Below are 115,247 nucleotides of genomic sequence, written 5' to 3' on the forward strand. Positions count from 1 at the left end.
TTGGTTTGAACTTCAATCATTTTATTATCCCCTGGGGGTAAATTTGCCTGCTGGAATTCATTTCCAGTATTACCCATTATTTCTTCTCAGGGATTTAAATAAATGTATTTCATCAATTTTTATATCTCAGAAATACATAAATTATATTGAGATTCAGGAAAGCCATATGCACATTCCCCTCTTGAGGACAGCATATATTACAGAATCCTGCTGCTTGTCAATTTCAATCACATTGATTATTCAGATATTCTGCATTTTCTTATTTCCTGCAATGTATTGGCCTTTTTGCTACAGATCAAGTATCCTGTGTTTGTGTTTGGCCAGTGAAGTATTACTCCTTAAGAAGAAAGCATAAACTTCTACTTTATTCGCCAAAGTTTGCCTCTAATTTCCCCCCACCACAATATCTCAATGTAACCCCCTGTTCCACTGACGGTTCCTATGAGGGGTAAAAAGAAAACGCTGCACTCTTCGGCTTATCCTATTTATGGTGTGAAAACTGCCACATATGTTTTCCAATAGGGATCTGGAATATTGTGTCCAATTCTGGTCACTGGAGTTCCAGAAGGAATGTGTTCAGAGAAGAACCGCGGGGATGACTGAGGGGTTGGAATGGTTGAGAGCCTTGGGCATGTGTATCAGGGAGAAGAGGACAAGGGAAGATATGATCATTGTGTTTAACTGATTCTTTCTGATCATACTTTTCCGCTTACTTTTGGTAGCTGTCTTCTTAAATATTCTTCTTAAATACTGTGCTGAGCATATCCTTCTCATCTTTTAAATATTATACTGATTTTTTTTTTGGGGGGGGGCTATGTAAATAATTACTTTTGAGGGTAATGGCTCCATTTGCACTCTTCTTGCGGAGAGCACAGGCTTGGGTGCTTCCAAGTTGAATGGACTCGGCCCAGTCCCACTGATGCCTACAGCCATGCAACAGGTGCAGCAACACACAGGGCCATTTCCCACGGCGATCTTTGTTGCAAATTGTTTGCGGAATGAAAAATCGCCATTTAAAATAGTGGAATTCGTCGTTTTGCACACCTGGCTTTGTAGTGGAATCAGTTGCGTTTTTTAGCGTTTCCCACAGGCTTCCGGTCTCGGCAGAAATCGCTAGAAAGGAAGCGCTATTGCCAAGCTTGTCCCGCCCCTGGCCGTCAAGCAGCCAATGGGCAGCCGTTAGCATGCTCCCAAACAGCCCCTTTCCCTTTAAGAAAGCTTTTTAAAAAAAAAAAACAGACCCATAGCAACGAATCTACGTAGATTCCTTGCACTGGAGAGACCCATCCAGCTGCCTAATGTGATCTATCGTTTGATTGTATGATCGTTGGCACGCTGGCTCGAGTGATAAAAAAAAATTCCCCCCCCCCCTTCTCACGGGCTCGATTTTCGGCTGAATTTATGTGTAAAAAATAAAGGGACTTTATTTCAGCAAACGGGCTTTTATGTGGTTTGTGCTTAGTGACTAAAGGTGAAGGACTGAAGCCAGGGAAGCCTCTAAACAGAAAGAGGCTCGCCGGTGCGTTTATCCCCGCTCGCTCCGAGAAAAAAAAATGGCGATCGCTTCGCCGGAAGTTTGGAGGAGAGATCCAGGGGGAGGGACTTTGAAGAACCAGCTACAATGGTAACGCACAGGTCTTTAGCGCTACTGTTGCAGATTGGTTGCAGGAGTGTATCGCTATCCGGAGGGTGAATCCAGTTTTCTGGATTCCCCTGAAAGCGCCACAACGAAGCGCTTATTGCTGATCGGTTTCAGGATTGTTGCAGATTGTTGACGACGTCGTGCGTTATGGCAAATTAGTAGCGTTTTCAATCGGCAACCATTGTGCTATTTTTAAGCCGTGGGAAATGCCCCACAGTGACTGCTCACAGTAATAACTGGCAAACTCTTAACATCTTTGGAAATTATGCTAGTGATTTATTATTTATTTATTTATTTAATACTATTTGCAGACTCAGGGCAGTGATTCAGGCTGCTTCGACACAGGTATTAAAAGTCCTGCTAAAAGACTAAACTGTGGAGAAACGCTGGAGTTGAGCGCTGCCATTTTGAACGTAAGGATAAGTGCTCCTCTGTGGATAGGGGAACCCCTGCCTGTGGCCAGCATGCTGTTTCCCTGTTATGTCAGAGCAAATTAGGCCCTTCTTTTCTTTGGCTAATAGATAAAGTACCAAATCTGCTTGAAAAGAGTTTGGCATTGTGTGGAAACTCCATCCCAAGGTGTTTTGTTGTCCAAGGAAGCTTTCTGCCTGAATGATCATGCAAACCAAGGCATCAGGGATAGCTCCAGGCAAATTACTATTTTTCACCACCACTTCCCCACATGTGAGTAATTCTTCAGAGGCTATAATAGGTTGTTTCCAGGTTTTCTCTGATCTATCACTTTCCATCAGTGATCATCAGAGAAACCACAGATGCACAGCTGAGTTGACTGTAGCATGCCTTGACATTGAAAGCATTGGGGGCAGGGGGGGGGCAACCCTGCTACTCAAAGGTTCTCTCTGCTTCTTGAAACTGTTAGGCAACTTTTGGAGGCTAATTTTCCTTGAACATTTCTGGTTTACCACTAATATTGGTTTGACAGTGCTTGATCTATTCTTAATCTTTTGGATGTACTTACATTTTGTTTAAATGTAATACCTTTAGGCAACTGTGAACACTCGCCTCCAATTGCCTTATGATAGGTGAAGACTCAGCTTTCACTGTATCCCCTCTACCAAATGTACTTCTGAAAATATCTTTGGATTTTGAATCCTGTCAATGTCTTTCACAGTAGCTGTGGCCCAGAAAGAAGAAGAGTGGATCTTGTGCATAGATTTTGATGAGGAATGCACATCTTGAATTGAAAATGACAGACAGAATGAAAAAAAGGGGGGCACACTGCAGTGAAATGTGCCCTGGGCATGTGGCTGGAAGGAAGTGAGGGGTGAAATGTTTGGAGAATGTGGAGAAGGGGAATCAGTAGGTAAGAGGATCACAGCAAGAAGGAGTTGGAGAAGAGGTGATGGGTAGAGGCTGATGGAGGATGGTTGGGGATTTAGAGTCAAAATTGGCCTTGTATTTGAAATGTCCCACTTTTAGAAAAAGAAGGATTTATGGACTTGTACCCTAAGTGACATTGCTTTATCGAGTTGACTCAACTTGACATTTATTTTCCATTTAATCAATTTATATATGTTTGTCCGTTTTCCTATGAATGAAACTTGTTAAACCATTAAACAATTTCTGTGTAATCTATGAGATTCATGTAAGAAAGGTTCAAATATCTTACCAGGGGTGAAGTGATCACAGCAAGACTAGTACAATAGACTCCCAGGTGTATTCAACAGCCAATAACAGCTCTCATTGGAGCCAAAAATAGCACAAAACTTCATAGAGTGGCTTGCTCTACCACGGAGGGGGGATATCAGAGAGAAGTTAAATCTGGCCAATGTTGATTTATATAACTCCTTTACTTGTTAAGTGTACCAACCAGTGCAGCTGCAAGTCCATGAGTTTTGTGGAACAGATTGGTTTTACATCACTTTCTCTTTCTACCGTCATGTAGACTGTGATCCTAAACAATCTTACTTCCATTCATCAAATAGTAAGCCATCTGTTTAAAAATGTCTATTCAACAATTTACCACTTCAGATAAATTTTCACATAGCTTTCAAACAAATGCCTAGCCCATATGAAATATAAGATGGTGCAGTCCACAAGTACACCAACTCTTTACACACATCAGAACTCTAACACAATGCCCCCATTGGGATTAGTAAGCATTCAATACATATGTGTGGGGACCTCTCCCCCTCCACTGGCCTTAATGAGATTTCCTTCTTATTTTGGATTCAGTTGTTTTAATAGCCACCTTCCTGTTGCAGCCTAAATGCTAACTTAGAGAGTCTCATAAAGGCATCTGAGTTCAGCTTTGACACTGGATAGTTGCAGCCAGGAAGAGGAAATGTACACTGGAATTAAAAACTGATTACATGCCATCTCTCCTAGCTCAGTGGCATACCAATCTCAATACAAGAGACTTTTCAATGCAAACATCACTAGTGCCCCCCCCCTCTCTCTCACACACACACACACATGTCTGCCATGCTATAAGGGATGCCTAATACAATCCTATCCCTTGCTTAAAGGGATATTTCATCAAGACAGCGTGAATGATTTCCAGCTACAGACAGTTGGGCTACCCTTAAGTATTACTAATCCACTGACAGAGGCAGCCAAACATGTGATCCACCCAGGATGAGCCATCAAGAGGATATTTCATGCCCTGATCTTTGTCAGTATGCTCAAACCATCCAACAATTACCGCGCCTTGGAATATCAGATATTTCCCCACTAATATTGCTGGCAGATTTTGACAGAGTCTATCATTAAACTACCCATTAAACTCAAACCTCACTTCTTGAACAAATCATGTTCCTAGGAAAGTGGGTTTTCATGTCTAGCTATAAGATCCTTCCCCAAAAAGAGATCATCCCAACTCTGTGGAAATCATACCAGGCCCTGCCACTGCTTGGATGCCCCTGCAATTGCCTTGCAGGCTTCTCTTCTCTCCCTGATAGTCTATCCTTTGGACCTCTCCAGGGCCTCTTTTGCACGATGGAAAAGCTAATGAAATCTCACTAAAAACATTGTTGTTTTTCTGCTCTTTGCACAGAGGCCTCTCAAGATTGCATGTCCAGTAAAATATCCTGATTTCCTCTCTTTTATATATGTGCCCTCTAGTTGGTGTGTGTATGTGTGATTACTTTGGGAATTAGTTCTCAAGGTACATTGCCTGGGTTCTTTACATTTTCATTCCTTTCTATTTTATTTTGTATGCAATAAAGTTTTTTGTTTATAGTTACAAGTACTCATAAATTTCCTACCGGTATATTCTTTCTTGAACCCTTCCACTTCTCCAGGTCCAGCTTGGGTAACAATATGGATGTTTCTATCACTGAGCCAAACTAACATTGTCATTCTCTTGTTTGCCCAGGAATTCTTGAAGTCACAAATGAGACCGTCGGATATATTCTTTAGATATTTGTTTCGAGTCTTATAGCCCTTTTGTTTTACACACCATTTTAAAAGCTCTTTTTGTTATCTGTGGTGACCGTTTTTGTTATTTAAGATCCTACTTTTCTGTGTGATAAATGTCCAGAACAGCTGCTGTGTACTTTTGTTTAAGCATTTGATGAAATAGCTTCTTGTATATTTTGACAGACCATGAAGCCTCTTAGGTACTTTCATTGACCATGGGCACCATGCAGTTAAAAATGATGGTTGAAAATGCTATCAATTTGCAGCTCACTTATGGCAAGAGATGCCATTGCCTGCCTCAGCATAGTGACCCTGGAAGTCCTTGGTGGTCTTCAATCCAAGTACTAACCAAGGCCAAACCCTACTTAGCTTCCACAACCTGATGAGATCTGGCTAGTCTGAGCCACCCTGGTCAGGCATAGCCAAAATTAAACAAATAGAAATCCCATTTACTTCTGTCAGAAAGATCTGAAGCTCTCATAACAGTGGTATTTAATTTTATTTAGATTATCCTTTCTGTATTTTATATGGTTCATGCTCCAGACAACTATACTGCTGATAAGTATCTGGCACAAATTTCCTACACAGCTGACCATCCTATCCATCGAAGTTAGTTACCTGCATTTTTCTATCTCTCTTTTGCAGAAAACATCTCCAAATACTTTTTGGTTTCCTCCCTCTCCCTCTCCCTCTCCCCCCCTCTCTCTCACACACACATCTGCAAAAGCTGTGGTGAACAACATGAAGCTGCTTCAGGATGCCCAAGGAAACCTGTCTTTCTCCATGATTGCAGTTGCCCTACCAAGAGCAATGTTGGCACTTCTTTTTCCATTCTATTGGGGTGACAGAAAAGATGACAAATCTGACAGTGACCTTGTGATAAAATATTCCAAAAACTTGTCTGAAACTTAGTCGAGGAGTGGGGGAAAGTGGAGTTACAGAAGCTAATAGCTTCCCAGAACTCTTTTGCTTGCTACTTTCTATAACCATCTGATACAGTGATAGAATGAAATGGTTTCTAAAACAGTAGCTAATTTTTATGACAGGATTGTCTCCTTTTGTTAAAGATGCACCTACTTTATGCCCCTCTACATTTTGAGAGAGAAAAAACACTTTCAGCCAAGTATTTTAGACAAAGTGACCAAAGCTTTATTATGATATTGTTGTTATGTGCGAAGTCGTGTCCGACCCATCGCGACCCCATGGACAATGATCCTCCAGGCCTTCCTGTCCTCTACCATTCCCCGGAGTCCATTTAAGTTTGCACCTACTGCTTCAGTGACTCCATCCAGCCACCTCATTCTCTGTCGTCCCCTTCTTCTTTTGCCCTCGATCTCTCCCAGCATTAGGCTCTTCTCCAGGGAGTCCTTCCTTCTCATGAGGTGGCCAAAATATTTGAGTTTCATCTTCAGGATCTGGCCTTCTAAAGAGCAGTCAGGGCTGATCTCCTCGAGGACTGACTGGTTTGTTCGCCTTGCAGTCCAAGGGACTCGCAAGAGTCTTCTCCAACACCAGAGTTCAAAAGCCTCAATTCTTTGACGCTCGGCCTTCCTTATGGTCCAACTTTCGCAGCCATACATTGCAACTGGGAAGACCATAGCCTTGACTAAACGCACTTTTGTTGGCAGGGTGATGTCTCTGCTTTTTAGGATGCTGTCTAGATTTGCCATAGCTTTCCTCCCCAGGAGCAAGAGTCTTTTAATTTCTTTGCTGCAGTCCCCATCTGCAGTGATCTTGGAGCCCAGGAAAATAAAATCTGTCACTATCTCCATTTCTTCCCCTTCTATTTGCCAGGAATTGAGAGGGCCGGATGCCATGATCTTTGTTTTCTTGATGTTGAGTTTCAAGCCAACTTTTGCACTCTCCTCCTTCACCCGCATCAACAGGCTCTTTAGTTCCTCTTCACATTCTGCCATTAGAGTGGTATCATCTGCATATCTGAGGTTGTTGATATTTCTCCCTGAAATCTTGATCCCAATTTGTGACTCCTCTAATCCCGCATTTCTCATGATGTGCTCTGCATACAAGTTAAATAGGCAAGGCGACAGTATACAGCCTTGCCGAACTCCTTTCTCAATTTTGAACCAGTCAGTGATTCCATGTTCAGTTCTCACTGTTGCTTCTTGACTTGCATATAAATTTCTCAAGAGACAAATAAGATGCTCTGGTATTCCCATCTCTTTAAGAACTTGCCACAATTTGTTGTGCTCCACACAATCAAAGGCTTTAGCATAGTCAATGAAGCAGAATTAGACGTTCTTCTGGTACTCCCTAGCTTTCTCCATGATCCAGCGTATGTTGGCAATTTGATCTCTAGTTCCTCTGCCTCTTCGAAATCCTGCCTGTACTTCTGGAAGTTCTCGGTCCACATATTGCTGGAGCCTAGCTTGTAGGATTGCTAGCATGAGAAATTAGTGCAATGGTGCGGTAGTTTGAACATTCTTTGGCATTGCCCTTCTTTGGGATTGGAATGTAAACTGACCTTTTCCAATCCTGTGGCCATTGTTGAGTTTTCCAAATTTGCTGGCATATTGAGTGTAGCACTTTTACTGCATCGTCCTTTAAGATTTTGAATAGTTCAACTGGAATGCTGTCACTACCACTAGCTTTATTGTTGCTCAGACTTCCTAAGGCCCATTTGACTTCACATTCCAGGATGTCTGGCTCCAGGTCAGTAACTACCCCATTGTGGTCATCAGGGATGTTAAGCTCGCTCTTGTATAGTTCTTCTGTATAATTTTGCCACCTTTGTTTGATCTCTTCTGCTTCTGTGAGGTCCCTAACATTTTGGTCCCTTATCATACCCATCTTTGCATGAAACGTTCTCTTCATATCTCCAATTTTCTTGAAAAGATCTCTGGTCCTCCCCATTCTATTGTTTTCTTCTATTTGCTTGCACTGCTCATTTAAGAAGGCATTCTTATCTCTTCTAGCTTTTCTCTGGAATTCTGCATTCAATTGGGTGTATCTTTCTCTTTCTCCCTTGCCTTTCACTTCCCTTCTCTCCTTAGCTATTTGTAAAGCTTCCTCAGACAGCCATTCTGATTTCTTGCATTTCTTTTTCTTTGGGATGGTTTTAGTTGCTACCTCTTGTACAATGTTGCGAACCTCCGTCCATAGTTCTTCAGGCACTCTGTCTATCAGATCTAATTCCTTAAATCTATTTGTCACCTCCACTGTGTATTTGTCGGGGATATGATTTAGTTCATACCTGAGTGGCCTAGTGCTTTTCCCTACTTTCTTCAATTTAAGCCTAAATTTTGCAACAAGAAGCTCATGATCTGAACCACAATCAGCTCCTGGTCTTGTTTTTATTGACTGGATAGAACTTTTCCATCTTTGGCTGCAGAGCACATAGTCAATCTGATTTCTGTGTTGACCGTCTGGTGATGTCCATGTGTAGAGTCGTCTCTTGGGTTGTTGGAAAAGAGTGTTTGCTATGACCATTGTATTCTCTTGACAAAATTCTACCAGCCTGTGCCCTGCTTCATTTTGTACTCCAAGGCCAAACTTGCCTGTTATCCCGGTTATCTTTTGGCTTCCTACTTTAGCATTCCAATCCCCCATGATGATAAGCACATCATTTTTGGGCGTTGCTTCTAGAAGGTGTTGTAGGGCTTCATAGAACTGATCAACTTCATCCTCTTCAGCAGCAGTGGTTGGGGCGTAGACCTGGATCACTGTGATGTTGAATGGTTTGCCTTGGATTCGAACTGAGATCATTCTGTCATTTTGGGGATTGTATCCCAAGACTGCTTTTCCTACTCTCTTATTGATTATGAAGGCTACTCCATTTCTTCTGCGAGATTCTTGTCCACAGTAGTATACCTGATGGTCATCTGAATTAAATTCACCCATTCCTGTCCATTTTAGTTCACTGATTCCTAAAATGTCGATGTTCAGTCTTCTCATTTCTTGTTTAACCACGTCCAGCTTGCCTTGATTCATGGATCTGACGTTCCAGGTTCCTATGGAATAAAAATCTTTACAGCATCGGACTGTCTTTTCGCCACCAGTTACTTCCACAACTGAGCGTCCTTTCGGCTTTGGCCCAGCCGCTTCCTTCATTCTGGCGCTACTCGTACTAGCCGTCTGCTCATCCCCAGTAGCATATTGGACACCTTCCGACCTGAGGGGCTCATCTTCCAGCGTCATATCGTTATGCCTATTGGAACTGTCCATAGAGTTTTCATGGCAAAGATACTGGAGTGGTTTGCCATTTCCTTCTCCAGTGGATCACCTTTTGTCAGAGCTCTCAGCTATGACCTGTCCGTCTTGGGTGGCCCTGCACGGCATAGCTCATAGCTTCACTGAACTACGCAAGCCCCCTTGCCACAACAAGGCAGCGATCCTTGAAGGGGGTTATTATGATATAGAAGATATGAATCTAAGATGATTCAGTAAAATAGGAATATGTTCTGTCAGTAGAAGGATGTATATAAAAATTAATAGTGAAGAATTGGACAAGACCTTGGTATGAAATAAAAGGACCACAATGCTTTTCCCAGAAATACTTTATGAATCCACACATGGCTGATATTGTGCTCAATAGCAATTGCTCTCAACTCATCTGAAATGCAGTATCCAACAATATATGCATGCTATCAATCATCAATACATCAAATTCTCATCAGGACCAAATATATGGATTGTTAAATTTGGAGCCAAGAACAGCCAACATAATTCTTTCTATAAACCTGGGGGGAAAAACCTACCACATTTGCTAGTGGGGGGGAAATGAAATATATAAAACAGTGGCCTCTGTGACTTTAAGAAAAAAATGCCCTCTGCAGTGGTTTTGTGGGGGTTGCTAGACAACCACAATCACATTGCCAGACTTCAAGCCTTGGTTTCTGACAGCAAAATGCAGGGGGAGAAGGTTTTTTTCTGGGGATATTCTGGCCTTTGAGAGAAGATTCTTTGGGGCCAGATCTGGCAGCAACCATCAGTCAACTTGATGCTATGTGACTTATATGACTCACCAGGCCTGGCTGCTCACTACTGTTTTTAATTTTTTTTAATTCAAGTGCAGCCACCCTACAAAAGCTAGTGTGGCATCACAGTTAGGATCACACTAGGTTCTGGGAGTCACAGATTTGAATCACCATTCTCCCTTGCAGGATAACAATGACTCAGTCACACATCCTCACTATAAAATACTTTCTGGGGTTTTTTAGGTGATAATAAAATTATATATAGGAGAATGATTTAATCAGCTTTGGTTTTTATCGTGGACAAATGCAGGGTATAAATGAAGTAAATAAATAATAAATATCTCTGAAGATGGGAGGCCAGATAAAAGATAAGTTGTGGGGGGTGGATGAGAAGAAAGGATATAGGGCACTTCTGGGAGAAGGGAAAGAAGAAAGTGCGGGGATGGCATTAAGGGGAAAGTGAGGTGACTCAGTAAGACCCATTATGCACGGGGGGAATAACTCACATTCGGGGTGGAATGGCGGCAACTAAAATCACCGATAACGCACGGTGCTGGCTGCAACCGGCCGCAGCTTCGGTACATGCCGCCGAAAAAGGCGCGTTAGCAAAACGCGGAAGAAAGCGCAGCTTCCGGGTGACAGGGACGCAACCAGAAGCGGCGCCAGGATCACCGCATGCATAATCGGTTACTCTGGGTTTTGCCGCCGTCGCACCCTGCCCCGTGCATAACCGGTGTGCTTCGCGTCTTCCCCTTCCGTGTTTTCCATGTGACCCGAAATCACCTTTTCGGCGGCCGTGCATAATGGGCCTTTGTCATTACAATTTCTCCACCATGCAACTGGACCAGGCTAAATCAGCATTGCACAACCAGGTGTCCTGAGTCAGCCAGCTGTCTCTTCCTTTAAGGATGAGGAGATGGAAGAATCAGAATCTATACATGTGGAATGCCCATCTGAGAAGCTGAGTTTAGAATCATGGGATGAGGGCTGCTTATTTTGGCAGGAGACAAAGGAACAAAAATCAGGTTATCACTCCTAATTGATGTTTCCTGAGCTGGCAGAGCATTGAAGATGAAGGGAGTGATTGACAACTCAGGAGGGACAAAGTGCCCATTTATTGGCACAGCAACAGTTGTTTTAGCTCCTAACACTAAGTTGTTGCAGGAGCAAGTATCTAATGAGCTGTAACACCTGGGGCTTCAGACATGCCTCATCTAATTAAGCTGATAAAAGGAAGAAGAGGAACAGATCCAAGTATGGAAGCTTTGTTGGTTGCATCACCATGTAGTCTGAGGTTTTTCTGGGGGTGAACAGTTCTGCCTTGCTTATTGACCTTGTGTTTGCTTTCCAGAGAGAAACCTGTACTCTGATTTTCTGCCTTGAACCCTGAACCACAGTCCTCCCTGCTTTCTTGATCTTGGACAGAACACTTAGCTACCAAACCTCTGTTGACTAGTTTGCTAATTGTTTCATACCTTAAATCTTTGTGATTGCCTCTTTGTATCCCATAACTCCTGGGCAGAGTAAAAAGCATCAGGCTTTTGATTAATTACCATTGCCTTTGTATGTTCCAGGGACTGTGGCTCATGCAGCATGTGTAGGATAATGCTCTTTCAATGTGCTTTTGCAACTGGATTTTCCTGTGCAGAGCTGGAAAATCTGCTTCTTAAGGGCATTAACCACTGTGTACAAAATGGGCCCGTGTCAGTAAACCCCAGGTGTAGCCTTAGATGCAACACTAAGCCAAAGTTTTCTTGAGGATCAATTGCTAGGGGGAAGGAAGAATGGGAAGCCGAAGACAGAGTGGTAGATAAAGGAGAGAAGAAAACAGGAAAAGGGAAGAAGCTATGGGGGCTTTCAGTGAAAGGATAAAGCCAATACTGTGTGTGGAGGAATGAGATGCCCTTTGCAAGTCTTTGCATGTTTTCTATTTATATTATGCATTTTTTGCATAAGAAAATTCCTTTTATATAAATACATTTCCAAATTGTTTTACAAAATGTACTGCCTATGTAATCAAATGTCCATGTAAAAAACAGTACATGGGAAGTACGTTGCGAACTATTAGCTATGAACACAGGAGTAACATCAGGCTAAAGAAAATGACGGCACCTATGGTTAAACACTTTGTGGCATTTTTGACAAACAGAGACACCGTTGAAATTTAGGGTAACTGAACAAGCTTCTGCTTCAGATGACATGAGCAGGCACAGTGAAAAGATATGATGCTCTCAACTATTTAGTTCTATTCATGAAGCTAAGTCTCCTGTGCAAGGCCAAAGGCAGACATCATGTCACTGATATACAGGCCATTCTGCCAGCCGTTCACAGAGATTTTCCCCCCACAGGCCTATGCCCTTGGGATCTCATTTTTCTTGCACCTCAATTCATTCTATACAAGAAGCTTGGTCTAATCTCCACTGTTGCTTTCTATTTCTATTCCCCTTCTCACTAGTTGGTTCTTCCTTATGGCTTGTCCCTTTCCTTTCTGCCTTGCTCCTTTCTCCTCTGCTTGCTCTATTCCAACCATCCTTCCTCCAGATCAGTCTGCAAGTCTCAGATGCTTCTGTGGTATCCACACCTCTGTGTCAACCAGAGACTCCACTCATAAAGTGCCCTCTGCAGCTGGCTGGAGTCATGGAGGCTATCTCTGCCTCTTGGTAGTCTGTACCAATTTTTCTGTCACTTCAAAAGAGCCAATGAGCTCTGATTCCTGTGGCTACCTTCCAGGTGGCAGCGGGCTGACTGCCAGGTGTGTGGCAGCCCCAGGTGACACAAAGATACATGGTACATTATTACCTGCAATGCCCTACATCATCTTGGACCAAGGTATTTGAAGGACTTCTTTCTCTTTGTTGGCCTCTGGCACCATCCAGTAATACAGGAGTACTTTGGTAACTGGAGAGTGGTAAGATATATGGGCTTCAGATGATAGAGGGTCCGTTTGTGAATGGCCTCCACTGAATTTGTGGAACAAAACAAAGAGGCTGCAAAAGCAATGTATTGAGAAAGGATAAATCCCAGCTCCCCCTTCCTCACCAAATTGGGATAATAGAATTAGTAGGCAGGTAACCACCATTCAAAGCTACCCCATATCTGGTATTTGGTCCTGTGGTAAATAGCAAAATGCTACTTTTAGAGAAATCATTGTGGTAAAAAAACTAAAACAAAACATGACCCTGGAAAGTGGCCTGACATTGGAGAATGCCATGCACTGACAGGGTCCCTGCAATATAGAGATCTTCTTTCCATCCCTCTTGTTATGATGAAAGGCATTTCACTATCGTGAATAATAGCGGCCTTTATGTGTTAGTGAATGAGGCTATATTGAAAGTATATGAACGTTTTTATGCAGTTTTTATTAAACAATTTTACCAAACAAAATGTGAGTAATGGAGATCTATGTGCTGTGTTTTGCTTTGCCAATTCTCTAGTGTTTGTTCTTTAATTTAATTTTCTTTGGATTAAAAAAAAATGCCTATTCCCAATTCAGCATCGGGCAATTCAGTCTGTATTTCAACCGTCTTAGCCAGAACAATGGCAGAATTCCCAAGGAAACCTACAATTCAGCACTGATAACCCCAATGTGTCACAAGCACTGTAGCAGAATGGTAATACACTGTACTTCCCCACCCCCATTCACATTGGTAAGAGTAGCTAATGAATTTGGCAGAGCTCTCAATTATGACATCTGTTGTGCCACAGAATGATCCAGCACAACCATCTGTCTTTCTACATGTACGATGAATAGATGAGCAAAGAAACAATTTTATTTTAGCAGCAGAGGATACACACAACCACGATACTCAGACTGAAGCTGTGCACTTCAAGTTGTCAAGGTTAATTACCAGAGAAATACACAGAACTGCATAGTGGACTGCATTAGGCTAGGAACTTGTACACCAAAGCGCAGTTGGAGGATGATTAGCAACAAACAAGTTATCCCAGATCATAAAGCTTTCATTATATTGGATATATAAATCTTTTTATCTCTTCCAGCTAATCAGTGCTGCCCACCTGAGGCACTTATTTCTGCCAAGAGTGTCTTGTGTGAAAAGCAAAACAGAACTGCCTAACCACTGCATGTGGATATAAACACAGCACTAGGCTGTGTGGCTGACCCACTTTAAGGATTTCTAATTTAAAGCTTCTTTCCTATGACTGTCATTTTGTTGCAAAATTAGGTTAGAATTTGAGCCACACGTTGTGTTTTATATGGGATGAAAGATCCATTCTTCGAGTACTCCTACCTGCTTGAATTTTAATTCTTTACTGTCGAGTTGCAGTTTCCTGACTTAAATATTTTGTAGCCTTTATTTATTCTGGGCTGGATGGTATGCACCTGAGAGTGCTCAGAGAACTTTCTGAAGAGCTTGTAGAACCCTTGTCCATCATCTCCAGGCCCTCTTGCAGGACTGGAGAGGTGCCAGAAGATTGGAGGAGAACAAATGTTATCCCAATCTTCAAAAAAGGGAGAAGAGATGGCCCAGGAAACTACAGGCCAGTGAATCTGACCTCAATTACAGGGAAGATAATGGAGCAGATTTTACAGGGGGCAAACATCTGAGGGAAAAGTTGTAGATCTGGAGAGGTCAGCACAGATTTGTCTCCAACAGGTCCTGCCAGTCCAGCCTGGTTTCCTTATTTGATCCAACAATGAGCTTACTAGATCATGGAAAGTCAGTTGATGTTGTTTACCTGGATTTCAGTAAAGCTTTTGACAAGGTTCCCCATGATGTTCAGATGGGTAAACTGAAAGATTGCAGTCTGGATTTTTTGATGGTTAGGTAGATAGGAAACTGTTCGAAAACTGCACCCAAAGAGCGGTTGTCAATGGTATATCATCAGAGTGGACGGAAGTGACCAGTGGGGTGCCACAAGGGTCTGGTACTTTTCAACATTTTTATCAGTGATTTGAATGAGGGGTAGAGGGACTCCTCATTAAATTAGCTGATGACATCAAATTGGGATGGGTAGCAAACACCCAGAAGATAGAGATAGAGTTCAGTGAGATCTGAACATGCTGGAAAAGAGGACAAATGAGAATAAGATGCAATTAAATAAGGATAAGTGAAGAATTCCAGGCCACAAAAATGAGAAGCATGAATACTGGATGGGAGATTTGAAAGGTTGTCACTTAGAAGAGGGCAGGGAAAGGTTCCTGTTGGCAGAAGAGGATATGACCCACAGTAGTGGGTTTAAATTATATGTAGAATGGTACCAGCTAGATATCAGGAAGAAAAAATGCACAGTCAGCATAGTTCAGCAGTGGAACTGGCTGCCTTAAGAGGTGGTGAGCTCTCGTCACTGGCAGTTTTTAAGCAGAAGATGGATAGAAACTTTTACAAGGATGCTTTAGATTCATCCTGCATTGAGCAGTGGGTAGGACTAAAGCAGTGGATAGGACACAAGAGCCTCTTGTGGCGCAGAGTGGTAAGGCAGCCGCCTGAAAGCTTTGCCCATGAGGTTGGGAGTTCAATCCCAGCAGCCGGCTCAAGGTTGACTCAGCCTTCCATCCTTCCGAGGTCGGTAAAATGAGTACCCAGATTGCTGGGGGGTAAACGGTAATGACTGGGGAAGGCACTGGCAAACCACCCCGTATTGAGTCTGCCATGAAAACGCTAGAGGGCATCACCCCAAGGGTCAGGCATGATTCGGGCTTGCACAGGGGATACCTTTACCTTTAGGACTAAATGGCCTGTACGGCCCCTTCCAGCTCTATGATTCTATTTCCTCAATGAGAAAAAATATGTAATGTGTACTCTTGTGAGGTAAAATGAATGAAAAGGCTTGATTAAAAATGACCTACTTTAGCATGGTAAATATATCTAAAACTGTATGACTAGACTCCTGCAGCTGTCTTCCAGTCTAATCACAATTCACCACAATCCAGGGTGCTATATTACAAATGTAACTTCCTTATTGTACCTGTTTAATTGCCACAGTTATTATACATACATTGTATACAGATTGCTAATAGGCACATATTGTCCACAGTATTGAAAGTATTTGTCAGTGGTAGCCAGTGAGTTGGTAGATCTCAGAAACATGAATGTATTGTACAAATTTAGGACAGCTAAATATTGGAAAATATTTCCTGATTTATAGGAAATGATTATTTCTCTGTCTAATTTTTGGTGGGGGATGCCCCCAGACTCTGGATAGAGGTCATTTGTTAATTAGTATTTCTTTTAATTCCTACACCTATTTAATTCATAACTCTTTTTTTTTTCTTTTTTTCCTTTGCCATATTTGGAGGCTCTGAAAAAGCCCAATTTGGCAAAGAAAAAGTTGTAGAAAGTCAGAGAAAGGTACAGTGCCCTCTTATGCAGAGTTATACCTTTTACAAGTCAGTGGGCCCAGAGCAATGTAACTCTCTTCAGAATGGCACAGTAAATCTCCAGTGGTTTGCACTGGAATATATGGATATGTTGCCATATCATGCTGCTGCATTTAAAGATGTTGTTTGTTAACATATGTTGTTGTTGTTATGTGCAAAGTCGTGTCCGACCCATTGCGACCCCATGGACAATGATCCTCCAGGCCTTCCTGTCCTCTACCATTCCCCGGAGTCCATTTAAGTTTGCACCTACTGCTTCAGTGACTCCATCCAGCCACCTCATTCTCTGTCGTCCCCTTCTTCTTTTGCCCTCGATCGCTCCCAGCATTAGGCTCTTCTCCAGGGAGTCCTTCCTTCTCATGAGGTGGCCAAAGTATTTGAGTTTCATCTTCAGGATCTGGCCTTTTAAAGAGCAGTCAGGGTTGATCTCCTCTAGGACTGACCGGTTTGTTCGCCTTGCAGTCCAAGGGACTCGCAAGAGTCTTCTCCAGCACCAGAGTTCAAAAGCCTCAATTCTTTGACGCTCGGCCTTCCTTATGGTCCAACTTTCACAGCCATACATTGCAACTGGGAATACCATAGCCTTGACTAAACGCACTTTTGTTGGCAGGGTGATGTCTCTGCTTTTTAGGATGCTGTCTAGATTTGCCATAGCTTTCCTCCCCAGGAGCAAGCTGCAGTCCCCATCTTTGCTGCAGTCCCCATCTGCAGTGATCTTGGAGCCCAGGAAAATAAAATCTGTCACTATCTCCATTTCTTCCCCATCTATTTGCCAGGAATTGAGAGGGCCGGATGCCATGATCTTTGTTTTCTTGATGTTGAGTTTCAAGCCAACTTTTGCACTCTCCTCCTTCACCCGCATCAACAGGCTCTTTAGTTCCTCTTCACTTTCTGCCATTAGAGTGGTATCATCTGTGTATCTGAGGTTGTTGATATTTCTCCCTGCAATCTTGATCCCAATTTGTGACTCCTCTAATCCCGCATTTCTCATGATATGCTCTGCATACAAGTTAAATAGGCAAGGCGACAGTATACAGCCTTGCCGAACTCCTTTCTCAATTTTGAACCAGTCAGTGATCCCATGTTCAGTTCTCACTTTTGCTTCTTGACCTGCATATAAATTTCTCAAGAGACAAATAAGATGCTCTGGTATTCCCATCTCTTTAAGAACTTGCCACAATTTGTTGTGCTCCACACAATCAAAGGCATAGTCAATGAAGCAGAAGTAGACGTTCTTCTGGTACTCCCTAGCTTTCTCCATGATCCAGCGTATGTTGGCAATTTGATCTCTAGTTCCTCTGCCTCTTCGAAATCCTGCCTGTACTTCTGGAAGTTCTCGGTCCACATATTGCTGGAGCCTAGCTTGTAGGATTTTGAGCATAACTTTGCTAGCATGAGAAATTAGTGCAATGGTGCGGTAGTTTGAACATTCTTTGGCATTGCCCTTCTTTGGGATTGGAATGTAAACTGACCTTTTCCAATCCTGTGGCCATTGTTGAGTTTTCCAAATGTGTTGGCATATTGAGTGTAGCACTTTTACTGCATCATCCTTTAAGATTTTGAATAGTTCAACTGGAATGCTGTCACCACCACTAGCTTTATTATTGCTCAGACTTCCTAAGGCCCATTTGACTTCAGGATGTCTGAAGTCCATTCAGGATGTCTGGCTCCAGGTCAGTAACTACCCCACTGTGGTCATCAGGGATGTTAAGCTCGCTCTTGTATAGTTGTTCTGTATAATTTTGCCACCTTTGTTTAATCTCTTCTGCTTCTGTGAGGTCCCTACCATTTTGGTCCCTTATCATACCCAACTTTGCATGAAACATTCTCTTCATATCTCCAATTTTCTTGAAAAGATCTCTGGTCCTCCCCTTTCTATTGTTTTCTTCTATTTGTTTGCACTGTTCATTTAAGAAGGCATTCTTATCTCTTCTAGCTTTTCTCTGGAATTCTGCATTCAGTTGGGTGTATCTTTCTCTTTCTCCCTTGCCTTTCACTTCCCTTCTCTCCTTAGCTATTTGTAAAGCTTCCTCAGACAGCCATTTTGATTTCTTGCATTTCTTTTTCTTTGGGATGGTTTTAGTTGCTACCTCTTGTACAATGTTGCGAACCTCCATCCATAGTTCTTCAGGCACTCTGTCTATCAGATCTAATTCCTTAAATCTATTTGTCACCTCTACTGTGTATTCGTTGGGGATATGATTTAGTTCATACCTGAGTGGCCTAGTGCTTTTCCCTACTTTCTTCAATTTAAGCCTAAATTTTGCAACAAGAAGCTCATGATCTGAACCACAATCAGCTCCTGGTCTTGTTTTTATTGACTGGATAGAACTTTTCCATCTTTGGCTGCAGAGCACATAGTCAATCTGATTTCTGTGTTGACCGTCTGGTGATGTCCATGTGTAGAGTCGTCTCTTGGGTTGTTGGAAAAGAGTGTTTGCTATGACCATTGTATTCTCTTGACAAAATTCTACCAGCCTGTGCCCTGCTTCATTTTGTACTCCAAGGCCAAACTTGCCTGTTATCCCAGTTATCTTTTGGTTTCCTACTTTAGCATTCCAATCCCCCATGATGATAAGCACATCATTTTTTGGCGTTGCTTCTAGAAGGTGTTGTAGGGCTTCATAGAACTGATCAACTTCATCCTCTTCAGCAGCAGTGGTTGGGGCATAGACCTGGATCACTGTGATGTTGAATGGTTTGCCTTGGATTCGAACTGAGATCATTCTGTCATTTTGGGGATTGTATCCCAAGACTGCTTTTCCTACTCTCTTATTGATTATGAAGGCTACTCCATTTCTTCTGCGAGATTCTTGTCCACAGTAGTATACCTGATGGTCATCTGAATTAAATTCACCCATTCCTGTCCATTTTAGTTCACTGATTCCTAAAATGTCGATGTTCAGTCTTGTCATTTCTTGTTTTACCACGTCCAACATATGTAATACTTGTCAAATGTCAGTAGGTGTCACTGTAACACATTTTGTACAACTCAGCCCACTGCACTTTAGCAACAACCGGTAGCACAAAGAAAGCATTCCGTCAAAGAAACACCAAGAATTTGACCACCTTTCCTATCCATCATTCTCTATGATAATTTCCACTGTAATGCAGAATCATTTACTATAGAACCACCACAGAGGGAAGCCTGAAATGAGAGATTATCAGGGGGGAAATGGCTCTGAAGGGTGATATGCATTTTTACTAAAATAGCTACTACTCCATGTATCATACAGCTGGCATGTATCTTAACAGCACTGCTGGTAAAGTCAAATACTTCTTGTTGACATAATTTTTTTTTTACAAGCTACATGCCAAAACCATAGTAGAAAAATAATTGATGCTCCACATCAATTATATATTTCTTGCCAGTTCCAATGCTGGTCTAAATCCAGCTTGACACTTCATATTTGGAAAACCAGTTATCTTCATTACTTTTAAAATTATGGCACTAAGTGACAACCCTGCAGCTGATTAGTAGCTATTCCAGGTTACAGTCTTCTCCCAAATTCTGGTTAAAATCTTGTCATTCAATATAGACGGCAATTTTTCAAATTCTGTGGCAAACTGCCAAGGCCCAGTCATTTTAATTCTGTGAAGGAGGAGAAAAGATTCCTTATGAGGGGAAGCATTATACCTCAAAGCTTTTAAGGGAGTATGAGGAATTACAGAGGATAAAAAAATTAGGAAATACCCCTCATGGCAAAAAAAATTGCATAACTGTTGCATTCCAGAGCTAGATGAGTAATTTCCTATCCATCTTGCCCTGATTCTCAGCAAACTAATACTATCGCGCAATTGCTCTGGCTGCTGAAGTTCACAGAGAGCAGTGAGCCAGAAAGTGTTAATCTGAACTTTGGCAAATCAATGAGTGATAATTTTTTTTAAAAAAATCTCTGTGATATATGGGAGTGTTGTTACCATGCCCGTCTCAGTTCTCATTTCACATGCACACCCATTCCAGAATACTACGATCAGTCAGTGGTGGTGATATTTCAGATTGGAGGAAAGAACTCATCCAATCCTAATAACCTTGGTGGAAGATAGATGGGATATGTGAGCCTTATGGTGTCCATTGCCTGACCCTAATTTCCTTTCCTGTATACTAAAAATGCTAGAGTAATTTCAAGCAGGTCAAATTCTTCCCTTTTCTGACTCCCCCACCCCCCTTTAATTTTCTCGCATTACAAACTATTTTTTCCTGAATATCTTCGGAATTCTGCTTGGTATTCTGAAAACCTTCCCTTTCCTATGGGTGAACCCATTTTGCTACAGTGTCACTGGGAACTTGACCAACTTCTTCATTCTCAGAAGAAGCAAGCTGAGGATCTACAAAAAGTAGCAGGGGATAATAAACTATTTTGAAACCCTCCTCCATAAATCTCCTGGTTTCTATAAATGGAGCCTTGAGGTGCTGAGCTGGTTAATTTACACAGCTTTCTCTGTTCCTTGTCACCTTTCGCTTGCTCACAACTACTCTCATCATACCACTCCGTTCCCTAACACCATTTTAACTTATTGGAGGGAGGTAATTCATAAAATGCTATTTGTTTTTGTGTATCAGGAGAGTGAGACAGCATAATGCAGCCTGATCACATCAGATCTTGGAAGCTAATATGGAGGATTGATACTCAGATGGGAGATCATGGAGGAAGGCTCCACAAAAGAGGTAATGGCAAACCACTTCTGCTTCCCAGTTGCCTTGAAAACCTTAAGGGTTTACCATAAGTTGGTTGAAACTTGACACACCATAAGAATCACCTTAGTAAATAAAAGCTTCTCTGTGGGTAACCTGGTTTCACTGTTTTTATGATGGACACACTTGACTATGGTAATAATGATAACATGGCTGGAAAGTATCATGCACCTAACAGAAACCCCATTATGTGAATGATGAAATCCATACCTGGCAATTAAGAACGCTAAATAGTAATATGACAAAGTGCAGTGTGGCAGACAGGTAAGGTTCTGCCTCTTCTGAAGAGTGAGCCAGGAGAGCTGGTGGAATGTTAGTGGGAGACGGCTGGAAAGCAGCAGTTAGGAGCTGGCAGTGAGGCAGTTAGGGAGGTCAAGAGTCCTGACGGAATGAACTGAGGCAGAGAGCCAAATGGAAAGAAAAGTTAGCTTGTAACAGAAGATCTCAAATGCTGGGCTAACGGCATTTGTTTGCACTGTTATAGATTTAGTAGATTGAATGACACTGTACTCTAATTGGCACTGAAGGGAAAGGGAATGGTGGGGAAAAACAAATGGAAAACTCTTATCAGGGCTTCAGTAGGCACTCACACACACAAAAATTGCTATGGAACAGGACACACCACAAGTAACTTGGAAACCTCTATGAGAAACCATAAGAGCTTGGAGAACTGAGAATCATATACAGTCAAGAAAATCAGCAATCATAGAATCATAGAGTTGGAAGGAACCTCCAGGTTCATCTAGTCTAACCCCCTGCACTATGCAGGAACTCACAATCTACCTTAAGTTCATAATAACCTTGAACTTGAGCAATGATTTGTGGGGAAATTGTGAAAAGAAATACTTAACTTTTCTATCAGCCATCTAGCCCAACACCCTGTAGAATGCAGGAAATTCACAACTACCTGCCCACCCACTGTGACCCCAATTCCATGCTCAGATGATGCCTCCCCGCAAAAATCCCACAGAATCTCTGGCCAGTCTGGCCTGGAAAAAATTGCCTTCTGATCCCAAAGTGGTGGTCGGCATTTCCCTGGGCGTGTAAGAAACGCCACCAGAGACAAGCACCGACACAATCCCTTCTGCCCACCCACTCACAAGCTGCATAAGTTCACAGAATCAGCACTGCAAGATGAGCAAAAAACCAAACAAAAACACTTCAGTTTAAAAATGCATGCACATCTTTAGATGTCATCCCTATATACCAGCCCTGCTTCTGTCCACAGCTCCTAAAAGGATACTCAGCATTGTTTGTTTTATCCTAGAGGGGATAGTTTCAGAAAAATCTCCTTTTGGTCCAGTTAAGTTAAATCAACCTGACAGTGTCAGAATTGACGTCAGCCACTTGTGGGGCGGGGGGGGGGGGGGGGAGGAGCAGAAGGGGAGTGTATCTGAGATTTTTCTCATTTACCATGAATCTTCCTTCTCAGTGGTCCAGGGGTGGGACAGTCCCCTCTCATAGGATGAAGTTGCTCCTATTGGCTGGCGGGGTCACCTGCCACTCCTGGCAGAGTCACTGGCTCACTCCTGGATTGCTAAGAAAGAAGATTCATGATACATGATTAAAAGTCTTCAATTCTCCAGTGGTCCAGGGTGGGGCAGTCTCCATTGCTGAGACATAAAAAAGCAGGGTGTCTCTGGGAGGGAAGAGGCTCCAGCCCTTAGACCAAAGCAGCCTGCTGCTAGACCCTTCTACCAAAGGCTGCTTATACAGAGGACAGTTTATCAATTTTGTAATGACAGCTGAAGGAATGTACTGATCCCCAGCAGAGTTACAGATAATCTCTAAGGATAGAAAGGACCTTTCGGCAGCTGAAGTAGCTGCTACTCTGAGGGAGTGTGTTGTCACTCCCAAAGGAGGCTCCAAACCTGTAGACTTGTAAGCAAGAATTATACAGCCTCTAATCCACCCTCCCCTGCAGGAATCGTAAAGACTGGTGACCCACCCAGCCAATAGGAGGAGCTTTGTCCCATGAGTGGAGACTGCACCACCCCAGACCACAGGAGGACTGCCTTGTTCTAAATCAGAATTCTAGAACTGTGAATAATAAGAGTGAGGCAGTGTTGAGGGACACTTCCTTATCTGCCACAAATATATCTGACATAGTTCTGCAAAGTTGCCCATAGGTCTGATATCTTTCTTAAGTTGTTCAAGACCGTACTGTGTGGAAAGGAGGACTACGCAAAAGCAGTGCTTAAACTGGCCCTGGCAAACTAGCTCACATGTGGTTGCTTGTGGAAGAGGTGCAGAGGTGTGACTGAGACTTATAATGATGCAGCTTTCTTACCAGTGGAGCTGTTCTGGTGAACTAAGTCCTTGTGGAATGATGCAAGACAGGTGGAGAAAGAAGGAGAAAACCAAAATTTCAACAGGATTTGGAGCCTTTGCATCATAAACCATCTCAGGATATTCAGTGAATAATTCTAAACTTCTCCTTGGTGTCTTAAAAAAAAACAAAAGAAAAGACATATGAATTCTAATGCTAGAGAAACAACCTGACTTCATCAATGCAATAAAACTTGTCTCCAAATACCAAAGAAATAGCTTAGATTCTTAAAGACATTTATGACAAAGGAGTGACATGTTAGCAAGACACAGATATGCCCCTCCCACTTCTTTGGATGGCAGTCTGTCTTCACTTTGGGTTGTCAGTCACCCAGTGCAATGTTTGAATAGCTAACAAGAAGTGTTACAGTTATGGAAACTTGTTTTAAAATTTTGCAGTAAGCATGAAGCCTCATTCCTAGGCGTGGAAGCCAGGCACTAAGCAAAGGGAGAAGTGTCCCTTGTGGCAAAGTTTTTCCATAAATCCTTTCTCCCCAAGTCTGTAAAGGGTTTTGGATGCCTTTAAAGAAGAAGAATGCAGAAATATTTTTTGGGGGGTGGGTGAGATTCTGATTGGCTGCTCCACAAAGGCCAATGTCGATGTGATTATGGGACTATGTCACATGCTATAGGCTATGGTATACTATTTAATAATTAAATACATTCAAACTGGATTCCCGAATTTGAGAGGGTTCAGAGGAGTTTGAGGAGAATGATCCGGGGCCTGGGGACCAAGCCCTATGAGGAAAGGCTGAGAGACTTGGGAATGTTCAGCCTGGAGAAGAGGAGGTTGAGAGGGGACATCATTGCTCTCTTTAATTATTTGAAAGGTTGTCACTTATAGAATCATAGAATCATAGAGTTGGAAGGGGCCATACAGGCCATCTAGTCCAACCCCCTGCTCAACACAGGATCAGCCCTAACCATCCTAAAGCACTTGGAAGATGGCAGGGAAAGGTTCCTGTTGGCAGTAGAGGACAGGACATGCGGTAATGGGTTTAAAGTACATGGAGGACAATATTGGCTACATATCGGGGAAAATCAGTCAAGAGTAATTCAGCAGTGCAATCAACTGCCTAAGGAGGCGGTGAGCTCCCCCTCACTCACAATCTTCACGCAGCAGCTGGACAGATATTTATCCTGGATGCTTGAGGCTGATCCTGCATTGAGCAGAGGTTGGACTAGATGGCCTGTATGGCTCCTTCCACCTCTATGATTTTAATTTAATTACAATTCAGCTGCATGTTCTCTATAACATTTGGAAGACATTTGGTTTGCAAGTAAAAGCTTGCCTTGGTAAATCCATGAGTTAACATCCGTGGAGTCACATATGGCAAAGAAAGATTTGCTTTGGGACTGGCTGTAAGAAATAAGGGTAGACCAGATTGCACAGAAAATCACTAATTAACATCTCTCTGTCAAATTTGCTAGCTTACATCACATAAAGCCCCTGGAATTTCAGGCAAACAAGGAACATTTTTGGTGAAAGATTAATCCAAAGTATTTAGGGAATGCTTAACTGGAAGTTTAGCCATCTTAAAGCGATCTCAAGAAATGCATAAACTCTAAAATGAACATAATTAAAATTCTTTATAATCCTCAGAAAAGAGTTTTGGACATCTTTACTGTTTTAAAGAAACTTTTAAGATAATAATGGCAATTGAGGAGGCAACAGAGTTATTTACATCCTTCTAGCCTAAGTGTGATGATTTTAATGGGCTGAAAAGGATGTAACTCTACTTAGGTGCATTGTGGTTTAATCCGTTGAGGGGATTTACTAAAGTAAGTGATGTAAAAAAGATGGTGGGAACACATATATACCCAGAGCAGTCTTAACAGCATTATAGGCCCCCGGGCAAAGCAGTGCACTGGGACCCTACTTACACAACCACTCACAGGAATAAACAAGTAAATTATTATTTATTATTTATAATATTATTATTTATTTATTCTTAATCCAAACTCTCTACTGCATGCTGATTCCCAACACTATTAAGCAAGGCCTAGCCTCATTTCTCTCTAGGTCTACATTCTACGATTTCCACAATTTATATAAAGTGCTTGTATATTTATATATCACACACTATCAATACATACATAGATTAGAACTGGCCCCAATGCTTGTGGGCACCAAGGCCCCAATGCTTGTGGGCCCAACATACTCATTGTTAAGACATCCCTGTATATACCCCCTGCTGACTAGGAGGAAGAAAAAACATCCCATCTGAAAGTCGGTGTGATGTAGCAGGGGAAGGACTAGACCAGGACTGGGAAATCTCATTTTAAAATCCCTACTCTCTTCTTAAACACATGCTGTCTCTAATCTGTGAATGAGCCAATCAAAGGGGACTTCAGAATACATGACACTTTTCCTTGTCCCCAGTTTTGGGTGACAGATATTGTTTGAGAGTTCCAAGCTTCCCAGCCATACTTGGGACCCATTTGGATCAGAAGCATGGCATGTGGGGAAAGAGGCTAAAGCCTTCTTCCTCATATCATTTTCCTGACCTGCAAGGACCTCAGGTATGAGTCACTATTCATACCTTTCAGACAATACATGTAACCTATCAGTACAGGTATGCTTCCCATTGGGGCAAATAGCCATTTCAGGCATAAGATTAGGTCCCCTCTCCCTGTGTGCCATTGTCCTGATTTGGATCAGGAATCTATGTGCCTAAGAAGTGTGGTTCTTCCAGACCATATTTGTCGACTCTACCCAAGGACAGACCTGGGGAAATTAGTGCTGATAGCTTTGGTTTGGGGAATACCTGGAGATTTTGTCGCTGCAGTCTGAGGGTGACGGGGAGGGACTTATATGTCATCGAGTCCATTATACAAAGCAGCCATTTTCTTCAGGTGAATTTTCTCTATTGCCTGGAAATCAGTCGTAATCCCAGGATATCTTCAGCTACCACCTCAAGATTGGCAATCTTAGAGGAAATGTATAATATATAAACTTTAAAGGCCTGCCCAAAACAGCTGATGGGAGGAGGCTGCTCCCAGTCATTCAGCTGTTGTTGTTTTTTTTTTGGGGGGGGGGTTCTGCACCCTGCTTAAATGGATTGGGGTTGCAGGGCCATGAGCCAAGAACTGGTTTGGTTTTTAAATGAACCTCCCAATTCTGTTTGGTTTGTGGTTTGGTTGATGGTTCAGCCACAAACCATATTTTCCCAGTTCACTCCCATTCCTACATCTGAGGGATAATGAAATAGGACTGTGTTCCATCTCACGGCTGCTAATGCTGTTTTAGAAGCAGTTGTGTGTCTTAGAAAATTGCTGTGAGGTCCCAATCATGGTTGGGTGCCTGGTGGCCATGGAAGATTTTATGCCCCCCCCCCCAAGGCTGTCACATTTAGTTTGGGCCTCATTTAGTCTGGAGATTAGCCGTAATGCCAGGAGAACTCCTGCTTGTATTTTAAGGTTGGTAACGTAGTTGATAACTCTATTTGAGAGGAGCCTTCTCATTGGTGTCAATTTTAATCTAGAATGCCTTTCCTCAATGATGTCTTAATAATTATAATATTGCTGTCCACTGCAAACTTTTTATTTTACTACTTCAAAAAGCATTCCAGGTTCCAATCTGATTTTGAGATTTGTCTGATTATACTGTTGTACTGATTTTTAATTGGTGCCTGAAATCTGTTCTAGCTTTGGTCTACGTTGCTTTGAGGTTTCTGATTGTGAGTCAAAAAGCTACTTGTGAGTGTTTGAAATAAGGAACAAATAAAGGGGAGGGTGGAAATCTGGCAAACACATTCCTTTGCAAATGGCTTACAGACTCCTATCCTGACCTTCTTTCTATTTCCAGCCACGATGAATTGAAGATCTAAAATACTATTTTCACCATCTGGGATCAAGCACGGAATTCAGATTAAACACCTGCTGTGAAACCCATGTAAACATTTTAAAATAACCAGAGTCAGTTCTCATTAACAGCAGATTAAGTATCTCTACCATCTCATTAAAAGCACCATGTGAGTTTTTAAACTGTAAGTACTCAGTTTATTGTATGGAGGTAAACTTGGTAATAATGAATCACAAGACCCAGTCACCATCCCTCTGTGCAAATGTTTTGATATTTGAAAAGGCATGGGGGGGGGGGACACATACCTCAGCCTGCCAAGTGGCAAGACCCATCAGGATTCGGCCCCAGAATGAGAAATTCCTTGAGGTTTTGTGGGTGGGGTCTAGGGAGGGAAGGATTTGGGGTGCTATAGTATCATAGAGCTATAGTATCATAGAGGCATGAGCTATAGTATAATAGAGGCAGTCCTCAAAAGCAGCCATTTTCTCATGCAGAACTGATCTCTGTCACCTGGAGATCACTTGTAATTCTGAAATAGTAACAGGCCTCACCTAGAGGTTAGCAATCCTGTTAGGCACTCATAGCATTTTTAAACTTGATTTAATATGATCCCACCTCCATGGGTCATACCCAGGGATACCATGTAGCAGATCTGCTCCCTGGTCAGAGTTCTTCTTTTGCCTGTCCATGCTCTCTTTGTATATACTGTACATGAAGAAAATGCTACTAAAATAATATGAGTCTTCAGGGTCTCTGCTCCAGAAGGAACCAGCCCAGATAAGCACCAATCATTGGAACTTCCTCCTGCATGGCGAGAGGAGACTAGCATAACATCATGTATGAGACACTGTTAAATCTAAGTAAAGTTCGGAATGTCCATCTTGCTGCCTCTACTCAGAAACAGATTTGTAATTTCACAGCTCTTTTCCTCCTACTAATGGCTCACCTGTCAGGCACTTACCTGTCAAGCTTTCATGGAGTGACAGTTGTACTCATACAGCTAATTACCTGACTAATTTCATGAGATGTGTAAAGAAGAAAAGCAGGCTACACATGAGGGTGATGGGGGAGTAGTATTATGGTGATTTTTTGTAACGTTTCTTTTTCCTCCCTGCAGAAATTGATGTTTCAGTGAAGGTAAATGAAAAAGTTTGCAGAAGTTCTGTGCATTTTACAGGCTTGTTTACATCTACTCCCTGCTATTGGAACCGACAATTAAAAACAAAACACTTGAAAGGTATTCAGTACTTTAATCAATCAGGGCTCATGCAGTGAACATGCTGGTGCCTGATAACACTCTGTAACCCATCTGAAATGGCTACATTATTTGGCAGTCAAAGCCTTCCAATCAACCTCACTAGAGTTGCCTCCATCCCGGTGGGGCCTGGAGCTCTCCCAGAACTACAACTCATTTTCAGATGAGAGAGGTCAGTTCCCCAGGAGAAAATGGCAGCTTGACAGAGTGGACTCTATTACATCACATCCCTAGTGAGCCCCCTCACTTTCTTAAACTTTGCCCCCCCTCGAAGGCTCTACTCCCAGATTTCCACAAAGGAGGGGGAAAGAATGTGTCCCCATTGACCAAGAAACCCAGGTGATGTTCCCTGACTTGTCATACTACATTGGTAGTAAGACATTATGAGTGGATGACACCTGTACCATTAATCACTAAACGTTATCACTATTGCTAAACATTATAAAGTTGAAGTTGCATGTAGACAACTCACTCCCCACCTGATTGGCCCTCCCTGGGGGTGTTCTACCAATAGGGAGAGAGCACTCTGCCAATGAGAGCCAATCACTTCAAATTACATTCTGACAATGAAGGCCAATCATGGGGCTTATCGGACTTCTTCCTCTGCCTGCTGCTTGCAGAGTGCTGGCCTTTTTGAAAGGCCCTGCTGATGGTAAGTTGCCCCATCCTCAACCTCCAGAAAAGGGAGGTAAGCCCTGTTTGCCTCAGTAATGGATACACCCTTGTTCTGCTTCCAAAAAGCTTTTTGCAGTTTTTACAAACCATTTTTGCAAAAGGGTATGAAGATTTTCCAAAGAGTAGAGCTAGCGACATCCTATGGAACTTTTCTGACACAGTTTCTCTCTTTTGCCAGACCTGTTCATGTTTTTGTAGCCCCAGGTAATCTGACTCTTGCAACCAGCCAGTCAGTTCAGAACACATGAGGCTTGGCTGTACAACCTATTTCTCTGGAACTGGAGGAGCATTCCATGGTTGTCTGACTCATACTATCTGATACTATGCCTGAAGGCAGTTCATGTTTGTCTCTTGCCCATCTACACTGCAGGCAGAGAAAAAGGCAGAAACCAGTATAGCAGCTCCACAAGAATATTGCCAGAGCACATTCCACTATGCCACATCATATCACTAATTGCATAGCCTCCTGAAACACAAAATAGCAAGCACAGAAATCCCCACTGTTATGCGTAGGACCTGTTTCTCTCCCAGGTTTCTTTACCTGGCTAATCTGCATCACTGTTAGTAAAGGGTTGTTCAGAGACAGCGAAATCCCAGATTCCACAGAGGTGTATCAGATTGTCACCTCTACTATGAAAGAGAGAACAGGACTACTATGAAAGAATAGGACAAGGTGCCCTTACTGCAAACTGAATTCACATGACCATTAGGAACCTGCCTTATACTGACTCAGACCATTGGTCTATCAAGATCAGTGTTGTCTACTCAGATGGGCAGAAGCTCTGTATGTTGTCTTTTAAATCACCTACCATCTGAACCTTTTAGCTGGAGATTGATCCCAGACCTTCTGCATGCAAAGCAGATGTTCTACCACTGAGATATGGCCCCTCCCACCACCCACTGCTCATCTGCTGTGCAAGAAGCAGACACTGACAGGTACACCACAAAAGCATTTGTTGGAACTCCACCTGTTTCATGTTTGAGTGCTTGGCATAGCAAAAGACATCCCTGAGTACCCTGATCTTTGCAACAGGAGTAATTCAGGAAGAGAGCCAGCTCACACAGGAAGAATGATTGACCTTCGCTCAGACTGTGGAAGGTCTTTTACTGTGCAGAGATTCTTTCATCTGGCCTTGGTCATTCCCATGATCCCTTTGGTTCATGCAGCCTTTGTGTTTTTAATCCTTCTTGTGGTCTTCGAACTATTCATCAGAGCCACTTGATTGAAATTAAGGGCACAAGTAGGGCTATCAACCTCCAGGTGGCACCTGGAGATCTCCCTCTGTTACAGTTTATTTGCAGATGATCCAGACCAGTTCCCTTGAGAAAATGACTGCTTTGGAAGGTGGACTCTATGGCATTATACCCTGTTGAACTTCATCCTAAACCTGTCTTCCCCAGGTTCCATCCTCCCAAATCTCCAGGTATTTCCCAGCCTAGAGCTAGCAACCCTAGACACAAGTCAGTTCAGGAGTCACTATGCATGCTCAGTTACCATTCCTGGCACAATGTGGATCCCTGGCATGTAAAGTAGGCATGTGCAGATGCTCTGCATGACTTCTAGCATAGCATAGATTCAGATTCAAACTTTATTACAGTCATTAAGACCAAGTTATATGAAGTTAATACATAAAAGACCAAAAGAATATGGTCATTTAATATAATACAATTAAAAACAGATCGTAAAATAGAACTTAAAATTATGCTACTTTAGAGCATTGGATTTTTATGGCAGCGGCACAAAACTTAGCCAGCTGAGTTGTCACCTGGGGGGGGGGGGACTCATCACTTAGCAGCCCCTTTGCTCAATCTACATCATGATGTTCTGGCAACTTTTTAAGGAGTGGTTCAATCAAGTTGCTACGAATGTCTACATAAGCAGGGCAGTGGAACAATATATGATCTCTTGTATTAATTTTGCCACTCCCATAAAAACATTGTCTCAGTGTAAGGGGAATGTTCTTTTAGCGACCCTCTACAAGAGCTGAAGGCAAGATGGAGCATCTTGCAAGGGGGGTAAATGCCCTTCTTTGTTTATTACCAACTGAGACAGATAAGTGGCAGGGGCCAGAACATATCTTGTTTTAACTGGGGTCAAAAAAGTTTGAGCTTACTCAGGTCCAGTTGACATCAATTGTCTCATATCCACTGCTAAACTAATGATGCAGCTTGATCATGAGCTAATTTGGGTAATAAGTGTAAAGAGAAGTCCAGACTTTGGATTCCTCTATGAACAGCCTTAGTCCAAGATGATTGGAAGTTGTCATTCAGGATTAAAGAAACTATACCCTGTGGGTTATGTATTAATTTCAGCCACATTCCTATTGCTGACAGGCAGATTTTGTCTTGGACCATTCACATTCCTGTTCCCAGATGCACCATGGAGTTGGTTACACAGCATGGAAGTTGGAGGAGTGCCTGAAGGAATTTAGACTGGACCCTTTTAAGCTTGATAGTATCTGATATCGGAGCACCCAAAACTGTACCATAAGTGAGTTGGGCTAGAGATTTAGCAGAGTATAGTTTCAGGGCCGCTGGTATAAAGAATCTGCCCTTTGTTCGATAGAATTTCAATATGTTATTTGCTGATCTTTGCCCTAGTTCTGATGTATATGAATAATGAATGTTCCTTGCTCCAGAGGCTTGAATATATACACCTAAATATTTAAATTTGGTTCCTTATTCAATTTTGTGCCCATTTAGCATCCATGTTCTAGATCTTGGATGTTTGCTAAGTGCCATGGCCTTGGTCTTCTGGTAGTTAACTTCAAGGTGTTTTTCACAAAGTTGGACAAGTTTTTAAAGCATTCGCCTAATCCCTATAGGGGTTTTTGAAATAAGAACTACATAATCGGCATAAAGCAGTATAGGGATTGGGCAACCAGCTATTATTGAGGGATGCAAGTCTGAATCTTGAAACACTTGGATCAAATCATTTATATAAAAGTTGAAAAGTTCAGGGGCTAAGACACAGCCTTGCTTGACCCCTCTGAAGGTATTAATTGGGTCAGTTAAATGTCCTTGTTCGCTACATCTTACTCTAAGAGCCGTGTTCTGGTATAAAGATCTAATGAGAATCAGAAGCCTTCGATCAATTGAAGAGGACTCTAGCTTTTCCCAGAGATGAGCTCTGGAAACAGAGTCAAATGCTACTTTGAAGTCTACAAAGACAGCATATAGTGAGGCGGGACTAGTAGAGGTATATTTCTCTATTAGATGCTGGATAGTTAAACAATGATCCAAGGTGGATGCCCCTTCCCTAAATCCAGCTTGCTCCCTCCCCATCAGCCTTTCCTGATCTAGCCAGATGTGTTTAGCATAGATTTTACTAGGAACACTAAGTAGACTAATTGGTCAATAATTTGTTGGGTTCTTCCGATTTCCTTTTTTTATAGAAGGGTACTATTATTGCTGTTTCCCAACTCTTGGGGATCTATCCTGTTGTGCTGATATAGGAAAACAAGGCTGCCAAAAGTGGAGCCCACCAATCTTCATTGTTTTTAATTAGTTCAGGAGGAATACCATCTAGTCCTGGGGCCTTTCTGCATCTCAGCTGCTGGATGAGTGACCTTACTTCACTGCAACAGACTGGAGGCCACTCTGCTATACCTGTTAATAAACATGTACTATAATGGCAATTTGGATCTTTATAAAGATTTTTATGCTACCCAAGTATGTGGAGAAATATGGTTGTCAATCGGAGATCTATCTCTGGAATCAAAGCCAAAGGTCAGTTTCCAGAAGAGAGAGCTATTTTTATCTTTTACAGATTGTATGAGGGTTTCCCACAATTCTTTACTGTATCTTTTTTCGATATAGAAGTTTTTAGTACTTTTGCTTAAATTCTAGAACTGTGTCAAATGTTTCCCTCCTACAATCTAGTCCTGCCTTAGAATACAGACTAAAGGCTCTAGACAAATCCCCTTTTGCTTTGACACATTCTTTGTCAAACCATGGCTTTCTTTGTTCTTGCCATCTGGGTAAGAATCTTTAAATAGGACAGGTTAATCCTAAGGTGAGATTGGATTCTGTCAGACATAGCACAAATGAAGCACTGAGCCCTTGCCAAGTCTTTATGGGGACATACTTAAACCAAGCCCAAAACTACACATACAAATGGAGGGACTAGTAATAAAAACTCTAAAGTCATAGCATTCCTTAGTTGTATAGAATCAGTTGAATATTCTGTGGCCTGTAAGCTTAGTTCTGCCTACCCCAGGGAGCTTTGAACCTCTGTTTCTTAAGCAGCCATTTTTCATGCAACTGGGACAGGGCTGCTCTTCTGAAATGGGATTTTCAAAACAGAACTGTGATATTGCATAGGAGCCTATTATTCGACATCAAAATGTTACTGATCATGCATAGGAAGATTGTTTGGTCTTTAGATTCTGGATTAGTTTTTTGTTTTTTTGGGAGCGGCAATATTTTCCATTTTGGTGATAAGAAATATGTCAATTAGAACTGCATGCTTTTGTAACAGGATGCAAACATCTAATTAATTAATTTCATTTATATCTTGCCTTTCTCCCCAGAGTAGCTTACATCAGTGGTCCCCAACGTTTTTATCACCGGGGACTGATCAACACTTGACAATCTAACTGAGGCCCGGGGGGGGGGGAGGGTAGTCTTTTGCCGAGGGACATTGCCACCATCGCCTGAGCCCCTGATCCGCTTGCTTTCCCACCGGCACCCCTGACTTCCCGCCGCCAGCAACAGCTACGCAGTGCCACGCTGCCGGAGAGTACCAAAGGTGAGCCAGCGGCAGAGTGGCAGGGCAGCCCTCAAGGCAGCAGACGGAGAGAACAAGGAGGAGCCGCGGCCCTGTACTGATTGATCTACGGACCGGTACTGGTCTCCGGACCGGGGGTTGGGGACAGCTGGCTTACATCATTCTCCTTTTTATCCTCGCAGCACTGTGGGACAGTTTAGGCTGAGAATGTGTGCCATTGACTTACATGCCCCCTGAAAGCCAGGTGACTTGTTTCCACTTATTCCATATGTGTTACTGAAAACTAACAACTCACAAACAGAACTTTTGTCTCCACAAAATCCTTTTGTAACTTTAGCTTCTTATGAAACTGTTTTCAATTCTTCTGCAAAGCTTCAAGGGCAGAGTATGTTTTGGTGCCATGGCTTAGTAAGGGCACTGATCAAATTACCACTTCAGCTCCTTCTTTAAACTTTAAAGCATTCATAAAATTATGAGCAGCTGGCTCCCAGCTTCTAATTACAAGGTTTGTAATTCTCTGTTTGCATAATGCATGGCACTTCCATTGGTATTAATACTTGTGTTTCAGAGGGCAGCCCGATGCTACAAGGCCAGACAAAATCATTACCCTTTATGACCTGGCACGGAATTATACCTTTGAAAATAATTTTTGAGAGAGAGGGGGGGAGAGAGAGAGTCAGAGTATTCTTACATTATTTGATATGGTAATCTGATGTCCAGAATAATAGTTGTGTCTGTAGCACTGCCTGGGAACATCTGAAAAAGAGAGTTTTGACCCTTGAAAGTTTATACCTCCAAAATTTTGTTGGTTTCTAAGGTTTGCATCTAGCTGGGAACCTCAAGATAAATCAAGTAGGAAAGTTTTGCCCAGCTCTTTCATAAGTAAAATACACCATGAAATATTAAAATGATGGCTGGTTTAATTGTGTGCTATATCTTTTTTGCATATTTATAGTGCCATTCCAAGTAGATTCACCCTTCTAAGCTGACTGACTTCAGTGAAGTTAGAATGGTAGAGACCTGTTTAGGATTGCACAACTAGTCCTTTGGGCATGATCTCACTTTCTTTTTCTCTTTTTCTCTGTAGACACTTGGTAGGCTTCTCTTTGAAAAGCAAACCTTCCATCTCCATCAAAAATGAATGCATTACAGTCAGCCCCAAAGCACTCAAATACCATTGGAGAATTGAATTGAATCCTGTCTTCGGCATTCCATAATTTTCCAGAAACATATGAGTGATTCCTCCCAACAAGGACTTCAAACAAGTTACAAAATATAATTATATAGCAAAATAAAGGAAGAAGATAGTTTTTTCTCACTTTGACGTAGAAGACAGAACTTGCAAATATGCATAATTGATCTAGCCTAAAGTAAACACTCACTGATTTTCACTGGGAATTGAAATTTATCTTAATTCTTGTATTTTAATCCAACAGGGCACTTAAAAGTGCTAAAGTGTGGCTCAGTTGGGCCCAAAAGTTGCTCAAATAGTCACCATTTTTTCATAGACAAAAAGAAATCTTGCTTTTCTTCCTCTGTTCTGCAACAACTTAACTAGCCAGTTTGATGTAGCAGTTAAGAGTAGCAGCCTCTAATCTGGAGAACCAGGTTTGATTCCCCACTCTTTCTCCATATGCAGTCAGTTGGATGAGCTACGTCCAGTCGCAGCTCTCTTAAAACTGTTCTCTCAGCCCCACCTGCCTCATGAGGGTGTCTGTTGTGGGGAGAGGAAGGGTAGGCAATTGTAAGCTACTTTGAAGCTCCTTCAGGTAATGAAAAGCGGGGTACAAAATCCTCAGCTCTTCTAAACAGGTAATCAACAAGCTTAAATCAAACTTGAGAATCTGCTGGCAGTTACCTACAGAGTGCAAATATGGCACACAGATATATCACTGTTTAGCTAAGAGCCTCTTGTGGTGCAGAGTGATAAGCGGCAGAAATTCTGTCTGAAGCTGTCTGCCCATGAGGCTGGGAGTTCAATCCCAGCAGTCGGCTCAAGGTTGACTCAGCCTTCCATCCTTCCGAGGTTGGTAAAATGAGTACCCAGCTTGCTGGGGGGTAAAACGGTAATGACTGGGGAAGGCACTGGCAAACCACCCTGTATTGAGTCTGCCATGAAAATGCTGAAGGGCATCACCCCAAGGGTCAGACATGATCCGGTGCTTGCACAGGGGATACCTTTACCTTTACTCAAACATAAGCTAAGGGCAGCAGTTCCCAACACCGTATGTGCTGATGTGCTTTCTGGTGTTTGCTTGCTTCTTGAATCTTGGGAATAAAAGCCAAAGAGTCATAGATGGAACAGGAAAAAGTAGGCTTCAGTGTGCTCCCCAATACCACCTAGAAGGATTTGACTGAGTAGGTTCACCAGGTCTCCTCCCATTTGTTGCCCACCAACACACGAAGAGTCAGCAGGAAGAAATGGGGAGGAGGGAATGCAGGAGTATTGCATTGGTACATTGATGTCACTTCAAGTGACAACTGGAAGCAATATCATGGGCATGCTAGGCTTTGAAAAATTTATTTGCTGAGGCTCCAGTCCCCACCCACAAAAGTTCATCAGGGTTGCTGGCTATAGCCTAGCAACCTTCCTGAGTAGCAAAATATTGACCCCTCACAGGCAAAATACATTGCATTGTGACATCACCTGTCCATGGACACAAACTTAGTAGTTCCCCTGGTTCTATACAAACAACCAAGCAACATTTTCTTCCATAAAGGAAAGAGTAGATCTTGTTTTTTTGCCTTGTTGTTGTTGTTAGGTGCGAAGTCATGTCCGACCCATTGTGACCCCATGATTTTGAATTGAATCCATAGTTTTTTGTCTACCTCCTCAATACAGCAATTGCTTCAGAAAAGAAGCCCCGGAACATTGCTTTTGGGTCTAAAGGAAGCACATATTGAGAAGAAGATCCTTCTGTTTTTGGAAGGTATCTACCTTGGAACAGTTCAGAATGTAGTGATACAACTGCCCACACTGCATCTACTTGGAGATTGGCTCCACTTCATGACAGCCATTGTGTGAAAAGCCTTGTTCCCTGTTTTCTTCAGTTCTAGAGGTTGTAAGGACCTCACCTCCTTCTCCATTTCAGACCTCCTTGTTTAGTGCCCCACCTTTATTTCAGACTTAATTGTTTTAATAGGCACCCTCTTTTAGAGGGGGGGGGTCTCAAACTTGGAGAGTCTCATAAAGGCACATGAGTTCATCCATGATACTGGAAAATCCTAGGGAGGAGAAAGAATGTATTGTAATAAAAGACTGATTTAAATAAAAATTTTCCCGGCTCAAGAACAAAAAAACCCTTCAGTGCTAAGTTCTAAGGTGTGCTTAGTACAATCCTATCCCTTGTTCTGATGTTTCCTCAATGAAATGTGAACAATCTCCAGCTATAGACAACTGAGCAACCCTTAAGTATTGTTAATCTAGCACAGCCATTGATAAATCCAATCCAATATAGCCATTGATAAAGGTAGCTTAACATCATTAAGAAGGCATTTAAACCTGTCATTCATGCCTGGTTGTGTATCAGACCATACAATGATCACCTCACCTAAATCTACCTGCCAGATTTTGAGAGCAATTACCTTCAAACCATCCAGTCAAATTCAAGATACATATTTTGGACCAATTATGTTCCAAGGAAAATTGGTTCCCATGTCTAGCTAAGGAACATTTCCCTATAAAACAGACGATCCCACCTCAATGGAAAGTGTGCTGAGTTCTCCCACTATCAACACCCCTGCAACTGCATTGCATGCTCCTTTCACCCCTCTTTGCTCTGCTACTCAGCTGCCTTTGCTCCTAGTCCTCTCCAGACCTCAAGCTCATGATTTCACATCATGTGTCTCTTCTTTAAAACTTTCCAGTTTCCTTCCTCCTACTTTTTTATAAGTGTTCCTTCTTGTTGGCTTGTGGGTGTGCTTACTTAGTCAATTAGTTCTCTGGTGCCAAGGGGAGGTTCTTTACATTTTTATTCTCTTCATTTTATTTTGTATACAATAAAGCTTTTGTGTGTGTTTGTGTTTACAATAATTCTCTCCATAATTTAGTCTTGGAATGTCCCTGCTGAAATCCACCCTGATATAAACAGAGCTACAAGGTTCTGTGTTATTCTTTTCTGGAACTCTTATTAAAGCTAATTTCCCCTTCTCTGGGTCCAGTCTGGATAAGTAATTAACAGAAGCCAATGCCAAAACTACTGGTAAATAACACAACAATATTGGCTAAAATGCACCCATAAGAACTCCGATTCCCTCAGCTGCCAGAGCCTAAAGTTAACCTCTGATAGCGATGAAACTTAGCGTACATAAACAGCATTGCTTCACGATATGAAATCCGAGATGACCTGATTAGATTTGGAAGCTCAGTGAAGGAGCTTTGGAAATGGATCTACCAGATGGATGCTGCACTAGATGGTGATATAATTGCGCATTCTAGAGCTGTCCCTCTATTTAAATATTTCAAGAGAACTCATTGTAGATTTCTGTATTTGGAGAGCTTGCCATCCCTTACTTTAAGGATGGCCTTTACTCATCTAAACTTTCCATTGTTACCATTGGCATTATGCAGTGGCTGGTTCTCCCATCTCCCCCCTTATCTGAATGCACTTGTATATGTGATAATGGAGAGATTGAGGACCTTGTGCACTATGTAATAGATTGCCCCCTTTATGATGAACCGAGTGGCAAGTTTATTAAAAGAATGCTTCCTATTATCCCAAGCCTTTCCAGAACTGAGAGTCTGATTTCTCTATTATGAGACAATGATACCAATGTCACCAACAGAGTTGCATTTTTTGCCCTCATTGCCAGAAAGATAAGATCCAAACTGCATGATTAGGTTAGAGATTAATTTATCATAATTTGCTATACTGTATTTACGTTATCATGTAGGAATGTGTTTGATAATGTTTACACCTCTTTTCTCCTTATGATTCTATGTGTTTTATCTTCACATCTGGATTGTGTGCATTTTACATTTGATTGAAGTAGCCTATGGCCGATCAATAAACTGAGCACTGAATACACAGCAATTAAGTGTGCTTGATCCACACAGTTAACAAACAGTTTACATAATATACAAATTAGGTTACCCAGAGTCAAGAAATTTGAATATGGTAAACCTAGGTGGAGTGAGAATGCCATAAGGAAAAGGTAAAGGCATGCCCTGTGCGAGCACCGAGTCATGTCTGACCCTTGGGGTGACGCCCTCTAGCGCTTTCTTGGCAGACTCGTGCAGGGTGGTTTGCCATTCCCTTCCCCATTCATTAACGTTTTACCCCCCAGCAAGCTGGGTATGCATTTTACCAACCTCAGAAGGATGGAGCCGGCTGCTGGGATCGAACTCCCAGCCTCATGGTCAGAGCTTCAGACAGCATGTTGGCTGTGCCAGAATGCCATATCCCATCTTAAAAAATAAATAAAATAACAAAAGTATTTGTATAGTTGTTTTGGTACTTTAAGGATATGATGTGACTTTGGAATTTTTGATAGGTGGCTTCAGCAACTTCTTTGGCCACTGGCACCATTTTCACTATGCCTCTTTTGCCTTTAGGTTGACAATTTAGGAAGTTTTGCTTTGGCTTGCTGACCTCCGTGGTAGACTGTTTTTTTAGTGAGTGTTTACTTTTTCTTAATGAATTGTTCTGTCTTTCATTCTTACTACCTTAAGAATGATATGTTTCTGAAGGAGATTGAGCTCCTTGCTTTCATTACATTTAAAGCACTACATGTGCTCTTCTCCAAACAACCAAGGATTCTGATCCCTGATCTCTTTGCAGTATATTTGGCTTCACAGAACTGTTGGACTTGGAAGTTGCCTCATTCCTTCTTTTATAGGGAACAGTAAAAGGTGGAAACAGACCACACAACAAAGAAAACAAGCAGATCATGGGAATTACTCTAAGAAAAAACTTCAAAATAGCCTGTCTTTCATTGTTGCAGGCTCTTCTAAATGGTCAGGACATTGGAATGTATACACCCTCGCAATTCTACTGTCTGCCTTGTTTATAGCAGGGCCCCCAACCTTTTTTTGACTCCGTGGCATCTTTTGGATTCTGACACAGTGTGGTAGGCACAACCACAAAATGGCTACTGCAGGAGATGGAACCAACAACAAAATGTAGGAGAGCAAGATTATGCATAACTCTCATAATAACTTCAGCATTTACAGCAGAAGCTCTGTTTAACAGGATAGCTAGGATGGCTTTTAATTTGCACAGCCAATGAGAATCCCTGCGGGGTACAAACCCCATCTCACTCTGCCCACTTCCTAAAAACACTTGATATATGCCAGAAAACATGTTGGTGGGCACCATGGTGTCTCTTGGCACCAGATTGAGGACCTCTGTTTTATATTATACATTGCCTTACTGTTATTAGCATTAATTCTGTAATCCTAGTCATATTGCGTAATTCATTGTTCTATTGTGACTGATTACACTGTTTTAATCCTTGTACTATCTGGTCCTATTGCATTGTCCATCGGTTTATGGTGGCTAGTTGCACTGTTTTAATCCTAGCATAAGCTTGTCAGTTCCCAGTTGTAGCCTGAGGACCCCCAGTTTGGAGAACTCACTTTTTAGGGTTCTCAGAAACCAGAGGAGCTTTACTGGGCATGGGAAGGGAAGAAATGAGAAGTAAATGTGATGTGTTGATCTCACCCAAAACAATGCAGGCACATTGGTGATATTGGAGGGCAACGCTTAGGTTTTTAGGCAAACCTCTAGTCTACGGTAAGAAGCTAATTTTACCAGAGGTTTTTGCCTAAAAGCCAGAGCATCACCCCCAATATCACCAATATGACTTCTGGGTGACATCAGTACCTCATGTTAATTTCTGTGCTCCTCTCCATTCCTGGAATGTGCGCACACACGCGTGCGCGCGCACACACACACACACACACACTGACCGTCTGCCACAGCTAGAACTCCATCTTAGTACCATTACATTCTTCATTGAGTATTGTATCCAATCATAACTTCCATGTGTCCAATGTGACCTGTTTTGAGTCCCAGGAGGAAGGTGGGATATAAATCTAACAAATTAATAATAATATATTCTGTCATACAATTTGAGTCACAGTGAAAAAGGCAGACTACAAATAAAGTAAGTAAAGTAAATAAATAAAAGTATATTTCAGCTAACATGAAATTGCTTTGTACCATTGATTCCTTTATCTCTGTATACCTAAGAACACATCCACTTAAGGATTTCAGCTAGAGAAAGGTTGCCTAAGAAGCTTTATATCAGAGTAGAGAATCTAAAAGAACTTCCAAGAGCCTAGACTGTCATTACATTGACCACACTCCTTCTCTATTTGTTTTTGATCTGATCTGCAAATGTATGTTCACAATCCATGCTAGTTCTCCTCATTCTGCTTTTCATAATTTGTGAAAAAGAATACAGTAATGATAGGACTGGAGGTGTTTAACTTCATGAAATAAATTGGTTCAACCATTCACCCAAATGGCTTTCCAAGATCAAGACTTAGGATTGCCAACTCCAGGCTGGGAAACTCCTGGAGTTTTGGAGGTGAAGCCTGAGGGCAGGCTTTGAGGAGCTGATGCATCACACTGGGCTACAGACCAGGATCCACTCTCCATAACAACCATCTTCTATAGGGGAAACTGATGTTTCTAGTCCAGTTGTAATTCCAGGAGATCTTCAGGCCTCTTCTGGTTCTCCTACCAAGACCCAAAGTATTTTAGAATGAGTTCTGTGACCTCGGAAAGTCTTTAACGTGTTTCTGGAACCGAAGTTTCCTCATGCTACAGAATTCTAAGATCTCTACACTCTAATTCCTATCACACCTTTCTACAGCATAAGATAAAGTTCTCTTTCTATGTCTATAACACCACATCCCTCTGAGTATCTGAACATAGCAAATCCAAGAGTCAGGCTGACTACCAAACACCTCTCACTTCTGTTTTTAATTTAACGCTGCAAAAAATAAAAGAAAAAAGGGTGGGCAGTTTCCTGCTTTGGTTGCAAAGGCTCTGAACTTTAGCCATTGTGATTTTCAGGCAGGGACAAATTCTGAAGGTGGGGTTTTATGATGAAGTCAACATTTCCCCCCAATTACGTGAGCGAGCATCATACTTAATTCACAGAGGGCAACTTCTTGTCAAGATGAAATAACAGGGGGAAAGGCTAAGGCTGTTTAGAAAATCATGTCCACTTTTTTTCTATGCTCCATTGGCAGAGACATACCATTCTTAAATATTTACAAGAAAAGTTCATGGGATGTCTGCAAAAGCAAAAAAAGGAATTGAAGACTTAATCCCATTTGATAGAAATTGGCTGGGCTGATTGTTTTAAGGCAGAAAAAAAAAATAAGACCAGGTTATGGTGTGAAACTGACTAAGGGAAAAAGAAATCAGAATCCCAGCAGCAAGGTAATTTCAATCACTGCTAAAGCTTTCCCCTAGATCACCAGGCACTGTGAAACAGTTTGGACTTGTTTTCCTCATCATAAATCGTAAAACAATTAAATACTGCCTTAGTTATGACTAAGATACTTTAACTTTGGTACTACTGTTTAAACTTGCATGTAAAAACTATTTAGGAATGGTCTGTTTAAAATATAATGTATGAGATGCCCTTATGAGCGATCCACGTAGTCCAGCATCTTGTTTCATACACTGCCAACCAGTTGTCTGGAGGGCCAACAAACTGGGCACAGAAGCCAAGGCCTTTCTCTGATGTTGCTGCTAACACTGGGTTTCAAATGTATATGTAACAGATAGCACTTGAAAAATGAGACTCTGAGCACAGTAAGAACAACAATGCTTAGTGAGGTGTTAAAATCCTCACTAGGCAGACATAGCAAGGCTTCTCTGAGCCCTGTGACTGGCCAGCCACTGCTGAGTGGCAATTGATACTGGTTGTGGGCTGGAGGGAAATCAGTCTGACTGAGAGTTCAGTCTGAGACTAGTCTGAGAGAAGTCTGATTTTGAGCTGATGCACTCCTCTGAGGAGAAACCCTAGTGAGACAACAGTTTCAATTGAGAGCTAATCCACACAGTGTCTGGTTTACTAGGGTAGTAATTTGGCAGAGAGGATTTGGATAGTCAGGTGATTGCACACATATTAGGACAAAGAGTAAGGTGAATCCTTCTAAGGAAGAGAGGTAATCCATGCCTAGTTGAAAGGGGAAATCAGGTGTGTATTTCCTAAGAGATATGTGTGAAGTTAGAGTTGCTAGGTCTGGGTTGGGAAATACCTGGAGACCTTAGGGGTGAAGCTAGCCAGGGGTGGGATTTAGGGCAGAGAGGGACCTCAGTGGAGCATAATGCTGTGTAGTCCAAGTTGAAAAGCAGCCATTTTGTCCAGGGGAACCGATCTCTGTCTCCTGGAGATTAACTGTAAAACTGGAATATCACCAGGTGCCATCTGGGGACTGGGATCCAGGGCCTGTGTATTCATGTAGCACTGTAATAAATAAAAATATGGCAAATTTCTATCCTGTAGACCAGCTCTGGGTGGTGTACAACATACTGCATATACAAATACATTTTTAATACATTAAAATAGAATTTAAACAATCTAAAATAGCAGTAAAATGACTTTGAATAAGCTGTTAGCAGTGTGAATGTCCAGGATGTTCATAGATCTAGGTCAAATCAGGCGGTGATCTGGATCTCCTAAGGCTGAATGGTGAATAATAGTATCTGGGAAAGGTGGGGCCCATTCAAGTTACATGTTTCATATGTCATCTGCCCCAACCAAAAGCCTGGCGTAAGAGCTCCGTCTTGCAGGCCCTGTGGAATTGTGCCAGCTCCAACAGGCTCTGGACATGTTCTGGGAGCTCATTCCATCAGGTTGTCCAGGATGGAAAATGTCCTGGTCCTGGTTGAGGCCAGATGTACCTCCTTGGGACCAGGGACCACCAGTTGGTTGGTACTGGCAGAGCATAATGCTCTTTGGGGGATATGAAGAGAAGAAGAGTTGGTTCTTATATGCCACTTTTTTCTACCTGAAAAATGGCTTACATTCACCTTCCCTTTCCTCCATTTTACAATGTTGGGAGATGGGCGGTACAACAAGTACAAGAAGTGACCAAAACCAAACAACCTCCCTTGCTATATTCAAGATGGAGCTGAAGCAAATACTGTGGTTTTGTTTGTTGGTTTTTTCTTGATGTATTTTTTAGGGTTGGCACATATAGCCTTGGCCTGGGAACAGACTCCTGTTTCTATGTACTTTTTCTGCCTCCTCCTTCCTATGCAAGTTCAAAAGGTATTCTCAAAATCTTGTTCCTGAGGAGGCATTCAGGGCTGTGGCACGGGCTGTCTCAGGGGTTATGAACGTAGGCTTGTTCCAGCAGGAGTCTTCTTAAAAGGAAACCACACAACATCCAGCTAGTCCAAGTAGGAAGGCTATGCAGGACAATAGTAGCACTAGAAGAAAAAGAAGAAAAGTTGGTTCTTATACTCCGCTTTTCACTACTCAAAGGAGTCTCCAAGCAATTTATGATCACCTTCCCTTACTCCCCACAAGGTAGGCGAGGTAGGTGGAGGTGAGAGAACTGTAACTAGCCCAAAGTCAGCCAGATGGCTGCATGCGGAGGAGTACAGTCACCTAGTTCTCTAGATTAGAGGCCACTGCTCTTAACCATTACACCATACTGGCTGTACTGGGAAGACTTTCCTCCTTGCCAGGAACTTGGGATTGTTTTGGCTGCTAACTCCTTGCTTTTCTGAATGCTTTTGTTGCATCTTCCTACCAGTGGAGGTTTTATGATGCCTGAACAAGTCCTTGGATATTGCCTTCCATGCCAGGATATTGCCTTCCATGCCTCCACTCAAGTTTCTACCAGGTAAAACAGCAACATCCTTATTTAACTTTTCCATCTGTATTCTCAAAACATGCTTTTTGGCAGCAGCTTCTCAGACTAGGTTGATGATCTTGTTTTTCCTCTCTTAATGTTCATTATAATTTGAGGAAGTATCTGTCACAGGACCTCGAATATGAAACATGTGAGAGCAAGAGATGACACTGCTCAAGATTGTTTTCTGCCCCCCCCTTTCAACTTCCTTATCCCTCCTAGCAACCACGTCATCCTCAAACAATCATGCAATGAATCAGAGTAACCTTTGCATTTCTATGGGGATAGACAAAGCAGTGTTCTTCCTGCTTCCACGCCTTTCTTTCCTTGCTTCTCAGTGGGAGTCTTGTCACTACGCTTGTTCAGGTAAGTTTTTACAAAACGGATTCCATTTATGGTAGATTTGCTTCTCTGTGAACAATTTGTCAGCTGTGGTGTGCCAGCAAGAATGAATGGAAGTCTTGGCATTCTGTTTGTGTTTTCTCTCTGAGATCCTGCCATCTATATTTGTTGAAATGATGCTAGCAATTTCTTATTTTCCCCCCAGGGCTTGTAGAACAGGTGTTCGGCTGGCTTCAAGCTGTCAATGCATGGAAGTAAATTTCGGAACTGGGGAGTTGGTGTTAGGGAGGGAACAAAGAAGTTATTTCTAAATTGAATGTTTCTTATGTGAGTCAGCGTGGTGTAATGCTTGGGGTATCAGGCAAGGATCCGGGGGACCGAGGTTCAAGTTCCCAGTCTGCCACGGAAGAATTGTTGTTGGGAGGATTAAAAGGGGGAAGGAACAACACGACATTGTAAACCATTTGTGGAGAAAAGTGGTTAAAATGTCTAAATAAAATCAGCATATAAAATATTCATCTTGCTTAAATAAGCTCTTTTTATTTCCACCAGGAAAAAATCATTGATTTTAGGTCTCCCCATGTTCATTATTTTCCACCTCCCTTTATGTAGCAGATTTTACAATTCCCACAGTAGAAGAGGTGAATCTTCGTGTTCATCCCTGATGGCATTATCAGTCTAGGCCTGGCAAAGGCATACATCCAAAGGTGTCCAATAAGTTTAATGGAGGTGGTCCATAGGACACTGAAGCTCCACTGCAGAATTCCTATTCAAACCCTGTGGCTCCACTAAATAATTGCCAGACCTTTTCAAGCCTTTGCAGACTTGAAGACTAGAAAAACTTTGAAAAGACTAAAATCTTCAAGCTGCTAAATTCAGCATAGCACTTGCTTGCAGTTGTTGAATAATTGCATCTAGCAATCATCAAGATTAGTTGTTTTTGTTCTGTATGGACGTGCCATTCCATTGCCTTTTACTCAATATATCAGTTCTTGGCAAATGGATGTAAAAGTAAAAGACTAGCTATGACCCTGTCCAACTCTATATCAGCTTTTTCAAATCAGAATTGTTAGCCCTGAACCTGGAGCCTCTAGCAATTCCTTAAGGACTGCCACCATCATCAGGTATAGTAAGACGATTCCCAATGCAGCCCCAGATAATTCCCAGCAGCCAAATATCAAGCAGTAATGAGCATCTTGTCCAGACTAAGTGATTCAAATAGTCCTTTGTTATTTAATAGAAAAGGCATCTCATCTGATGGCAACCAGCATGGTGTAATGGTTAGAGCATTGTATTAGGACTGGGGAGACCTGAATTCAAGTCGTCATGAGGGTAGCTTGCCGACTTTGAACTAATCTTTCTCTCAGCCTAGCCTGCTTCATAGGGTGATTATGAGCAGAGGTAGTCAACCTATGGACCTCCAGATGCTGGCAGGGGCTCGTGGGAATTGTAGTCCATGGACATCTGGAGGACCACAGGTTGACTATCCCTACTTATGAGGACAAAATGTAGGAGAACTGTGTTGGCTACCTTGAGAACCTTGGAGGAAACTGAAGAAGCTATTTCTGTCTTAGAAAGCCATCCAAACTAGGATTTATCCACCTCAAAAGGAACACTACCTCACTCCTGGATATGGACGTCCATTTGTTCACTCAAATAATTTCTTAGCTGCTGCTTCAGAAAACTGCTTGAGCCTGATTATAATAGACTGAAGACAGAAAACAATATTGGATTTAAAACAACCAAATAATCATAAAAGAAACATAAATTGAGCTTAAAAGATCAGGCAAAAATAAAATGAAGAGAAAATCCATAAAATGAATGTATTCCGTTTTCATTCTGCCCTTCCTCCAAGTTCAGGGTAGTGCATGTTGTCCTCCCCTCCTCCATTTCATCCTTGGAGGGACTTAGTGAGGGAGCTTAGCCTGAGAGAGAATGACTGGTCCAAGGTCACCAGTGAGCTTCATGGCCAACAGGGATGTCAGTCTTCAGTCAGACACCTTAAGCGCTGCATTACACTGGCTGTCATAAAACAGGGCAAATCAAATAAAATGACTAAAGTAAACACAACGCTGGTTGCTTCTTTGGGCTTATGCTAAAGCCCTGTAATATTTCAATGAGGAATAAAATACTATCATAAGGTATTTTCTGTAATACCTTTGAAAGCAAAAAACAAACTTACAGCTAGAAACTATACATCCTACTACTTTACAGGTCTCTGCAGGAATAAATTCAGATCTAAATAGTAAGTGTACACAGGATTTATGGCCCTGGGTTGAAGATGACACATGTGTAGACAATATATATATATTTTTAACTAAGTGCCCAAGGAAGACAGATTTCCCCCACTGCAACTGATGTCTCTGCAGCTCTAAGAACGCCTGCTGTCAGTGTGACCACCTCATGAAGAGGCAATTGGGCTATACCTCAGGGTATATTGGCTCTATAGGTATGAGAGGGTCTACTCTAAGAGGTGATATAATAATCAAAGCAGCTCTGTGATGGTTTGCAAACTTCTATACTCTGGAAATGCAAATTTGCTGGGCTTGGGAGGTGAGGTGGGGGGTAGCAATAGCAAGGCAAAGGTTTTTTGTACAGTTCACCTAAAAAAAACTCCTTAATTATTTATCTACCCGACCATACCAGTAGTGGAATAGTGGTATGAATTTGGACTATTTAAAATCATGCTCACAATGGGTGGATATCCGATTTACAACATGTACTAGCTCCTCTGACTTAACAGAATGACTCTCTGCTCACCAGAACACATTACAATCAACAAGCATAGCTGGTTCACAATCTCACGTGTCTCAGGAAAGGCCTATGCAGCAGTTATAAGCCTCTTTCAAGCAGCTCTGAATCGTGTGGCAACAATAAATCAAAACCCCCACTGGCAGATGATTGATGCCTGCAGCCCTGCTCTTTCCCAAATGTATATACTCACTGGAGGCTACAGAGTATAAAAAACAAAGGGAGCCAAGTCCAAGGACTACATGGATGAACAGATAGCTATCAAGTCACAACTGATTTAAGGTGATTCTCTAGGCTTTTCAAAGGCAAGAGATATTCCAAGAAGGTTTGGCATTGCCTGCCTCTCTATAGCAGCCCTGTAGCTCCCTGCTGGTCTCCCTTCCAGATACTAGCCAGGGCTGATCCTGCTTAGGTTCTGAACTCAGAGACTGGGCTATCCAGATCAGGGTAGTCCCACTGTGCTTTGTAATAAAACATTTGCTATACTGCTGCTATAATATGACACTGGGATAGCCTTTCCATTAGAACACTGGAGATTTGCTAATTCTAGCAGATAAAGGAATATTCCCTTAATTGAATGGAAATCAGATTTCTGTACATGATAAAAAAGTCTAATTCTAAAATTTAGGAAGACAGGATTAAGAAATGGCAACACACAGTCTATATTGGTCCCCTTAGCTATAAAAAGAGGAGATGAAACATGCTTGAAAATTAATGAGTAGATCCTAGGGCTCAATTTCAGGTCTAGAGCTTTTTAAAAGCAGAAACACTATTAGGGGGAAAGGGCGTACACTGAAATTTTAAGAAAAACCAGTAGACACTGGAGACTCAGCAAGGATTATGTTTCCTGTTATTTTAATAGTTGACTAAAATAATGCATTTCTGCAGGGGCAGTTATTCAAATTCTATTTTGATTGGTGACTGTTAGCCTAGATAAGTTTTGAAACAGATTAGGGTTTATAAATTCAGTGGTCTTAACACTGCAGTTCTTCACTGGCATTGCTTGTAGGAAGTCCCATTGAAATGTGAATAGCTTGCAGACACAGGGATGTCATGGAGGCAGTTCCCTGTAGCTCAGGACCATGCTCAGATTACATTGTGACCACTATCATCACTCAGCACACACACACACAGTTACTTTTCATTGCAGCATGGTCGCAGAAAGTTCACTGCTGTAGAAAGGGATTGTGAGCTCCTTGCATCAGAACTCTCACAGAATGGACCCTGTGAAATTAGTCACATGCCACATTCTCCATTGACTTTAATAACTTGACCAGCTTCACATGGTTTAGATAATTGTGGGATCAGTGATACTACTCAACATTCTTTAGATGCTGCAGTGGGTGGGGCTAGGTGTGTAGCCCCATTTTTTTTCTGAAGGCAACAGCTGCCACTGCTGCAGGTTTAATTGTGGACACAATTGGTTATGTCTAATATTTTACAATGTAGGCAAAAACTATTGCACCAGTTCATTGTTACCAGATTCAACAAGCCTTATTCTAACTCATACTATTTACCCCAATACATTTTCTTTTTCTACAAAAATTCTACAAAATTTTTGAATTCTATTTTCAGCATTTATATTTTGCTACCTCTCAAAGTAGTAAAAACTAAGGTAAATGTGTAAAGGTTGCATAAGACACAACAGTCCTTAGTATGGGGGCATATTTAATTTTTATTGCAGAAAGCCAAAGCATTTGTACTTTTTAGGTTTCATAAGTATATCCTACAGTAGTTTTATATGCTAAGAAATGAACAATACACTGTATGCTACTAAGTAGTGAAATAAGTTTAGGCTTAGTAAGAAAGTATTGGATATATTTCTATTTAACGTCTCTATATACAGGAAACTCCCTCCTCCCTCAAAAGCACCCACTGTCCATAGATGAATGTTTGGCCTTATGGGTTTTAATAAACTTAATACTTCGGCTGAACAGAGATCACTTCTGGTAATGTATGTGAATATATTTAGAGGAAGGTCCATCCTAAAGGCCCATGATGAAGCATTACTGGAATTAAGTAGGTTTGAATAGGAGACCAGCTGCAAACCAATGCATGCCATACATTTACTTTATATCCCATCTTTTCTCCATAATGGGGACCTAAAGCAACTTAAAATAATCTTGGCCTATTTTATTCTCACAACAACGCTGTGAGGTAGGTTAGGCTGAGGAGGTGATTAGCCCAAGGTCATCCAATGGGCTTCCATGGCAAAGTGGGAATTTGAACCAGTATCCTCCCAGATCCTAGCCCAGCATTCAGAACATCACCATGGTTATCATTTCCATGACTGAAAGGCAGGATCTACATCTAATGAAGTAATAACCATAGCTTACTATTGCATCACATCATCCTAAAACCATGGCATGAGAACTGCTATGACAGACAATATATAGTTTGGGCTTTTAACCCTGCTGAATTACCTGATGACTAATGCTCATAAAGTTGACAGATCTAAAAGCTGAATTTTTGGGCAATGGGTTTTAGGAGAGCCTAAATACTAGTAACTTGGAGATATCGTGGTCCTCCAATGCCATTTCCAGTTTGGTTTTTTTGGGGGGGGGATTTCTGAAATTATTGTCATATTATTCTGTATGATGGACTTTAGGAGAGAGTGGCTGTGTTTTTTCAACCACATGGCACCAAAATTGTAGGAGACCTAATATGTTGCCTGTCAACATTAAAGACCCAAATTTCAAGCGAATAGTCCCAGTTATCTGAACAAGGTGCCCTCAGCCATCCTATTTCTCTCTATTGTTTCTAAAGGAGGGAAACCAATAACAAAATGTATGAGCAACCACAGGCCAAAAGCATCAAACTGTGAACAAAACCAGAGAATTCCTGTAGGGCAGGCTTTCTCAACTAGGGTTTTCTAAAACCTTGGGGTTTCTTGACAGCCCTGAAAAGGCTTCCCGAATGGGTTGGAGTCAATTTTTATATAGTTTAAGAATTTGTTAAACATTTATCAGGTGACTAAGGGCAAGGCCCTTTGTATTCAAGAATACAATGGGTGCTAGAGCTTGGCAGTGGGAAGAGGAAGGGGAGGAGTTGTCCAGTCTGTAAGGGCATGGGGTTGAATGTGTGTGTTGTGTGGGAGGTTGTGGTGGCATGGTGGCAAATGAGGGTAAGGGTGTGGAGATATGGGCATCAAGAACCTGTGGTGTGGAATGTTCATTGAGTGTCGGGGAGTTTTGGGAATTTTGGCATAGTGGTTACAGATGAGCTTTCCAGAGCCATGTCCTCAGATATGTGAAGGGAAAATCAGACTGGAGACTCTTCTTAGGGGAAGATTACATGGCAACCAATTCCTCCCAGTTCTGCGTCATTTCCCTTCTTGTATGAATTAGGCCACATTCACCGAAATGCCCCTCAGCCCTAATACACATAGGGTAGACACAGTACACAGGTGTCCACCCTGTTCCTTCTGTCTCCCATGTTTTCACTGTTGGTAAAATGTTATGTGCCCACATGCTTCTTTCATGGTTGCTCTTTAGAAGAACGGATTTTTGTACCCTATTGCTTACTACCCAAAGGAGTCTCAAAGCGGTTTACAAACACCTTTTCCATTTGTCTCTCCACAATAGTCAACCTGTGAGGCATGTGGGGTTGTGAGAGATCTGAGAGAACTGGGAATGAGCCGCAGTGACCCAGCAGGCCTCAGGTGTCTCAAAGCATTTTCCAATCATCTTCCCTTTCTCTCCCCATAGCAGACTCCACATGAGGGAGGTGTGGTAGCGAGCCTCACAGGGAAGCTGGCAACCCTAAGAGGAAGACTCTCTGTGCACAGCAGTCTTGACCTTAGTAAGGTTTTTTATACTGTTTTTTTATTTGCCAGGCCAATAAGTCTTTTCAGTTACTATGTGTCTCCAGACATTTACTTGTTCTCTATTTACAGTTTCAGGCTGAAATATTTATTTAGATCTTCCTGCACTTTCCAGACTCACAGGATTGATGCTGGTCTGCCTGTCTGCGCCCCAGAATACAAACAGTTGCTGGTAAGGGCTGGCCATAACCCATAGGCCAGGAGGGACACTCCTGCACCACTCCCTACCAACTGCAGGCAAAAATGGCTCCTTTGAAGGCTGGACTCTGAGGCATTGGACGATTTTGAAGTCCCACCTCCAAACCTCCAGGAATATTTCCAACCCAGGGGTAGCCAACCTACAGGTGTGGCCTGGAGAGCTCCGGTAATTACAGCTCACCTGCAGAGTATAAAGGTCAGCTCCCCAGGAAAAAAGGGCTACTTTGGACAGGGTTGTGGGAGAAGAAACATTTAAGGCTTCCCACACAGGTTGTTGTTGAATTGAAAGACTTGAGGCCTACTGCACAGGGTTGTTGTGCAGATGAAACAGAAGACAAAAGAGCCAGTTTCCTCTGCAGAATAACGCTGTGCAGTGGCTGCAAATCTGCAGAGTTGCAAAGAAGAAAGACACATGGCTTGGCTGTGTCTAACCTCCGGGCAGAGCAGTATTTTAAGTGAGAAGGGGCTTTTCTGTGGCCTCCCTGTCAGCCAACTGTTTGGCAGAAGGGGAAAGTCCCCCCTCCTCAAAAGGAAGGCCCTCAGGCTCCCCTGCGTTGCTCTTGGAAATGCCTCCTTCCCTCAGTCAGGGCCTGTCAGAGGCTCCTTCGCAGCAGGCCTTACGGGAGCGGGGGAGGGAACACACTCACCAGCCTCCTGCCAGCTCTGTCAGGGTTCTGAGGCAATTTACAGTTGGACATGACAGTTAGGACAGCCTTGGGTCGAAAAGGGATGGCACAGCCTGTCCAAGCCTCTGTTCTCATCCCCCTTGGCAGCCCTGCTGACCTCCTCTCCCTGCGTTGGTCAGGAGCAGACTGGCAGCCAGACTGGGCTGGGTGAATAGAATTTTGGTCTGTCCTGATGAGGGGCCAATAGGAAGGCGCTTTGCGTGCCTCCCCATTGGCTGCTTGGCCCTGGATGGACCCTCTGAGTTTTTATCCTGGACAGGGCCCGCCCTAACTCCTCCCCATGTGGCCTTACCCCTTTTATTTAATACCGCAGGAGCAGTTAAAGATATGACCATATATGGACATGTCAACCTGCCCCTGCTCCCCATGGCCAATGATGGGCCTAGAGGAGATGGGAAAGGGAGGGGCCCTGGGTGGGCATGTACTCAGCTATGCTTCCCCACCATATTCTGCACAATTGCATCACTTCTGGAGTTTCTTGAAACCTGAAGAATGTTTCAGGGATTTCTGAACTGTAAAAAAGTTGAGAAAGGCTGCTTTGGGGCCACAAACCAATGTGACAAGCCCAACACAACAGCACTTCAGTGCTGGTACTCTGGGCCACTCCCACCCCATGAAGACAAAACATAGCAATAAAACATATGCATGAGTTTCGTTTTAGACACTTTTATGGGATCTACTTGTATTTGTTTCACTGTAGTGGAATTTACCTACATATAACCCACTTATAACTCACCAACAGGAAGATCAGGGAAGCTGAACTGTCCATTCTAAATTACATGATGCCATTAACTTGTCACCCCAAGGAGAGGATACCATTTTGGGGGGAAAAATACATAATTCAGTTTGTGACTACAAGTTTTTATTTTGTAAATTGCAGTTATAACATATTAAAATAGAAAACATTATCTGCTCAAATACACATAGAAAATATGAATACAGTTATAAAATACTGAAAATATTCAAGCACCAGAACATTGAGTCTATTTATTGGCATAGATACTCTAGGAATATATTTTCAAAAATGTTCAATAAAGTGCAAGTCAGTCTTCAGATTTAGTGATAACCATTTTTAAAAATAGGTCCAACTTTGAGACTGGAATGAAGCATTATTCAATTTTAACATGTTTACATAGACTATAAAAAAATTCAATTGGCTTTTGAGATCTCAGATCTGATTAGAATGTGAACTGGCTTTTTCTTTAATATACAAAGGTTAGACAGAAGAGAACCTTGCAACAGCTTATACTTTTAGTCTAACTCAGAACAGGCCTATGAGAAGAAGCAGCAGCATTTAAAGATGCATCATGCCTACATAAAGCCTCAGTGCACAGCACTGAGATCTTTCTGCATCATAGAAGTCTAGAATGTTTACGTACAATATGATATAGCCTCCAATGCCTGCAAATAGATGTAATAACAGCAGATCTGTTGATTTAAATCCAAACTTTCCCCAATTGTACAGAGATGGCATGCAGATGACCAGCGCAGCGCCTGCCTTCCTCAGCTTCTCCCCCTCGTCTTCAAACCCTGTAACTCCTTTTCCCACCAGCTTGATATAGACCCATGTTGGCTGAGAAAATATCCTTGGATCTTAATCAAGAATTAAGCAACAGGAAGGGGAAGATGGTTCAGCTCCTCTCACCCATATATTCATTTTGTTCTTAGAATACCCTCAGCCTCAATCTCATGCAATTGGGGTCTAAATGGTGATTGTAATAAAAATGTTCACACTGAGGCCACAATTCAATGCAGTTAAGCACACTTAACAGTAACAATATCAATATGTTTTACTGCGCTGAACTGCAGCTTAACTGTACATCAATGACTAGTAACCATTTTTTGCAAACCTGAGACAACAGCCTGGAGTGAGTAGTCCTATGCAGTTGAGGCACTTGTGGAGACACAGAAAAATGTGGAATGAAAATGTTTCCCCCCCAGGCTCTTCTACAACTGTTTTTGTCTGGCTAGAATCTGCCAATTCCACTGCAGGAGCCAAAGTCTGCTTATGCAGGGACTTTTGCAAACAGGAACAACTGGTAAGTGCAATTAAAGAGGCCTGACTGCCCTCAGAACATCCCCCCTTCTCCCCCACCGAGAGACATGCAGAAGCACATGAGAAGCTCCTGCATTTGCTAGAATCTGGATTACGGCCAATGGGATTAAAGAGAAGTAACTAGGAGCAGAACTGGAGATTAGTAGAGAAAGGGCAAACCAAGACTCCAGTTATTCTTCAGGAGAAACAAGCACTCTGAACTGCTCTCAGAAATGCAGGCATGACTTTTATTACATAGCCTGATCTCAACCAAATTAAAATGGCTTAACATCATCAAACGTCACAACAGAAGTTTTATAGGTTTTTTTTTTTTTTTAATTCATATGACATGACTAAGGTTGGAGTAACGTTTACTCAAATTTCTGCATTTCTCAGGCAAATTCATGTATCTTTTAGACCACCACTAAAGTAGTGTGTACTACTATTTTCTGTGTCTTTAATGTTCCTGCAGCTCTTTTTTCATATCACATCATTAGTAGCAAAAGTCCAAATATATACACATTTATATCAGCCTCTTGTGCTGGCAGGAGTACCTTTGTGCCAGAGGAAAGCTCTACCTTTAGCATTACTAATATGCAGGATCCAGCCCAATATGTGAAGCTTGACTAACCAACAGTTTATGACACTCTACTTGCTGCCCAGGAGTGATAAGAGACACATTAGCGGCCCTTCAACAAGAAAACAGTTGAATAACTGAGGCCCAAAGGGGGCCATTTCTGACAAAGACAGTAGAGTTGCGATCCTACCCTCTGATTCATGCTGTAATAATAGTCTAAAAAGCTGTTAACTGGTAGAACTATGCATTTGGGGGTGGAACTAGAAGATTAACATTCAATGAAAGTAGTTTGGCATAGGATAGCTGTAATAATTCTGGAAAATATGAACAAGACTGCCCCTCTACAATTCTTCCATTCTAAATTGCATATTATGTATACCCATATACTTTATATACAAATATAGGAAACTATCATTTACGTTATTACCAATGGTACACTTACATGAGAGCAGAAATGTTAACATTTTATGTACATTATTAAGTCGTGATACATATTCTAAGATTTACTTGACAGAGGAAAAAATGTTAAGCTATAAAATGTCTTTAGCTCTAAATTGGTGTCCAGTGAAACTGACTACTTTAATAGCTTTTATTTTCTCTTCCTCTTGAACCATCAAGGGTTGTTTACTGTTGAATAGCATGGCTCAATTTCATGATTTTCAGCTTGCAGGGAAGTCCATCCAGATCTCCTGCTGGGCAGTTCCTCCAACCACTATCAGTTCCTCTCACACCGAATTACTTAGGCAGCATTTATTGTACAGGGCATTGCAATTTATCTTCCCTGAATGCATAAAATGTAGAAATAAAAGGCAGCAAGTAGCAACACTAACCCCATAGTCAATTGCTGGAGCCAGACACAGTGATCAATCCGTTCCTGAAGTCTTTTGTTACTGTTTAATACTTGCATTAGCTGGGGAAAGAAGGGGAAGGCACATGGGTTAAAGTATTATGATTCGGCCCACACTCTGTCTGCAGCTAGGGACTGCCATTTTACTATCCCACGCAGAGCCAAGCTATTCCCCCCCCCAAATTGCAATGGTGCAGTTTGCCAGTCTCCGTCTCAATACAGCTTATTGTGTATACAGCAAAGTCCACAATAATTTTTAGACACTTGCAAAAACACAAAAATAAACTGAAGCGAAACTTCAGTAGAGGCTGTGACAAAGAAGATACATTTTAAGGGGAAACATTACATCTATTTGTATTTGGTAGACAGAAACAAAGGTAGTATTTAGCTGAATAGATGTATTTTGTTTAGTTATTTAGACCCACTTTTCCTTCCCCAGCTTCAATGCTATTTCTTTGATATGTCTTCCTATAGTGGCTTGTTGCGTCTATCACCTGACAGAGCTACCAGGGAGCCACACGGCCTGTAAAACGAAGCTCTTCTGTCAGGTCTTTGGTTGAGGTCAGGGCTAGGAACCTCCTTAGGCTACGCAGTAGTATCTAGCATACCCCATCCCGGGAGATGGGTGGAAGGCTGTGGGGGGGGGGGGATTATGCCACCAATCTTGTTTTATGCTTTTAGCTCATGTTCTATTTGTTTTGTTTATGGGATGGAGGATTTATTGTGTTTTATGGGATTTTGTATATTGTAACCCGCCATGAGTCTCCAGAGGAACTCCGGAGAGTGGTGGGCTAAAAATCTAATAAACATAAACAAACAGTAAGGTGATCTGCATAGAATGCCGCCAATACCAGGCTGGTATTTCAGATGCAAGTTATAAATCAATATGCACAACAGTTACCTGTAGGTGTAGATCTTCATTGCTTTTTGCAGGAACATTAAGGGCATTCTCATTTATCGTTAAAGTTGAAGGCTTGCTGCTTTCTATAACATGACATCTCAACCTGAAACATTAAAAAAATAAATAAATCACACAACAGTGATACTCAGTGTACTTATAAAAGCCTGAACTGGTATTCTTCTGTTCTGAGCCTTTTCCATTGCATGGCTATGATCTCGGTCAGCACCTGCTCCACATATTCAATGACTCTGCTCCCCACCCCCCCACCTCTTTTGCAGACTGAGAAGACAGAAGACCACGGAACACCTGCCCAGGCTGTATAACAAGCTGCCGAAGAATCAACTAGCACAACAACAAGTGATCTGCATAGAATGAGGACAATACAAGGCCAGGAACCCTTAATACTAGCTAGCTGGGTAAGGGCTAGCTAGGGAAGGTGACAGTATCTAACAGATGTAGTTAGGAGAAAGAACCTGGGATGTGAAAAAGAAGTTGTACCATCAATCGTGCTTACCCAATAGGATATATAACCAAGTGGGGAAAGAGTACCACATTCGCTTGCATATATTCCATAGAATATGCAAGACATGCTTCATCTCAAAGTAACGATGTGGTGAGCAGCATCTATTGTCCTTTCTGTGCTATTCCTTTCCAATTCCCAATTCCAATTCCAATTCCCTATGCCATTTATAGCCTCATGGTAGTGGGGATCATTTATATGGGGACTGGAAACTGAACAGCAACATTCCCAGGTGGTGTTTTACTCTAATAGTTGCACAGAACCTCGTAATATGTATACTAATAATGACCAGTTACATTTCCACTTCCACTGTGCCATTCGGAAGTGCTAAAGAATGTACCCACTAAATGCTCATATGCTTGAAATTAACATTTGATCATCTTCTGCTAAAACACACATGGAACACATTCATATGTGTGACCACATTTTAAGCTATGCCGTCATTTGAATGTCAACAGGAAATTCTTACCTGTGTTCCATCACCTTGTTTCTTGGAACTTCTTTCCAAAACTGAGCCAATTCTTGAGTTCCTGTTCCAGAGCACTGATCCATTTCTGCTGCCATAATCAAAAAGCGGTCTTGCAGGGAAGCTGTACAACCTGCCCAAAAAATTATCAGTAATATGTCAATGTCAATTTTTTCCATATTTGGAGTTAATCAGTACTATAATTAAATACAAGAGCCTCTTGTGGCGCAGAGTGGTAAGCGGCAGAAATGCTGTCTGAAGCTGTCTGTTCATGAGGCTGGGAGTTCAATCCCAGCAGCTGGCTCACATCTGACTCAGCCTTCCATCCTTCCGAGGTCAGTAAAATGAGTACCCAGCTTGCTGGGGGGTAAACGGTAATGACTGGGGAAGGCAAACCACCGTGTATTGAGTCTGCCATGAAAACGCTAGAGGGCGTTTTCCCCAAGGGTCAGACATGACTTGGTGCTTGCACAGGGGATACCTTTACTTTTACCTTTTATAATTAAATACAGTACATGGAACTTATGGAAAATTAACAAGGGTTTAGAGACCAAGAGTACTGACAAGCCTTATAGATAATTTGTCCAGTTAATAGATCACAAGGAGAAGGCTAAGACTGAATTTCCTGCAATTTTAGGATCTTGCGCAAGAGGCTACCGCCCAACACAGTTGAATATATTATTGTGCCATAAAACATGTATAGGGGTTCCACAAGAAGTGCATATTTCCAGGCAGTCTTGCAAGATGAGAAAAAACTGAAACTAAGACTCCTGCAGCTGCATCTGTAAGCAGGTTATTTGAAATCTTTCTAAGTTACGTGGCCAAGCAAGAAATTGGCCCCAGCTGCGCATCCAAACAGCACATGACTTAAATAATACAGAATTTACATCAGCATCATTGATGCTTGGAAGCTAGAAGTGAGCCACTTGGCCATTAAAAAAAAACAGGAGTTAAAGATCAGCAAGTATACAATAATGGAGTAAGCAGCGTTCAATAGACTGCGAAATGGAGCTCTTTATGGAATGTCAGTGCCTATATTCCCTTTCCTATTCCACTCACTGCACAAAGGAACAAAAGACCATACGGACAGATCACAACTGGACAGACCCTCAATGACAGTGAGTTTCACAATTTCGAAGGTTTCAATCAGACTTCCCGCCTAGTACATGTACATGGGATTGAGGCCATAGTGAAGGAAGCATGTCATAGCCCTGTTTATTTCACTCAAAAAATGTTGTTTAAAAACTTGCTTTCTCACTTACCACCATGCAGAGAAACTACTATATCTAATGATGTGCCTGGTTCACAGCTGCTGTTACTTGGCTTTACTCGGTACTTGTCAGGAGCAGTCGTTCTCACCTAAACATAGGGGAACCATCATTAAACTCTCAGGCTGCCTGTTCAATGCTTTAATTTCTTAATACATGCTTGGCATGGCAGTCTAACTTCCAACATTACACAAGAAACATTAAAATAAGGCTTGCTTACTACTCCACCCCTTTTGGAATGTCAGATGTGATTCCCGGGATACTAAGAACACTCAAAAATGAAGGAACTTCATTCCAAGTGAGTTTACAACTAGTGGATCAATCAGTTAAGTCCAAGTACTCTGGCCTAATTCCTTTGCGGGCAAACATTAAGACATGAAGATATCAGAATGCTCTGTAACACCTTCGACCATATACCAGGGCTGCACATTAAGGACAAGCATGGACAACATATGACCAGTTTAGACTAAAATTTACCAGTTCAAAAATGCCATGAAGGTAATGCCGCAGCATCACACAATCTTGCTTCTCTCACTATCCTTCTTCAAGTGCTGAAACAACCCTCCATTACCATTTTCTGCATCAGGCCCCCATGACTATTTTTAAACTGGTAAATAAAATGGTGTCAGCCATGGGTTGACCCCATGCCGGCCAAAGTGCGTAGTTTGGTCCTGTTTCTAAGCCAGACAGCTAGATGAATCTCAAAACTGACAAACAAAGAAGGAAGGGGTAGTAGTTTCCCATTTCTCCTCAGAAGCTTGAATTGCCTTCCAGATTGATAGTGAGTTTTTCAGAAGTTAGGTGAATAGCTGATCAACCACATTTCACAGTAACGAATTCTAAGTGAAGTTACATTGTATGTATAATGAACACTTCTTTTGCTGAAATGCCCAAACCTTTGCTTCACATACACCAGTCAAAGATCATACAAACTACTGGAATTTTACACATATTGTCAACCTAAAGGAAAACAATGGAGAACTCATCTATATTCGATGACCCAATTGCAGGGAAATTTCTAATTGTTTAACACCTCTGCTCGCAACCCCAACAGTTCAAAAAACCCACAAAATAATAATTTGAGGAAAAGACATTTGCATAAGTCCCCTACTTTGATTAGCCAGAGACACCCTCTTTCCATGAAACTCTTAAAAGAAGGATTTAGCAAGGAAGCTTCTGTCGGCTTACAACTATGGCTTTTGGAAAGCCTGTTCCATCTACAAAGCAGCTGTTATAATCAAAGAATACATGTATATTTAGAATTAGCTAGAAACCTATGCTTTTGCTTTCTTAAGCTCCGTATTTCATTTTCAGTTTCTCTTATTAGTCTACCTCTATTTCTAGTTAGAATACATTTTTAAAATACTTTCTTAGCCTGTAGGGAAAACTTAGTAAAAACAAAGATCAGGGCTATCCATTCAGTTCACACTACTTAATGTTCAGCAACGGCTAATGATGGGGAGGCAAGGCAATTAACCTTGCTGGGGAGACTAGAATTCCTGATTCCTTCTGGTACGGTCTTTGCCCCAGAGCAAGCCTGGACCTCAGGTAGATGACATGTGAGAGACAAAGGCCACAAAGATGTAATCTCCCAGCTCCCAACAACACAGGATCTTAAGGAATGGCATACTGGGCATAAGGCCACTGTGTGGGCCTGTGTGCACTCCACAGGTGATGCCGGGCACCTTCACAAGTATTTCCTTTCCTCTGGTCTGAATTCACTATCAAACATCATCATATGACATTGTCTAGTTCTAGTACACTGCAAGGGATCCTCTTTCACATGATCCTTCACATGAGCAATAATTGTAATGTTTTCCTAATGTTTCACAGGCAGCACTAGAAAATGAGGGAGATGAATACACTAAGTTAATGAGATCACGATTCTGCAACTGAAGAATCTACTAGAAAACTCCTCTAAGTTGAAAAAACAGAGCTATAAAACAATAACAAATTTGTAGTTATAGCCCTTCCTTGCACAAATTCTGAATAAAAAAGCACAAAGTATTCCAGCCACACTGATTACAGCATAAACATAATGTTATTTACCTTAAATGCCACTGTATTTTTAGTCACATTTGTTAGAACAATCAAGCATTTCTTTTCTCCTGTTTCTTTGGACCCAAAATGCAGTTCCTCTGCTGGACTAGTGGAAAATAAACACAGCAAAGTATTTTACATTATAGTCCTGCAAACCTCCAGGAATTTTCAAAAATAAAGGTTGTATTTATTGCAGTGTCAGTTATAACAGGCTTTAAGTTGATCATTAATCCAAAGATAAATCTGCAAAAGCATCTTTGGACAGATATAACAGTCCTTCTTGCTCGCCTTGGAAACCTCTTGCTGGGGTTGCCATAAATTGGCTTCAACTGGATGGCAACTTACACACACACACACACACACACACAGTCTATGGGAGTCTCACTTTACTGCATTTTGTATTTTCTCCCCACCAACTATGAGGCATTCATTTTGTATTCTAGAATCTCAAACATATTGAAAAGATATGCCTTATTTACAAAAATATACATGAATCTGACAGTAGTGGAAGGATAGAGAGAGAGGAATCTTCGCCCAATTTCTTCCTCTTCACTGTAGCCCCCCCCCCAAATTTCATGGTGCATTTATTCATAAGAGCTCCCCTTCCTCAACTTCATTCAGCAGAGGATTTTTTGCAGGGGGGAAGAGAAAATTGCTTCTGCAAGCACCTCCATAAGATTCCTTAGGTAAGTATATTTTGAATATGCTTAGTACTATGATGCACCATTAGTTCATCTAATCTAGCACTGCCTATACCAAACACCAAGATCTTTCGCAAGCCCTTCCTCTCAAGATTTTCAGCTGACGACTGGAGTTATACATTAAAAAATTGGATCCCAGGTTTAATATACTTCTGGCAGGGATCCTCAAATACTGAAATGGCAAAGCCTTAAGGATACACCTTTTCCACCTGGCACGTTCATCTAGGCAAGAACCTGCTGCTTTTATTTTTATTCCACAACAGAAATATCAGAGCTTTGCATGATATAAACAACACACCACAAGGAACAATGGGTAACCCTTACTTCTCATAAAAAGTTAGCCACATCTACGACTCTTGCAATGAACCTCTCATTTGTTTTACATGAGCAATTTACCTAGCATAGCACATACACACTAGGGGTGCAAATCTTGGATTAGGTTTTAGTATGATACACATGGAATAACTGTAATCTACAATACACAATAAAACCTACTCTCAGATTTCAGAATGCAGCTTAAATCAGAAAGTGAACGCTAACCATTTTCAGCTTGCCCAAAACCAGAATACACATATTTTATCAGCAGAACAAAGTCTGAGTCCAGTAGCACCTTTATAAGACCAACAAAGCTTTATTCTGGGTATAAACTTTTGTGTGAAAACACACTTCTTCAGAGATTAGTTTTGCATAAAAATAATTTATAGTTTTAATGAGACTCCTGGTAGTTATCAAAAACATTGAGCATTTTCATTACACATCACTTTTTAGGAAGATACATCTCACTGAACTTGATCACCAAGCACAGAGGCACTTTAACCCATGAAAACAGCAGACAATTTACAGGCATTTCCTGAACAATGCTAATCAATCTACTAATTAAACTGGAGCTATCTGCTAATCTGTATTTGCTTTTAGTTAAATGATGATATCATATAGCTCTGCTTTGGCAGCGACCACAATCTTGTAAAGAAAGAGAATGTTAGGAATGAGTCCTTCTTCCATTCATCTACCTGCCGGGAAAGGGAGTTTCTCTGCTTTTCGCTCCTAACAGCTGACATGTGGTAGAGCTACCCTTTGCCTCCAAAAGGCCAAGACAGGAAGTGATAATAGACCTTAGTTGTATTTATTATAAATAGCTCAGAGCAAGGTAAAAGTAAGCCATTTTTAAAAAAATGTGAACTATATATTTATTTATTTGGATTTTTATACTGCCCTTCCATACAGCTCTGGGCGGTTTACGTAGAATGTTGTAAAAAATTACACAGAACATTAACAGTCTGTCAGATAACAATCATAGTCCTGCCAATCCTGATAAGTTTCAAGTGCTACAGATGTAAGATGTTCCTAGCTATTAAAAGTATGACAAATGCCTACAAAGCCGATATTGTTACTATTATGCATCATTTACCTGATGTGCAATAAGAGCCCTTTGAAAGTTGTTAGTGTCTTCTTTGCATTTTTTGCTTTGGAATCCACTTTATCAGTCTCCTCTGGTTTGGGGATTTGGTCTGTGAGATTTGTCTAACCAAACACAAACAATTGAACAATAAAAAGAAATGCAAACAGTTACATGTATCAACTTTGCTTCTGTAATTCCTTTCACAAACATTAAATCATCATTTAATAAAAATAAAGTATCTCTGTGTTTGTAGAATGTGACTGGCATATTGTGGAAACTGAATATCCTGCAATCCCCAAGCTAAAGTGTTTAAGCTTCTTACAGCTGAAAGATACCTTAAAGATTCAGGTGGCCAAGTCTCTTGTCCTTTCTTATTTCCTTTCTTTTGTTCTATTTCCTACCCCAATTCTGCAAAGTTCCAAACATTGTATTTTGAACTCTACAAATTTCTTGTGCACATAACAGGTGATCTACCTACCTATCTGATATGCAACTAAATATTTTTAGAAGGTATTTGGTGGATGAGTAAAGAAAGTTGAATGTTTTAGGTATGCCTTTATTTCAAGTCAGTTTACAACACAGTTAAAAATTCATGTCCAATCTAAAAATAATCCAGATAAGGATGAGTTCATGATGCTGGCACTGACACAGCGATGATCTTCCTGCAATGAGTTCCACAAATCTGGAGTCTGCATTAAGGCTCCACCAGTTACCTAGCCACTCTAGATTACTTTAAATGCCAAGTACATTTCAGAAATCATGTTTACTTTACACAGGACTAATAAACTTAACTTTTGGTCTATAATTATTCAAGGCAAGGCAAATGAGAAATCTAAAAATGTAATCCAGTTTCCTGAAGTGCTAACATAACTGAAAATACCAGTTGAACAGCTTGGTGGCAGCCAGCCAAAATAAGTCCTAAAATGAAAAGTAGGTCTTCCAACTGCATAATACAAAGGCACAGCAAGCTTAAGACATATGGTGTTCATTCTTGAAACAGAAACTATTTCCAATACATTCCAAAGCTTTAGTTATTTTCAAGAACTCAGAATTACAGCATTTATTTCTTCAGAGTTGCATTCAATTTAGGAACTGCTTGGTCTTTTTTTCAAGTATGGTTTATATCTCTAGCAACACACAATTAGACAACAGCAATGCCATCGTTTAAGCAAAAATATTAATGTTAGCACTATTCATTGTAACATGCAATATGGTGGTTTACTGGTTTACTTTTAATTCAAAGGCAATAATTACTGAAAATGTTTCCAGCCATGATTCATTTCTTCAGTGTCACTCCTTCATTAACGTTTTATAGTTTTCCTCAGGAGAAACACTCTACTTTGTAAAACTTGTAAGTGCCCACCATTAAAGAGTGGGGTTTGTGAAATAGAAAGGGGAGCACATATATAGAAATTATTAAGTAGAGAAGGGACACAGACACATACTTCTGTGAATAGCAATTTTGCTTCCCAAGGCAACAAAGTACTTAAGCACAGTTCTTTGTTTCTAGCCCTATCTTCAAATACTATCTTCAAATACTGTGTCACAACGACAGACCATCTGCTTGGTATGCAGAAGGTCCCAGGTTCAACTTGCAGCATCTCCAGTTAGAAGGACCAGGTCTTCTGCTTGAGACCCTGGAGTGTCACTGCCAGTCTGAGTAGACAATACCAACCTTGATGAACCAAGGGTTTGATTCAGCATAAAGCAGTGTCATGTGCTCATATACAAGGGCAGCAATCAACATACACTAGGGGGGTTGGCGGGAGGGGGGGAATGGGACTGGGGTGGATCTTACTCCAGGTCTGGGATAGATAGCAGGTTTCAGCTTTGCCATAGTTTATAATCAATTCATTTTGGGCCACGGGGTTTGACGGGAGGCATAGAGAACAAAGACTGCCCTCATCACTACAGCCTCACCTTGAATCATGCTTAGATGTGATGGAATGTGGTGGAAGTTGTAGTGTGTAAGTGGGGGGAAAAACATGTGATGAAGCAGACATATTGAATTCTGCAGCACAGCAGACACTCTTAACTCCCTGACAAAGATGATATCCGTGTTTGCAATATATTGAATACAAATGTGAAAGGTTTTGAATACATACTCTCAGGTGAATAAGATGGCCAAGCCATTGAGAAAAATATGAGAGAGATGCAAACTCAGCTACAGAAGTGTGGCATCAACAGAAGCAGCTAGGGCATGAGCATTTTTGGAAGGGTTAAGACCAACAGTAAATGGTGACCGGAGAAACTGCAGCATGGCTACTCAGAAGACAGTGACATATTCAAAGTTCCGGACAGAATCATACTATAGCTCAAAAGGAAGCATAGCTCAAAAGGAAACTCTGATTGCTGAAATAGAATTCAGATTCTGACAAGACAGAAAGAGCTGAGATAATCACTATCAAATTTAAATTTATGCTTGGCTGAGTATCCTCCACAAAAAAGGGATTATAATACATATAAACAACATAGAAATTTTAAACATTGCAATCAGAAATTGCTTTCTCATATCCAAGCAGGGCAGTGCTCTGTGCAAATAACAGTAGTTCTGCAGCAAATGAGAAGTAGTTTTATAGATCACTTGCAGAACATTTTAAACATGTTTACTCAGATGCAAATCTCACCCAGTTAAACTTCCTACAAAGCATGAGCCTGAGGGCTCGGTTGATCAACTATGACAGGAAGAGAAAGAAACCCCATACAATTGCTCCTCAGACTTTGTTCAGCATTCTAGATTAATAGTAATTATTTATGGTTGCCATGCTACAGGAACTTTCTATCCCTTCAGTTCAAAGATACCTTTTTTGAACTGGACCCTTGCTCTTCATTAGACTCTGGATTCTCCTTATTGTCCACGTCTATCTCTTCTTTGCTTTCAGTTTCATCTTCACTAGCGATAGGTCCATTTTCACACAATGGAGTTTGAAAATCGTCATCCACCAGCGGAGGGTAACGGTACTTGAAGGTGTCCTATAAAATAAGAGAGTTATGATTTGAGGGTGCGACGATCACCTCCAGAACCGTAACTCGCTCTACGCAGGCCTGCCCTTGAGCTGGAAATTGCAGCTGGTACAAAATGCAGCAGCTAGGGTGCTCACAGGAACACCATGGAGGACCCATATCCAGCCAGTGGTGAGGCAGCTGCATCGGTTACCAGTTGTGGCCCGGATCCAGTTCAAGGTTTTGGTATTAAAAAGTCCTTCGCAGCCTGGGACCCACATATCTGAGGGAGCGCCTGTTACCCTATGCCCCCTGCAGGGGCTTGCGCTCTGCAGGTACAAATCTATTTGTCATTCCCGGCCCTCAGGAAGCGCGTCTGGTCCTGGCCCCTACCTGGGGGAATGAGCGCCCAGAGGAGCTACAGAGGCTGTAAGATGGAGCTCTTCTGCCAGGTCTATGGTTGAGGCTAAAGTATTGTTAGCAATTGAGCCCCCTCAGGACAAAAGACATTGCTACGTGAATGGCGGACTTGGGTTTTATCTGCCCTTCTTTACCTTCTTTTTTTTGTGAATAGAATTGGGGATTTCATGTTTTTTTGCCACATCTTATTGTCTCTTATCTGCTGTATTCTATGTCTGTGGTTTTAAGGGGTATTTTACTGGGGGGGGGGGGTTTATACAGATGTTTGTAATCCGACATGAGCTGTTGGGAGTGGCGGGTAAGAAATCTAATAAATAATAATACAATTATGAGAATAGCTGAATCACCCCCATCCAGCTGGTGCTAGAGATCATCCAACAAGGTGACCAACACCATCTCCACCCTGTGGCCAGGCTAGAAGCCCGACTGGTATGGTTCAAGAGCTTGAGTTTCCTCCAAGAATTCCAGGAGCAGGTCCACGGTGGCCTTCTCAACCACCTTGTCCAGAAATGCAAGATGCAAGACAGGGTTATAGTCAGATGGGTCCCGCAGATCCAGTGATGGTTTCTTTAGCAAGGGATGCACCACCGCCCCCATACTCTCTCACTGAAAGAGTACTCCTATCCACTTTCCCAGTGTCTGAAGGTCAAGCAATGTAGGAAAAAACAATTTGGTGCAGACTTCTACAACCTCTGAATCTGAACATATGTTGCTACATTAAGAATATGTCCCTTTCAAAACTACCTTTCTGCAGCAAAAAGGAGAGATTTTTTGGCATATTAAAAATATCAGAACCATTTATAAATGACTCTTTGTTTGCTTCAGTGTTTCAATACTTTTCCAAATATCAAGATATACCAAGTAGTTTGACAGAGGATGAGGAAGGAAGGACAATATTCATCAATCTGCCCTAACAGGATATTGCAATCATCTCTGCTAAAAATAAATGTATTTTATTACAATACTAATGTTAAATTACACAAGCACCATGAAGGTAATTATAAGATGCATCAGCGATAGGCAATCTGCTCTACTGGTGCAAGGTGCCTCCTGCCGGAGAACGAGTCTCTTGCCTTGCACTGAGTGACAGAATGGACCACCTTGGGCTGAGGTGAATAATAGGATACCTGACCATCTCGGGTATCACTGCCCCTTCCATACATTATCTGCAAAAAGTATTGTCAATTGCACGACGTTCTGCCACAGTAATAGACTTACAGTTCCTCCCATATGAGGCGGTAGATATTCAGCACTGATATACTCTTGGATGTCATTTTTACTGACTGTCTTCAGAAAGCTTACTGCATCCGGACCAAGCCAGGTTTTCACAAGCTTAAACGCAGCTGGATAAAAATAAAGTAGGAATAAGTTTCCTTTACTCACACAGTTCACAATGCACATTTAGATTAATCCCAATAGTAACAGTGCAATAGCTCCAGATTAATTTTGCCAGGAACTGAGAGTACCGTGCTAACAAATAATAGGCAAAATTTACTATGGCTTGGATCCTATTTAGTGTAAAGGAAACAGATCTTGCAGCAGAAGCAAACTCTGGGGAGCATCTCAAGAGCATGTAACCCTCAAAAACAGGAGAGGTGAGGAGGGGATCTGTCAATGGGAGGGAGGAAACTTGCAAAACAATAATACAACTTCAACTGGTGCTAGAATCTTTCACAAGCAGAAAATGGGGGCTGGACTGGATAGCCCTTAGTGGTCCCTTCCAGCTCTGAATTCTGAACACTGCTCTAGATATAAAATTAGCCTTAACAAATGAAACTGGCATTTCTGAATTAAGCAGGTTGGGGGATTTCTTTCACATAAATTATGACTAAAAGTATATATGGTATAACATTCTAAAAGATTTGCAGAGACTTGAATTGTACCCACAACTTTTTAGATTCTACTTGGAAAGTTAGATGTTTAAACTCACCATTCATTATCCAGGGCAATTCGAAAATCACAATTTTTGCTATAATGACAAAAGAAAAGAGCTGTCAAGCCAGTTATTTATGCACGCTGCCCTTCTCGCTTGCCAGTAAGCAATGCATACTGTGCTAGGAACACAATTATGAGTTCGTTTTAAAGGGGAAAAACACACCCTTCTTACACTTTCAGGTCGAGGGCGTAAATGCATGCATGCACACACAGACACACACACACACACGCAGACAGATAGTGTAAACAATGCTAGTAGTAATGAGAAACGGTAACTGAAAAGGTGTAGAATTTACAGTACATCCTGGATGCATTTGTAAGGCTACATCTTTCACAACTGAACACTGATGTTGCAGTTTCAGAATAACGGGAGAGACAGTGGTATGTTGATTATATGGATCTGCCTGTGGCATATACTCATCCCAATGTAAGAGGCTCATAACACATGAAAGCATTCTATAACTGTGGCATAAGCACACAAGTTTGCCTACTCACCTTAGTGGAACAAGAAATATCTTAATTACAATTCCTCCCCTGAAACAAATGGGGAAGCAGGTGTGCACACACATAGTTATAGGGATGCATATCAGCGGCCTACACAAATCAGACCAAGTTCTGTTCAGGTTAATTTTTAGCAATATTTGGCTGCCACGGAAGTTTATTTATTACTGAAGGAGCCTGCCCCTCCTAGTTCAACTGGCTCGTAGCAAGTAACAGTAACCCCCCCCCACACAAACACAATAAAACCGCATAAAATAGTATAAAAATTATCCTTCCCTGATAGTGAAAACCTCACCTCCCCCCACACCACTAAACGAACTACCCATAATCCCATGCCTCAGGGGACAGATGGAGGGGTAGGCTCAATGTTCTTGCCAATGTGGGGGGGGGGGGAGGCTAGATCAAACCGCCCTGGCCTCAACCAAAGACCTGGTGGAATAACTCCATCTTACCGGCCCTGCGGAACTGGGAAAGCCGCAAGAGGCCCTCAGCTCTCCCAGGAGCTCATTCCACCAGGTCAGGACCAGCACCTATAAGGCCCTGGCCTGGGTTTAAGCCAGGCGTATCTTCCGTGGGCCACGGATCACCAGCAGATTCTCACCTGTGGAGCGCAAGGCCCAGCTGTTGGGGGGGGCATAGGGAGACAGGCCATCCTGCACATATGTGGGGCCCAGACAGCGAATTGCCTTAAAGGTCAAAACCTTGAACTTGATCCAGGCTGCAACTGGTAACCAATGCAGCTGCCTCAGCACTGGCTGGATATGGGCTCTCCAAGATGCGCTTGTGAGGAGCCTTGCAGCTGTATTTTGGAACAGCTGTGAATTTCTGGGTCAAGGACAAGGGCAGGCCCACATCGAGTGAGTTGCAGAAATCAATTCTGGAGGTGACAGTTGCATGGGTCACTGTGGCTAGGTTATCTGAGGATAGGTAGGGTGCTAGTAACCAAGCCTGGTGAAGGTGGAAAAATGCCAGGTGGGCTACTCTAGTAACCTAGGCCTCCACAGAAAGGGAGGCATCCAGAATCACACGCAAATTCCTGGCTGTTGACAAGATGTTGAGTTGCATCCCGGCCAGAGTGGGCAGCCTCGCTTCCTGATCCAGCTCCTTCCTACCAAGCCATAGGCCCTCCATCTTGGAGGGGGTTGAGTTTCAGGCGACCCCGTTTCTAACCACCCAGCTACAGCTTTCAAGCATCTGGCAAATGTATCTGGGGGCGGAGTCTGGGCAACCTCCATCAGGAGATAGAACTGGGTGTCTTCTGCATACTGGTTACAGCTCATCCCATAGCTATTGATCAGCTGGGCCAAAGAGCACATAATGATGTCAAACAACATGGAGGAGAGAACTTCCCCCTAAGGTAAGGTAAAATTATGCTATTGTACTTACAGAGGTAATTAGGATAATATACTTTAAAACAGCCAATGATGTACCGGACAAAATCCAAGTCCTGAAACAGAGGCATTGTTTATCAATTTGAGTATAAATATTTAAAATCTACTAACAGACAACTTAAATGGCTTAAGGTTAAGAAGCACAGTGAAAGTCATATCATATTATCTTATTATTTTCACACATACGCAGCTGCCTGTGTACTGTCTGTGCTGAACAAACTATGGCTTAAAAATGCAAGCAGTTAAGCGTATGCACTGTGGATTGGAAAAACCACATGGGAGTTAATTGATCTTTGGGCGTTCACAACTGGACAAATTACAGATCTCCAAGATGTTACATAATTCGCAACAAGGCACCAAAAGCAAACCCAGAATGTAGTGTCAGGATACAAGCAACTCTTCTGGAATCTGGTTACACAAAAGGAAACCAGCAAGGGTTTGCTGTCTTCCCAGGGATAGCAAAGTGCTCAATGAGTTCTGGGAATAAACTATAACAGCCTGGAATTTCAGTGGGATTCAGATGCAAAGTAGAAGGTACAGTTGCTGTCACTATGCAAATGCTTCTCTTATGCTAGCTTTATTAAGCCCTACTGAAGAGCTAAGTTCTACCTGATTTATGAACCGGTTAACTCAGAGTACTGAGCTGTATTCCACTGGAGAATGAACTTCTCTCTAAGTACTTTAGCTAAAGGGCTTGCAAGAATTGTTTGTTCATGACATTTCTACCCGAAGAACGAGTTTCCAGATATGCAAACGAGAAAGAAACAATAAAAACTGCTTACCATGTTACTTAGCCCAGTTTCAGCCATATCAAATACCACAGTCAATGGTTTTCCATGTTCCCTCCTGGCATAGCGCTCTAGCCAAAAGGCGACCAGTTTCTTTTTCTCAAATTGTGTTTTGGCATCTTTTGTGTGAAATTTCACTCTGAACCAAACTAGTGGGGAAACCCAACAACATACATGTTTGTTAATTACTTTCTTTCAAACTATTTTCTACAGTAAATCCTCTAAGACAGTGGTCCCCAACCTTTTTATCACCAGGGACCACTCAACGCCTTTTACTGAGGCCCGGTGTGGGGGGGGGGGGTAGTTTACTCCTCTACTCTCAACCACTGCCCTAACGCTCTCTGATTGCTATGGTAATATTTAAACATCCCTTCAAAATAAGATACAGACATGCCACAACAATGAAGTGAGGGCTGGGGGGGTGTGAAGTAAAGGGCCGTGGGGGGGGGGGAGAAGGCGTCCTTCGGGGCCCACCTCCAATTAGTCGAAGGACCACATGTGATCTGAGGCCCACAGATTGGGGATCGCTACTCTAAGAGATCATAGGTTTGAAACTATGACATGAAAATGTTCCCAAAACTAAACAATTTATTAAATGTGAAACTAAAAAAAAAATTCCTTATCACATGTGACAAATTCTGAAAAAGATCTACATAATCCAAGGCCACTGAGGCCCTTTAGGAGGGGCCTTTGAGCTATAAAGTAGGCAAAATAAATTTTGTATGCATTTATATATGATAAGATCAAACACCAAATTCCTAATGAAACTGAGGTTTTCTCCAGCGCAATCCACCTCCCACTGCAGTGAATGTATCAGACATTCATATTCTAATGTAACTGGATTGTACCATCAGACATGCTGGGTAAAAACAACAACGATTCAGACTCCAGCAGGAAACTGCAATCATCAGGACAAGGATGGATTTAGTACTCCCACTAAAGCAAAACCTATATAGGTCAAACCAATGTGAGTGCATTCAGACTTCAGCAGACTACACATGCTGAAGGCACTTGCCCTTGAATAAGGTCTTATGTAACCCCAAAGAAGTTCTTGTGACTGATGCTTCTTCATGATATCATCTCCTTGTAAGGTGTTCTCACATATTTCAACACAGTTATGTTTTCCATACATTTAAATCCCTGTAGCATTCTAATCTTGATACTTTTTTTCTATTTGAAAAAAGCTGGCATTTTGGTAAAAGGAATAAGCACATGAAATGGCAGATATGACTTACATATTTTATGGCCTTCCTTATCATAACCGTGCAGAAAAAGGGCACCAACTTCAAACACCCGTTTTGGAAGTGAAGATTCTGTCAAGTCTGTAGGAAGGCAATATTTGTAATTTCCATCAGTCATACTATGACTGAAACAATAAATGTGAAGTAAGATAAAAAGCATTCTGTATCTGAAAGAGTTGGAAAAAGGGGGGGGTTCTATATCAGGGGTAGTTAACCTGTGGTCCTCCAGATGGTCCATGGACTACAATTCCTATGAGCCTCTGCCAACAAACGCTAGCAGGGGCTTATGGCATTTGTAATCCAAGAACATCTGGAGGCTCACAGGTTGACTATCCCTGTTCTATATCATAAAGTTTAGAAAGAGAACTGCATTTCTTATTCTGTAAGAATATTTTAGATCCCAAATCACTGAAAAATGAGAAGGAATTAAAAATGTGATGGCATCTAGCCAGACATGAGATTAAAAAATGGCCCCTTCTCCAGTTATAGCCCACTGCCCCCTGGAACACAGAGGACCACAGCAACAAGACTGGACACAATGTGAGGCTGTGAAGGGAAAAGGCAGACAAATGCAGAAAAATCACTGTCTTTTGACTGTCCTTTCATCAGTGGAAGATGACCATTTATGTAACCCATTATCATGAACCTATTTTCATTCCCAGGAGATGACAACAGTCCCTCTGACAATGGTTAGATTCAGACATTAATTCCAAATCATTTTGAGTTATGTGAACCCAAAACATGAAGATTCATGCTCATTTCTTCGTCTAGCAACAATGGCTTGAGCATGCCAAATAGGAAACAGCACTCTGCCTGCCAAAAACATTTACATAGCACCAAAACCTATGGTTTGATCCTACAACTAAACCAGACCAGAAAAAGAAAACACAGGCAGAGATGAAACTATAAACCCATAGTTCCATATTAAGACTCTTAAAGGAACTGAAGGAAACAGGATAGTCTAGAACAGTGGTCCCCAATACCCAGTCTGGTGACTGGTGCTGGTCCGTGGATCAGTCGGTACCAGGCCGCGGCTCCTCGTCCTCCACCTCGGCTGCTGCCTCGGGGGCTGCCTCACCACTCTGCCACTGGCTCACCTTTGGTGCTCTCCAGTGGCCGCCATGGCTGGGGATCCCCCTTGGCGTGGCACTGCGCAGCTGCTGCTGGCAGTGCCTCCCGGCAGGTGGCGGGAACACAAGTGGAGCAGGGGCTCAAGTGGTGGCGACGTCCCTCAGCAAAAGACTACCCCCCCCTGCGCCTCAGTAAAATTGTCAAGCATTGACCAGTCCCCGGTGGTAAAAACGTTGGGGACCACTGGTCTAGAACAGTGGTCCCCAACCTGCGGGCCGCAGCCCGGCGCCGGGCCGCAGCTCCCTCTCCCCGCCCCTCCCGCAGTAAAAAACTTCCCAGGCCGCAAGCTTGCGGCCCGGGAAGCTACTTACTACGGGAGGGCGGGGAGAAGGAATCGGGGCAGGGCTGCGCCCGCGCAGCCCGATCCGCGGGCGTGGCTTCCGGGCGTGGCCCGATCCGTGGGCGCGGCCAGAAGCGTGGGCGCGGCCCCCGCGGGCGTGGCCCGATGCCCTGCCGGTCCCCAGCCTAATAAAGGTTGGGGACCACTGGTCTAGAAGACATATCAAAGTTGATATAGTGAAAATTAGTTTTAAAAAGCCCTGTTAAGGATCAAGAATTATTTCCAAGTAGAGAATTTTGGTCTGGCTTTACTGTTTTAAACAGAGAATGATAACAATGTGGAATTAGTTGCCAGAGGATGTTGTGATGGCCACAGGCATAAACAATTTTAAAATGGGATTAGATACATTCATAGAGGATAAGTCTATCAATGGTTACTAGCCACGGTGACTGAAGGGAGCCTCCACATTCAGAGGCACTAAATCTCTGAATCCCAGACAGAAGGCAACATCAGGGGAAGGTCTTAGTCTCTAGGTCCTATTGCTGGCCCTGGCCAACACAGCTACTATGTAAAACAGGATGCTGGACTAGGCTGACCATAGGTTTGATCCAGCAGGACTTTTCTTATGTTCTTATGCTTAGTCAGGTGGTCTACAGGATTTATGATATTATTACTTCTGTATAGTTAGATCTGCATCCATACAAACATTTTTATCTGTATTCAACTCTTTGCGCTCCTTCTGATGCCATCCCTTGACGCATTTTTTTTCCATTTTATAACACAATTGCATTGAATCAAGGAATGACAAGTGGTTTTCTTATATTAGGTTATTTCTAGGCTGCCGCTCCTGGAGGATTAACATCAAATTCTGGATACAAAGTTTAAAATAATAACAGAACATAATACAGTAAAACAACCAAAAACCTCCCACCCACATCCCTCACTCACCTAATCCCTCTCCCTCCAGCTGCCAACATCCAAAGGAAGAGGAATGCTACCCAGATGGGGATTATGGGGAACAGTTAAGGAGGAAAGGCCCACCATGTCCCCTCAGCCTGTTCTTAGCCAAAAGCCTGGCAGAAGACCTCTGTCCTGCAGGCCCTGTGGAACTGCATTATTCCCTGCAGGGGCCGTACCTCTTCTGGGAGCTCATTCCACCAGGCAGGGACAAGACCAAGTTACTACCAATAATGCAATAGAAGTAAGTAGCATATACAATTCAAGAAGCACTCCAGTAAGAAGAATGATACATTAGATGCCAAGCATTTTACCATGGACTGCATACTCCTTCCTCCACTGAAAGCTTTCATCAATCATCTTCAGGGTTTCATCCACCGAATCATGTCGCCATATCAGAAAGTTATCAACCCAGGAATCATCTTGCTGCAATCTCTCCACATCTCTTGAATCATATGCATCTGATTTTGCTGATATAAATAACATAAATCATGAGCATCTGGGACATAAAATTTTCTATTAATTCAAGGAGTAGTACGAGGAGAGAACCGTAACTTGATGAACCTATGTCAGGAACAGCAAAGTCCTGATGCTAAGGAACAGGGTGACCATATGTAAGGGTAACCATTGGATGTATCAATCCAGATCCACTCACACTTCCCCTCTCTTACTATAGCCCCTGTCCCAGGATTCCCAGAGCAGGTCCTTGGCGGGGACTGGTTTCTTACTAGGAAAAAGAAAGGCTGGTTGGATTCCCCAGAGGCAACAAAGCCTTCAGCATGAATGAATGCATTGGTTTACATAGTTCACATGATCCTGAAGCTTTCTTTTACTCCCCCCCCAGTATATGTAAAATCCACAAACTAATAATTACCTGTTTAAACTTGTCATTGTTTAATTAATTCTAATTTAATTATATTACTGTTACTGTGAATTTTATATCTGTATACACCACCCAGAGCCAGCTAGCTGGGAGGATGGTCTAGAAATCTAATAAGCACAAAAATAATATGCATGAAGAAAGTTCCAAGGAACATCAAAATATTGAAACATAACATTTTATATTACATATATTTTCTCACACAGGAGGTAAGCAAATAATTTCATAATCCATCGATGCTGGAATACAAGGGACAGCCCTTCAATGGCTGATCTCCTTCCTTCAGCATCGTGGACAGAGGGTTGCAATAGGAGAGAAAACATCAGACCGCCGGCAACTTACTTGTGGAGTCCCACAAGGAGCGGTCCTCTCTCCTATCCTATTTAACATCTTCATGCGCCCTCTCGCACAACTGGTACGGAAGTTTGGGCTGGGTTGCCACCAATATGCAGATGACACCCAGCTCTTCCTCCTGATGGATGGCCGCCCTGACTCTCCCCCAGAAGCATTAGCCAGGTGCCTGGAAGCAGTGACGAGATGGCTCAAGCAGAGTCGTCTGAAGCTCAATCCTTCAAAGACGGAGGTCTTGTGGCTGGGTAGGAAGGGGCCATGTGAGGAAGCGCGCCTGCCTACCCTGGATGGCGTGCAGCTCTCTACGGCTCACTCCGCCAGGAACCTAGGCGTGATTCTGGACGCCTCCCTCACAATGGAGGCCCAGATCACAAAGGTAGTGCGGCTGGCATTTTACCATCTCCGCCAAGCCAAACTACTAGCGCCCTACCTGGCCCCGGAACACCTAGCCACAGTGATCCATGCGACAGTCACCTCTAGACTGGACTTTTGTAACTCGCTCTACGCAGGCCTGCCCTCAGCCCTGACCCGGAAACTACAACTGGTTCAAAATGCAGCAGCCAGGATCCTCACAGCAACACCGTGGAGGTCTCATATCCGGCCTATTCTCCACCAGCTGCAATGGTTACCAGTTGAATTCCGGATCAGACTAAAGGTTCTGGTTATTACCTTCAAGGCCATACGCGGTCAGGGCCCAGTGTACCTGAGGGACCGCCTCCCCGCCTATGCCCCCAAAAGAGCTCTGCGTTCTACTACCACCAACCAGCTAAGGATCCCTGGCCCTAAAGAAGTCCGTCTGGTCTCGACCAGGGCCAGAGCATTCTCTGTTCTGGCCCCTACCTGGTGGAACGAGCTCCCAGAAGAGATCAGGGCCCTGACGGAGCTTAAACAGTTCCGCAGGGCCTGCAAAAAGGAGCTCCTCCACCAGGCATTTGGCTGAGACCAGACGTAATCAACAGCGACCAAGGGCCCCTGCTCCCCCCCCACCCCCCCTCAGAATTCAATAAATAAACCACCCCCCTCAGAATCCCATCAATAAGCCCTGGACCTGTTTGTAGTACTATATTGTTATACCGTTATATTGTGCTGTTATTTTGGTTACAATTATTAGTTATCAGTTATACATGTTACAGACTGTTTTATGTATTGTTCTCTGTTATGATGTAAACCGCCCTGAGCCTCCGGGGAGGGCGGTATATAAGTATGATAAATAAATAAATAAATAAATAAATAAGGAAACCACCAAAATTTTTGAAGACAATCCATTAAATTTATATGATCTGGCATTCTTATTATGAACTGAAGTATCTTTACAATGGTAAAGATCAGATCACAGCTATTATCCTTATCCATGGTACCTTTATATATTTGTGAAACAGCCTGGGGGTGGAATGTGTCCAGCTGTCCAAGTGGGAATAGGGCCAATCAGGATGTAGTCAGCAAAGCTGGTTGCACCCTGATTGGCCCTGCCCTTGCAGCTCCCACCCTCTGTCCCTGGATTCTAGTCTCCTTGCTCTCAGATATGCCTGGAGCCAGCAGCAGGTAAGGGCAGAACGCCCTGGGCACATGGTTGTGGTGGAGGGCCTGCTAATGAGGGCCTCTTGGTCTGCAAAGCAGGGCCTGCTAGGCTAGGCTGGCCCTGCTAATGAGGGCCTTTTGGCCTGCTAGGCTGGGCCTGCTGACTGCCTGCTAAGAAGCTCTGTCCCAAGCCAGCCCCCGCCCACCCCACTTGATCTGGCTGTCAGCTGTGGCCCAAAGCCACCTTAAGCTGCCTGGCCGGGGGCCAGGGGAGGAGACCCTTTCAATGCCCGTTCTTAGGAACGGGCTTTGAACCTAGCGTTTATATAACTATGAATCAATGAATGTCATATGCAGTGAAAATCTGCAAAATGGTTGATTATATAGCAATAATCTTTATTTACTCTACGATGCTCAAGAAATAACTTTCAGAAAAAAATTCCATGTTGAGAAATAAGGTAAATCTCTGTCTAACATTTCTGTTAATTACAATAATGTACAAATATAGGATTTGTATTCAAAATTACAAATAAGCATATCAATGTAAAATATTTAAATAACACCCAGTTTGAAAGTAAATATACACAGCTCTCATCTATTTTCCAAGCATTTAGCACAACATTAATATTATACACCTGACTTCAAACCAGTTTAAACATGGAATCCTTTAAAAGGAAGTCTGTGAAAATTTAGCTTGTTTGTATCAACAAACAACAGTGGAAGTACTTTGAGGATGCCCTATGAAAAAGTTACTTCTGGAACTGAATGTCCATTAACAATTTAATTCCAAGTTTCTCATAAGCCCCTAACAGAAATCTCTTGAATCCTTTCTCCTTTTCAATGGTACCCAGTAACAAATACATGCAAGAACCCAGGGTGAGTCAAAGCACGAAGTTCAGATGGGCTAACAGCAGTGTATTATAAACATTTTGAAGTAGTATTAATGATACTATTACAAAAAGTTCTGAGATAAAAGACAATGTCTCTGAATGTGGCAAGAGACATATATAACAAAGGCAGTGAAGCAGTCATATAGACCAATATCTTTACTGAATGTAGACTATAAAATATATGCTACAATAATGGCAGAAAGATTAAGAAAATGCACACCAGATTTATTATATCTTGGCCAAACAGGTACATGAAAGATAACATAAGATTTATAGTGGGTGCAACTGAATTTATGAACAAGAAGAAAGCAGTATTATTTTTGGAAGCTGAAAAATCAATGGATATTACAGCTTAGTCTTTTTTACTGAATATACTCTGGAATATGGACTGTGGCCTGGAATTCTGAAACTGGATGCAAAGCATATATTAAAATCAGCAAGGAAACTTTGTAATAAATGGAAATTAATAGAAGCATTTTGATTGAAAAGGGAACAACCAAGGGCTGCCCTTTGCCACCTCTTATTTATGTTAGCAATAGTGAGTTTAGCTACAAAGATCAGTCAAGAGATAAGGATGAAAGAAATAAAGGAAGACACAGAATTTAAAATGAAAACTTTATGCAGCCAATGTGGTTTTAAAAGTTTTGGATCCACCAGAAATGTCATGGTATGTAATGAAACCTATTGAAGAATTTGGATCCTTCTCAGAACATAAAATCAACAGGAAAGGCAATAATGTTAAAAATTTTAATGCAACAAGGGGATATCATAAAAAGTTCAGAATGCACATTAGCTACCCAATCTATGAAATACCTGGAAATAAATATGATTGGACAAAATTGTAATCTTTTAAAAAAGAATTATCAGACACAGAAATTGACACAAGCAGATTTTTAAAAATTCCAATCTGGGTAGAATTTCAGCAATCAAAATGAATATACTGAAAAAATTAAATCTCTTATTTCAAATGCTACCTATATATACAGAAGAAAGAATTTTCCTAGAGTGGCAAAGACAAATAATTTTTTTTTACAATGGCTAAAAAAAACAAGAATAAGTGAAAAATAGAGCATTAGCAGTACCAAAATTATGTTATCAAGCTGCAAGTATGGTCTGGATTGTGGATTAAAGACCCAAACCAGCAGACCTAGATGAAGGTCTGCATAATTATTTATGGATAAAGAAATCACTGCCCTTCAAAAATGACAGACTGTTGAAGCAAATAGGCTGCCTCTGCCATCCATTCCTCTATCCCATGAGTGCATCCACCTTCTATTCCAGGGGTAGTCAAACTGCGGCCCTCCAGATGTCCATGGACTACAATTCCCAAGAGCCCCCTGCCAGCGAATGCTGCAGGGGGCTCATGGGAATTGTAGTCCATGGACATCTGGAGGGCTGCAGTTTGACTACCCCTGTTCTATTCTAAAAAGGTGCTAATAAGAAAGAGGGTAGAAGTTCCTGCCTAAGAATTCAACCTGACCAAAAGTGGCTGCAGTAGCACCCTGTGACACGTAGCACCCTTGAGGCCTATCTGGTAACGGCTGCAATGGCAATTAGGTGACGGGCTAGAACAGGAGTGGCCAAACTGTGGCTCTCCAGATGCCCATAGACTACAATTACCATGAGCCCCTGCCAGAAAGCTGCTAGCAGGGGTCATGGTAGTTGTAGTCCATGGACATCTTGGGAGTTACAGTTTGGCCATCCCTGGGCTAGAGGATTTCTGTACATACAAGCAGGAAAAATGCCATCCTTAATGCAGACCCAGTTCCCCTCCCCCAACTAATCAGAAAATAGAGTGAACCCTGTCTCCATATGGGACAGCATAATCACCAAGTGTCCTCAGACATTTCAAAGTTGAGTACTGAAATAAGTAGCAACTTTGTCAAAGCTTTCATTGCAAAAAAAAATCAGGAAGGGATTCAAGGTAATTTATAGACAGAAACAGGTAAACACACACTCATAATTAGGACTGCCAAGGGGCCTACAGAAGAATTTCCTGTCCCTGTAACAGGATGTTATTTACCTCCATGACACAAAGAGCTTCAACTGGCCATTTCCACAGCCTCTAAGGCCTCTTATGCACAGGCCAGAATGCCCGCGCTGGCAGCAGGAGTACTTCAGTTAAAATCACCGATAACGCTTGCTGCTGCTGTCAGCGCAAGCGCCTCCCGGCCCAGGGCTACGGAAGGCCCACGGTAAGCGACTGCGCAATCTTCCGCAGTTTCCTTGGTAAGCCGGGGCTGCAGCGGGCCGGCACTGGGCGTAATCACCAGTACCAGACTTGTCGGCCCGCCCAGCCCTGACTCTACGGTGTCCCTGTAGGGACACTGTGCTCCCCTGCGGGCTCCGCGGAGCCCTGGAGCTGGCAGGGGTGACCCCCTGCCCCCACCTGGGCTTGTGGAGGGGGCCTGTCCCCCCCACTCCCTCCCCGGGCCATCCAAACCTCCCCCCACCCCCGCCAGCTTACCTTCTGGCCCCGGCGTTTAGCGTGTGCACGTGCTATGCCAGGGCAGCCCAGCATGCCCTGCCTCCGTGCATACACGGGGAACGGCAGGGCATCCTGGCCCGGCACAACGGGATGGCGGCAGTGCGCCATGCATAAGAGGCCAGTATGCTTTTCTTTTGGACTTACTGGGAGCCCTGACTCATACTGGCTTACAAAAATGCAAACAGAATACATTAAATTGTACACTAAACTACCATACAGAAACTTCAAAGAGACATGTTAAAAACAGAGATAAGTAGATGCTTCAGTACGTTCCTGAAGCGGGGAGTTCTATAGTCTTGGGGTGGCTGCCAAGCAGGCCTCTGAGCAGGCCTACATGCAAAATGCACATTTCTGAAACTTTCTGTAGCACAGAAGCACAGCCAACCTCAGAACACTGGGAGAAAAACATGGAACCTATTCAAGTACTATGGACTATAGACATTTAGGTAAGGCTTTGAGGATAAAAGCCAGCACTTTGTCTCAAGGCCAGAAATATACTTAACAGCAAAGTGGATGACACAAGATAAATAAGCAAGTTTATTGCAGTGAGGCCCCATCAGCACCCCAGCTGCTTCTTTCTGCACCAATTTCAAAGGCAACCTCACAGAGAGCACATTAAGGAAGTCCAAGCTGGACATTACAAAGGCACATGGTATTTAATACTTTAATTAGGGATTATGCACATGATTGTGAGGATTTCATCATTTAGAAGAATGAGTTTGGAAATTCTTTGAAGCTGGTTTAAATGAATTAGTATTTGCACATAATGATCTGAAAAATATCCAGGGGCTGGATACAATGACTACTGTATGTTATATATTATTATATCCACACATGTACTACAACTTTTCATACCAGTAAATGATTCATTAACACAATGATTTTAACAAGTACATACAAGCCAGGGTGTAACACATTCATCTGATTGCTGAATTACTTTCTCACTACAATTTATCAAGTTAATCACCTTGGCTATTAACATTTCTTGATTTATGGATATGGATTTTAATGTTGGCAAATTTTGTGTCTTCCATTCTTCAGGCAAAAAAAAGTAATCCAATTACATTTCTACTTTGATTATTTTCTCTTTGCAAAAGAGTAGTATCAGTGATGTTTAATATTTATTGTTTCGGTAAGTGCAAGTAAAAAAATAGTCAATAATAATTTTTTTTTTTAAGTCTGATATAGTAAAATGAAAGGCAAGCCAAACAAGTTTTGGTGAGCAGACTTACCAAAGCAGGAGACACTTAAGGAAGCTAGAAGAGCGCTAGAAGCTGGGGCCTAAAGGGAAGTGTTGCCCAGACCAAAAAGACAAACATCAAAACAGAAAAAATCTTGATGCTTAAGGCTACAGTTACCCCCCCCCCCTTCCAATGTGAGGGTGGATCACTGAGGTCTTCTACAATCATAAGTACCATAACAACTTAGTTCAAAGGACATGCATGGTAACCAGAGATGGAATGTATGGCAGAAAGGAAAGGGAGAACAATTCTTGGCATGATTCTGACAGCCAAGGATACTACTGAAGTGGTAGAGGTTTAGAGAGTCACTTCCATCTACTCCCCACAGGGAACAAGTTTCTCAGACCCAATACTTCAGTTACTAATATGGCAGCAATAAACAAACAAATATGTTTGCATAACACACAACACCTTGCTTCGAACCAGAAATTACTAACATACACTTTCTTGTGAAGGTACACAGGATCACCAAATTTTGTGGCTACTTTGGCCCAAGCACATTTTTTAAATGTCTCAAGTAAAAAACTCAAGAGCAAATACCATGCAGAGAAAGCTAGGTTTATTCACCACAGATCTCATTAGTACCTTAACTACTCTTTCACATAAGAACAATCCTGCAAAATTGAAATGTATCTTTTAGTTTAAATTCTCCTTCCACTTCCCAATCACCTGCCACACAGACACTTGATACCGGACATTACTGCACTTTCAGACATTCATTTGCCTTATTCTCACTAACATGAATCCTTTCCAGGCAAGGAAGCTTTAGACCGGCAGTCCCCAACCTCCGATCCGGGGACCGGGACCGGTCCGTGGATTAGTTGGTACCGGGCTGCGGCTCATTCTCCTTCTGCCGCCGGCCACCATGGCTGGGGCTCCCCCCTCAGTATGGCATTGCACAGCAGCTGCTGGCAGCGCCCCCAGTGGGCGGCGGGAAGTCAGGAGTGCCGGCAGGAAAGCAAACAGAGTAGGGGCTCCGGTGGCGATGACATCCCTCGGCAAAAGACTACCCCCGACCCCGGGCCCCAGTAAAATTGTCAAGTGTTGACCGGTCCCTGGTAATAAGAAGGTTGGGGACCACTGCTTTAGACTGCAGTTCAACTAAATTATACCCATTGAGATCAATGGGTTCACTTCCAACTAATCTCATCACTGGGCTTTTTAAAGGGGACTTTTTCCACATGCCAAAAATTACTATGATAACTCTGAATGAGGAGGTGGGATTTATTCAGATGGTTATGAATTGCAATGGGAGGATCCCTGCACTGAATCTGCCAAATTAGATGGGTGGAAGAAACTAATGGCTACCTTCAGTCCACTAAGCAGTTCCGCAGATCAGCTTTCTGATTAACAGGAGAAGAATCAGGACATGTAAGAGCACATAGCTTTCTTCTTACTAAGTAGTAGCTGATTAGTGAAGACTTTGCACATGCCAATCTACTAATCCAAGTAAGAACTGTAACTGCTAAATTACAAGTTATTTCAACAGTTTCCCCCTCACACACACACTTAACTGGGATATTGGGTTCCTATCTCACTACATATGCTAATTTCATTTTACCACCATGTTTGTGAAAAGACTAGCGTAACATAACAATAGCATCTTAATTACTTGCAGCACTCCACAATTAAGGATTCATTTACACATCAATCTACAATTCTGATACTTTATTTGTTTTCCTCCCTCAATTAAATTCAAACAAATGGTGGTCATGTACTAATCTTATTATTCCCATTTGGGCCTTTGCATCTGTTAAGCATCTTTATTATGCTGTGTGTTAATTTGCTGCTCAATCCCTACCTATATGTATGGCCTGGAAACTTCCATTTTAATGTATCTGAAGAAGCGTCATGCACACAAAAGCTTATACCTTGAATAAAATGTCATTGGCCTTAAAGGTGCCACTGGAGTCAATTTCTAAGACACTTTTTTATACAGCAGCATTTCTTTATTTATAACAGTTGTCTTTGCGATAAAATAATTTTAACACTTGTAGAAAGCAAGTTTTCTTTTATAAAGAATTCTGCCATGCAATTGGTAAGCCAACAATCTCAAGGTTACAGGCTTCACATTCAAAAGAAAAGCAGAAACAAAGTCTCAGAGTAAAAGAACGACAAAGCATTAGAAGGAAACATCAAAGTTCAGTTCACACCGTTACAATTGCCTGACCCCCCCTCTCCCCACAACAAAGCAGTCCCATATGATGTCCAACATCTATGGCTAATGGTACAACTCTGCCTACAGAAATGGCTGCAAGTCACCCTGGTCCTCTATTTTCATATACTTTTATATTATATAAAATAAGCAGTACCAACCTGGGATATATTCTGTCTCAAAACGCTGCCGGGTCTCCCTTATTAAAACAGCCCTATTGTCCTGCTGAAAAATAAGAAAAGAAAGAAAAGAAACAGAAGTCATTCAAAGCCAGGTGCTATTCCACAAATTTCTGTTATTCTCATCCTCACCTGTACATAATGGGCACTTAAGAGATCTTCCTTACTTTGTTGTTGTTAGCTGCGAAGTCATGTCCGACCCATCTTGACCCCATGGACAATGATCCTCCAGGCCAACCTGTCCTCTACCATTCCCCGGAGTCCATTTAAGTTTGCACCTACTGCTTCAGTGACTCCATCCATCTTCCTTACTAGTAATACCCAATTCAAAACCAAAAACAGATTTTCCATTGCAATTTCAATTATCACCAACTGTTTCACTAGTACCATGGTGTCAGCCTTAGTTCCAGAGCTTAGGACAAGGGCACCAGGTTGTTAAACTGCAACGGTCTAAACTCCAAATGAAAGTAAGCAGAAACATCGTGAAGGCGTGATGATTGAACTACCAAAACTACACCGAAACTCAGACCAATTATAACACTAATGAAAATTTCTATTACAGGTGCTTCGAAAAGAATTTCCTTCCAAGTGGAGGGGCAATTGACATTTATGGACAGCTTGCCAGCAGGGGAGGTTAATGGAACCTTCTAGGAAAGGTCTGAGAACCTACCGTAAGTAGTTACAGACATACAGTTAGCCGCTAACAGCAAAACCAGACAAAAATCCAACAACACCTTAAAGACTGACAAAATTTACCCTAGTATATGTTTTTGTGAGTTAGCACTCTTGTCTTCATATGCACTTCTCACAAGCTCTGACTCTGAAAACCACGGGCTATGATTCATCACTAATCTTGACATTTTTATTCCCTCTACTGACTTTTCAAACTGGAATTGAACTCAAAGGACTGATAACCTTATAAATGCATATTGCTATTCTAGCAAGGCTCTTGAATCTGCTACACATCTTCATTAAAAATCCAAATCAATACATTACACTGCCGATTCATTGGATACTTTAACAATACTGTTCACTAGTTTACTATGTAGTCTGGCGACTTCCATTTCACTGTCTGAAGTAGTATGCATGCATATGAAACTCACGCCTTGGATAAAACTTGGTTGGTCTTAAAGGGACTCGAACTTCGTTTCGGGATAACTGACGCTGGAGTTTGAGGTACCGCAAGACTTCTGTCTAACTTTCATAAAAGACAACATTCATGGAACAGGCTCGAGAATCGCTGTTCAAAGTGAGGGCTGCTGAGGGCCTTCAGGAGGCCCACCGCACCTTTATAGCACGGCAGATGCGGCCTGCCCTTTCAAATACAGGGGGAGGAGAAGAAACACTGCTCCATTTGAGGGAGCTCGAGCAGCTGACCTCCATGTCTCCCAGCCCGACATCCTCCCCAAAGGCACCAGCCCATGTGTTCCCACACGGAGCACGGCGCCAAGGGGCAGCATCCACCTGGCCCCCTCCCGCACCCCACGCAAACAGAAGAAAACGGCCCCTTCTCCTCCCGCGGCGCCCCCGGGGCTGGCTCACCTCCGCCATGGTCTTGCCTGCACCAGGTGAAAACTTGCAGCCGGATCGAGAGAAGCAAACGAATGAGCACGAGGGCGCGCGCCCGAGAAGGAAAAGGGGGGGAGGAGGAGGAGGAGGAGAAAAGGCGCCGCGTGACTCCGAGGGAAGGTGGGAGGGAGAGAGGAAGCGGCACCGACCGGCGCCCTCTGCGACTCTCACTTCAATTACATCCGCCCCGCCTCCCTTGCCAAGCGGCCGGCCGCTACGCGCATGCGCAGCCTTCTCTGCTCCTCCATCTTCCCGTGCGGGCCCGCCCCTTCCTTCCCAAGCAAGCCCGCCGCGCCCTATCCCCCGCTTGGGATGTGCCACTCGCTTCCCACAATGCCCCGCGGGGCGCGAAGGTTCAGACTCCGAGTCCGCGGCTTGTCCGGCGCGCGTTCCTCAGAGGGCCCGGGGCTTGGGTCGGGGAAGAGATCGCGAGGGTGGTTTTGGAGGGACGCCGTCCGCTTTTACCACGCATCTTGCTCAGGTGGACGGCTTCATGTGGCCTCCTCACAAATAAATCCTGCTGGACGGCCCTTGAGGCTTATGCCTGAGTAAGTAGAAGCATGCCACAGGGCGCAGCACAGCGGTGGAGCTGCTCGGGTGGCACCTGACGGGCCGTAGGATACTCCCTCGTGCAAGGAGCTTAGATGGGGACACAAGAGCGACTCAGTTTAAGCTCTCCGCAGCTGCGTTCCCCTCATGAAGACAGAAGCTGGGAGTCCAGTGGCCCCTTGCCTTTGTGTGCACGCACGCTTCTTGCACACCTGGAATAATGTTTGGTTGGCCTTAAAGGGGCCACTGGACTCCCACTTTGTTCTGCCCCCCATCTTGCCTGAATGCCGCTGGGAACCTAGGAGACTAATTTGTTACATTAGAAACAGGAAGTTTGATTCTCTCCTTTATTTGAGATGACAATGACAGCTTTAAGAAGGTTCCTGCTTCTTGGTTTCCATTTGACTCCTCTTTTATGCTTGGTATTATATAAAGTCATGTGGAGTGCTGAGGAGGTAGAACAGACTGTGTGTACCTTTTCAGACAACTGACAATGGGTTGCCCTTTTCAGCCCTGTCTTAACTTGGTTTTCTGGAAGTGGAAAACTAGCACAGCATATAAGAAACTTGGTTAGAACTTCCAAGTGGGTAGCTGAGTTGATCTGGAGCAGCACAACACCAGAGCCACAGAACATTCCAACTGATTTTGATTGGGTTAGAACTTTTCACACTAATGTGCACATAAAACTATTGGTTTTAAAGGTGCCACTGGACACAAACTTTATTCTGCTCCAGACCAACTTGGCTACCTACCTGAATCTAACCTCAGGATTCTGCCTCTTTGTTCTGTTTTATGTGTAGAGCAGGCCCTAGTTTGAATGTTCTGTTGCTCTGGTGTTGCCATCCTAAACCTACTTACTGGAAAGTAAGCTCTATTAAATTCAGTAGCAGTTTACTTCTGAGTAAAAGTATGTTGGATTTGATTGAGTTTTAAGGTGTTGCATGCTATTTGTCATTTGTGTGAATGAGGTTTTTTGATGGATGTATCTATACATGTCATGATTCATAGAAAAAGGGTTTAAATGATCTATTATAATATTGCTAGGACTTGTTTTGCTTTTCAGATTGGAAAGATGCTATTCAGATCAAGTATTCCACTGAACAGAAGAATTGTACTAATAGAAACCAAGAAATTAAGAAGTCTTCATCCTGTGGCAGATCCTTAAAGAAAAATGTTAATGGAGCAACAAGAGAAGTTTCTGTCTTACAATGGGGAGCTTCTTATTTTCCAGCTATCAAAAGGAATATCATCAGAGGATGGCAACAACAAATTATGTGTCAGGAGAATGATGTTCAGCACTATTACAAAACTGTTTATTGAGAAGAGCATTGTATCATTTAACGTGAGCGGAGAAGGTGTTGAAATGATTCACTGCAGCTGTATATCCGACATCAGGACAGGAATTCTTCTCCCTTGTATTCTGATGAAAAAGATAAAAAAGAACAGCATTAAGTATATTTTACTGCTGCTTCATAACTTGAACAAATTTGAGCTTGTCTTTCATTTTAAACTAGACTATGAACTGAAAGAACCCATAAAGCTACTTAATGGTCCAACTGTCTTATGGAGTTGTGCCCAAAACATCTTTTACATTTCTCCTCAAACTTGCACAGTATTATGTGCTCCTGTTCAGTTTTCTTCCATCAAATGGGTGGGAGAAGTTAGAGGCGAGGGCATTGTTATTTTGGGAACAAGAACACCTTGTTTGTCAGAGGAAGATGATGACAAAAGTCCTGCTGAATCAGAGGCAGTCATGTGGGGTAGTGAGTGTCTTGCTTACGCTGTAGAGAAACAAAAAGTCCTAACTGGTGCCAGTTTTCTGCCTCATGCTTACAGCAGTGTGGTGTCTTGTGTACATATCTGCAGAGCTGAGGAATTGAGAAACAAGTTAAGGACATCTCTTGTTGCAGTCACATGCAAAAGTCAGTTGATTGTTTTTCAAGATGGTCTACCCAAAGATGTCCAGAAGCTTCCATATGACAAACCCTGTTCCATACAAATAGCTGCAGTAAAAGGAAGTAACGACCTGGTGATTGTGTCATTCTCTTCAGGAGAGGTGTGTTCTGTGTGGAAAGACAGCTTGCAGGTATTGAGTTAATCTGTTAAAGCTATGTTTGTCCATAGGAATGCAGAGACTTGGTGTCTTCACCACTGATAATAAGTATATAATCATTCCTAAACTCTGTTGGCACTTGTACGCACATGGGACTCCAGTTTTAGTGCTAGGACTTATGTGAGTTGTATTGATGCGATCTGCAAACTTGTGGAGGACAATTTGGTGATCCAAGGAAGTCAGCATGGATTTGTCTCCAACAGGTCCTGTCAGACCAACCTGGTTTCCTTTTTTGACCAAGTGACAGGTTTGCTGGATCGTGGAAATTAAGTTGATGTTGTTTACTTGGATTTTTGTAAAGCTTTTGATAAGGTTCCCCATTATGTTCTGATGGATAAATTGAAGGACTGCAATCTGGATTTTCAGATAGTTAGGTGGATAGGGAATTGGTTAGAGAACCGCACTCAAAGAGTTGTTGTCAATGGTGTTTCATCTGACTGGAGGGAGGTGAGCAGCGGGGTACCTCAGGGCTTGGTGCTCAGTCCGGTACTTTTTAACATATTAATGATCTAGATGAGGGGGTGGAAGGACTACTCATTAAGTTTGCAGATGACACCAAATTGGGAGGACTGGCAAATACTCCAGAAGATAGAGGCAGAGTTCAACGAGATCTGAACACAATGGAAAAATGGGCAAATGAGAACAAGATGCAATTTAATAAAGATATAAGTGTAAAGTTCTGTATCTGGGTCAGAAAAATGAAAAGCATGCCTACTGGATGGGGGATACGCTTCTAGGTAACACTGTGTGTGAACGAGACCTTGGGGTACTTGTGGATTGTAAACTAAACATGAGCAGGCAATGTGATGCAGCGATAAAAAACGTGAATGCCATTTTGGGCTGTATCAACAGGGGCATCACATCAAAATCACAAGATGTCATAGTCCTATTGTAGGACTATGGTCAGACCACACCTGGAGTACTGTGTGCAGTTCTGGAGGCGTCACTTCAAGAAGGACATAGATAAAATTGAAAGGGTACAGAGGAGAGCGACGAGGATAATCTGGGGCCAAGGGACCAAGCCCTATGAAGATAGGTTGAGGGACTTGGGAATGTTCAGCCTGAAGAAAAGGAGGTTGAGAGGGGACATGATAGCCCTCTTTAAGTATTTGAAAGGTTGTCACTTGGAGGAGGGCAGGATGCTGTTTCCTTTGGCTGCAGAGGAAAGGACACGCAGTAATGGGTTTAAACTACAAATACAATGATATAGCCTAGATATCAGGAAAAAGTTTTTCACAGTCAGAGTAGTTCAGCAGTGGAATAGGCTGCCTAAGGAGGTGGTGAGCTCCCCCTCACTGGCAGTCTTCAAGCAAAGGTTGGATACACACTTTTCTTGGATGCTTTGGGCTGATCCTGCGTTGAGCAGGGGGTTGGACTAGATGGCCTGTATGGCCCCTTACAACTCTGATCCTATGATGCAACTGGAAACTTCACATACATATTGAAGCTTCCACAAGCATAAGGATTTAAGCCATCTGTGATAATCACTTGTGGCAAAAGTACTTCTTGTTTCCCATAATCATGGGATTACAGTGCAGTTGCAGTGAGGAACTCTTATCAGCTCACTCAAAATAACTTGCTGAAAATGTAAAAGATATAGAACATATGCTATCAGATATGCGACTTAAACTGAAAATGAAGGTATGGGTTGTACTCTGATAGTGCTAGAGTCTTCTCTCACTAAAGTAAGTATTTTAGAGAGATGACAATAAAAACTTTCAAACCTCTTTAGATTTCAGCTTAAATTGGGTGCAGTGTGAGAAATAGAATTTCCTTATAATCTCTACCATCATTTTTTTCTTTGTAACCTTCTGATGGGTAGTTTCAGTGTACATTGATACTCCTCTGCTATTTTAATAGATGGTGTGGTCATATACCTTCATTTAGATATCACTTTGATGTAATTTGAACAGCTTCTGGTGACAGATTGGTCCAGTGGACATACTTTTTGCTCATTTGTTTTAGAATGCTGGACAGGACTCAGCAGTGTAATTTACTGAAGCAAAAATAGAAATGCAGAATTAAAATTTGCACTGCAATGAATTCGCCATCCAGATGCAAATATAAGTACATTTTGAAAGTGTGGAAATCATGCTAATGTGCATGTATATGCTTTATATGCCTGTATACATGCAGATGTAGCCATAAATCTGCATTCATATGTTCAGTATAATAGTTGGTGTTTGTTCATTCCCCTGAGCCATCTGTTGTTCTTCCAGTAGGGACAGTTTTATGGGGTATATAGGCCTGGGTTTAATTGTACATGTTATGGTGTATGTATAGTCATGGCAGAAGTGGGCCAAAAATAAGTTCATCTGCTGCAGTGGTGGCCAAACTGTGGTTCTCCAGATGTCCATGGACTATAGTTCCTATGAGCCCCTGCCAGCATGATATAAGCAGGAGTTCATGGGAATTGTAATCCATGGACATCTGGAGAGCCACAGTTTGGCCATCCCTGGCTTTCCTTGTAGACCTTTCCCCTGATTGTTAAACCAAATGACCTTAGAAATAATCTATTTTGGGTGGTTGGTTAAAAAAAGAAAAGAATGCCCGATGGCTTTTAAAAAGATTTGATTATGTGTGTACCTAGAAAATTATACCTATTTGATGACTATGGATTCTGATTTATGGTGATCCTATAAATAAATTACCTCATGCATCCTATCATTGACAGCCTTATTCAGGTCCTGCAAACTATAGGCTGCAGCTTCCTTTGTTAATTAAATTCTTCACATGTTAAGTCCTCTTCCTTCCCTACTGTCTTAATTTTCATAGCAGTATTGTCTTTTCCAGAGAGTTTTGCCTTGTCATGAGGAATCTTATAAACATATTAATTTGAGGCCCAGTTCTCATATTGTCTGAAGAATGAAACATTGACTCTTGAAAACTTATCCTCCTAAAATTTTCTTGGTCTCCAAGGGACTAATGGATTTGAATCTAGCTGTTTATATACTATATATATAAGTATGCATGCTTTATAAGTCATAGGTGTGGCATGCATTTGAACAGTACCATAATATGTGTTGTTTCGTTATTCCTACAATCCATTTGTTTAAAGATAAATAGCAGAATATCTTATTCTATGTTGTTCTCTTATTTCTGTCAGAACTACAGATATTTATGTTGATGTTATTAGCAAGCTGATTTAACAAATTGTTAATCTGGTGAATATCGGGTGATAATATGCTTGTATATTTTCTGTCAATTTGATTTTGTTTGACATTTCCGTCTTACACAGTGCAAAATCGTTAACTGCTACCAGGCCATAGAACCCATAAGCTACCTGTCTAGCTATTGCACATAAATCCTTTTCATCAGATATAAACAATTCCAATAATTGAACCTTAAGCTTAATCTCCTCATGCAAGTCCCTGCTAGGCTCTAAGTATCCCTGTGTCTTCTGACTAAATATGAAAATAATATCCATGTTCAGCCAAAATTCAGCATTTTTTAGATCTCCATTGATTTGAAAATTGATGTAATTGGTGTAACTTCACCAGGAGGCATTTAGACCAGCGGTCCCCAACCTTTTTATCACTGGGGACCGGTCAACGCTTGACAGTTTTACTGAGGCCCGGAGGGGGGGTAGTCTTTTGCCAAGGGACATCGCCACTGCTGCCTGAGCCCATGCTCCACTTGCCTTCCCGCCAGCACCCCTTACTTCCCACCACCCGCTGGGGGGCGCTGCCAGCAACAGCTGTGCAGTGCCACACTGAGGGGGAGCCCCAGCCATGGCAGTCCCTGGAGAGCACCAAAGGTGAGCTGGCAGCAGAGTGGCAGAGCAGCCCCCGAGGCAGCAGCTGGGGGGGAGGACAAGGAGGAGCTGCAGCCCGGTAGCGACTGATCCACGGACTGGCACCGGTCCCCGGACCGGGGGTTGGGGACCACTGATTTAGACAATTGGTTAACATTTGGTCTTTGCTCCCACCCTGAAATAAGGCAGAAATAGAATACTGACAGAACTAACAGGATTTTTGTAAGGATTACTTGTATCCTATGATTAGTTTCAGATTATAGGCAAGCACTACTGTTAATGGGTGGAGATGGGATGGTTTTGCAACCGCCACCCTCTGGAATCTTAGAAACAGAATTTCAGGAGACTGGGAGCTACCATGGGGCGAGGGTAAGGCTCTGGAAGTTCATGATCCCATGGAGTACAAGCCAATATATGTATAGAGACTGTAGAACAACCAAAGTGATATATACATTTTAAGCATTATTATCTTAATGATAATGATGATTAGGTATGTGCTTAACTGTTAAATTAATTTTAAGTTCCATTGATTTTTCCTGTAACATATCCAAATATATGAAAATTGCTAGGCGGTAGAGGGTGTGTGTGTGTTTGTGTGTAAAGGAAAGTGTTTCTAATGCTGTTTTGTGTTGTAGATTGCTTCTTGCTGGCAAAACGTGAAGTCTGTTCTGACAGATGACTTCATTGGCATTGGAACTGATCAAGTATTAGTGTTTCCAGAGACTGAGTCTATTTCCGAAAAATGGACTACATTTCAAATAACAGATTTTGGAAAAAATAATTACATGGTAAGATGAGTGCGTCAGTTGTAGGTAAACATTTTGGGAAAATTTTATTGGCCAAAGCGCATGTTTCAAGCCTTTCTTTGCAGTTTGACATGGCACGTGACATCCATTAATTAGATCTTCTGGTGCATCTTTGAATCAAACCATTGGAGTCATTTGAAGCCTCTACTAAAGAAAGAGCCTTTCCTCAGTGATCTCCTTAGTTTCAGAGGCAGGCACTATGTTATAAAAGTCTCATACTTTATCTGTTGAGTCAACCATTTGTAGATGTAACACAGCCCCTCTTTAGAAAACAAAATCCTGTTTTACAATCATTTTTTATTTTTTTAAATTACACCACTTTCCATTTAAACTATCAATCAGTTTGCCATAATTAAGCAAAATCAACAATAAACAATATATAATGATAAATTAGAATTATTAAAAATGTGAATGGGTACAAAAACAAAATAATTAAAAAGCCTGAAAAATTAGAAAGGTCATTGACTGCTATCTGTACGATATAGCCATATGGTGGCTTGGTGAACATCCCTGAGGAAAGCGTTCCACAGTCTTGTAGTGCAGAAGAGGCAGCTTGGTGTAATGGTTAGGAGTGCGGACTTCTCCAGGGGAACTCAACTCTGGTCTGGAGAAGAGCTATGGTTCCAGGGAATCCCCAGGTTCCACCTAGAGAGTGGCATCCTTGAACTTCAGTAATATCCTCCTCATCCTAATGTGCCTAGCACATTAGTTGAAATTTGAAAAAGGTCCATAATGCCACAGACACTTGATGACCTTTGTCATATATCATCTAAAAATACTTCCTCAAGCTACCAACCTGGTCATTTAAGGAAAAGGCAATCCCATCCAGTCTCCCCATCAACAATATCACCAGCAGTGGTAGAATGGACTGAGCTTTGTTTTTTTAGTTCTTATACAGCACGTTCTAGAGATCTGCTCAGCCCATCTGCCACTACACCCAAATCCCATAAACAGAATAAATAGACTGGGTGTAGGCATATTTCACCCTGAATGACCACACCTAGTAATTTCACATAGATATTAAGCAATAAGGAGGAAAGGACAGATCCTTGTGAAACTATGTGGTATAAATACATTGTATCGTGACCAAAAATCTATCTGGAACTGCTTTCTGGTACTTATATCTTGGTTAGGAGATGATGAACAATTGGCACAGAGTGCCCTCTGTGTACTGTCTTGGTAGGTGATCCAGAAGGATTGAGTTATGACTGATACCAAAGTCACTGAGAGATTTAGGGTTTTATTATCTCCTTTGGACATAGGTAATTTGTTCAGAGCAATTCAATGAAAAAATCAAGGTGGAATCCATAACAGTTAAATTAGGTATCCAGACGTTGTTGGAGTTGAACTGTCACTATCTCCTCGTAGGTTGCCCTGTTTTTGTGACTGGATAAAAATTTACAGTATTTAAATTCAAAGAACATTGTTTTTTTAGTACTGAAAGGATATCTGTCTTCAAGGCAGCTGAAATAATTGGGCGTAACCATTTAACACATGCATATTTCATTTATAGCAAGAATATTTGATGTATTTCATGAAAGTAGCAAATATATTATTTATTTATAATAGTATTTATAATATAATATTGCTACTTTGAGTGTCCTGGGAGGTTGAAATGTTTTATTACAAAGGGATTTCATAAACAGACTGAAATAGGAGACTGCTGAATTACAAGTTATTACAACACTCAGGACAGTAGAACATTCAGGCCTTAACAGGGATATCTTACTACACATGCAAAGTCACTCATATCTCACTTGTATCCAGAATTGGACTTTGTTGGGCTTGGAAATTCCACTGGACTCAAACATGGTTCTCACATCTCTTATTATTCAGCTTAGTGTAGTGGTTAGGAATGCCAATTTGGCAAGACAGGTTTGATTCCCTGCTCCCCCACATGCAGCCAGTTTGGGCTCGCCACAGCACTGATAAAGCTGTTCTAACCAAGCAGTAATATCAGGACTTCCTCATCCTTACCTACCTCACAGGTTGCTCGTTGTGGAGAGCCGAAAGGGAATGCAATTGTAAGCTGCTTTGAGACTCCTTGTGGTAGAGAAAAGCGGCATATAAGAACCAACTCTTTTTCTTCATATGGTAATTTGCTGATATTCACAAGATTGGTGGGATGCTTTAATCCAATCTCCAATCTCATCCATACTTATCACACAGTTACTTATGCATCTTACCTTAACGCTAATCCCCCCCCCCCCCGATTCCTCTGTGGAAGACTTGAATAAAATCTATTTCAATGCATCTGACAAAATGTGCATGTTCACAGCTTGTGCTGTTAAAACAAAAAGCTAAGGGGTAGGTGGGCAGAGAGTGGGCGGGGCCTGTCCGAGGCATGGCTTTGCGCCTCCCGTTTGGGCCATGCTTCGAACAGACCCTGCCCACCCAGCCGAGCCAGGGGTAATCTGGCAGCTGATGGTGCCACAGGTAAGGGTGGGGAGGGGGAAGCCTCTGCTCCCCCCAAGGTTGGGAGTGCCCTCTGGGAAGCATTCCCTAACTAACTACTGGCAGTGTGGCTTGGAGCCGGCTCCAGGGTGCGCTGCCAATTTAATTACTTAGGGAATGGAGCGGGGGAGGCTGCATAGCTGGCATGGCCTGTCAGGCTGTGCCAGGCTGATCACCTTGAGCAGGGGCCCAGGAGGACACCGTCCTCTCCCTGCCCTTCCAAAAGTAACTGTTCCGACTTTTCAGTTAGTTGGGAGTTCAGGGGTGGATGGCGCCCTCTGGGCCTGACCCCTTGGAGGGGCCTGGAAGGCGCATTCCTCCCCCCTGCCTTCCCTAAATAACTAAAAAGGTGGCGGGGCTTGGTACCACCCCACCCAGCCAGTTTGCCGGCAGGCCGAGCTGGCTCCAGGCCACTCCAGCTTTTTAGTTAATTTGGGAAGAGAAGAGGGGATTGGGGTGGGGGGAGGCTACCTGGCCGGCTGACTTCCCTTGCCTCAGAAAACACACCGCCTCACAGAGGTGGCATGAGTGTTTCCCAGGGCCACGAGAGTGGCTGGCAGGAGGTGGGTAGCTTCCCTTCCCCATTGTCCCAGAAAACGTGCCACCTTGCAGAGGTGATGCGAGGGCTTTCCAGGACAATGGGAGCAGTGGGGGGAGGGGGTGCCTTCCTTTGCCCCAGAAAGCCGTCACCACCTCGCCCTGAGAACCATAGCCACCTGCACCCTCTCCACCCTGCCCCCACTGCGCGGGGGGCTGCTTGAATCCGCTGTATTTTTACTACAACAGGCTTTTTTACTAGAATCTTGCATAAAACATTGTTGGTCTTGAAGGCGCCACTGGACTCAAACTTATTTTTGTTGCTTCAGACCAACATGGCTGCCTACCTGTATCTGAATTCTTTTAAGTCAGTTTTAAAACTGTCATACAATAGTATCCAGTTTCCCATGATATCTGGGGTATTGCATGTTTTGGTCCCTGTGGGTTTTACTATTGACAGTCTCCTATAATTGTGCATCATTTACTTTTAGACATTGAATTACTATATTTTGGCTTTCCGTAGAGTAACATCAGCTGTAATAATGACTTACCTTCTGCAGAAGAAGAAGAAGAAGAAGAAGAAGAAGAGAATCGCTTTTTTACCATCAAAGCACTTGAAGCAAGATTGCAGGTCTTTTACTAGTTTTTGGCAACACCATATATGTTGTTAATATTGGGAGGACTGTGTTTTGATTTTATCATTTTATTGTGACAGGGCCATTGTGCCCCTTTTTATTCTGAGAGCTCCCCCGAGCCGGCTTCTCAGGAGGGGAAGACTATAAATTTATGAATGAATGAATGAATGAATGAACAAACTTTTACATGCAATTAAATTGTTTTTGGATCAGTCAACTTTGCATTGCTGTGGCTTGATTTGTAGATTCTGGTAAATGTGGAGCCAAATAATTTATTGTGGGAACCATGGATGAGTATAAACAATGCTCTTTTAAGGTGGTGTGACTATCATTCTGGCAATGTTTGGCCTAGTTCCTTTTTTAAAAGCACATTTATTCATGAAACAAGTGTTTCATTGCGTCTGTTGCTTAAAAATTTCATTTCAGATTATTTTTGTGGGCAGTAAACAAGGAGGGGAAAAGATAAATTGTTGACAATTTACCTCCCAATCCAAACTGCTCTTTGTGTTTTTTTACAAAATCTTGTTATCCTTTGTGCGCATAGTTGATTGGGCTTGATTCTCAAGCTTTCTCTGCTCTGTTTTAGTAATAGTAATGAACACATCTAAAATAGAAACCCTTTTAGTCTTTGCTATTATCTGGGCTTTCACCTACTATGTTTGTCTTGTCATTGACCTGAGTGCTACTATAGTTGGGCAGTTTTTTGCTGATCTGTTCTGAGACACTGCTGATGGGAGGTCATGGTGTAATCTCCTTCTCTTGTCAAAACCTTCTTGGTACTGTGCGTCTTGTGCTTCTTCATATGTACATGCCTTGATCAGATTCATGCCTATTCACTGTAGGTGAGGATGCAGAACAAGACAGCAGAAAACTCTGATGCCTAGGATTTGGATAGCTGCATATTTTCTGGTCTAGGTGACTTGTCACTTTGAGGGGCTTTCATTGCAACAAATAGATTGACTTTTTGGATTTTACTCCTCATATCATCAGTTTAATTATCAGTATTGAGGAAAATCCATTTTAAAATCCAAGTTAAGAGATTAGATATCTTTTAATGATGAGAGTGAGATTTGGCCTTTTATGCCTTGCCTTAAATCACCCATAATGTGTGCATCCTGTATTTTGTTCTCTTGCATAGGCTGGCTTCACTTCCACTAATGAGCTGCAGCGGCATTTACAACTCAAGAAGAGAGTTCTGATGAAAAGTTGTGATGCATTAATAGACCTTGTTCAAGGTCGAGAACATAGTTTTCCAAGTGCAGAAAAGGTAAACATTCATGAAGAGGCATTATATATTGCAAAAAGATAGTACTATTCTTAACTGTGTTGAGAAGACATAACTAGACTTCAGTGAATGGGAAACACTTTTGGAGGACTGAAAGACCTCTCTGATGTTTCTGGTGTAAATAAAGAGCTCATAATAACTCCAGTTCATCTGACTGTTAACTTACCCTTCCCCCCCAAAAAAAAATATTAAAAAAACAAGACATCTGCATTGTTTGCATCACAAACCGTCTCTCTTTCTACAGATTTGGCAATATGTTTAAATTTGTGTATATCCATATGTGTATCTTTTCATGTAAGGAAGGACTTGTTTCTCTCTGGGATGACACTCAGAAGCCTTTTGATAATGGCATATCAACATCAGCGAAAGACCAAGAACAATTTGTAGAGGAGATTTGGTACCGCGTGGTAGATGACAGCTTAGTGATTGGAATAAAGCTAATGGAATCATTTGACTTGTAAGTAGTTTAGCTTCTCAGTGGTCATTCTGTAGTAAGCACTGATGCTTGGTACTTAAAATGTACAAATGCAAAATTAAAGTGTCAGGCAGCTGAAGTACCAAAAATGTATATACCAGGGGTTTGATTTGATTCTATAATATGATAGAAACAAGTCTTGATATTCTGTATATTTTAAGCATTAAAATAACTTTTAAAAATGCATGTTCTGTTTTTGATATATTTGTAAGGCCATACTGCCTGCATAAAAAGTGAGCTGGAAGCTGGGTGTGGGAGAGGCATGTTCTGCATCTTACTTCGATTTTGCTTGTTACACAGGCAGCTCCCTGGTGTCACTTTATCGCTGCTAATGGATCATAAATACCCTTCATTCTTTCCAACTAAGTGCCTGTGCAGTGTATTTAAGCTGAAGAAAGCTCCGTTGGCAGAGTCCACATCACACTGGCCATTGCAACCAATGCCTAAAAGGATAAAGCTAAATTACCAAAGTGGGAAAGAGGGCCATGGAGGATCCTCTTGGATAAAGGTGGATGGGGTAAAAGCTTTCACTGCAGTTACTGCTTTGTCCCCTCTCTTGGCCTTCCATCAAGTGTGGTGTCGAGTCCTGTTGCAGGCAAAGCGAAATTCCCAGAGAAACAAAGCGCAGACTTTATCATGTGGGAAAATTTTATTAAGTATGGAGGAGATTTCCACTGGAAAACACTCAATAAATCTTGAAAATTGTAGACATGCAGGTAAGTCAGAATTAGATATGAAAAAAGAGATACCTTCATGTAACTATATTATTTTATGTGAAATTAGTAACTATGTTGCTACTAACTTTAGGTAATAAAATATTTGTTAAAGCCAAAACTTTTTGTTATGTCATTTAATATGAAAAATAGTTTGCCATTTAGGTAGCTAATCTGAAATCCATTGTTTTGGTTTTTTAACACTGTGCATTCCAAAAGTCACAGTGGGTAACAGTATTTGTTCCTGAAACAAAACCATACTAAGACACAGATGGAACATCATCTTGTCACTGGCTTGCCTTAAAATGCTGAAATTGAATGTCTATGAGATGAGAATTTCAGACTTGTGAATTTGCCACCCTAACAACTTGTCTGGGTTGATGCTAGAGATGTTGCATAAGGTAGTATTGAACAAAATTTTATCCTCCAACAAGCAACTCTAAAGTTGAATTCCACTATGGAATAGCTTGTTAAATCTAAATTACTTGCAAACAATTCAGGAATAGGATAGCAAACATACACAAATGTCTTGTTACCTTTAATTATTTTTTTTTAATGCTGTAACTACCATGTTTCTGTTATTGCATCGCAGGATTAATAGTCTAGATTTTACTAATTAGTGTATAGACAATGACAAGGAATAGATCGGGATCTTTCAGATACTTCACTAGCATCATTTTATGCTTTGTAAAATGTTGTGAATATCTTCTGTCCCTTCTGTAGGCTCTGTGAAGGATATTGTTGCTCTTTGTGCAGTGTCACACAAACGGTCCTTTCAAATAATCTCCCATGACTGCATGCTGACTCGGGTTACCACATGGCTACGGGAACAAATGGAGTGTTCACCAGTTGAGGAATACCCTGATTTTAAATTCTGCTGTAAAAATGGAAGTCTATATGGTACCCTCTTCAGCTGGAATCTGGAAACACCATTTGAAGGAACTCTAACAGTCTTTTGCAGGTAATAGTGGTCAGAAAACGGAATTATCTTGCTGTTGACTTACTGAGTTGTGACGCAGAAGGAATGTCACTGTAGTCTAAAACAATTTTGGAATAGTTATTCCGTGCAGGCTAAAAGGCAAATAATTGGATAGGCTCTTAAAGTCACTTAAGTGATTTGTGTAGGTGAACAGAGCCCTGAACTGGATAGCCCAAACTAGCATGATCTCAAGAGATCTCAGAAGCTAAGCAGGGTCAGTCCTGGCTAGCATTTGGAAAGAAGGCATCCCAGGGTCATGATGCAGAGGTAGGCAATTTCAATCTAGACACCATCTCTCCTAGAGGCTGAAATTCAAATTGGGATTTGAGTTGTGTTTTGTGAATTTATGTAACCACTAGATAAAAAGCCCATTTTATATAGGAATAAAATGAGCGCTAGAAGGCTCCTTGCCCCCCCCCAGGCAACTTGGAAAGGCTTGAGCGTGGGTGGGGAGGGCGTGCGGCGGCTGTGCAAGGCAGGACGTGTCGTGGATGGGCCCGCCGAAGCATTCCCGGCCCCCTCCCGAGTGCGGCAGGCTGCTGCGGGGCTGTTACCTGGCGGGTCCGGAGGGCACGGTGGCAGCGGGGACGGGGTGAGTAGAGCATCCTGCCGGGCGGGCGTGGTTGGCGGGGCTGCAGTGTAGCAGCGGCGAGCGAGGTAGTGCGGTGCGGGGGCGGCGGTAGGGCGTCCATGCGGTGGTGCAGGCGCGGAGCTCGGGTGGCGGAGGCCTTCGGCGGTGTGTTGGCACGTGGGGCCCTCGCTGCGGCAGTCTTGGAGTATGGAGGTGTCGGGTTGGCGGCGGGTATGAATGCCACAGAGATGTGGGAAGCAGGGAAGCGTCGTCCGGGAGGGGCTGGCGTGCGGCAAGGCAGGAGGGCGGCGGGGCCATGGCCGCGGGAGTCTTTTTCCGGCGAGGGTTGGCCTTGGGGGTGGGACGGAAGGCCGGGGAGATGCAGGGAAGCGTGGGCCGGGAGGGGCTGGGGTTCGCCGAGGCAGGAGGGCCGCGTGGAGTCGTCATGGGGAGGCAAGGGCGATGGTTCGTCGGCGGGAAAAGAGCAGGGTGGCCGCGTCGAAGACGCGGACGCCCTGCTCCTTTCCCGGCAGCAAACCATCTGGGGACGGAGTGTGGGCACGGACTCCGGGGCGGGCCAAGTGGCCAATTGGGAGGCGCGCGTAGCCTCCCTATTGGCCACTTGGCCCCTGATTGCGGCTCCTGATTGGCCCTCTCCGAGTTTTTATCCCGGACAGGTCCCACCCTAACTCCTCCCCAACAGCCCTTACTCCTTTATTTAATCCTCTCCGCAGGAGTGGATTAAAGATAAGATGAATACCTGTATACCTTTAATTTAGTATATTGAGAACACCTGTGGTGCATCTGTGTGCATGGTGAGCTTTAAATACAAGCATGATTGAGTAGTCTTTGGACACATCAGAGAAAGACCCCATAATGGATGAGCATATGCCAATGTGATATCCTATACATTTGATTTTGTAAAAAGCTATCTCCAGATTGAGAACTAATAGGAGCACTCATTGAAGAAGGAAAGCGGGTGAAAGAAATACCTAGGATCCCATTTCGATTGCCAAAGTTATTTGAAAACTAAAGTTTTGGAAAATAAATAATTGGTCAGTATATGGATTTGGAACCACTTATTCAAAGCCTCAGATTTCCTTGAGAATCTGTGCTGATTTCATGTGAGGAATCTGCGGTTTGTTATTGCAGAGGCAGGCAATGGCAAACCACCTCTGTTCAGCTCTTGCCTTGAAAACCATACATCAGCTGTGACTTGATGAGGGCACTTTCCCCCCATCAGGCGAACACGGCTTTAAAAAACTGCAGCTCCGTGATGCAATTGCTGGGAATTAATTTTTTATTATAATGAAACAAAACACATTGAATTTAGAACTCAGATTGCAGCCTCTCTTTAAAATATGTTGCATTCCATCTTGGATAGGGTAGTGTTAAGCTCTGCACCATGTCAGTGTGAAGGAAGGGGGGGGGGACCAGCTGTTTGCTAGTGTCATGGAAACCTGATTGGAAGTAATGGGCTCAATCAAAGGAAATCAGTAAACGTGTCTGCGACTTCTGAATTTTTCCTAATACTTCTACAAGATATTTTGTACAGATTTGTATGAAACATTTTTTTGAGGACAGATGTTCATGCTGAACGTGATCAGCAAGTACTATTCAGACATGCCACCTGCTGGGAGCTTTTGCAAGGAAAAATGTACATTAATGAAACCTATATGACAAATATCCTTATTTCACCTGTACAAAATCTTCACAAGAACCTCATCTAAAGACTGCTAATACAGAACAGTGCTCTCCATTGCAATGCATATATTGATTTGATCAAAGTATTTAAATTAGAATTGCAACACCGTGCAAAACCTTGGTGGTAGGAAGTGCCATCAAGTCACAGCCAATTTATGAATGCCCCATAAGGCAAGAGACACACAGATGTAGTTCACTATCGCCTGCCTGCACTTTCTTGATGGTCCCCCATCCAGGGACTAACCAGGACTGACCCTGCTTAGCTTCTGAGATCTGATCAGATCAGGCAAGCTTGGCCCTTCCCAGTTAGGCCCCATTCAGGACCTTAGTTGCTTCTTAACACTGTCATCTGCAAGGATACAGCTGACCTGACAGTTGCTGCTGGGGTCTTTTCAGGATGGCTAACTTCTTCCATGTTCTGTCTCATGCTTGTTGTGTGCTCCAAAGAGAATTTCTTTTTTCAGATTTCAGTAGCTGGAAATGTATTGCTTTGCGACCAGTTTTCTGTTGTATATTTAAGCCTTTCTAATACTGTTTTTTTTTTAATACACAGAAACATTTTTATCTCACTAAAAATTCTTCTTCACAGACACCAAACTGCTTTGTTCCAGTGCCTTCATAGCCTTTTTGGATTGCTACCGCCGGGTTGTAAAATAAAACCATTGAGATTAAGAAGGAAGAAAGTCCTTGCCGAACACCTTGCACTAGCTTTAGAAAAGGAAATGCTCTCTCTCCGGCTTTCCCTTTCCTGTGCTTTAAGCCAAACTGAAAGCAGCTTGCCTCTGGATGATGAAGGAAGTGAAGAAACAGGCAGTGTCCCTGCAGTGCAACAATTCAGAGAAGCATTTAAAAAGGAGCAGAAACAAAGCATCCTGGGTATGAACCGAACAGTGGGTGGTACCTTTTACAGAAGAATTATTTTGGATGTATCTGAAGCTCAGCTAAATTCTGACACAATTACATGGCATGCTTTCCCCTCTAACTTTATTTTCAGTAAATGTTTTAATTAAAAAGCACATAGTGATAAGTCATATGCTTAATTCTACTTTATCATGCAAATGAACTCTTTAAATGTTGTAATGTCTACTCAGGAAGTGCTTACTTACAAGGAAATTCTGTTGCTAATATTCAAAAGACTATGGGCAAACATCTGTTTGAGTTATGCAGAAGTATACTTGCCAATACAAATACAACTCTAATATTTTGGGTTTCCTGCTATGTTTGGTATCTCGCTTAAAACAGACTCGTAGTCATTGAAAGGGGAAGGGAGAGGAAGGGGGCCTGCCAAAACATCCATGAATGCCATTGTTGGAGAGTGATTGTCCATTTCCTAAGTCTACAGTGGCACACAAATGAAGTGGTCCACACTTTGTTTGCACTGTTGTCCCCAAGGCAGATTCCTAAGGCCACCACACAGTGCTCCAAAAGCACCCCACAGCTATAAAAACCATCCTACTAGAGGTATTTACAATAAGAGTGCATGCTGTATTTCTACATGCAATGACATGTACTTAGGACAAACTGGTGCCTTTTTTCCTATGTCTGCACAAAATGTAATTTGTTGGGATAGCTTGTCACAGAGAAAGTAATCCATAGTTTGAAATCAGTGCAGTTCACAGTGGAGGTAGTCTTGGCTACTGAATGCTGTGGGTGGCTGCTGGCATTATATCTGGGTATGCTGACTGGAGCCCACCATAGTTGAAACTTACAGAGCTATTGGCTGAAGGTATCAGATACTCCTCCCTACCTCCCGCAATGTAGATGTATTTTTCTTATTAAATTACCCATTCTCAACAAAGCAGCCATTGTCCCCAACGCTCATGTATCTTAATCTTCATGTTTTAATTGTCAATGTTATATAGAAATTGTACTTAATCATGGTATGACCACAGTGAGAGAGCCTTTGACTCTGCTACTGCATCCAGGTGTAGGTGCATACATTCAAAATGTCAACATTTGTGTTTGGCCTTTAGCCAAATCTACCTCGCAGGGTGGTTATGATGATAAGTTTGTAAAGCACTTTTTAAAGGGCAAAGATCATAAAACTGCTGAATATACAGGCAAGTTTCACAAATATGTTTCTCGGACTCTCAAGGTTTATGTATTTATTAAAGACCCAGTTTAAGTGGCAATCTAATGTGGAAGTTGATCACTAGGGACAACTGGGATGGTGAAATGCTATACAATTGGGTGAGTCTAGCTGCTGAAACATGGCCAGAATTTCTACTGGACAAGATTCACATCTTTACGAAATGATGTCTGAAGACATTTGTTGCCTTTCCTTTCATGGATAAACTTTTGATATTTTATGGTCTCTTTGGTCTAGTTTCTTTTTAAAAAGATGCCTTGATGCTTTCTTGTAAAATAAATGTATAAAACTTAAATATTATGTTTAGAAAAAGACAGTGTCCTGTAACTTTCTGGATTAGCATTCTAATTATGGACATGTATGCAAAAATATACCGTTGCAGTGCTAGTTTATGTCCCCAGGTTCATGTGTGTCAGTACAAGTATATATGCTCACAGAACTATAATCATATTGGAGGAAGTCCTACTCAGTCTCTTGTTCCTTATGTTTGTAACATGCAAACCCAAGATTTCCCTATTAACGTCTCCTTTATATTTTCCCCTTTCACTCTACACTGTTCTCTTTTTTATTAGTGTCATTTACCATTTTTCTTTAGGCAACTTCGATCTGATAATTGAATTAAACAAAGGCTTTCTTTCTTCCTCAGAAACTTGGTCAAAGACACATTGCTTCCTCATCTGTGCTCTGTAATCGCATAAGATTCTTTTATTGTACTGACTGTAGAAGGGCAATGTAGCGCTCTGAATGCTGTAGATAGTTGTGAAACAACTGTTGGAGCTGCTGAGCAATTAGCAGCTACCACCATGCCCTTGGATGCCCAACATATTTGTATTTAGTGAAGGCTTTTCAATCTTTGGTTTCTACTTAAAGTAGCTGAAGAAAATTAAAATTACTTCAGTAACAGGAGATAGCATATTTGGGGATTTTTGATAAGGAACCTATAAAAAGCAGGATTCCAAGGGCTGCAGTTGTATGTAGCTTAGTAGTCTTCATCCAATATGCAAGCCTGTGTGAATACTTTTTCATGTGATGGACATTCTTTTTATGATGATCTTATAAAGGCAATGATCTTGTGGGTATTTTGTGTCATTCTTTTTCTGTCTCAGATACTGGATTCTACTGGTACCAATTTGCTTACCTCACAGCCAGTTAGATTTTACTGTTTTTAGGCATTTAAGGAAAAGAATACATATGGGCTTATTCTGAGCCATGTGGTTCAAGTGTGCTGACCCAGGGCTTCTGAATATTCTTGTCTTTCTCTGATCTCCTGTAAGGGGAAGTCCTGTAAGGGGAAAACGTGTCTTTTGTTTTCAGCGAAACTAACAGAAGTTCACTCCAAATTCAATGATGGTCTTCTGTGGTGGAAATAATGTTGGTTTGACTAGAGAGAAACGTTCCAGTGCGAAGGCTCTTAGTCTGACTGATTCCTTACTAGTTTTGGTTGTCAGGATTATAAAAACACTAGGCAGAAAGCCTGCTGCAGTAGTAAATGCAGCAGGTGCTAGCGGTGCAGTGGGTGGGGGTTGGGGGCATGTTGTGTGGGCATTGGTGGTGTGGCCAATGCTTGCTGCAGCCGGCCAGGCCACCAGGCGAGCCGGGTGGAGCATCGGGCTGATCAGTCCCAAGGCTGAGCGTCAAGGCTGAACATTCCCAAGTCCCTCAGCCTTTCCTCATAAAGTTTGATCCGTGGACCCCTGGTTGGGAATCCCTGTTCTAGAGAATAAATTATGTTGGGGAAGGCAGAAGATGTTCATCACTGATTGGGAGTGTGGAAAGGGAAGCCATGGAGAAGTTTAATCTAACAGTTTTTAAAGTGAAATATTGTCTCTGAAAGAAAATGGATTTTGTTTTCTTTGAGAGTTTCCAGAAAAGGCTGGAAAGATATTCATCAGTGATTGATCTTTTGAAATTAATTCAAAAGACATTCTGTCTCAACATCCAGAAGTTCCTGACAGAACAGTTTCTCAGTGGGACAGGCTTCCTCGGGAGGTGGTGGGTTCTCCATCTTTGGAAATTTTGAAACAGAAGCTGCCAAGCCATCTAATGGAGAGGCTGATCCTGTGAAGGCTTAAGGGGGTGGCAGGTTACAGTGGATGAGCGATAGGGTTGTGAGTGTCTTGCATAGTGTAGGGGTTGGACTAGATGGCTCATGAGGTCCCTTCCAACTCTTATTATTCTATAATCTGAGCAAAGGATAGCCTGCCTTCCATGGCTGAAGAAGCATCAGATCTTTTAATAGTTCCGCATGACAGTCAAATGTGCTAATAATTTGATAACATGAATAGTGACTAATCATAGTTGTCCTGTGCTTTTCTAGTATTATCAGACTTCTTCAGTGTAATTCCGTACAAAGGGATGGGCTCCCTGGTGGCTGACCCAAAATTGACTTGTCATATTTCTGAACAGATTCTGTGGGTTGCCTCAGCTGTCTGAAGCACTCCTTAAAGCAGTGTGTCCATGTGCTGCCCATGTGGGAGTGTGGTCCCTCTGATTAAATCCTGGACATGACAGTACATGATCCTGATAATCATGTGGGGCAGGCAAACCAGAAGGGAGCACCGCGTTTGCAGAGGGGCATCAGTACTTGTATAGTAGCATTCTGAGTGATCTGCCCATCCAACTGGTTACAGCATGGCTGAAATGGCAGCTGCAGGGCTGGTGTCAGAAGCAGTCTGAGAAAAGGAGGTGGAGCTGAGGTATGTTCAAAACATACACACATCCTTATACTTTTGTAATCCCACAGACTTGAGAAATCTTAAAAGTGGACAAGTCTATATAGATGCAAATTCAGAATGAGTGCTTATCTTTTTCTCATACAATGTAAATATTAAAATAGGGGAGGGGTCCAGGAGTCTGCCAGAGAAGCTATTGCCTGCACCACATTCCATGGTACAGACCAAGCTTTCTGGTTAACTCAGTAATTTATACAGGCTGAGTCACAATTCTTTCAAAATGCTAAATGCATCTGTCTGTGCTTAAGGCACAAAATCCATTTCCCTTTAAGCATGGGTGCTTGATCTGTGTTGGTAAGACTGCTATAATTATTGTTTTGAAGAATAAAAAGCTTCTACAAGTTACAACACTATTTTTGGCAATCTTGAATGTAAAATTATATAATTGAATTATTTCATCTGAAAGTTTGCCCAACCCTAGAAAAAAAATTATCCATGAGAATAACTATAGAAGTATATGATTAGACAAAAATGGTTGTGTTGCAACTGAAGCCTTTTATCTTTTCAAATGGATTGGATTACCCAATGATAAACTATCTCTTACTGCAAATATTAGTATTATATACTATGTTTGAAATGGCTTAAGTTCAGCTTGGTGCAGCTGTAAATGTATGTTGGGGATCTGTGCTGTAGGCATTTTTAAAAAAAGGATCTTGATTTCTGACATTTTTTTTCCTTTGGGGGTTGTGGTTGCCTATTGGGTAAAGTTTGCTGCCCTCGGGACCCTGAGCTGGGTGAAAAAGCAGCATGACAAGGTGTTTAAACAAGTAAACTGCAGATAAGAATGTGTTGCTCCTTTGCCTATACCCTTCAAACAAGAACGATCATGCCGCAGTTTTGCACCAGGTTGTTATGACAAACAAAAAAGCACAAGATGTTTACAAGGTTTAAGCATGAGGAGACAGTGATATTTTCCCACTTCTGGCTGGAAGCAGTTGCATCTGTTTACCTGGTCAATCTGCTCCAGGCAAAGGTTTGAGTTCAGACAGGTTCTAAAAAACATCATTTCCCTTGGTCTCCAGTAGTAGACATGTGCTTAATTGCAGCAAGTTTCTTAATGTTCATAAAGAATTGCAATACAAAGAGCAGGTTCTTTTTGACTGGAGACAATCTGTTATTTGATTTCACCAGACATAGAACTATCAGCTGCATTCCCATGTAACTGTCTAATGTATTTTCGCATTTTTCCCCGAACGGTAAAATCCAATGAACAGTGTACATTGTAGCATAGAAGTGAGTCGTTTTTTACACCCCCTTCCCCCAAATCCTTTATTTTGTTACTAGCTTTAAAGCCCGTTGTAACTGTAAATACAATGGGCACTAGCATCTGCTATGGTCCCCCCCCCCATGTGCACCCCTGGACAGGCTGCGGCAGGGGCATGGTGGCGGAAATCTTGGGTTCTCCCCCCAGCCGGCAGCTCTCCCACCAGCACTCAGCCCTGCCCTGAAAAGATCTGCCACAGGGACTCCAAGGCTCTGCGGGCATTTATGGGGCAGGAGGAGGCATGGAGTTCACTCCAGGACTCCACTCTGCCCCGAAAAGGGGCTCCATTGGAGAGGCCACGGCAGGCCTTTTTGGGACAGGGGGAAGGGCTGGTGGGAACCCTGTTTTGCCCCTCCCGCCAGCCATCCTGCCCTGCAAAGACGCGCCGTGGCTTTCCTTGGTGTTGCCAAGGCTTCCTGGCATGAAGGCAATGGCTGGCTTGGGACCTGCTGTCCCCCCATCCTGAGAAGCCTCAGAGATGCTGAGGACGGCCGCACCAGGCATGCAGAAAGACAAGTATCCTTCCTGTTGTTAGATCTCCTTGCAGGGTATTCATTGGCTGGTCACAAAAACTCCCTATGGCTAAAATTCCCACATGTGAGCTGTAGGCATAAGGGTAGAGCATGATGTCACATGCTTTACATCATGAATGGTTGTCTTCCAGGAGGAGGGGCATTTATCTAATGCCATAACTAGTGCTAAGTTTGTTGGTACCTTAGTCTGTTCTGCAGAGAGGCACAGAGTTGAGGGAAGTGAGGGAAATCATCCTGCACTCTCCTCTAGCTTCAGCTGATGTGCTTTCCTTGTTGCCCTGGTAGACCATAGGATCCAGATTAAGTCTTCCTGCCATTCTTCTAAATCTGGTTCTTTTGGGGCAGAGTGGTTAGGTTGACATAGCATTTGCACTGATTTCCACACCATTATAAATTGGTGTTGTGTCTGAATAAGGGGCTAAAAGTGACCAATTCTATCACTCCTGGGTTGGTATAACTAGGATAGGATTGCACTTTAGGGATGTGCTTGGTACATCAGCTTTGATGGCATCAGTTTTCAGTTAGAAAGGAGAGGGGATTGTTTGCATACATCTCAGGCAAACAGGGTATCAGTGACTTTTGTCTTAATCCCATATTAAGAGCAACCACAACCAAACCATTGATACTATTTGACTAGCATTTTGTGTGCATCCCCAAATAGAGCAAAATCTCCGAGTTGGCACCAAAAACATCAAAATATAACCCACAGAGACAGCTTGATTAAGCCCAGAATATGACAGTGATGACAGATGAGCGATGTCGGCTGGGGGAAAAAAGGTCTTCTATTTCCTGAAGCGCTGGACGGACAACAGATGAGAACTGCACACTCCAAATTATAAAGACAAGGCAGGAAAGCATCCTGCTGTCTCATTCCCTGTTTCTAAAAGCAAAATATGGCATCAAGCAGCAAAAGGACCGATGCATTATTGAACAGCATTGCCGTGGCAAAAGAGGAAATGGTAAGGAAAAACTACTTACAGGGGATAAAACGGGGTCATGCGACATCCTGAAGCAGGCCTCTTCCCCATGGCAGTAAGAGTCACACACATTCCGCTAGCCACTGATGGCTGCAATTTGTACTTTGCAAAGCACTTTAGCCTAATCTAGCTGAAATGTGTTAACAGTTTTAACATTTAATGATTTAGTGGTTTAAATTTTTTTTTAGATATTTATGGCCTGCTTTTCTCTCCAGTGGGGATCCAAAGCAGCTTGCAAAGTTCTCAGTTTTATCACAAAAAACCCTGAGCCCTGAGACTAAGTATGGTGCAAGTTCATCAGCAACCCCCCATGGCAGCGTAGGGATTTGAACCCAGATCTCCAACATCCTAGTCCAACGCTCTGGCCAATATACGGGGCTGGTTCTGAGGTTCCCATAATGATCTATGCCATAATACCCAGGTTAGATTACTGTGACATATTATCTATCGAACAGCCTATGGAATCCCTTTGAAACTTCCACTGATACAAACTACCGTCGCTAGGCTATGAAGTGGAATCCATAAAGCTGTCTTTATGTCACCAAAGATAAGGTTGCACTGGCTGCCGATTTCTTTGAAGTGTCATTTTGCCTCAAATGGCTTTATAGTACCTGAAGGATACTCTGGTCCCATCTGCATCTGATTCTTTATTCCCCTCAGTACTGAGCCCACCTGCCATGGCCTCTCCCAGAAAGGGGGCATTTGTTAGAGTATTTGGGCCATGTTCCCCAAAGTTAGCAAAGTGCACAAGGCTTTGAGCAGCAGCAGAAGCAGCCATGTGGTCTGTGCATGCAAGAGAGAAAAAAAAAACATGCTGAGGCTTCTTTTCAAATAGAAGTAGTTGACTGAGGAACTACATTGCGAGGTAGCGTAGGGGAGAGACAGGAACCTAGCCATAAACATCCCATGGTGGAAAAGGAGCAAGCAGGCAGGCGGCTGGACAAAGAAAAGGCCTCTCTGGGATCCCAACCTAGCTAGATCAGGAAAAAACAAACAAATACACAGCCGGAAATCAGACTGTCCTCCTCAATTAGGCAGCAGAGAGATGCAGGCCTAAGGGAACACTGGAAGGCCTTGAATAGAGGTTGGGGAGCAAATCGTGTCCCCGTAGTCTTGAAACGTTGTAATTAAGAAGGTCTATCACAGGAGTCCGGAAGCCAGACACATTTAACACTGTAGAGGCCTTGAAAGACTACCTTTGCAAGAACTTAGTCACCATTTTAGGTTGCGTAAGCAATTTAAAACTGTTACTGAAACATGGTGAGTCTACCTCAAATTTCAGTTATCATTTATTTCCCTTCTTCAACCAGTTCCCCCAGAATAACAGCTGACTTCCAGACTACCAAGGATCAGCTCCTCAGGAGGAAATAACAGCTTCTTTTGGTGACTTCTGCAGCATCTCACATCCCCAATGAGCTCCCTCCTGTGGCATCTCCAGGTACTGCCCCCAATCAGGTTGCCACAGTCTAGTGATGACATTCCATGAGGGACGGCAAGGTTGTGGATCAGTTTACCTATACAGTTTCAGGTGAAGCTTGGAGCACCACACTGATGCAATGGCATCACTTCTGGTTCATGCTGCAAGTGACACTGCACTGCCAGCTCCTCCTTCATTCCCCCCTCCCTCCTTTCAGTTCCTATCAAGCAGCAGTGGGGGATGATAGGTCCAGAAGGCCCTACCCCCCAAATCTCCAGGAATGTCCAAAGCTGGTGGAGAGGAAGTGGGGACAGGAGGGGAGGGGAGATAAAAGGAGATCATGGGACAGCGGATGGGTAAAAAGAAAAAGAGTTGGGTTTTATACCCTGCTTTTCACTGCCCAAAGGTGTCTCAAAGGGGCTTACGGTCACCTTCCCTTCCTCTCCCACAACCCTATGAGGTCGTGGAGGCTGAGAGAACATCTCACAGGACTGCTCAGTCAGAACAGCATTATCAGGGGTGTGACGAGGCCAAGCTCACCCAGCTGGCCGCATGTGGCAAAGAGGAGTCAAATCCAGCTTGCCAGACTAGAAGCCACCACTCTTAACCATGCTGGTTCTCAGGGGCAATAGGGGCAAGTGAGATTGAGATTAGGCTGGGGGGTTGGGAGAGAAACAGCACCAAGGGCTCCCCCTGTATTCCCATTTGTAATATAGAGTTTGCTAAGTTCTTCCTCTCAAGATAATAAAAATGTACTGTATGCAGAATTGATTACATGGTGTTTCTGAAAATTAGAGCCGTAAAATGTCCCTTCACCTTCTATCAGGTGCAGAATACTAAATTCATAGAACCTGATATGGATGCAAACCATGTTCTTTCCTGGCTGACACCAAGCTGAGTGAAACTGTTATTTTCTTTAAAAACCATGTTTCTGTCAAAAGGCAGATTCTGAAAGAGCTTCTGACTCACTCGATATTCCCAAATCTAAAAAAAAAGTGTTGATGCTTGAGCTAAGGTCAAAAGAGCACATAAATAATTGAGAACACTCCAGGAAACCTACAGATAGCACCAGGATATGCAAAACATCCCATGAACTTTAAATCTATAGCCAAACATGAGGGGGGGGAGGGACCAGCAAATCTATATAGTAGTATGCATGTATGTTGAAAGGGGGGTAGGGGAGGGACAATAGGCAGGAATTTGAGAACTGGAACACTTTGGGAATTTGCTGTTCCCCTTCTTACAAGTAATTATGGTCAAAGAATTTAAAACATTGAAATATGTCCACTTTTTCCACTGGACTCAGTGGGTTTAGCAGGAGACAGATAGCCTCAACATAGATTCAGGTGGGTAGCTGGGTTGGCCTGAAGCTACAGGACAACTCCAACAGTTATTCCACTCTATCGTCTCTAAAGGAGACTTTACCAAAGATGGAATCCTGAAAAGTAGGTGCTTTCCCCTACACTAAATGATGCACTTTCAATTCACTTTGCAACTGGATTTTACTGTGCGGAATGGCAGGACCCACTTGCAAATGGTCGCTGAAGTGGATTGAAATGACATTAAGTAATAACCTTTCTAAGAGCCTCTTGTGGTACAGAGTGGTAAGGCAGCAGACATGCTGTCTGAAAGCTCTGCCCATGAGGCTGGGAGTTCAATCCCAGCAGCCGGCTCAAGGTTGACTCAGCCTTCCATCCTTCTGAGGTCGGTAAAATGAGTACCCAGCTTGCTGCTGGGGGATAAAATGGTAATGACTAGGGAAGGCACTGGCAAACCACCCCGTATTGAGTCTGCGATGAAAACACTAGAGGGCGTCACCCCAAGGGTCAGACATGACCCAGTGCTTGCACAGGGGATACCTTTACCTACCTTTAATAATCTTGCTGGGGAAGGCCTGGCTCACCCCACTGACAAATGGGATATTTATTTTCTGGGCAAATAATCAGGCTAAGACCAAACAGTTTGCCTGAACTTTTAAAGGCTGTTAACACTTATTGGCGATGCCATTTCTTCCTGTGCATTTTTGTTCATGTTTATTGGTAGTTGACGTTGGGTTTGAGATGTGTATGCTGCTGGTCAGAGTAGACACTGCTGTGACATTGGTAAGACTTACAAGGTAGCTACATGTATCCGAAGTCAGGAGTCCTCATTCTTCTTACATGCCATCAATCGCTCTGTCAGAAAGCCTGGGCCCCACCATGATGGAAACAAAGAAGAGCCCATCTGTTCCAAGAAGGAACTTCAGCTCTCGCAGGCATTCTCTTATTGCTACTAGCATGGCTAAAGGTCACAGATGGATCATCCTTGGCAGGTAGGCTTGTGGACATGGGAATGAAGGATAGAAAAATCTTAGGAAAATGCTCTATCCCAGGGGTAGCCAAATGCTCATGGGAATTGTAGTCCATGAACATCTGGAGAACCACAGGCTGACTACCCCTGCTCTATCCCATCTAGACTCTTTCTGTGTCCCACAGGTGGTTCACGCAGCACTAGTTGAGCCCAACTGTTCTAAATCATCCATGCAGGCCTCAAGCACAATTTCATCCTTATTGAGCTTAAGAAGGTGAGCATTCTCAGCCTATTTAAATGTTTGATGAGTAGAAAAAACTCTAAAACACAACTGATGTCTGTCTAAATTTTCCAAGCTTCTATTTCCGATTGTTTCTTTTATCATGACAAGTAATTTCACGCAGCAATTAGACTGTATCTCTCCAACCTAACCACTGAGCAGGCAAAAGGAGAGTGCTTTGGTTCCAATTCACTGCATCCTAACGAAAACATTACTCTGTGACTTCCCAATCATTTCATTTCTTTGTTGCATACATCACCCTACAGGAATCCTGTCCTCCTTTGTAATTACATTGTTCATTGCAGTTCTTATCTTCCTTAAATCTCAAGAGGCATGTCTTCTGTACAGTGCATGCATGTGTGCATGCACATGTACACACATGCATCTATATGTGTATGAGTGGTTATAAGCCTCCGCCAGCTTACTCCATCTGACCTATTTGTTATGCTGGGTGGGGTGGGGCGGGGGGTGGGGAGCCCTTTTAGTGTTGATTTTGTTTGTGGTTTTGAATGATAATGCACCAGATTGTAAGACAATTAAAGGAAGAGAACTTTAAACTTCATGCATTGGAATTGCTGCTGATTTGCAAAGAAATCCTTCAGTACACTGTGGGGGTTTATTTCCTTTTCGTCCAGGCCTGTGGTGTTCAGTGAACAGAAAAGTTACCATCAGTTGGCAGAGAAATTAGCAGCAGCTGAAATATAAATGGTTATTATTTGGTGGGCCATTTTGAACTTGCTTTTTCTATATCCAGGCCAGACATTTTAGGGCTCTCCCATAATACTGTCTTTAATGCACATTGCCCATTGGTTCTGCTTCAAATGTGCTCCTCACATACCATAAGTAGGAAATGCTTAATGTCACTATTGAAACACTCCCAAACAACTTACTCCGTTTAGTTTACCAGTAGATTTGAACATTCACATTCTAAGATCTCCCAAGACATTTTCAGAACAGCATGGGTATGTGGCAGACATAAGTCAGCAATGAATTTAACAATCCCAGTCAAAAACAGATACTGACCATACTGCTGTAACTTTTACATAAATCAACTTTGATGCTCACA

General features: G+C 42.4%; 2 protein-coding genes and 1 long non-coding RNA gene across 4 annotated transcripts; 2 read left to right on the plus strand and 1 right to left on the minus strand.

The window, feature by feature from the left end:
- Positions 1-44,886: 44,886 nt before the first annotated feature.
- Positions 44,887-57,093, plus strand: LOC143840110 (uncharacterized). The gene is made up of 4 exons (XR_013232029.1): positions 44,887-44,979; positions 51,414-51,507; positions 51,602-51,701; positions 57,052-57,093. It is a non-coding gene; the product is annotated as an uncharacterized LOC143840110 (long non-coding RNA).
- Positions 53,259-86,219, minus strand: MOSPD2 (motile sperm domain containing 2). 2 transcript variants are annotated; one of them, XM_077343191.1, is made up of 15 exons: positions 85,999-86,219; positions 84,439-84,499; positions 75,069-75,224; positions 72,381-72,467; positions 71,140-71,294; positions 70,353-70,413; positions 68,461-68,499; positions 67,749-67,873; positions 65,970-66,140; positions 63,177-63,289; positions 61,077-61,173; positions 59,022-59,118; positions 57,763-57,892; positions 56,774-56,876; positions 53,259-55,935 (listed from the first exon to the last, which is right to left on the minus strand). In XM_077343191.1, exons 1-15 carry the CDS (start codon positions 86,005-86,007, stop codon positions 55,798-55,800), a joined length of 1,542 nt encoding a protein of 513 aa, XP_077199306.1. In that variant the 5' UTR covers positions 86,008-86,219; the 3' UTR covers positions 53,259-55,797. The 2 variants fall into 2 exon arrangements, with proteins under 2 accessions (XP_077199306.1, XP_077199305.1); XM_077343190.1 differs by having other exon boundaries at positions 84,439-84,502.
- Positions 86,220-86,279: 60 nt separating this feature from the next.
- Positions 86,280-105,766, plus strand: FANCB (FA complementation group B). Its single transcript, XM_077343187.1, has 9 exons — positions 86,280-86,573; positions 87,638-88,660; positions 93,077-93,229; positions 96,762-96,869; positions 98,012-98,140; positions 98,458-98,615; positions 98,934-99,349; positions 100,070-100,307; positions 103,190-105,766. The coding sequence occupies exons 2-9, from the start codon at positions 87,746-87,748 to the stop codon at positions 103,608-103,610; spliced, it is 2,538 nt and encodes an 845-aa protein (XP_077199302.1). The 5' UTR covers positions 86,280-86,573; positions 87,638-87,745; the 3' UTR covers positions 103,611-105,766.
- The last annotated feature ends 9,481 nt before the right edge of the window (positions 105,767-115,247 follow it).

Source organism: Paroedura picta, chromosome 6 (genome assembly GCF_049243985.1).
Source record: "Paroedura picta isolate Pp20150507F chromosome 6, Ppicta_v3.0, whole genome shotgun sequence".
Lineage (NCBI taxonomy): Eukaryota > Metazoa > Chordata > Lepidosauria > Squamata > Gekkonidae > Paroedura > Paroedura picta.

Bases quoted from the DNA above. Each gene is read 5' to 3' on its own strand.
- MOSPD2 (XM_077343190.1), bottom strand. The intron at 70,414-71,139 runs GTAAGCAGTTTT...CCTCTGTTTCAG, and splicing joins AAACTGGGCTAAGTAACATG to GACTTGGATTTTGTCCGGTA. The intron at 66,141-67,748 runs GTAAGTCTATTA...CTTATTTTATAG, and splicing joins CGCCTCATATGGGAGGAACT to GACACCTTCAAGTACCGTTA.
- FANCB (XM_077343187.1), top strand. From the start codon at position 87,746: ATGTTAATGGAGCAACAAGAGAAGTTTCTGTCTTACAATGGGGAGCTT. The intron at 88,661-93,076 runs GTATTGAGTTAA...TTTGTGTTGTAG, and splicing joins TGTGGAAAGACAGCTTGCAG to ATTGCTTCTTGCTGGCAAAA. The intron at 96,870-98,011 runs GTCTTTTACTAG...TCTCTTGCATAG, and splicing joins CACTTGAAGCAAGATTGCAG to GCTGGCTTCACTTCCACTAA.